At 42.9% G+C, this 136,609-nt stretch overlaps 1 protein-coding gene across 1 annotated transcript; it reads right to left on the bottom strand.

Moving 5' to 3' along the window:
* Positions 1 to 26,042: 26,042 nt before the first annotated feature.
* ZNF516 (zinc finger protein 516) lies at positions 26,043 to 128,813 on the bottom strand. The gene is made up of 6 exons (XM_075022866.1): positions 128,606 to 128,813; positions 82,779 to 84,809; positions 39,595 to 41,073; positions 34,544 to 34,648; positions 33,569 to 33,636; positions 26,043 to 26,351 (listed from the first exon to the last, which is right to left on the bottom strand). The coding sequence occupies exons 2-6, from the start codon at positions 84,682 to 84,684 to the stop codon at positions 26,292 to 26,294; spliced, it is 3,618 nt and encodes a 1,205-aa protein (XP_074878967.1). The 5' UTR covers positions 84,685 to 84,809; positions 128,606 to 128,813; the 3' UTR covers positions 26,043 to 26,291.
* Between the last annotated feature and the right edge of the window lie 7,796 nt (positions 128,814 to 136,609).

Raw genomic sequence — 136,609 nt, 5'->3', positions numbered from 1 at the left:
ACTAATTGGTTGATTTAGCTCAGCAGGGAGGATTTGTCAAACAATACTAAGCTGGTTTCCCAGATATTTGAGTACTTGGGGTGCTCTTCTACATTCTCATGTATTTCAAGGAAAACATTTTTAAAGGGTATAACATTCACGGTGCGTGACTAGAATCAGTCATGTGTGCGTTTGAGAGGACCTTGGCTGAACTGAAGTTCTCTAAGTCAGACACAGTGAGAGACCATCTATGTTTTATTCAGGATGGTTATGAACCTCTTACCTGGATGTGAATTCTAATAGCTATAACAAAAGTGGGAGCCTGGTGTAGTCGGGGCTTCTCTATACCATCACAGAGCTTCACCAGGATGTCCCAACCTTTGAGTCAAATGGAATTCCAGCCAGAAGATCATTTAGCCTGTGGTCTTCCTGCTGAGGTAGTTAATTCGGATGTCAGTGAGTGCCAGTGAGTACGCAGCAAGCAGAATACTTGACAGGGGTATTTTCCACACGCACATTTTGACTTTGAGTGGTTATATGTCCCCTCTAGCTAATGCTGGAGACATTTTCACCCTAAATTTTCCAAAATAAATCTTTAGGGTCTACCTCCTTACACTAAATGAATATACGGCTATGCATATAGGCTGATGGACATATTTGGCCCCCAGTTCCTTTCAATTTACAATCCAACTGAGAGGTGACACTTAGAAGTCAGTCTCAAAATCCTTTGTTCAAAGAGCAACCTCAGCCATCCTCTGCCAAATACAGTATTATTTCTGGATGTCTCAGTGTTTCATAAACTCAGATGTGAGAGGAACTCCTTGATGTCCTGCAAATATCAATGACAGACACAGTCTGGAGGGATGCTCCCTGCATGGACAGAGCTTTGGCAGACTGACCCATGGTCAACAAAGAGGACATCACCTCTGCAGGTCTGTGACATGTCTTAACATCCAAGTGATTGTCCAGTGCTGTAGGTACTCTTTGACCTGCCCACAACAAGTTGAGAATGTCTGAATGGCCTGGCCTCCTGAGCATAAAACTTGACTTTTGATGTCACGGCTGTGCATTGTTTCATCTGGAGGCTGCAGTTCTGGAGGAAGGAGGTCAAGCATTTAAATGTATCTCCTGGTTTAAATTAAACCCAGCCATAAAGGGCAGAGAGACTCCACATTTGGGTGATTTGCTGCAATGGCTTGGAACCAACCCATCCTCCAGGGGAGCAGAAGGACACAATCTCACCTTTAAATTGGCAGCGATGGGGAAAGACTGCCAACACATGAACTGTATCTCACGTGATAGTAAACTTGACTTTTTCAATTCAAGAAACTATTTCAAGGCATTAGGGGCTGAAATTGAGAGCACAGACTAGTCATACCCCAAGGAGAAAACCTGACCCTTTGGCTCTATCTTTCTTACCATAGAGGAGCAATATCTTTTCAAACATAAGAGACATCAAAAAGCCTATCTGTGACAGGCAGAAGGCTGAAATACCTACCTAGGAAATGTCATTTGCTGGTTCTGGAATGGGTACCTTCATTGATCAGGCTTCATAAGCCCCCAGGGTTACCAAACTCAGCAGAGTGGAATCACGTGTGCCCCATCTTATTTTACCTTTCACATATCCAAGTGCACAGAGGAAAGGCAGATAGCAATTTTCATTCTTCAGGATCGGAAGAGGGTATGACACAGAGCCAACAATCACATGACCTCAGGGGCAAAGCTGAGGACATTTCCTATGGGAACCTGAGGTGGAGAATGATCAACCACAGGACATACTGAAAATAGCATCAAGGGTCTAGCCATGTCCCCCATTCATGTTTTGCAAGCCTGAAATGCTACCGATTCTCCAACATTGTACTCAGAAGTTGTAGGAGGCAGGACACCGCCAGGTGAACAGGGTATCATCTGGGACACCTGACCCACACAGAGCAAGCCTCAAATGCAGAAGAAGGATCTCTGCCACTCCAGATGTGGCACTGGCCCAGCGCACATTAATACCTAGAGTAAACAACACATAAAAAGTGCCTCAGTAGGTGTCAAGGTTGCTCTACAGGGACACAGATGAGAGCTGGTTTTCTGAGCTTTCATGGGATTTCAGAAAAAACTCATCAGTCATCCCCTGATGACAAAAGAAGCTTCATGCATGGGACAGTGCTCACCACCCGCAGAATAAGAGCCCTGGGGGACATATCAAGGGTAAGGAAGGATTAATAATGGGAAACAATGAAAAGTAATAGCGAATAGAAAGTAAGAAGCAGTAAAAGACATGGAGGAATGGGATCAAAGCAGTAAAACCACTTTGAAAGCAAACTTTCTCACATGGTTGGTTGAAAAGAACAGATGGCATACAGACACCCCTTAACTTATATAGCTGTTTGTCAGCGCAAGTAAGAAGGCTAGCCTGCAGATACCGCTGAGCCTGACGACTTCTGGCTGCCCGTGGCATGCACATTTATTCAAAGTTCAAATGGACAAAGGGAGCAGCACTCCAAAACAGAGATTTTTTTGCTAATATGAAGAAAGAGAACTGGGCTGACACCACAAACTCTGTTCCACATGGGCCAGTGATGGAAAAGATGACTAGCTCCAACAATTTGCAAGAGAATTTGCTTTCTTCTACTAGTTAAGCAGTTAATCCTCATTCATCAAAGCTTTTATACCAACCTTAGACTCTTGGACACCAAGAGGTCTCTAGCCCACCTTTGGTTAAGCTGGAACATAAATGTTTTGCTAAAATGAGACACAAGGAAACTATCTGTTTACATAGAAGTCAGGGAATGCTTTGTGACCAGCTTCAGCGAGAGAAGACTGAATCCCACGTTGCACGGTTACAAATTGTATTAAACAGTGAATTTAATTTAGAAATCATTTTAAGATAAATACCATATTTGTTATCTCTTCTTCGAGTAAACCCTCTACCCTTTAACTATTTTCTTCAAAACCTAGTTATATAAAAGTACAATATTCAAAAGGATATTTGATATATTGTTCATGTTGAAACTGAAGATGATAAATAAATTCAAGTGCTGATCAGTCCCTGCTACTGAACGGAAGAAGCCACTGTTGAGGTCAGAGCTGAGAAGAGTTGCCACCAGATCCCTACCATGTCCCATCAGTTACTCATGCAGTTTTGATGTACCACACACCCACTGTGATTTAGTTAGATGAGATGTTTTTAGCTTCTGTTGGAACTCGAATGTGAATCACGTATTACCAACTAAATAAGGAAATAAAATTAAATACAATTTTGGTCAACTTTCTACCATAAGTGAAAGTTTTGTGTTTGTATATACAGACACATATATCTCCATATATGCATACGGTTTTTCATGGATTATTCTGATTGTCTGCCTTACAGCTGCAGCACATTTACCGTGCTTAAGAACACTGCGACCTTCCCCTGTATAGGAGACTGTGACTGCAAGAGCAGAAGACACATCCATATGTTCTCTCCTGTGCTTTTCCCTCCTCTGCTTCAGTACTCCCCCACACCCTGACACTTGCTGAGACTCAAAGGTCTGATTTTTTCCCACTTCACGGGTTACCTCAGTTTATTACACCACCATTCTTCAAAATTCGCCACCCCTGCCCATGTTTGCAGTGCCTGTGCACTACGGCACCTTCAGATATAACTCTCTTCTGTCTCAGGTGCTTGTGCATTGACCTTATCAACTTCCCTTGGAACGATAATCATAAACAGCACTTTAAACATCAGATTTATTTAAAAATGAAGTGATCAAGTGAGCACAGCATGACCAGGGCTCAGGGGACATGTTTTTATCCCTGGCTCTCCCACTGACTGGCTGTTAAGACTTCAGGCAAGTTACTGAGTTTCTCTGTGCTTACGTTCAGCACTCAGACACGTCCCCCTTTAGACTTCACAGTCTCAGAGACAAGGACTGTCTTTTACTCCAGATTTGTAAAATGAGTGGCACAGTAAGGCCTTGTTAGTAGCTGGGATCTGTAGCTATTATGGCAATACCGCAAACGCTGCTAACATTTTATAATCAAATACTGTAACGCAAATGTATTTAGCCCCCGACGGTCAAATAACATAATAGGTCCCTGCCACGTAATCAAGGTTAGATTTCACTTAAAACAATAACACTAAAGAAGGCATTTGAGTGTGGAAACTGGAGCAGACTCGAGATACAGCCTCCGTGATACTTGCCTGGCTTGCGCAAGCATTTTCTGCCTTCCACCTGAGCTGCCGCGGCTCGACTTGCTTGCCCTCCCGACGGACCCGCGTGCAGGTGAGTTTATCGGTGCCGCACCGAGCGGCGGCTAACCGCCCTGCAGCCAGGAGGAGCTCGGGCTCGCGGTAGCCACGGGGCTTTTGGTCAGCCCCACGCGTGGGTGCTTCTGCCTGAAAAAAGGTGTTGGGTGGAAATATCCTTAGCAGATGGCTGAGAGCGAAGCTGCTCAACGGAGCAGGCTTTAGCATAGGTGAACGAATGGAGATGGGGGAGAGGAAAACACCGTCTCCTAAACTGCCTGCAATAGTGTGTGCAGCTAGGACTCTGCTGTCCCCTGCCACAAAAAGGAGGTTGCGGTAGCTGCGCAAACATCTACTGACCTCACCTCAAGACAGAAACCTGCGGCAGGGATAAAGTAGGCAACAAACACCAAAGGCATGATTTCTCAGACAGATGCATTTATAATTTGTAGGCATACACGCATACTGCAGAGCAGACCTGGGACCTAAGCAATTCACGCGCATTGATTTTTGCACTAGACTCAAGCTGTTCAGTTCACCTCTGACATCTCTTAGCAGAATTTTTTTAAAACTGTCATGTGACACGAAGGGAAAAATCCCTGTTGAGCTGTCTCTATCACAAGTGTCTCCACCTCTCTGAACTTCCCCAGTAAAGCATCCATGAGAAACACAATAATGCCACTTTTAGTTGTTGTCTCATTCTCCAGCCATTGGTAATGGACACACTGTGCCTTTGCCTGTAATGACAAAACTGAAACCACACTCTGTGTTTATAGGCCTCTGCTCTTTTGAAGTGGTGACATCTATGCCAAAATAGGTCTTTTTTGGCTACAGCAGGACAAAATACACTGGTAAGACGCTTAGCCGAAATATATTTTATCTCAAAGAGGTGAGAAGGATTATTTTCTTTAAAATCCCATAAATGGAATGTTGTCTTTTTATGATTTTTAAATACTAAAGATTTATAAGGAAAAGCAAAAAACCCAGTTCTATACTGGGTTTGGTCTTTCTGTATCACAGAGTGAAAAATCCCTTAAATCATTTTAGTTGTAGGTGCTGCTCAGTGAATTATCTTCTAAAGTGGTGGTTGGGTTGAGGGGGTTTTGGGGAGGGGAGAGGTGTGAACCCAGCGAATCCAGCCAGAACGATGTATTTACATAATGTCTATGAGCAAATCAGTGCTGCTGGGATTGAGACTGCCCGGTGAAGACTAAGGAAAAGGCTGTGCCTGCTGTAGGGAGGGTCCCTCTCTTTTGTTCCTGTGAGTCTCACACATTGCCGTAAATGACCATCTGAAGGCTTTTCCAGAAGGACAAACCTCGACTAACAGGCAGCTGAGATAGCGGGTGGCATTTCAAAACTGGGACATGGCACGGTCCCAGCTTGATGGACTCCAGCAACACATGGCTGATGGGAGAACCCCCCGGGATACTGGGTTGCATGTGTGACTGCCCTAAATTATACCAGTAATGAACTCTCTGTCTCAGTAAGCCAAGATTTGGGAGACCTCAAAAGATATAATGAAGTTGGTTTTGCTGTGCCCGCCCCCAAACACTGTGTTGTGTTTATGGCTCCTTGTTTCACTACCCGCGAGAGCAAGGGCAAAGCACGCAAAGAAAAACTTCCAACTCCTATTCAAAAGCAAACAATGATAATACCCAGGAATTACCCCTTTGGTTTTCCCATGATTATACCCATCACAGTCTGCGTGACCAGGAGGTGGGGATGGGAGAAGAGAGAGCAGCAGATGTTTCCAAACCTCCCGGCCAAGCTGTCTGGAAGATGTTTCACATCTGGGAGGGAAACCATTCATGTATGAACTGCAGTAGTTCCTTAATCCCTACACCCACAGAAAATTGGAGAAGAGCGTACAGGCTGAGGCAGTTCTGTTTGTTCCTATTGAAAGCCCCCGTTTTGGCAACCTGACACCGAGCCTAGGCTGAGATGTACTGTCTCCTTCTTACCTTGCACCTCTCTCCACTCCCTCACCCCCAATTTAAACTGGAAACCAGTCAAATGTTTTTCTTAGGCCTGCAAGTCTAATTCTTTGTAGGTTCGGATTGTTGGGTTTTTTTCAAATGAAAATGCCTAGTTATGTGTAACATATGGATTTTATAAAGGTGGCTATGGATTAAAGGTAAAACAGAAAAAGAAGGAATGAAGTTTATTATTTTACACAGTGGAGTGGACACCCTATATGGCTAATTCTTGAGTTAAATGAGTTTTCCAAGAAAATGTTTAGTCTTTCATTGAACAATTATTTTAAATACTTTGCCACCAAGAAAGTAAGGCGGTGTAAGTTTTATGAACATATATTTTTTTCCTTTCACGGAAACATTTGCTTGACTGATCCCTTATAGTTCCAGAAACAAATACGAGTGCATTTGCTTAAAATAACAAAACCACACACAATACTTAACTCATTAGGATGATTTAGCGGTGGTTCAGTATTTCTTTTGGCCGAGTGCTCTGGATGAAATCCCATGTATACAGTCTTGTATTTTACCCCAATACTTATACTTCAGGTTATACAGTAATCTCTGTCAGATGCCGTGCCCCACTTACAGTACAAAAAGTTATCTGCTTGTGGAATGCCTCTGTCAAAAGGGCATGTGCAAAATAGATTTTAAAAATTAAACTTGTTTCAAGCGTTACACTTTATGGGTGTTAGAGCAGAGAATTAACTGAGATAGTAAACCCATACTCCCCACCACTTAGAAGATAAACACAGTCACTGAGCAAAGGATATATTTGCAACTGTGAGGAAAAAATTTGCCTCAATTCTAGAAAAACTATCTCAGGCTGTCCTCTTTCCTCTTCATGCCTAACACAAGTAGAAATAAAATCTGTTAAACTGTAAATTTAATTAAAAGAAACCTCATAAAATATATTAGTTCAATCTCTATGAGTACTCCTCTGTACCAAACTTTTATTGGTTTCCCTTTTTATGCGCCAGAACAATCCTTTGTGAAATTTCTCCTTAAATATCTTTAATTTATATCTTTCTGGCTGGTGACACTCACACTTAACACCCTTGCAGTACGGAGGCAGCAGACTGTAGCCTAAGTGCTGTGTATCAAGTGTTGCGACACAAGCTTTTCCAGCTGAAACTCGCCAAATGCCATCCTGCCTGCTGCTCCTGACTGGTTAGGTACCAAAATGTTACTTTGCCTGAGGAAGGGTGACAGAATCCTGCCCTAAAGGGAAGCACGGATTTGCAGGTCCCATTCTGCCATCCTTCTGCAGATATGTTTCCTTCTGGCTTAATTAGAGCTGCAGGGGAGCTTCTAATTTTTCTGGTCACACTTTATTATCCTCTGATTACTAGCCATTAGTCTTCATCTTTCTCTAGGGTTTTTGGTTTTGCTATTTTAAAAAATAAAATTTAAAAAATGGCCAGGAATGAGATATATGTTGAAAATCAATTTATCCTTTTGTCAAAGTAATTGCTAGCTGGGGATGATAATTTCTTTGTTCGGAGCAGATACAGAACTATTGTCTTGGCCTTCTAAATTGGTACGCCATACCCCATGCTGTCTGCAAGTATCAGTATGGAGCCATGCACAGTAGATGCTGAATATACTATGTAACGGAGGAGTCCCTGTCTAACAAAAACTAACTCTTTTTTTTTTTTTTTTTTTAATGGAAAAGAAATAATGAGACAACCGCACAGCATTTTAGCCCACATTTCTCTATTTCCTTCCCATAAAAGGTCTCAAAGAAATGCAAAGCACCATTGAAGAGTTCAAAGACATACCTCAGAATGTGACTGCACATTCAAGGCACACTGACATATTCAAGACTGGATAGCTCTATTGGAGGGGGGAAAAAAAAAAAAGAGAAAGAAAGAGAGAGAGAAAAGAAAGAAAAAGGCTCAGCATACAAAATACAATACACAATATCTAGTTCTACTGTGTGAAACTCACTGCATTCATTTTGCTCACTGAGCAAACTAGGTCCCAGAGTATAACACATACAATAAATCTAGCCATTTTTTCCATAGGAGCTGATTTCTAGAGAAGCTAAAAATTACTTGGTGTAAATGATGCAGAGGCTGATGCAGCTGAATTTATAAATTGGGTTGAAAAGTTTGACATGCTGAATTAGATTATACCATATAATGCATCACTAAGTAATTGATATGTACATTACGTGCAAAGAAAGCCTCGCTAACTCAAGTGTAACTTTTTTTTTTTTGCATTATTGTGCAACTTGACCATCAGCTCATTGTCAGTTGAGTAAATTTTCAAAAGGAGATTTAGTCCTTTATGAGCTGAATAAAAATACAATTTTGTTACATTCTGGTATTCTAAAAATAAAATACAGGATAAAGATATTTTTAAAAAAAAGTAGAAAATACGTAGAAACTCATCAGAGCATTTAAAGCCCTTTTGGGGGGCTTTTTTCATTTTTAAGGAAGTTTTCCCTACATTTATTCGAGAAATGCAAAAGTCCAGATGAAAGATGTGCAATACCAGCACCAACTGGAGAGGTGATGGGGAATGGAAGGGAATGGGGAATATACAATTTCCTCAGTTAAAAGCAAACAATGTAACACAGAGTTCACAGGGAGGTTCTGGGAGCACAATAGAAATTTAAAAAAACCCTACCAGAAAGAAATCTCAGTTTTATACTAGCTGTTCAGTATATTTCCAGTCTTCCGCTGATGATCTGCATTTATTTCAAGATGAGAGCATTTCCCTCTGCAATTACTAGCATATCTGCCCTGATCCAATGCTGATTACAGCACAGGGTCTTAAATCTCTGTAATCTGTCTGAAATGTTATTAAATATTAGATTTCAGTGTGATTTGTTTTCTTATCACTTTACTTGTAACTTTACTGCCATTCACCACCAAGAGACCTTGAACTGGAGGCTGTGGCTTTAATCTCAATTTGTTATACTAAAATGCAAAATTAAAGAAAAATGAAGAAAGTTGAATATTACCAAGTAATGTGATGGATAACATTGAGTCATTTTTGAGTTTTAATATTATAAACTGAATTTTATGGTACTCTACCCTAATAGTGACATATTTAACATTTTAAGACTGGATATAATAATTTTATGGGACAAAATGGGTATTGTTAGAGATTATACGGTAGTACTTTGTCAAATCCTTGTATATTAAATACCAAAACACTATGATAAAATAATGGTGAGAGTCTCACTTCTTCTCAGAGAAGACAATCTGTCCTTACGTCTCATCCCTGATTCAAGATGTCCTGGAGGTCTTTGGTCAGTGAGAACTGCAGTGTGCAGCATGTGCCACCGCACCTCTGTGCATGGGGGTAATGGACAGCTAGCATTTACAATGCACAGGCAGTTTGAATTTGAAAATGTGAAATAGAGGCATTTTTATATCCCAACAACTTCTGCTTTGCTTCCAGGCAATTCCAGTTCGGTAGATGCCCAAAGGACGTGTGCCAAAGGGAACGGGCACAAGCGTGCTTTCAAACAGCACAGGAGCAGCCAGGAATGGATCACTTTGTTTTTCCTCCCATGTTTGACCACTTCCCAAAAAAGAGATCCTCTCTTCTATATCACCAGCCAGGCTCAGACTTCCTTACATCCACGTCCCTCTAATGCGCTTCTGGCATGTTGCTGACAATGATGCTTGTTGATTTGCATCGCATTTTCCTTCCAGTGTTCTCCTTCCATGACCTCCATCTACCTCCCTCTCAGCCCATGCTTAAACTGTGGAGAACTTGGGATACAAAGGAATAAAAAACACGTAGAACTCCAAATCTGTGTTCAGAGCGAGCTACCTCGCTGGACTGTGGTAGGACGTCACCAACGATTATAACATTGGTACACATCTGTTGTGGTAAAGGATGGTGACCTTCTGGACTGAGAAGAGGGGATCGTTCCCTGCTGTCAGGAGTCTGCAACTCAGACAATATCCAAATCCAAAATAAAACCGAAGAAGAATAATATATTGATAGCAATATCAGACATCATGACTGCAGTATGGGATACACAAATGGCAGTAACTCTGGAGATGAGATATAATAGTATGTGCTGGGTACAGATGTACAAAGAGGGAGGAGAGCACAGGACTTGCAGCCATGGAAATCTGCAGATCAGGATACGAACCGAGCAATTCCATTGTGCTTTGTCTGCCTGAATCACTATTCACCATCATCCAAGCAATGTTCCTCCTTAACAGTCTATCCTTAAAGTGCGTATAATAAAATGAGGCCACTGAGACTTGTACACTGCTGGCTCTCTCTACTGATTTTAATTCACTAAGTAGAAATGCTGCACAAGGTCAGTTTATGTGGAAAAATCCGTATCAGCAGAGGCACACGTTGACCCTCCTTTCAGGAGGAAATGATAGGATTTCAAATTGAGTTTTCTGTATACATGAGTAGGGTCCCACAATGAGAAAGGTGTCTACGAAAGTAATGGCGACTGAGATTTTTATACTTACATATATAAAGGCTTTGAATAGCTGTGTCATGTTTTTGTTAGTTATATAGGTCTCTTTGGGGATCTATAAAGATTGTGGATTCACAAAAATTAAACATTTCAGAGCTGTCAAATGAAAAGTGTCAGATAAATGAGGTCGGGGGGGGTTTCAAGTCTATTCTAACTGAGGGAAAAGAAAGAAAGAAAAAGAAAGAAAAAAAAAAAGGCTTATACTTTGGACATCCCTAAATATGAAAAGACAATCTAGCTACATCTGATGTTCATGAAGGGGTTAATGATAGAGCTGACTGAACTAGAAAGTTCTGTCCAACAAGCCCTGGTGCCCCTATGTAGAGCCCCAAGCATGATACTTTATTGCTTAAATTTGTCATCTCTTACTGGTGAGATTTAGGGTCAGAGTTCTTTCCCTAAATCCTCACCACCAAATGCAGGTCAACAAACAAAGGTCTTACTAGCTGGTGTATTTTCCTGGCTTGCTTTCAGATTCACATCGCAGATGAATATCCTAACACCTCCGCTGTCTTTGCCTGCTCCCTCCCTGTTTTCTGTGCACTTAGACACAGAGTAAAACACTCTTCATTTTAGTCTGAGAGATGGATTTTTTTTTAATTGTATTTTTTAATTCTAGAGTATCCCAGGATAGAAAAACTTTAGAGTAAAATTGAGGGAAACTCAGGGATGCCTATCTATAGTGAGAGAAATAAACTAGAGATTAGTTCCTCTGTTGTATTCAGTTTAAACCTACTAGAAACCGTCACAAATATTAAGGACAAACTTCATCCAAAACAGAATCCAAACAGATTCTCCCTCCATCCATGGACAGTCCTGGAAAGAAAGGTCACGATCGTCTTGCAAGGGGAAGATGATCACAAAATAATTTCTGAGATGTTAGTTTCAAATAAACATCAATTACCCTGCCTGCAACATTATCCCAGGGCTCCGTACAGAAGAAAAACATTTATTTAAACATGCCAGCTTTGTTCAAAGTGAAAGAGAATTCCCCTAAAAACACTTTCAAAACAGAAATGAACATCAATTAAAACAAAAAAAAAAACCAAAACAAAAAACCCAGCCCACATTTATGTAATGATAAGAGAAATAAAACCTGTCTGATCACATACTGAAAAAGTATGTGCACATTTTCTAGTACAAACCAAGGAAGTGAAGCTGGCTAATTTTCTCTGAGTTTTGCTTTTTTTTCTTCTCAGAAAACAAAGACACACAAAAAAAAAGAAACAAAAAACAGGGGTGGAAATGTGAAGGGAAAAGGTAACACTTGCTCGCAAGAAGATTCTCTCTAATTCCACCTTCGGAGATGGCAGCAAACATAAAAAGCTGCGCTGGCAGCAGGACAAATGGTTACAAATATTAGGAGCCATAAATTTTGCATTGGGCTGAAGTCCCAGGGGAGACGTAATGCCTAACGGGGAGCAGCCGGCACCACTGCTGAGGTTTTACTGGCCTGGACTGGGAGGGCAGAGCGGGCACTGGAAGGGGCCGGGGATGGCACCGGGCTGGATTACCCATCTCGGCGTAAGGACGCTGCAGCAAAAGGAAGAGGACTCTGTGTACTTGCACGCCGTGGGGTGCTGTTCTAAAAATTACTCTTCCTGACACATGATTGCTGTGACTTGGCTCACTGCTCTATCAGAATTAAAAAAACAAAAAACAAAAAACAAACAAAAAAAACCAAACAAAAAAAAACAAACCCCAAAAAAACCCACAATGACCCCAAACCAGTCTTCTAGAAAAATTCTGGTTACGTTCAACCCGGTGACATAAAAGCCCAAACACCCAAGAGGTCCATCCCAGAGCCGTAGCACCCCAGCAATAATTAAAGGGAACATTTTTAAATTATGGCACAATATCGTCATGCTGGTTGGACTTATCAAAACAAACAGACCATATTCAGTGAAATCTGTGGCACAAAAGAGCTAAACAAATTACGGGGTAGAGGCAAACGTGGCCACACCATCAGCATTCAAGACCTGAAGAAAAGAGTGGAAACTTTCAGGGTCTGAATGCAGGAGTGGAAAAGCTAATTGAGCACAAATGAAAGGATCTATTACGGCTGAAAGAGTAAGTGAGAGTACAGGCAGGACAATACTCTCATTTATGATTCAAATATCCATGGATAGTGGAGTACAGCTTTAAATACAATTTACAGCCTTGATTACAAATGACTATGTGCATCAACTTGGAAGGAATGCGAAGACTGTGAGCGAGAGAAAGAGCCTGCCTTGTCAGAAAGGAAGGAGAAGGGGATAAGTGAAGGCAGAGCTGGGCTGGACACTCAGAGGCAATTGGAATGTGCAGAATTATGAAATAGCGCTTTTAAAAACCTGAAGATGAACTGATTAGTGGGCAAGCAGGCTCACATTTAAAATAACCGAATTGCCCAGTGATAAGATTATAAAGGGAGATTTATGCTAGATAATCACAGTGAGATCGGGGGAAGGGAGTATCATTCTGTCCCTGTGTCTTCCAAAAGCAAAATATAAAAATATGAATGTGGTAAAAATAATAAGTACTGGAAATGAAGAGCAAGGACAGGCTCCTGCTTTTATGGAAAGCAGCAGCAGCAGCTTTTTTCCTCAGCCTACAGGAGACCCAACACTGGTCTGAAACTACCCAAGTTACGAATTACTTTCCACACAGAAACTGTCTGTATCCTCACTGCCCATTTGTTTTTTGGCTTTTTTTGTTTGTTTTGTTCTGGTTTTTTTAAGCTGTGTTATGTTTTATAGACCAAACATTACTTCTGTTAAATAGTTGAATTTTCCAAGAGTTTGAAAATTTGAAAAACTTTATGAAAATTGTAACATGATTCAGGCTGCGTAGCATGAAAATTAGCACCAGCCTCTCATGGATGGACACTGGCACCAAAGACAGCGCACCCTGAGGTCGCACAGGGTGCGTGTTCTCAGGCTTTGTGTTCCACACCCATTATTCCGCACTCCAGAGGACGTTGCGTATCACAGCAGCAAGCAATAGCCAGGAAAAAGCCATCGCCCCTCCACAGGTCACAGTTTCCCAATTCTCCCAGCGCCTGCCTGCAACCAGAAACCTCACTAAAAAGCAACTGGTGGGAGCTACACCTCAGCAACAAGGAGATAGGCACAAGCAGAAGCAAACAGCTGGATGAAGTTGTGACCTTCACAGCTGCAGGGCACCAGTACCCGAGAACTCAGTCCTGCTATGCTCTTCACTGGTATTGGCTATACGATAAGGGTAAGGATGCATCTAACTCTTTCCCTAGGTGGCCCCGAGACGTTGGTTCTTCCAAGTGGAAATCACTTACTCGAAGTGATCTGTGCATCCATGACTGTCAGGCTTAATTACTGGCAGTACACCATATGCTCAGGAGTGAAACCCAAATTCAAAAAGCTTCCATGCCTAGTGCAATATGCAGCAGTCCCTGGATTAAATAAAATTAATGAACTGGACGTATATCCCTGCAACATCCCAACCAGCTCCCACCAAGCACTCTTCAGAATCGGTTTCCAAAATTTGCAGGTAGTGAGAACACTCAAAAGTCAGGAATTACCCCTTCTCTCATAACCAAGAGCCGCAATCTTCATGATTACGTGCACGGGAGTCTATAAACTTGTAACGAGGTGGAAAAAACCAAGGGGCTTCTTGATGAGTAATTCGAGATGATGGACCCCTCATCTATGAGCCCAGAAAGAAACCTCACAAAGGACAAAACTGAAGTCCTCTGTTTTCCTCATCATAACCATCCATTACAGAGCACAATAATGCTGGGGCAGGCGTGTGTATTTTTACTTCTTTTGTAAGGGTTCAGCTGGCACCTTCCTTAAGCAAGGCAGTTAGCATGAGTAGCCAAACATAGTACCATTTCCCCACAATTATTCATTTTTTAAGGACATTGGTTTTGAAATGAAAAGAGAATGAAAATATATGGCATGTGCTCCCAGTCTCAGATTGGGTGTGGAAGAAAATAATGGCCACACACTGCTATACAATTAGGTCTGTCTTGGAAAGGAATTATACTGATGTTTTTCTAAGCAATGCCAGGTGGTTTATTCACCAAATAATGAGACACTAAATGGATCTAAAGATTCTTGGCAACTGGTAAATGCTTACCTTGGACTCCCTAGTCCCCTCTTCAAGAAATGGTTTGCTTTTCCCAAGCGTTTTCTTAAGCAGCTCCTCAGCTGTGATTAAAAGCAAATAACAGTGGACTGAAGGTTGGTTAACTTATACTTGTTTAATGATACAGCTCGGGGAACTGTGAGTGCACATCAGATATCTCTCACTGATGTAGTAAACAGCTTCAGCCACCGGGAGACCTTGTTTTCAAAGTCCATAATTCTTTTAAAAAAACCACCACCAACAACAAAAAAACAACCACCACCAAAATCTGTTGTGGTTAACTTTTCTCTACCTGATCTCCACCCAAAATCCTATTAAGAAAAAAAAAAAAACCATTAAAATTTTAGCTACATTTTTAGCAAGACCAACAAAACCCAGACCATCATTTTTCCCTACGCGGCAGGCGGAGGGCAGACGACCTCCACAGCAGAGCACTTTTGGGAGCAGGAGGTGGTTGTGCCTGCACCTGTGGGCAGCGGCGCGGCGAGGACTGGCAGCGGCTGTAGCCCAGCACGGAGGACCGAAGGAGCCGGGCTCCAAACTGCCTCCAAAGCTGAGCAAGAAAGGGAAAGGCCATATCTCAACAGGCTTACGGCAGCCTCCCTGCTCCACGTCGACTACGAAGTGAATCTGCTCCATGTGGGTTAAGAAGAAGGAGTTGAGCGCACCCAGCTCCAACGTCTGCCCAAGCCCAAGTGCCACTCGTGGTGGGGCGACCCGAGGGCCTCAAAGCCAACGTCGCAGAAGCTCTCAGGGTCATCCCGGGCGCACAGAAGCACCACGACATGCGATGTTTCAATAGCAGCTCTCTGTCCTCCCATATATTCCCCACCCCATGCTGCTCCGTCTTTGGGAACTGGGAGGAAAGCGCTCTATCTCCAAACAAAACTGACCCGGGAACGGGTGTGCCTCATGTATAGACAGAGCAACATAACGAATAAACCCGGGGCTGCTGAGGTCAGGTTTAAGTGTGAGCTTCTCTGTTTCCCCCGCTGCTGCAGACGAGTACCCTGCGTGGGCTGGGGTGGACGCCAAGGTCGGGAGAAGCACCAGCACCCGGCGGGTGACAGCGGCTGGGCGTCACTCAGGGGAAGGGCTTTGCAGAAATGAGCTGTTTCGGAACTACCAGCAGATAGCAAATCGATTAGCCGATGGATTTTGCTTCCCTTTCTCTTTGTCAATTTAGGGAGCAAAGCACATTATAAAAAAATTAATGATGTGGAAAAAAAATGCTGTGAATAATTCTTTGCTTACGGTTTCTCCTCCAAATATTTGGTATTTAGAACTACCATTGCTTTGGCCATCTCTGTCCAAAGATCGCTCCCATTTCAACAGATGACTATTCTCAGCCAGCGATTCAAAATTTCATTTATGTGAATACAAATTGATATCTATGTAAAATCCTACATCTCAAGTACATCTACTTAAGAGCCATTTTCTAGAATATGCCACAAAACTCTAAACATACTGAACACTGCAAGGCTTCCCAAGAAGAACTAATTACAATGCCCAAATTAATATTTGAAGAAAATCTTGAAGCAATGGCTCTATTCTCATTTAAATACGTGACTACTGTCTTTAGAATGTGCAAAGCATTATAACCATTTATATATGTTCCAAGTGATATATTACTGACTTGAACCTAGTTTCCCCTTCTTTTGTTCTGGGTTCATAACCTTGCTGTATTATCTTCCATAACTCTATAGCTCACTAATGCATAATTCAAGCCTCTCTTATTGACAAAAGGCGGCAGAAAGAAAGAGTATTTCAATGCCACTTTCCCACGTAGATAGTATTGCTTTCACTTCAACTGGTATCATTTCCATACTAAAGCCTAATCTTTTAAAGTATATTAAGTATCATTTTCATTGCTTCTTTGCAATTGATTCACTGGGACAACTACACCTGTTTACCTCCATCTTCTGAGACTACTTTATTGCAAGTTTTTTGTTGGTTTTTATTAAAAAAAAAAAAAAATTGATTTCTTGCCAAAAGAAGAAACTTCAGTTAAAACATTATGTGCTAATGTATAACATCAGCTGCACACTAATCTCTTGATTTAAGTAGAGCTTGGCTTTAGGACTGGTGTCACAGTTCCCCCAGATGTGTGTAGAGAGCAGGACCATTTTGCGATCATCCTGCAATCCCTGTTCTAACCCCTTCCCTTCACAAAATAACTATGCAAATAGGCATATATCAAGTTCTTATGCATCATTGACTGGAGGTCAAATTTGAACTCACAGTCAGCCATGCAACTATGCAAAAATCCCACTGATGTTAATGCAGTTGCTTCAAATACACGCAGGTGGGGAGGAGAAGCTGGTTTGCCCTTTTTCCATGTTGGAAATAATGGAGAGAACTCCAAAGGCTTTCAGTCTCTTCTCAGAAACAGCTTGCACCTTCCAACGGTACAAAAGTGACATGGACTCACGGATAGACGGAAAAATTAAAAACAACAATTAAAGGTTCTATAGAAACAGCAAAGTATCAAACTTTCCACATCATTACCTGGGCAGGTGAAGACTGTCAAGTTCTTGTGCCTCCCCAGACGCCCAGCTCAACATCCTCCCACTAGAGCATCTTTTGGAAGCATCAAAAGGACACAACATCTTTCTTTCCAGATGGCTGTAGGGCAGCGAGCAACTACTCTTCCTTTGTAGCGGCCCAGCGGAGAGATTGTCATCACATTCTTTACGCGCTCCCTGCTGCCCGTGGCTCACCATACCATACCATACCATACCATACCATACCATACCATACCATACCATACCATACCAGGAGCTGTGCAGGGTGAGGCTCTTCCACAGCCTTCCTACATGCCTGTGCATTTACCTGAGCTGTGAAATCCTGCTCTTTCCCATCTAACTTGCCCTGGTAGGCAGCCTGGGCTCAGTCCAAAGCCAGACCGCCTACACACCCCACCTGCCCTTGTGGCAAGCAATGTCCACCACCCAGCCAGCATTATTTGTTTCATTATCTTGGTTGCAGTAAGAGCAGAAGTTCTGGGCAGATTGCCTGCAACCAAGAGTGCCAGGGCCCATCCCCATGGCAGGTAATGCCTTTAGAGCACTGCCTCTGTCCCCTGTGCATTGCACCTCTCTTCTCAAAGCAGCAACTAGTTTGCCTCACAGGCAGCTTAAAGGCATTCAAGCAGGTAAGTGAGGTGGGCAGAGGGTGAATTTGCCCTCAAGCCCAGCTGAAAGTCACTTCTGCATGGCAACCCACATGCAGCTTTCACAACGGGAAATGTCTCTTACCATACTGTGACCAGCACAGACACCTACCTAAGATATATAATAATAAAGGAAACCGCAATCTTACAGAGAAAATTATTCTGCCAGAACTAGCATGATAAATGATCAGAGGAGGCCCTAGAAGGCACCTGTCCTCCCTGGAGTCACATTTACTAAACCAGCCCCTGTAATAACGTGGCCAAGTCAACATGTAGCTAGGTTTACAGCCTTAGTGCTTCTTCCCATGCCACCTCAGTGCTCACCTGTTTCTTGCAAGTTCAAGTTCCTGAAGCACTGTAATTCTGGCTACCGTCAAAATAGTTCCTCTAAACTTAGGAGCTTGTTTTTCTTTTTCTAAAAACTCTCAAAGACTCCTTTTCTGCAAAACACTCAGAAAATACAACTTGAGAAGCAAAATTCAGGTGGGTTTAATGGTGGCTCCAGCTGTGCCTCATTTTAAAGTCACTGTTTATTTAACAGGACCAATACAAAGAAGAATGAACTCGGTTACCAAATAATCTAATGTCATGCTCTGAAAAAGTAACAGTTCAGGACAGCAACACTGCTGCCACTTGGACTATTCCCCTTCTACTTTCCTCACCTTAAAAGCCATGTGATTTCTCGTATTGTGTGCTGTCGGAGATGACAAAATGAAAATAACTTAAGTAAGTTTGCAGGGAATTTACCTTAGATGTTTCTAACCCTGAAAGCGCTAAAACTTCCAGGGACAGCGTAGGAAATGGAGTAGCCCATAAACAGTGTGCTGTGAAGTAAATCATCAGCCTCTCCAGCAGCAAGTGAAAAGCCTATGTCATTTTTGACACTTGCTCACTACCTGTCCTTCCCCCTACCCTCAACACCGTAACTGGCAAATTGCTTTGTCAAACATCACGTACAACACTGAGCAAAGAACCAGATCTATAAAATCGCCCATCAGATTACCTTCAGCAATAAAAAATGGTGAATTCACTGGAATTTTGCTTGCGTCTGCTTGGATTTAACCCTAGCGCCGCACTCAACCTAGCTCAGGAAGCTCCCACACACTTCTTGCAGGTCACTTCTGCCCATAAATGACCTGTGGCCAAACGCTAGGGAGCCCTTAGTTGTGGAGGGTGAACAGAGTGGCAGTGAGCCTTTCCAGAAGTCACTGCCCAGAGTCTCAGTCACTCATCACGCACAGGCCACGAACATCTCCCCAGCTAAAGCAGCTCCGGGCTGCTGGCTCCTGGGCGGCTCACATTGCATGGTTACTGCAAAACAAAAAAGCCCCAAATACAGCTGTGCCAAAGCAGAGACACCCTCCTCAATGTCAGGGCTCAGACCGGTCCCGATTCCCTTCATGGCTCTGTCCTAGTGGATGTGGCTGACGGGACATGAGCGAGCAGGGATGGTGAGCAACCAGAGACTGAGCACCTGAGCAAGTTTCCACCTAATTCCACCTTCTAGGTAGCAAATTTCCACAAATCCGCCACTGCAAAGAGCCCCTAGAGCCTGACAGTAGACCTACCATTCCTACAGATATAAAGTGTGCTTAATATCGCATCTGCACTAGGCTTCCTCCAGACTGTCTCTCTAACAATGCAGTCCAGGGATGCTCTCTACTCTGTCAGTGTTTGAAAAGAAAAAAGACTGGGGAAAAACCAATCATTCTCATATCCACAGCAGGCTTTTGCACATTATTGGGAGCACGGCCACACAACAACCGATTTGCTATTTGACAGGAGACGTGGGGAGGAAACCCCAGCAGAGGGGATGGGACTCTCAGCAAGCCCCTGACGTGGACTTCTTGCTGACAGAAACTCTTCCCAGTTGCCTGTTCCCACCACTGCTCTGGAGATGTCACCTCCTCCACGGTGCAAGCAACCACCTGCATCTGTGCTCTCTGAGGGAGAAGGAGAGGAACACATGAAGATGAAAACTTTTGGGAAGGCAGTAGCCAGCAAACCAGTTACCATTTAAGCACATGGTCCTCCGTGGGTGAGCTGATGGCATTGACCTCCCACCGCTGGCTCCCATCTGGAAGAACAGACCCAGTGTCTCTGCAGCATCAGCATGACTCTTGTGAAAGCTTGTGAAAAAAGCAAGAAATGGTTCCATTCGTGACCTACCTTCGCCAAGGGAGATCCCTAGCGGGAAATGTGTTTATCGGAGCATCGCTCCAGTGCTCTGCAGCAAGCCGTAGGCCTCAGAAACCACTAGTGGACTGTTAATTGTCCCAGGCAAGGCACAACACTGCCTTGTCCCAGAAAAGTAAGTTGAATTCTGGGAGTAAGATGAACTGGAGGGCCAATGTCCCTTCTATGCCATACCAGAACAACAAATATTTAGAAGGTAAATAAATCATTTTTCTCTGCTTAGAAAGATCTTCTAACATTCCTGTGGTACTTGGGTTGATGATGATGAAATATGACATGCAGAGATTTTCACTTACAGAAAGGGAACATGGGTACCTCACATTTTCTAACTCTTGACAAGTAACTCACCTTTGTAGATAACGCTGATGACACAGGAACAAACAAATCAAACCATCTGTAACAATCTTACATGAACCACAACTTAAATTTGACATACGAAGGATTTCATAAAGGAGATAGCCAAGTGTCTGAAGCCATTTTAGTATCGGACATTTTTTCTTAACGGCTTTGAGCATCCCCAGCTCTTTTATCCAACATACTATGAGGCATCTTAAAATATTCTGTATTAGAGAATGCTATCTGAATGTACCCTCTAGCATCCTCAAAGCATTGCTCCAGTTCAGTATCTGCTTAAAACACTATGCCTTCTTGCCTGCCTTGTTTTTTTTTTCCCCTCCTGCTTGGGGCTAATCAGAGTCTGCTTGTTTCTTGAAAAGAGCAATATGCTTTTGAAAACCCCTTGGGTATTGGAGAGTCCCTTCAGTCCAGCCTCAACTTCTCATAATTATAGTCCTAACTCTGGTTCACCCATCAGTCAAGAGAGTAAAGATCCAAAAAGGCATTCCCTTATTTTCTGTCAGAACATCATTCAGGCTCATACCACAAAAGAACATTTTTGCAGAGTAAGATGATTCACAGTTTAAATTATGTGCTTATTTTCTGAAGTTTCCAATCCATCTCCCCAGAAGCTGCCTGCACATCCCTCCTCCCTTTCATCCGAATGGAAATCCTTTGCAATGGGCACAGACCTCTTCTGGTTAGGTTTCAGAGTTTCTGCTCCATCTCCACATTCTTTTGCTCTCTCTCACAGTTGACTTTGCCTTTTTTGGCAACTCTTCCGCTCTTTGGCGATTCTCCTCTAAACCTCCTGCTCCACTCCTGGCTTCTCCTTGGTCCTGTCCTCAGCTTTAGCCTTTCTCAGATACTGCCTTCCATCTACTTACTTGAATTTCACAAGGTCAAAACTTAGCCCCTTACTGATCTCTCGCATGCTTTCTCCATCTCTTTTTCTTATGGCCCTATGGGCAACATCCACCTCAGTATTCAAACCCATAGAGCTGGGTCACGTTAACGCTCTTGATCTCTTTACCCAAGCCACAACAAAAGATCCCATTCTGTGCCCACTTCCTACTCCCAACACAACATCCTTTTCTCTCTCAATAGCAAAAGTGTCCCTCATTTTGACTAATAACAGGTGATCAGTTTGGAAATACTTGGTTTTACCCACACATATGGATTTATTTTTGTCCATCTACAGTTTGCCCTTTGTCCACCAGTGTCAAACGAAAGGCAATTTTTTCTGGGGTTTAGGGTATTTTTGTTTGTTTGTTTGTTTTTTTCCTCTCTCTCCCAAAAGCAGCACTTATGAACCTGAAGGAAAAAACTATAGGCATAATACATTTGTAACAGCTACTGTCTATCTTGAGACAAGCTAAGGATGTCAACACATGGTTATAGTCCCTCTCAGGAATGCTGGCATACATGCAGCCCCACAGAAAGCAGTTAATAGGGGAGTGTGTCTATGCTTTCATTGATCTTCAACTGTTTTACATCCCTAGCTGCTCCAGAAACAATAATTTCATAATTTATAATGGAAAACTAAAGTGGAAGGAACTTCTTTTATATATATTAGCGTACTCCATTTCATTTGAGTTACCCTCTAAATACTGGGATCAAGCAGGCACTTCTTACCTACAAGCTCCCAGTGAGTCCACGTGAGCTTTGCCTCTGAACTCTGGATTGCCCTGAAGTATGGGGCTGTCAAACACAGCAAAAGAGAAAGGACAGAGCACGAGGGAAGAGGACTCTCTGCAATTCAGTGCTTTGCACAGAACCGCTGGCTTAAAAATACTCGTTTGCAGGAGGAGCGGGAAATTTGACTTGACATAAAATGCAACCTTTCCTACTTTTAACCCAACATATTTTATGTAGCAAGAACCTAATAAAGAAGTTACCTCTTGCCTTGTTCCAGGTCTTCTTGCGACAGATTGGTTTTTCAAGGAGAAATCCCCAAATGCATCAGTGAATTCTAGCACTCCTCTTGGAGCTGCTGAAATATGCTTTAAGTAGGCCAGCATGGGAATACAGCAAGCAAGGAGAACAAAACCAAACACAGGCCTGGTCATGAACCCTTTGACCGTGAAAACGAGCAAACAGTGGGATGCACTCCGACTAGAATGACACAATTTTGTAAAACAGCTCAAAACATCACGCATGCTCCAAAGCGCTGAGCACGACAAATGTACACGCACGCGCTCCACCACACACAGCACCCCAAAGTAGTAGAAGGTGGCAACACGTTTACAGGGACTACCATGAAATGTGCATGATGTCAACACCTGGAAATCTCTCCGGTGACAGATTCTTATCTGACAGTCAGTTAATAGTGGAACATTTTTTTGCACCAACAAGAAGATGATATTTTCCAAAGGATAATTTTCTTAACTAGTTGTTTTCATATAAGCAGAGTCTTCCATAGGATGGGGGCGGCGATTTACGCGACGGCTTTTCACTAAGCACTTTAAGTGGCTTTGAAATACAAAACTAAAAGCTGTTTTGGCTTTCTAATTTTCTTTCTGTTTTGCAGTATGTACCGATTTATTCATAGCATTTCTGACAGAAGGAATTTCAAGAATGCAAACAGCATGATGGCAATGTAGTAGCTGATTAGCTCCGTGGAAAAAGTTTCTCCAAGTTCCGACTTTTGGTCAGTGCACAACATTCAGGATACAAAAGTACTCTGGCAAGGAAGGTCTTTCTTTCACTTTAGCCATAATAAAAAAAGATCTTCTACACTTTAGCTATAATAAACCGCACAAAAACCAGAGAAAGGGAGAGAGAAAGAAAGAGAGAGAGAGAGAGAGAGAGATGGCAGATACACTGAGAATCTGCAGCGTAGATAATCAAACCCTTTATTGTCTAAGTTACATTAGACTTGCAACACCATAAAAACCTGTTAAGAAGAAACAGTAGATTGGTAGAGGTAGTAGAAAGTCCCTGTAACAGTCACAAAAGGGCTTTACAGGAGCGTGTCATGCCAAAAAGTTATCACGTTGCTTAAAAGAGCTGATCAAAGCCCATTGACTAAATAAATAAGGAACACAACTCATTTTAAATACTATGGCCTAACTAAAATAACAAATCAATACAATACAACCATAAAGAAGAAAATAGAAATCGTGGGATTCGCTTCTGAAAACAGATGGTCTTTAAGGTTGGCTTTCCCCCACCCACTCTTATTTCTTGTTTAATTAAGTGAAAATCTCATCTCTGTGCTATACACAGCATATAATTATTTAAACTGATTTCCCCTACTGTTGTTCTTCATGGAGCTAAATTATGATTGTAAACTTTGCTGATTAGTACCCTGGTAATGGCAGTGACAGCACTAGCTTCTCTGTCAGATTCTGGAAGAAAAGCTCCAGAAAGAAGCTTTTGGCTCTAAATATTAACTGAGATTTTCTAGATCAGCTTGCCAAAAAAATACAATTGAAAAAAAAAGAGAAATTACACATGTACACTACACTTTCATGCCATTTTGGGTACAGAAGAGTTTTTAATAACTAAACCACAAACAAATAGGCTAAGCAACTAGCTTTTGTGCATTCCTGAACTGTCACCATTACTTTCACTCATGGAAAATATGACTCAGAAAAGCAACGAAACAAAAGTGAAACAAACAAACAAACAAACAAAAAAAACCCAAAACAAACCGAGAAAGCTAGTGCAAACCCAAAATGATAATCATTAAGCAACACAGCAAAATATTTCATTTTTTCTTTTTTTTTTCCTCCTTTTTTTCTTTTTTTTTTTTTTTTTTGGTGTACAATGGAATGTGTCTATGCAACCTCCCTCAAAATAACTTCACAGAACAGTTAATTACAGTCACTTATAAGTATTTGCACAGACATTCCTAACTACACCGAGACTTACAGAGAATTCTGGTATACATCCGATGTAATAGCATAAGGAAAAACTAGTTTAAAAAAAATACATAAGAAAGTTAATTTGCATTGTTGCAAGTGTTGCGAAGTAACAAAAACTGTCAAGTAATTTAAAACAAGTAACAAGTAGTATCCAGAACCAATTACTGACTTGATTTTTTAAAAAAAAGAAACCCCCCGCCCACCAAAACTGTTAGAACAGAAAGATCACGCTTTAAGGTTTTTTTCTGCTTTTTGTTTTTTTTTAAACAAATCTTTGTGTCAGAAGCCCATTTCTAGAAAACCAGCACTATTCCGTTATTGTATTAAGTAAACTGTTGCTCTCACCTGTATTAAAGGTTAGCATCATTTCTGTACATGTAAAATTATTGCTTTTTTGAAAAATATATTTAGCATGCTAGGGTTTTTTTTTTTTAATCCATTTCCTGCCTTTACAAAATGTTACAATTTAAAAAAAAACTAGTAAAGCTTTTGCAAAAATTTTCACAGAACATTTTCTTTCAAGGCAGCAGTAACTTTTGATAATGCATAAAATTATATGTGCAAAATCTGAAACTCTCAGAAATATTACCATCACACATAGTGTCACAGCAATAAGAAAAGAAAATATTTATATCTGTGGAATACATTTTTAATTGCTTACACTGCATGGTTTAACAACCTGTTATGTGCCACAACCCCACCTTGAAAACTTGCAGTTAAAGAGTTACTGTAGAAGAGGTATATAAAGCTTTTTTTTTTTGCTTTTTTTTTTTTTCCTAACACCACCAGTGATCACCAAGTACAAGACATGACACATTTATATGAACATTTTAACCTGCCACCACAAAAGAAGTTCCTCGTCTTTCCAAAACGTCACTGGGCCCAAGGAGGAGCAGTAGCTGGCCTGCTGAACCAAACGCAGGAGCAGAAAGTACCTTACGGGCGGGCCCAGGGCTGCCTGAACTTGTTCAGTGACACCTTTTCTCTTCTAAACATACAGATCAGCGGCGTTAGACAGCTGAGTGTTTTATTTATTTTTTTTTTTTTAAAAACGTGAAGACTTCCTTTGTGATCAGGTCGAAGAAAGTAGCCCTGTTACAAAAAAAGGTCCTGAGAGTAAAACACAGAAGCCTGTTTTTTTTTTTTTTTTTTTCCTTAGTGTTCAACTAGCTTTTCTTTCCCAAAGCAGAATAGAAGCTTTTCTCTGGAAGTGTTTCAATTTCCATATTCACATACTATTAATGGTGCGCAGTCAAGAGCAAGAGCACTAGAAATGCAAGTGGTCCCCAAACTGTAATGAAACAAACCATTGCAGAATGACGGTCTTTCTCTTTAGTCCCTTTAATCCTTCATCAAGCATTGCTTTCTCAGCACCGAATGCCACCTTTTCCCCGCACCCCCCATTCTTCCTCTCTCTGTTTTTTGTTTTTTCTTGTTGTTTTTTTTTTAATTTGCTTTTCAGCATGACAGGCAGTGGCAGTTTCATTAATTAATACTTCTCCAGCCCTGGAATCCACTGCTGTTTTTCAAATGTATCAAATAGTCATTGTGAGCATCAGGGAGGTTTTTGTTACAGTGCTTAACTTCTTCATGCTGTCCAAATCACATAAAGTTTAATTTTTCCAGTGTCTCAAACTTCTCTTGATTAATACAGATGCCTTGTGCTGCCACAGTGCTTGCCAACTCCACTGTTTATTATAAAGGAAATAAGGAACCATGGGACTGATTAGTACGTCAATTTATATATATCTCGTGTAGCATCTTCATTTATTTAAAAATGATTAACAGCGCAGAGGCACCCCCCTCCTCGCAGAGCGCCGGTCTCACTCTGGCGCAGCGGCTCCGGGCGAGGCGATGGCTGGCGGGGAGGCTGATCCGCAGCCGCCGGGGCACGGGGCGGCCGCGCGGGGGGCCGCCGGCGCTGCCCGTCGGGGTGGGGGCCGCTGGCACGGGGGGTTCCTCCGCCGGGGCTCTAGGTTCCCTTCCGGAGAGGCAGCGTGTGGGCGACCTCCGCGCCGCCGTGGTCTCTCCCCTGCAAGAAGGAGGACACAGGGGAAAAATGCTCATTCTCGCCTCCGCTCCCACGCGCAACCCTCCGGCCAGCCCTGCTGGCGTTCGTTACCCTCTCGCGAGCGTCGCGGACGTTCGTTTCGGCCCACCGCGTCGGAAGTTTTGGGGTTGGTTATTTATTTATTTTTTTTTTAAAAGCATCTCCAGCAAGAGCAAGTGCGTCAGGCCCGTATGAAGTCCCTGACGGACTGGAAGAGCAAGTAATAGCATCTGATGGAGCACTTCAGAAAAGGTTGAGAACAAGGAGGGGAAGAAGAGGCCTCGAAAAAGCAGAATTCTGTGCTAGCCAAAAGGGATTCAGAACTAGATCAGCATTTGAAAAAGGCTGAAGTTGGAGGTCACCAAGGCAGCTAGAAGAAGAAAAAACTGAATTCTTCTGCCGGTCTGTCAAATGCTAAGGCGGCTTCCCCACCCCCCCCACCTTGTCATCTTCCTTTTCTTTTTTTTAGCCAATTTTCATGAATAATTACCATGCTGAAAAAAATAGCAGGGATATTCTAAAATCAAGTGAAATTAAAGATAACATCATGAATAAGTGGGAGCCTGCAGCTCCCAAGAAAAGCTTTAAAATGACATTTAGAACATCACTGTCGGAACAATGCAGTTTACAATCCTGATCCTAAAACAACATGGCAAGATTAATCTTACATAAATGCATTATCCTTAAGCTAAAGTCTTGATGAAGTGAAACAGACCATTTTAAATTAATGCAACATAAAATACGGCACCCATGTAAAATCCAAGCAAGTTTCAAGCTGTGCCTATGGCAGCCCTCGAAATAGCTAAAGAAAGCCCAGCTCTGGTTGACATAATGTATTAAGTGCATCTCTTTTGTTAATAGATTTAGAAAATTCCTAATTAAACCTGGCCCGAGATTCATGACATTTACCAGTCAAAGTTTGGTTTAAGTCGGAAAGATTTGCAACAAAATTAAAGAAAAAAAAAGCTGCTGTACATACAGCAGTATATTTGAAATGTAGGAAACAGTAACTGAATGAGAGATGTGATAAAACTTCCTTAGTTGGATGCTGAATTTCTTGCAGTAAACCAAGAAAGATGCTTTACATTTTTGCACGGCTGCATCATGCCCGAGAGACAGAGCCACAGTTCCAGGAGGAGGCATTCATCATTAAAACGTCTCGTATCAAACCCGCTCTACGTACGCGGGGGAGTGCAGCAGGGTTTCGCCGAGCCAGGGGGCGAGGGAGGGGGAGAGGGGAGGGGACGGCAAGCGCCTTGCCCCAGTTTCCCTGGGTAAAAACTGAAAAAAGGGGTGTAATTAGGGGTGTTTTTTGGGGATGGATAGCCTGTGGGGTGCTGGGTGGCGGAGGCATTCCCTGCGGGTCTGGGCACCCCATGGACCACGCAGCACCGGGGACCCGTGAAAAGGCTAATCCATCCTCCTCCCACCTGGCAGGGAGGCCCAGAGGGGCTGGGGGTGGTGGGTGGGTGGGTGGCTGGACCCCTCTGATGCACAGCTGCACTCCCAGCTTCACTGGGAAACAGCACCCGAGCTTCACGCGTGCCAAAACCCAGCCAGTGGCTCGCCCCCTCGTACTCGCACCGGCCCGAGGGGACAGTCAGATTTTGAACCAGCTGATACATCGCTGGACTGAATTCTTCCTGAAGTGAAACTTTTACCATCTTAAAAAGTAGGCTTTCTTCACTCTCAGCGTTTCAAAGGGGAAAAACAGCAGATCTTTTTTTAAGTGAAGCCTATAGCTTCCATGCCAAAGGCTGCTTTCATACTGACTTCTAGGGCTTTTCACCAGTTAACAGGAAAAAATCAGTTTGTGTGCACGTTAATATATGGGAGACAAATTATCGCATGACATTGAAATAAATTGCAATGATCGGTTTGGAGCACAGATATTGCTCCAGTTTGCTGGCAAGGGGAAAGTGTTGGGACAAGAACTACAGCTGCTGATCCTGTCTATTATGCTTATAAACTAACAGACATACAGTACATGCATATTACTCAGATGCCGGTACAGCAGCTTCCATGATTCCTTGATTGTTTGCATTATAATCTCCATATGTATGAACGAGACAAATTAGGTTGCCATTTATTTGTTCATTATCTATTATTTTGATTAATGGAATTCTTGTTCTCAGAATAACTATTTAAAAATAACATTTGCAATAATGAGGACTGAACTATTAATCATGATCTTTAGAAGAAACTCTGCAAGGAACTGGGGCAAGACATTTCATATGAACAAATGTCATAAATAGGACTTCTAACAAACAGTGCTAAAATTTCAAATGCAAAAAAAAATCCCAAAACAACCCTACCAAACTCAGAAACCATTGGTTTAAATAACTTTTTAATCTGGTTTGGGTTTTGGTTTTGGTTTTTTTTTGCTCCCCCCCTTCTCTCTAAAGTTGCTTTAGAACAAGCAAGGCTGTAGCGTTGCTGGACTGTAAAAACATCAGAGGGTAACATGCCACCAGCCTTTCCCCCAGGCTCCTTTATAATATATGTGTGTGTGTATATATATATATATATATATAGTGTTTTCTTGATGGTTCTTTCCAATCTGTCTATACCTCAAATTCTGACTATTCACATTTATGCTATCTCTCTCACGTATTGAGCACTGCAAGAAATATTTTGAAGTACTTATAGTGGAGAAAATTAAGGCTTATGGACTCCTTAATGAAGGTGGTTTACCCCTGTCACACAGGACCTACTGCGCACCTCTCTCTTCAGTGCATGAGGCCCAAGAACTGCGGTTTCCACAGCTCTTTCACAGAAAAGGACCATCACTGCCTTCTGGCAGGGGGAAAGCTTCAGCCAGAGGTACCCATGATACCAACAGTTCATTTTCTTCTCTGAGCTGTACCTTTTAATTGATTTTCTGTGAAGAAAAGGGTGTTTTTCCAGAGAGGGTAAAGGTTGGAGTTTTGGGGTTTTTGCTTGTTTCACTTGCACAAAAGGCAGAGAACTTGGTATTTCTGGCTCCAGCACTGCAAATATGCTTCACGTATATACACTCTCAATTAGACAGAACTCTTCCTCTTTGCTAACCAGTAAATCATGCCTTTTGAACACCCAATTACTTGGTCCTTAAAATTTTTAGAGCATATTGTTTGACAAAGCCCTGACAGAGGATAATCTACGTCCCTAAAGCAGGCCAAGTTTTTTTATGTTTTTAAAAATGCAGCAGCAGAAGTTAAATGCAAGGCATATGTACTAGAAATTGCTACCACTGCAAAAGCAGGCCAGAGACTGACTCCTGTGCCACTGAATGCACTTGGGAATTGGGCTTCTGGCTGCAATGTTGCAGCATCAGGCAGCGTCCTCTGAAATGACCCCATGCTTTAGGAAAGCTTTGCTTTGAGAGCTGCAGCGGCTTCGAGATACACGCGGTCGCAGGGACCCTTCCGAAGGGGAGCCAGCTTTTGTCTTGCCATGTATAAGCGATTGGAGTGCGCTCCCCAAATTCATGCCTACTAAATCAGGTCTTTGGACAGTGCTTAGTGTATTCCAAATTAAGATACATATTCATTGTGGATAAGCAAGCTTAATTATGGATATATTGGGACAGTTAGCATTTATAAAAATATTCAGAATATTCAGTATGTTTAATATGGCAGCACTTCAAGAGAATCTACATGACTTTGCACAGATTGTATTGACTTGGGGTATGTAATGAGCATTTTTTTGTCCTTTAGATAGAATAGGAACTATTCCAGAGTTCACAGGAAATTCATTTGATGTAAAAATGTCCTCCTCTTTTTTTTTTTTTTTTAAAGCTTTCAGGTAGAAGTAAGAAACCACAGTAAACAATGTTATGAAGGAAATGAACATCATCTTTCCTCCGTTTTGTTTATATTTCCTTGGTGCTGATAACAAAGCATGAAGCACAGCCCAGTGCTATCATTATCAAAACTGGGTGTGTAGGATCTTCTTTACACACCCCTACAGGCAGCCCTACTTTTCAGCGATGCTGAACACCTGCATCTCCTGTTGGTGGTTCACTACCCTAAAGTATGCTTCCTATTTAGACACCTAAATATAGATTTAGCTGGCTCATTTTTTAAAAAGCTTGGCTGTAGACCCTATTTTTAACATGCAGAATTAGAATTATTCTGCAAGAAAACTGCTATATAATGTAGCACTCTTGTAAGTTATTATGCTGGGGGATTTTGAAAGCCCTACCTAACATCCTTTCATAAAGGAAACCTTTAGAGATGATCTTCTGGTTGACTACTGAAGGGAATGGGGGAACTGTGAAATACTAATGTTAATATTTTTACTCTTTAGCAGACTACTCGGGGGAAGATATTTTACCTGTGAGGAGGAAACATTATGTAAAGTGAATCATTTCCACCTAACATTAAAAAAAGCCCCTTTCATTCTCAAGCTACAGTACGTGGTTAACTATTGTTTCTTGCTTGGAGCATGTGCATGGCACTTCTGTAACTTGAACTGACTTTACACCATAAACTCTCATGAATAGATCTGTCCCCAATTAAGAAATGAAATGAAGACACGGAGTGACAATGTTTAAAGTGGGAAATCGTAATGTTACTAGAATGCTGCAGGCATCATTCTCAGTGCGAGCTCATTTCTGCGCTTCTAAAGGCCCCTACAGCTGCAGGTAGAAATGAGCTTATTCCCTCTCTAACGCCCAGGGACTGTGCAGGTGGAGTCTTCTGGGGGAGTGGAAAGCCTGCTCGTGATGAGAACAAGCAAAACGGCAGACAACTGAATAATCCTAACTGACACAGATGCTGACAAACTGAGACAAAGGCTGATACTGAGGAGCAAACAAGACAAAAGAAAGGGAACTGTCTCCTGGAGAAGTGATCATACTGCAGCTTCTGTGGAAGAAATACTGACTGGCAAGAGACGAAGCGATTCACGAAGCTAACCCCTACCCGGTATTCTGCTGTACTGAGAGATGCTGTAATTTAATCAAATACTTTGAAGACAGATTGACATGGATTGAGACTGCAAGAGCAAGCTACATATGCCATGGAAGAAGTTAGTCAATAAATTCTGGCATGGCAGTAGTTTTTACAAAGACAAGATTATGAGTAAATTTATTGTGCAGTAATATAACCCGAATTACAAAAACAGTCCAGATGTGGACTGAGCTGCCACATCTCTTTTTTGATAGATACAGCCATTTCAGAATTTTTTGGAAATGTATTGTATTGGGTCTGGCTGAGATGGATTTAATTCTCCCCATAGCAGCCCTCACAGTGCTGTGCTCTGTACTGGTAGCTAGAAAGGTGTCGGTAACACACCCGTGTTTTGGCCACTGCTGAGCAGTGCTGGCACAGCATCAAGGCTGCCTCTCCAACATTCCCCCCTCACCAGCAGGCTGGAGAGGGGGGCAAGATCTTGGGAGGGGACACAGCCAGGACAGCTGACCCAAGCTGACCAAAGGGATATTCCGTACCATATGATGTCTGCTCAGCAATAAAAGCTGAGAGAAAGGAGGAGGAGGGGGACATCTGTTATTATGGTGTTTGTCTTCTGGAGCAACCACTATGTGTACTGAAGCCCTACTTCCCAGGAATTGGCTGGACATCACCTGCTGATGGAAGGCAGAGAATAAATCTTTAGTTTTCCTTTGTTTCCATGCATGGCCTTTGCTTTTCTTTATTAAACTGCCTTTATCTTGACCCATGAGGGTTTTTTCCATCTTATTTTCTCCCCACCCCTGTCCTGCTGAGGGGGGCAGTGACAGAGCAGCTTGGTGGGCACCTGGTGTCCAGCCAAGGTCAACCCACCACATGTATTTCCAACTTTGACCTTACATTGTCTTTTAGAGGAAAAAAGCCCAGATGCCTTCAGAATCTGATCTCAACTACATGAGAAAGAATGAGCACGAAAAGATGAAACAGCATTTTAAAGATGCTTAGGTTTACTAAATCTACATTCCTAAGCCGATGAGAACCAAAGACTAGTTGAGCTAGTTTGCAGAGCTGCAGTGTTCCACTCTGTCACATATTTCTACGGAGAGGTACATCCTTGCACAATATTATTAGATAAGCATCATAAGGAGAGCACTTTCATCTAGTTCTCCAGCTACAGCATAACTTTGCTGCTACTGTCCCACAAAGCAAAGCAAACGTTGCCCACAACAACTGCTGAAGTGCTATGCCATCTTGAAAACTTTATGAGGAGAGTTGCTGGCCACTCCTACAGCCTGGCAGCAACTCAGATACTCCTGTGGCAGCAGCTGGGTTTCCCACGTAGCCTTTGGGCCAGAAAGATGCAAGTGCAATGGAGGAGGTGCCAAGAGTCTCCAAGAAGGGTGCAGCATATGAACTATGCGACGTGGTGGTGCCCAGTGAGAACGTTTACTGAGCAAGTAGAAACCAACTCCTGAACTTCATGGAGGCAGGACTAGCATAGAGATGCATTCTCTAAGCATGGCCAAAACCATCTGCAGTCGTTTAGTAAGAGACAGGAGGACAGGAAAAGTGCTGTAGTCAAAATTGAACTAAAAACGAGGATGAAAGGAAAAGTGAGTGATGCTGGAGGCAGTTTCACAATAAAAGAAAACTGTCCATGAGAAGGTGTGCCCTGAAACCCACCTGCCAGGCTGGAAGATGAGTGGGAAGGTCCAGGTTATGACACTGGTCTCCAAAGATGTAAGATACACGAAACAAATCCAGTTTAATGGTTTTCTATGTAACAGCTTTGTCATGTATAATTCAGAGTGCTGAGAAGTGTTTAAGACAGGAAACTGTATGCTAGACATAGGAAAGCACAGTGCCACACAGAGTCCACAGGAACTGGAGGATAAGAGCCTTTCAAAGGCCAGATACTGGGTATCAGGGTACGAATACTCTTCAGAAAAATATAGACTAAGTGTTAATTGTATTGTTGCAGCAGAAAACGTGTTAGTTGTAAAAGCAAATTATTTCTAGGAATTCTTTATGTACTCTCTCACTATTACATATCACTGCACATTACAGTTACCTATCCCACCCAGTCCCCAGTACGCTGGTAACATATCTGCTTTACAATTAACTGACTCTCCATATAACAGACTTTGATAAAACGCTTAAAAAATTTAAGAGCTAAAAATCAAGCAACACCATCACTATTTATAAGTTATAAACCAGTCAGCACTTTAGTGATGAGTATCACTGTGCAACTTTTTCACAGCTACCACATTAAAAACCAAACATCCAATTAATTGTAAAACATACTTGTTTTGGGGCATCTGCGGAGGTGGTGTGAACTTCAGTACCTCGGAGTCCATTAGACTCAAATACCACTGTGGGAACAAGGGGGCTTGTTAACAGATGAACATTCAAGCTTCGTTAGTGTGTGTACATTATTTGAGACCATTACAGATTAACCACATTCAAAAAAAGACACCAGCTACTAGCCTGTGGCCGGAAAATACCAATTTACCGTAACACTTACTGTAAGAGAGTGTGCTAATGGCAGCCTAGGGCCACTGCCCTTTTTAATTCAGACTTCAGCGCTGAAGAAAGCAATCACTGACAACATTAATTATCAGTGTATGTGTAAAGGGACCCTCTTCTTGCATTACTTACCATTTGGCCTCTGTCATTTTGCATCAGATTGGCTTATGTATGCATCATTCACACTTTTCAGGAGGAACCCGCTAGTCTCACTGCCTCATGCAATGCTCAGGAGGTCTCTCGACACCGGTGCCTTTAGCTTCCTACGGCCTCAACCACAGACTGCGCCAGGTTAAAAATGGCTGGTAGGGATTTCCCATTTTAGGGCTGACCGGTCTGCGGAAAAATCTCGTTTCCCACAAAAATGTTCCTGTCAACAGCAACGACGAGGCAAAACAAAGCCTTATGTTGTGCTGAAAGGGGTACTTTGATTTCAATTTGTGCTGGTGGCAACAGAATTCATTAGCATATTCATTTCTGAGTACCCTACTCTCTAATTAAAATAAAACATTTGCAAACAGACTTATCTTAAATGCATTGCAATTTTATGGAGTTCGGGCGGGGATCAGGTAAGCAATATCCAGAGAACAAGAGCAATAGTCGTAAAAATAAAAAACCTGTCTATTAGATTTAGGTACTGGAATTACTTAGGTTAACGTAATATGTGAAATGTAATTCTTGGCATTTTTTTAGCCGGATCTGAAAGCAGGCAAGTGGGAAAGGCAGAAAGCAAGAGTGAGTGCGAAAAGGTACCTGCATGGGACCTCTGATGAGTCCTGAGGTGACTGGGTTGGGTAAAGCATTTTCCACATTCTCTGCAGACGCAGTCTCCTTGGCGTGTTTGTGTCCTGAGCATCCCTGTAGTCAGGGAGGGGGGCGGGGGGTGGGCAGGGAGGAGAGGAAAGTTGAGAAGAAAACATTATGCCAGAAGAAAACATCATTAGTATGTCTAATGTGTCATTATGTGAGGCTACCTTCAGGCCCTGGATGACAACTGTCAGCCTTCATCTAGGCACTGGCTGACAGGCCAGGCACACACAGGACTGCAAGAATGCATAAATTACATTGAATTAAAAAATGCTCCCCATGATGTGCCCGCACCAGGACTGGCATGTCAGGTGTGCGCTTTTCAGAGCAGCTGGATCCACTTCTCAGCCATCACCCAGCTTTGTCAAGCAGTACATCAGGCAAATCAAAGTGACTCCAGCGTGGCGGAGACAAGTCACATGGATAATAGGAAGTGAGTAGGACCAGAGCCCGACTGTCCCCCCCGGGCGGCAATACCTCAGAGACAAATGCAGAGCGAGCGGAGCCATCACAGACTGATCAAACCTTTCGCCCCTGCCTACCTGCCTGCCGGTGCTGCTTTGACCCCGGACCTCTGAGGCACAGACGAAAGACATCTGTGAATGAAAGTGTCATTCCGGACATTTTGAGCTGGTAGCAGCACAGCAGCCTTCCCCCAGCCCTGGGTAAACATGTTTTCTAGGCCATTAGCATTTGTGGAAAACCGCTCAAACCTCTCCTTTTTCTCCAAAGGTCAGTTTACAGCATCTGACTTAAAGGGCTGGTCTTTGTCTTTTTGCTGCTGATCAAAAAAGACACATTTGACTTTTATTGGGCTTTTTCATTATCAAAAAAAAAAAAAAATGTTTGAACATCATCTTTTCTATTTTGGTAGAACGCCCTCCTTGGAAGGAAAGAGTTGATGTTTCCATTTGCCACTGGAATACTTTGGCTTTTAAAGAAATTCTCAGGGGGTTGTCAGCGGAAGTGAAGTTTCAGCTTTTCTTTTGGTTTTTTTTTCCCTTGTTACAGCATCTAAAAAGAATAAAATTGTGAACAAAAAAGCGGCAACAAAAAAACTCCCCACAACTGAAAAATCAACTGCAGGATGCCAGAGGGCTCATCTGAAATACAGATGCTGTACCTGAAAATGAATGGAAAAGACAACGAGCTGCCATTTACTCTGCTGGTATGGCACCAAGTGTCCTGCTATGGTTTTCACCACAGCATATACTGAAAAGAAATGCCCAGCTGGGAAAAAAAAACAAACAACAAAACAAAAAACCAACAAACCCCACTCACAAATTGTTTTCTCTTTTTATAATAGCACCTCCTGCAGATGGCAGCACAGTCTGTATAATGTCGCTGAACACACTCACTCCCAACAATTAAGTTGCTGGCCGTCAAATACAAGATCGTGATTTAGGGGCAAATCCAGATTGCGTATACCCACACACACACACACCAAAAAATCCCCCAAAACCAAAAAACCCCCCCAAAACACATAAATTTCAATGAGAGCTTCACTGTACTATAATGAGATGGATTTGCCTTGTAAGGCATTCAAGATGAAAGCAGATTTTGTGGTCTGTTACTAGAATTTTCCCCTCACTCGCCAGAACTACAGCTGCAGGCTTGAAAGCAAAGCTGAGCAAAGCGTGTTGAGGGACCAGACGTGGCATTTGCCGGACCACCAGGCTGACTGCTGGACAGGCAGGGACAGGCAGAGCAGCTCCCGTGGAGCCTGCGAGACCTGGGTTCCTCGGGTGTTTTTTCTGCCACCTCTGTAAAGACATTTATTCACTCTATAGCCCAGGTCTCCCTCTGTGGAAGGTTAATACAGTTGTCTCAGCAGTCATCACTGGCCTGATCCAACAGCCTTCATGGAAACACTGCTCCCACTCGAGTCGTGCGTGAGGGAAGGCTGAGGATGCTGTTGCAAGCCAACATATCCTGTACAAATGCGAAGGTGAGCAGGTTCAGACTTTCATCTAACCCCTCCCTAGCACTCACTTCATGGTAGTTATTTAATAAGCAGGTAGAAAAAACAGATTGCTTCCAGGTATTTTTGCCATTGTTGCATTTCCTAAGGAGCACCATAAGGCTTTTGATAGTTCAGAGCTTTGAGCCATGGGCATCATTTCGGCAAGGCAATACCCCTTTGAGTCATCACTGAGTTATCCTATATGTGAACAAAAGAGGGTGGATGACTACAGGTGTTAGCAAATTAAGGTAAATGAATGCGACTATCTGAATGGGAGCTCCTGCGAAATGGATGCTTAAAGCTGGTCTCAAAGGAGCCCCAGGGAAAGAGTGCATCTGCTGCCATTACCCTTCCTTTCCTAATATGGCGATTTATGTAAATACAATGAATAAAATAAATAACCACTATTAAATATAACAGTAAGATTCTCTCTACAAGCATTTGGGAAGACTGGGCAGCGTGAAACAAACCTAGCCTAAGCGCAGCAAGCTTTGTGTTTGCAGCTGTATCACAACAGTACATACAACTCCTCTCTTTTCCAAGGACACACTGGAACAAACACAAATGTAAAAGAAAAGATCTCAGAAATAAATCTAGTCACTCTAAAGGAAGTTGAACACTGCACTACCACACACTAAAATATTCATTCTAGTGTGATCCAAGATGAGGTTATATACCAAACACCCAAGTAAAGTCTATGGGGAACATTCAATTGGGAAAAAAACCCGTGACAAATAGCATACCTAAGTGGGATTTTTGGTTGTCCTTTATGTCATGATTGCCATATTCACATTGCCATATTAAGACTAGATTGTATGATGCGTACTGACTCAGAGGACTCAGTCTAGGGCCATGTGTTATTTCAGACAAAGTTAATTTACCCTCCTCTATTCACAGTTGGTAGGATCTCGTTCCTTTTGCCTGCAGCCACTTTTTATTTTAGTGCTATGAAAAACAGCCATCATGCCAATTGGTTTGGAGAACCATCAACAACCTGGAAGTTGTATATAAAATGAAGACAAGCTACATAAAAAAAGAGGTTTCAAATTCTGAAAACTTGATTGCTGTAACACACTTGGAATGAAAGAAGAGATTTCAAAGCAGAGATGGGCACTAAATAACTTCTAGTTAAAGTGTCTCTGGAAATCACTGCCCAGCAAAAACATTTTGGCAATAAAATCCCTCTTATAAAAAGCAGGTAAATAGAGACCTCCTTGGAAACCCTGCCCCTACTTTACTTTGCCCCAACAGTCCTCATGGTTTTTCTGGTGCCTGGATTCACTAAGCCAGCACCTAGTTCCTGGCTTTTAGTGTTTCTCTCCATCCCTCTTAATATGGCTGGGAGCTCACTGGATCAGTAAGATTTCTCTGAGCAGGCTGACACAATGTAGTTTTAAATAACATCAAGGAGGGCACCCATGGGACGGTGCCCCAAGTTGATGCTGGAACAATTAATTGGTATTTAGAGCTGGAAGCAGGCAGGGAGAAACTTTAGACAACATTCCTAGGCACTGGGATGGCAAAAGCAAAGTCGGCTGGACAAAAACAGGAACAATGACCCTGCAGAAACCTGCAGAAACCAAGCCTTTCCTCCTCTGCTTCCTTAACAAAAAACAGGAGCCTGATGTTAGTTACAACCACCATGCAGCCTCTAACCATCTGCGAAATGATCTACTCCATAAATAACAGTCGGCTCCTACGCAGCATTACTTTTTAAATGATTGAGCAAAACTGACAATGGAGTGGCTGAAAGGTGCACCTCATGGACTATTTCAGAGAGATTTTGCCTTCCTGTCTCCTCCAAAAGGCCTTCCACCAAACACTCTGGCTCCCTCCTTCCCTCGCAGCTGCGAGAGCAGTCAACTTGCACACACCTTCTGCGCACTAGACCATACCTGTCCTTAGACTACCAGCTTCCAAACGCCCTGGGTTTTGTCCCACTTGCAAAATGGGGTCACAAGCTCCATTTCACACATGCTTTTGACAAAACAGAGGGCATTATGTCAGGTGAGGGCACTACAACACCGGTCCGGAACGCGTGCTCTTTCCATGTGGAGTTCAGTTCTTGCACAACTTCTACAAAGAGAAGAAGTGTATAAAAAAAATGGAGTGGTTTACAAATGGTGAGAGCTGGGACTATGTCTCACATTCTCCCCCCCTACACACACAGACACATCTCAAGAGTAACGAATCAGTGTGATTTTCAGTTTCCACTGAGACAAACTAATTCTGGCAGATCATCAGAAGAGTATGGTTTCAAATGCAAATACATAGGTTTCTTTTTTTTTTTTTTTTTTTTCTTTTTATGTGGCAGTTGACTGCCAAGAGCCAGAAGGAGAGCTCTGATACTTTTTTAGTCCCTGAACTTTTAAACTGGCTGTTTGCACAACTGCCTTTCCTGCTTACGTGAATTAGCAGGCATATATTTGGCCCTATATCTCTTTTTAATTATAAACACACAAACAGATCAAAAGAATAATTTGAAAAATACGATAGCAGTCTTTGATATGGACAAGGAAGATCTTAAGACTTTTGTCAAGAAAGACAAAGGACACTGACAAGTGATTATCTCTCTCTGTTGTTGGAAGACTTGTTTGCAGACGAAATTGAACAAAACCTCCAAAATAACATCACAGATAAGCCCCAGAGGATGTTTATTTTGCCCGAAGCAAAAAGATGATGATTAGTGCCAGCACCAGCATATCAGGGGGATCTTTCCGTGACAGCACATCTGTGTAACTTCAGCCTGTTTGAAGCGAGGGGACAAAGAAACAGTAATACTCCAGGTGGAACCAGATACATTTAACCTGCGACAGAAATGTCACACAGTGCATGAGGGGGGATGCTGCAATGTTAGAGATGGGTAAACAAACCTATTCAAGCCTATCCAGAAATGATAAAAACAATGAACTTGTAATCCCAACCGTTAAAGGGAGAGAAGGAAGAAAGTGTGAAACAGCGTGTCGTGGCTCCAAACGAGGCAGGAACAAGCAAGCCACGTCCTCGGCTATGGAAGGGCTTGTGAAAATCTTACCTGCGTGATCCAGGACAGGGCTGTTGGCACCGCAGGTTTGGTACAACGAAGCAAGGTCCTTTGGAATGTATGTTTTAAAGATATTTAAAACGTCCAAACGTTTCTCATGCCCGTCTGATCCCAGATCCTGTTTGCTGGAGTGTAAAGCCGGAGAAACTCCCGCGGCGCTAGGCTGGGGCTGCAGCAGTGGACTCGCTCGTGCTCCCGCTGTGCAGTTTGCCAATGTCCTCATCTCATTCCCAGCCTTCACGTGAGAATCCCTCTGAGGCACCGATGGCTCTTCATGTTTAGTGTACTGCTCGCTTTTACACAGAGGATGATACTGGGGCAGTGGGTTGAATTTGGCCTTCATGGAGTCGGATGCACAGTGCTTACCTGGAGGGGCAAAACTAGTACTTCCTTGGGGAACCATGTACTTTTCCACTTGCTTACTGTTGGTGGGCTGTGTGCTAGGCCTGGATATGACCGTCTGAGTAGGCGTTACACTTCTGCTGTAGGCTCCCATTTGCATAAGTTTGGAATTTGCTTCGTATTTACTTTTTTGTTGTGCTGCTATGCCGTATTGCTCCTGGGAATGGTTTAACTTGGGCTGCCTGTACCCATCCAGACCTGATAAGCGTGGACCACAGTGGCCGAAGGCATGACTGTCCTTGGACTGATGTGTACTCCCGGACTTTGCAGCCATCCCAACAGAAAGAGAGCTGCTTTTGGATCCTGGCAATGCACTTGGCACTTGAGTGCGTGTAAATCTGGCAATGGGCAAAGGCTGGCATTCCTTACCGCCGAGAACAGGAGGGGGGCCGGTACGCCCACTCCTTGCCAGAAAGACCAGGTTGTTTTTAATACTCTTGAATCCATTCTGTTGCACCCAAGGGGGGACCATCGAGTTACAGCTGATTTTGTGCAAAATTCTTTTGTGCATCCACAGGACTTCAGGGTAGTAGGTCTTGTGACTGCAGAAAGGACATGGGTAGACAATTAAAGCAGCCTGCAAGGATGTATTCAGATTTTTATTGCATGAATTATCCCTTGTTGATTTTTCACTCAAATCGAGTGGAGCTACCTCTTGAGCTTCAGCACCTTTTTCTATCAGAGGATGCTCCCTGTGCAAGTCTAGCAAATTTTCTCTAGAGCGACTAGCCTGCACTTCAAGTGACGTTTTCAAGTCCATGACTATGTTTGAAGATATCTGGCCCACACCCGAAGCAAAGCTAGCAATGCGACTGGAGCAAGGAAGCCCTTGGCTGTGGTGAAATGCTGGCATCTTTATGTCTGCAGAACCTTTTGGATCTTGGTATTTCGAAAAGGGCTCCTTGATGACACTCTCCAGTGCTGACATCAGGGTAGGATTCTCTGGTTTAGATTCCCTGGCCTCATTTTCTCTGGCATTGCAGCTTCCCAGTTTCGGGAGTTCATCCAACTGAGATGTTACCATCGGGGTTTCCTCTTCAGAAAAGTTGCAGTGGTATGGCTTTTCATCTGAACGGGACAAACAAAAAAAACACCATTGTCATTTTATGCAGAAAGGATCCCAAAAGACAGAGCAGAATTCAAGATTAGAGTAAGACAGGAGAAAAATCAAACTTTGGTATTAGTATCGTAATGACATGCTACAGACTGTACTGTATAAGCAAGAAAATCTTGAAAGAAGACACAACAGTTCAATTTACTTTCAAAGATGACTGCGAAGTCTGGATAAACTCTCTAATGCTGCATGGTCATGACATTTTGAAGAAAGAACAATTCAATAATATGCCCGTGTTAAAATTCTGGGACTGCAAGAAAAATAAACAAATATGCAACCATTTAATGCTTTAACAAAAGCAAAGATAATGGAACCAGATAAGACTGACCTAGTTAAAGGTCTGTCAGCGCTTCCATTACAAGCCCTGATTTTCAAAGGGTTTATAACTCGGCAATAAAAATTGGCTCCACACAGAAACGAAGCATATAAGCAGGTACAGCATACAGAATAAACTGCTCACTTAAGAGGGACTTTTGCAGTGGCCAAGTATAAAAAATGAGTTATGGAGGATGTAAATTTTGAATTTTCCATCCATTTGTTTAAAGCAGATACATTATTTTTTCTTAACATAAGTTTACATTTGAGTCAAACTTTAGGAAAATTTTATGACCACTCAATCCACTGAGAGATAAAGAATTCCACATTTTCGGCCATTTAGATTACAGAATTCAAACCAGACTTCCAATTCTCCTCATTTTCTTCTTTGCTTCTCATCTCTCCAGAGTAAATTTATCTACCTAACACATGTCCTGGAAAGAGAACATACTGGGCAGTAATTAAAGCCATTTAGGGTGAAAGAGAAGAGTAGGATTTGTTTGGCTCAGAGCATGACTACCTCTGCCCACTCTCCCGATGCCGATCTCTCAGAGCCACTGAATCCCTCCAAATCAGATCACAAATCAATTCCACCGAGATTTTCGTCACAGCAGTAATGCTTACTGCACTGAATCCATTTAACATGTAACTGAATTGAATCATCTGACAAACTTTCAGTTTCAATTAACAAGCAGTTAATGAGCCACTGCCAGGCAAGTGTAAGGAGACCATGCTCCATCTAAAATGTCACCAGTCCAAAGTGATCACCGCATCCATAGGAGGGGTGAGAATGGGAAAGGAGTGAACTGCTCTAGAGCTGCATATCCTCTCACATCAACTCATAAAAGCCAGCACTTCAGAAAATCAAGTGCTGTTCCTTAGTGCAGCGCAATGCCACGGGCATTATTCTGCATGGAGCAATGGAAGAAGCATGTCTCCGGCTGGAGTTTCACTGCAAATAAAGTCTACTTAGCCTCGCCTTCAATTCAAGCAAAAAATTCTTAAGCTTTTGTTTAATTGGAGGTAATCAGGTTAAAAATAACCCATAGATTTGCAGCCTTGCAGGGCTGAGTGCTCACTCAGCTAAGATCATTTTCCTTTCAAACTCTCTAAGGGGGTAAATTTAGGGGGGAAAAAAAACCCACAGCCCAGAAACTTGTTTTTCCTGTGTTGCAGGGAGCAAGGTTTTGGGAAAGCACATGCCCAGCACTACTAGCCAAATTTACAGTTTGAAACAAAGACACTGCATGCAGCGGTGAAACTTGACACTGCACATCTGTGTTATTTTCAAAGCACATCTGTCAAAGCCCAAAATATTTGTGCTCTTAAATAAGATTTTAAGGCTTCTCTTTGTGATCACAAGGAGTGGCTCCTTTGATCATCGTAGTAAATAATAAAGCAAAGCAAAAACAAATCATTCGGTCGTAGCAGTACTCGGCAGAGACTGAACCGACCTACTGGCTAGGCTGAGCAGAGAGGGCAGAGGCGGGAGGTGGGGGCTCCAGCCACCCCGTGGCCCACCTGGGCAGCCGCGATGAAGGGGCGCATCGGCAGACACCCGTGGCTCCCAGGTTGCTCTGCATACCTCAGAGACCTCTTGATGCTTTCTGACTTGGGTCAAAATCTGCATAACGTGCTGTTTCAGCCAAGAGGACAAAGTCGAGCATGGGTTAGGTCTGGGCTTGGTCTTTAGGTCTGGACCCTTCAGTTCAGATTTCTACTTGGGGGGGGGGGGGGGGGGGGTAGGGAAGCAGAGAGACAGACCACAGTCCTGTGTGCCCCAATAACCACGGGTATAAAGCCTGGGACTGCAAACCTCGAGGTGGCTATAGTCCATTTAGCCCTATTGCGTTAGGACAGCCATCAATAAAGAAGGGATCTTCCAGGTGGAAAATGTAGCACAGAGTAGGAAAGTGACGAAGACATTTCTGAGGTGTATCTAGGCCTGCAGTTGCCACAATGCTGAAGGCATACGCTGTCAGTACAATATATGAAAATTCATAAGGTTATTACAAAACATAGCTTCTAACACCTCTTCGTAGCGTCTTCCTAGATTCAATTCCTCTGATGTCTCACACAAACAGTACTGAACATACTAGGAATAATTTTAAAAGCTTAGATCATGAGCCTTGGTAGCAATATTTGTGTTAATTACTCAAGCTGCACTTCCAGGAAAAAAAAAAACCAACAAACCAAAACAAAACCATACCCCTACCCCTCTTTCCCAAGATTTGGATGGACAAGCATTTCACCTGCAGGCCTACTCATACTTCTTCACCAGCACAAAGCACAGCCTAAGCTTTTCCCTAGCCCCATCCTGCTGCTCTCCACCAGGGAGCCAACCCTCCACATATCAACAGCCCAGCAGAAACGCTGCCACGTGCCATCCTCCCCATCATGGGTGGTGGTCCAGGCTGGGCTACGAGCAGGTAGCAAAAGCCAGGACGGAAGAGAGGACACAGGCAAGAGTAAGAGGAGACAGTAAGCAACGCAATAATATAGGCAGAGCTTTTTTAGAAAAATAGATGAAATTTATTTCTGCCTGTTCCCAGCCGCTTGCCCCAGCTGAAAAGGGGTACCAACAATCCTTTTAAATCACTGGTATAAAATATTGCTCTAACCAGTGCAGTGCAGGCATTACTGTCACCAGAAACTTTCAAGATTTTATTACGGCCAGGTCAAAGCAAAAAGCCATGAATGGGATGCCTTTTGCATGATCTCCAGGGACTATAACTCACATTCCCCATTGAAGGAGTTCTTGGCTAAGTATGCTCTCACTTTTTATCCTACAGTCCCTGTCATGTCCTCATGTTTGTCTCAATTCCTTTGTTTCTTACCCAAAACAGTCATTTACCTGTTGTACTTAAGAATGAGAAAGGTCCTTTTACCACATCCCTGAAGTCTTAAAAGTTTTTCTGTGTCACGGATACCTGGCCAACAGCTGAAGAGGAGGAATTTTACAAGGTGCCCAGCTAGGAGGTGGCTGCTGATGCAATCTCGTGCCTTCAGTTTGGCCATAGCTGCAAATATCGATGGCATTGCAGGCCACAGGAGAGCAAAGCAGGACGGCTTGAAACACAACTATATGCAAAGCCATGGTCTAGAAACACAGGAACATTCAGGGATTCAACCAGTTCTTCAGAAATATATCTAATTGTCATCACTTAGTTACATATCTTACACAGGCAGATAAAAGCGACTCCCCTTCTCCCCCCACACACATCCCTCTTCTCTCTTTCTCCCCCTCACACACATAAAGTCCACTTGTTTTCCTCCCCAGCTCTGTTTCTCCACACAACCGAATTTCAGAACGGGCTGCACAGCTGTTTTAATTCATGAGGCTTCCTATAAAGTAAACCAGGCTACAAGCCTGAGGACAATGAAACCGTGATTTCTATTCAGAAGAGCAGAACAGGCTAGAAATTGGCCCCTTTTCTGGCTAGCATTACAGCACTAGGAGTAGAAGGGAAAGGAGCAGATGTGATGTGTTTGATTTTTAGTAAACATTTGATAGTGATTTGCACTTTGAGATGAATGCTGTGGCTCGATTCGAAAAGTGGCTGCAAATAAATCATGATAAAAGCAAAGGATAACATTGGAAGAAGGTGCAATATTGCAAAGACCTGTATTAGGTCCTATTTCACTTGGTATTTTCTTTAAAGATCCAGAAGAGTCTCTAGACAGCATGCTAACTCAAATCTCCAGGAAATATCGCATTTGGAGGAGCTGCAAAAATAACGGGGACAAGGAAATAATGCACAGGGACTTAGAGAGAATAGAAATGCAGTCTGAAAATAATCAAATGAGATTCATTCTGGAAAAAAAAGCAGGCTAAGACAAGTGAAGGGAAACGATCCAAAAAACCCATGCAGTGAGAGGGTGAAATCTGGGAAGCAGCAATGTTGAAAATAACAGATGTTACAATAGATGGCAAGTTAAATATGAGTGTACTAGGTGAGGTTCTTCAGCTTAGCTTTCACAAATAAAAGTACACATTTTAAAAATAAAAATAAAACTACCCCTCTGAAGATGACACTTACATGATGGCCATGCTGGTTGCATTATTTTTATATATATATAAAAACCAAAATATATATACCATAGTAATGTGCACTATGTAAAAGCCCGCAGTAAGCACAATACACTGGGACATGGCAGGTGAAAAAAGGCAAAAAGCAGGTTTGCAGCAGAAAATCAAGGTCTTTTATCCTGTGAAAGAAAGGTCCAACAAAAATATTCCATTTCCCCTGACTATCTGTGCAGATCTGCAAATACGGAGAAGTCAGGAGGAGTTCAGAGAACTTCAACTGAAATGTAACCGACCAGAAAATAAAGATGAAGAGTTAAGTGTCCCTCACACGGCTGAGGGAAGATGGGAGGGCGACAGGCCAATGCCTGCAGCCTCTCCAGGAGCGCCAAGCTCCAAAAGACAGAATTATATCATCCTGAGCACTGGAGTCTATCACAACAATCAGATATAATTGCACACAGAAAAACTCACGATGAACAGAATTAAAACCCCAATTATGTGTATTTGCAGCTTATGGAAAAAATCCAAAGGGAAGAGGTGGAACACCACTTGGACTGTAAAACCTAGATGGACAAAACATGGATTATCAATGCGTGATAAAAATCCATCCTTTTCACGGGGAGGCAGAAAGCATGACTTACTCCTTCCCTTCACTCTACCAGCACAGCAAACCAAAACCCCTCGTAAGCCAAAAGCCACACACTACAACTGCATTGTACACTTATGCCAAAACCAGCCTTCCTTTCATCCTGATTCCCTATGTGGTTAGCTAAGGAAAGGACTCCCGGAGCATTCAACAGTGCGCCCGTGACGCTCCTTAGCGGCAGGTTTATCATCTGAGAGTAGGTCGTGCTGTTCAAAGAGAGCTGGTATCTGTTTTGCAGAGGATGGTTTGTCTTACACCAGCCATGCTCCCCGTTCTAGCTGCCCGCGTGTCTAGTTTTTATACTCCACATGCTCTCCGGCACCTCGCCTGCCTTCTGCTCCAGCTGTGTCACTCGGCAGATCCCCAACATGGTGGCAAAGCGGGCGCGAGGTGAGAGACAACTCCGACAAACCCTCTTGGGTTTTCTTACAGCACAAGGCCAGATGCCGCAATGAGAACTGGGAAGAAAAAGTTATGCTGTTTTGATACAAGATCCAGCTTCTCATCTGCAAAGCTCATCTTGCTTTACACGTTGTTAGATGTTTTCAGACGCAGCTACATCAAGTCCCCAGTAATTCAGAAAGAGATGACCGAGGATTAGACTAGAGTACTCAGTACTGCAGGACGGGGCAGGCTAGCAGGTAAGAGGGTGATACGGAAGGGTAGAAAGCACACAGTCAACTAATATCCCTGCTTCCTCTCGGACTAATTTTAGAATTGACGGTAAGTGTTTTTGGCTGAGGTTTGAGGTTTTTAACAGGCCAGAAACCCAACACAGCTCTTGAGATTGAGATGCTGGCTGATACAGATGGTTTATCAGACAGCAAGCTCACCCTGCCCCGCAGAGGTTTCACTTCGGCTATGCGAGGGGGAAAGAGGAGTAATGAGTCCTGCACCACAGCCCAGGAGTGCACCGAAAACGAGTCCCAGGTGCCCCAAGAAGTCCTGCCTTCATCTGGTCATGAGCGAGGTGTTTCTGGTTTATACCGCACTGCTTTTCCTTATTACTCTTCAGCATTTTTTTTTCCCCCTATTTTTGTTGCGGCTAGATGTCAGGCAGGGAGATACCCTTTCACTTCCACGCGATCAGCTATACATTTCTAACACGACTCTACCTCCATCCCTAGCAAATAAACCCAGATCAGGGGTTTACCAATCAGAACTATCAACCCTTTGGTATAGTTTGCATTCATGGTCTCCATTCTCCTTTTCTGAGTCTAAACCTTACAGTTCCTAAAATGACTTTTCATTGACTTTTTAATCTCGGAGGCGACAATTTCAGGACAAGGATGCATGATGGCAACTGTCAGCTTTCAAACAAGTATTTCTTGGGAAAGGATGCCGACTACGAAAAAGCATGATCTCACAAGTAGAGAGAGAAGAACTGCAGTTTTGTGTCCTTGTTTTTTGGGGAGTGGGCCCAGGGAGGGAAAATTATTATCTGACCGAAGCAATTTTAATTCTTTTAGGCACCAGTAACAAAATTTAGCTTTTTTCCTTCCACTCTTTTCTTCCCAAACTGTACTACCGCTGTTGCCACGATGATTAAATGACTAATGCTTGGAGCCCTAAATTCAACTTTCTTTATGATCATGCTATTTTTCAGCTGTTTTTCTTGCACATTTGGTTTCAAGCTTCCCATACGGATTTATTCCAAAGTCCCGTTTGCTTCATTTCACTAACTTTACCCTCTGCGATTTCTAACTTTACCTGCAAGTTACTTTCTACCCTTTCTGTTGAATGCTTAGAACAGCGTACTGCCATGCCCCCAGCACGCAAACAGCTGAAGGACCCCGTTAAATTGTTCATTTCCTTCCCTCTACAGAACTGGGGGACACTGCAGGGGACAGGCCAGCCGAGCCCACCACTCCTAACACTCCCTGGTCTCCATTTGACTAATCTCTCTGGCATTGTCCAGGAGGACACCTGCTGCTTGTGAAAACAAAACCCACTGAACTCTTACAATCCGGGCAGCAAAAAACATGAATAGGCAACCATCAAACTAATTCAATAAAGTTTGTTCAGTTCTGGACTGCACATGTTCAGGTGTTTGAATTATTTTAGATTATTATTGTTATTATGATCAGAGATAGCGATTGCATTAGTTTTGCATTTTGGAAAGAATCTGGAAGGTCACCAAAGTGATTGGGGAAAAAAAAAAGCACAAAACTTTTAGTTGATTAAATTTGAAACTTAACCTTTAAGATGAGTGAAATCTGAGTCTGAGAACAGTTACGGTATAACACACAAAAGACCCCTTTCGACAAGGTATTCCCTAGCTCAGTAAAATTACAAATTCCTTTGCACAGCAGAAATGCTTTGGAGTTATGTCACACTTCAAGGATCACTTTTTTTAAAAAAAAAAAAAAAAAAAAAAAAGGGAGGCCTGAAACCATCCCCCATCCACACAGCCAAACATGCAAATGCCAGTAAGGTTACTGGAATTTCAAGCACAATTATAGAAGAGGCACCAACAAAGTATCTGAGGAACTAGGTGGGAAAGGGTATCAGGTCCAAAATCTGTCAGGCTGAAGAGCACGTTGTTAGGTACCAGAGGCATAATGAAAAATAAGCCTGAAAGTTCACAGTGAACTTCTTCCTCTCCAGTTACTTGCATACAATTTTTCCTTGAAGAATATTTGGCTTTGTTGTTATCTAAGGTACCGACACTACAAGCCTCCCAAAGGCCAACTGGCTGCAAGAGCAGCTCCACGTGCAAATTACTCCACTCTCCCCTCGCGTAGTATCTTTTCATCACCCTCAGCTTCACACAGGTGCACATCAAGTGCAAAAAGCTTTGTGCTGAAGCCCAAACACAAACCCTCTTCCAGCGCTGGGTACCTTGGGATCTGTCTCCCAGGTATCAGCCCTTCCAGAGTCAACACAGACTTTATTTGAAGGTGAAGCAAGGAAAGCATCCACGGCAGAGCACATAATGAAGTGAAAGTGCACGTGTGGGTAAAATGGCTGCTGCTGGCAGCGCGCCACAGAGACGATACTTCCAGTGTTCACATCTCTCTGCACCTCCTCAGCGGGCTTTTTTGTAAGCCATTATATACACGGCGCATAGGAATTCTGGGCAGCAGCAGAGCTAGTGATGACTTACCAATGCTTTCACCTCTGTACTTCTCACAGAGGTCTGTGAGGGTAATCTCTGCCCAGCAGCAGGGGAAAAGCCCCACGAAATGATATGTACTTATTTGCAGGTGAAGCTGTAGCTCCTGTTATCAGAGTATTTCCAAGTGACTTTTTCACCCTTCATCCACACTAGCTTGACCCAAGGGTATTTAAGACTTCAGTGGGGCTTTTGCCAGCTGAGAAGAAAGCTTGTCCTTTAAATAAAGAGCTGAGGGGAGGTGACACGAGTTATGTCCAGCCTCATACAGCAAGGCTGCAACTAACGCATCCAATCCCCATGCTGTTGCTGCATCCTGCTTGCGCCCCCAGCACAGCCCCTTCTGGGACTCGGGACCAGACTTTCTGGTCATGCCCCACAGTCCCTCTTTGCCCTCTGAGCTTCAGGAGCATCCCAACGTCTTCCCGTCTCACACAGGGCTGCTCCAACTACAGCTGGGCAAAGCACGGTGCCGAGAAACCAAAGCGAGTTGTCCACGTTACGCGTGGCTTTTGCAACTCTGTCCCCAGCTCACAAAACTTCAAACCCGCTTTTCTTCCTTTAGGAAATGTAACGCCAAAGCACGTAAGTGGATGAAGAAGAAAGGGTCCATCAGTCCCACTCATGGACTGAACTGGACCGAAGGCACTACATTGACTTAAAACGTACAGGCACCTTCACAGTGCCGCATCACCCTCTGGATCCTGAAAAGTGGTGAGGGAACAGTAAGTACTTATCTATAAATTAGGGGTAAAATAGAGGGAGAGATGAATAGGTACACAGGACCAACACAAAAACACTTGCAGGGACTGCTTGCCAAAATGAAAACTGTAGAATTTGGTATTGCCTTAAATGTTGGTGCTCATAATATACTTAAAGAAAATTATGGGATATAAAACCCCTGGAATGCTCTGCAAAATTAGGAAGTGATTAGGCCAGATGATACCAGTTTGACTCTAACACAGCTCTGTCGTAATTCCAGAGTTAATAGCAATACAGTATGAACTGGTCCAAAACCTAAGCAGAGTACTTCCAGTACAGTCTGTAGCTGCTAGGCATTTCTCTGTGTGTGGCCCTGCCTGTGAAGTTTGGTGCAGGTAGAAGGAGGAAAAAGAAAGAGCGTAAGGCCATTAACACAGCAGGATACATAATTAAATTTGAGAGGATTGGATTTGGGTAGGGGCTGTTGTGGTTTTTGTTCTTTTTTTTTTTTTTTTTTAGTTTAAGGCACAGAAAGAGAATTGCAATTGGTTTTGATGCATCAAAACTACTTGCAGAGGAGACGGAAAATTATGACTCAGATTTTTTCTTTTTTTTTCTTTTTCTTTTTTAATAACGAAGTGGCAGCCTGCCTGTACATTCACTCCAAACATAGACCCAAACAGTTGTAAATCTTCCTGGAGATTTTCCCTTTCGTTCCAACAGTCAGACTTGCCACAATGTCTGCTCCAGAGTCTTCTTGACCACCACCTGTTCCTCTTCTTTCAAGTGCATTAAGGAGAAAGGCTTTCCAGGCCAGGACTGTGGACTGGCAGTCACCCCACACAGCTTAACATTCCTCATCCAATATTTCATTTCTCCTATCATTTGTTAAGCGTGGGTAGCGTATTGCCATACATCACAAAGCCCTTTACTAGAGCTGCTCAGGCTAAAAAAAGAGGGTACAGCTGTGCTGTAGGCTAGCATTCTGCAGAAATACCTAAGCTGCAGCCAGCAAGCCCAGCGTGGTGACAGAGGTAGCACAGTTATGGAAATAAGGAGCTCTGCATGACCTAATTTACCTTGCTTCTCCTGCTGAAGGCCACACTACCATGGCTGGTGGCTCTGTTCACAGACTTAAGGTAGTCAAGGACCTCTACTGTGCATGCCAGTCACATCAAATACAGTGGCACATCACAGGAAGACGAACTCAGATTAGAAGTACTACAAGTATTTAAAGATTCACTAGTTTACAGTACTTGGACAGAAAATCTGCTTCCTTGTGTTAATAACTTTTTTCACGCTTTCAGCGGAAAGAGGACTTTGGAAAAAGAATGGAAGAAATAGGGCTGCAATAGGAAAAGAAGCAAGTCAGAAGAAATCCGAGACATAGGCTGGACAGACTGAGCTGTCATCACTGGAAACTGGACGCCCTTGGTGAGGGGTGACATTGCTGGACCATAATTCTCACCGTTACGTGGTGCCATAAGGATGCGGCAGGACAGATGAGGGACTGAGCCCAGAAGGGTGTGGAACGTGCAGAGTTTTCTCAAGGTAGAGGAAGACTCTAAGCTACTGAGAGATCAAAAGCTGATTTGAACAGCTCTGCTCTGGATGGACCAAAGGGAACCAGAGCTCCTAGGGAGGATGTGGCCGCAGGCACGAGGGCTGCCTCTGCCCGCTCGGCCGAGGTCACCGACTCCGTACCAGCTGCAGCTGAACTGCACCCAACGCGCTGCGCAGGGGCCACCCAAACTGCAGCCCTGAGCCAAGGGCCTCAAGAGAAGAGGCTCGAGGTCCTGCCTGCCAGAGCCAGCTTCCAGCCTCCGGCTCGCCATCGGTGGCGTTTGCTCCTATTGACCGCGCAGGGCAGGGGTATTTGCAGGTTGGCTAATTGGTAGGTAAGTAGCCTTTCCTTTCCCCTTCCCTTTCTTTCCAGTGTCCTCCCTTGCTCCTTTGTGTAGGAACAGAGGAAACGGTAACAATAACTATGGGAGGCACTTCCAGCAAAGTAAATGGCCTTTCAGACCTGGCTTGAAACAACTCTGTGACAGCCTTAGGAAGATCACTAAAGACATCAGCCATTTACTGGCAACTTCCATAATCCCCTTGAAGAGCTAATAGACAAAGCAGGCTGGAACCTACCACCACCAGCACGGCAGCAGAAAGGGCAGCTGCCTGCAGGCGAAATGCACTCTAAAAGGGATTTGGAGTTTTAGCATTTTTCCTGACACTTTTCCTTTTATACCGAGAGGTAAATTTGAGAGCTCACGAGAGCACCAAAGTTCTGGGCTCCCTTAAATTCTTACTTTTTAAAGTCTCACTAATCGGGAAAATGAGTTAGGGAAAAAAATAACTTTTAAGATGTAATTTAAAAGATAAAATAAAAAAATTCCAGTATCTATTCATCTCTGGTGTATAGGCTTCCCATTTCAAAAAAAGATGAAGCCTTCTGTTTGGGAAGGAAGTCAGATGAGAATCATCCCACGGCGCATGATGTAGCTCAGAAAGGTCAGGAGACAAGGGGATATCTCAAAGATGTATTGAAAAAAGAACCAGCTGTAAACGTATTTTAACAGATCTTTCAAATAATAGAAACATTGTTATGCTAAAGGAGGATGGTGAGGAGAAATCAAATCCATTTGAAAAATAGCAATAGCAACACATCACTTCTAAAATAAGCTTCAAAGAACGAAATAATAATTCTGCACCTGTGAGTCATGATTATTTGTATCGCTCATTTTAATAAGTAAAGAGCTGTGTTAAAATGTTAAAACGTTATTAAATACTGAAACTAACTATTGCATATAACACATAAGAAGCTTCCCAACTTTACCAATTAGCACCAAGGTTTAAGCTTTAAATGCAGCAGAAGCAAAAGAAACGCTGAAAAACACTGCCACAGGCTGGCTTAATTTGGAATTTCTCCTTTTCAAAAAGATTTTTTAAAAAAAAAAAAAAAACAAGCAAAAGCAAGAAACCAAATACACACACCCAAAAGGGCTGGAAAGTACTTCAGATTTTTTTCCTTTCCCCAGCCCTCATTCTATTAGGTACCTTACAAGCGAATAGGAAAGTATGTTTAAGGGCAACTTACAAACTTGGTTTGATAGAAAAGAGCTTCTACACATGTACTTGCAGCAGCCTGCAAACACCATTTTGGGCGAGAGGCTCAGTTAACCTGACCGATGTCTCTTGCCTCCATATTGAGAGCAAGCCCCTAGTAAGCAGCATGAAAAAGCCATGCGCCTGCCACGGGATTAACAAAGGATCATTTTAAGATGTCAATGATCAGCTATCCATAACGAGGTGTCCTTAAACAGGAAGATGCCTGCCACTTCAGTGCAAATCTTTTCTCCTCAGACACGCAAACTTGGCGGGATGGAGGAGCACCCCACTGGGAACAAGGGACAAGCTGCATCGGTTCTTGGGCAAGGGCTGTGTGGCCTGGTGTATTTTTGCAAGAAGCAGTACTGACATCTCTCCTCCCGAGGAGCTTAAGTGTTAATTATTCCCCAGCGTTCCGGTCTTACAGGGACCTGATTTTTTGGAAACTCAGGAAAGCCATCTGCTCTCCCAGCAGTGCACGACGGGTCTGGTCAGAGCAACTCCAGCAGGGTTAAACAACGCACTGGGGAGGGACGAGGGGAACTGAGGTAACCAAACCACCTCCCCACCCCACCGCCTGAGCCGTGTATCAGTTGCAGGGTCTGTTGTTATGCACATAAAACTCCACAGAAAAAAAAATAATGAAGGATTAAGTTACCCATAAAGACAGAGCTCCTCAGATCGCCTACATCACTTACTTGCCATTTGTCCACACCCTCCTGTTATAAAAGGCAGGACACTCCCCCATCCCAACCAGAGCTGACTCCTTAAGACTGCTTCCAGACAGAAATAAAACTTGCCTAAAAAAGAATGGGCTTAAGAAATTAATCTGGTTAATTCAGATTCTTAAACAGCAGAAAATAATACAGAAAAACAGATGTTTGCCCAGATATTTCTAAAAAGAGAGAGATAAACAATTGCATGGCGTGTGTGTACGTGTGTGTCCCCGGTAGCATCACAGAAAGAAGTACTTACTACCACAACTACTCTGACAAAGATTAGGCCAGCGGCAGGAAAATAAGGCGTTTTGAAAATCCTCCTCAAAGTCAGAGTCATTTTAAATCTATTCACTAAGACGCATTTAATCCATGACCTAATCCACCCGCACACCTGACTACACACAACGTCGAAGTGATAACCAGTCTTTACTGCACAGACATTGCATCAGACAAATTTCAGTTTTAGTTCTTTTGACTAAAGAAACACATAGCTTCCGAAGTGATTCAAAGCAGTTACGAGAGAGGTTACGTAGCTAACGGACCTACTGTGAATTAAGTAATACGCTCTCAGCACTACTAAAGTGTACTTCACCTTGGCACCTTCCTCTGCATACAGGTAACGCTCTCAGTTAAAATCCCACCCTACATGCAGCACATTTGACCTATCCCTGCCACGAACACGCCGCCGTAGCTCCCGTGCCCCGCAGAGCACCGTTAAATCAAGTTTTTAACAGTGCGCTGCCTGCACCAAACCTCTGCTATTTACACCGTCGTTAGAGGCGCTGCTATTTTCCCCGCGTGCCGATGTCAGCCCCTGGCTCAGCGGCAAGCGGGCACCGGGCACCTGCGGATGGCAGAGCTGGCGAGGAGGAGGAGGAGGAGGAGGAAGAGGAGGAGGAAGGGGAATGGGGAGGACTCGGCGCCGGCCGTTCCGCCCGCCGCCGCCAGGTGGCGCCGCCGCCCAGCGGATGAGCCCCCGCCGCCGCCGCCGCCGCCGCCGCCCGCTCCCCCCGGCGCTGCTGCTGCCGCCGCCGCTGCAGGGGCCCGGCCGCCGCGGCCTGGAGCCGCTTTCCAAACACACACCCCCCTCCCCCCAAAAAGCGGCTCGTCGTCTTTGCGTTGGGCTAGGCCGGGTGCTGCCTGGCCCTCCTGCTCCAAAAGCCTACCCCACAGCGCAAAAGCGTGCCCAAATAAACAAAAAACTAAACCAAAAGATCAAAAAATCCCCACCAAAAAAATCCCCGCAGGTGACTGTGCCTCCCGCAGCTGCTGCTCAGGACCGCCAGCCCTAAGCATGGCTAACCCAGCGCAGGTGGAAACCTCCCCTCCATGTGCTTGCACCATCAGCACCCGTGGCCTCAGCTGGGTCCTTTGCACCAGGGAACACCACCAAGTTTGGGGGAAAAAAAAAAAAGAAATATTAAAACAACCCAAAAAGCCAACAAAACAAACAAACAAAAGGCTTACCCTGCAGAAGCGTCCCCAGGTGACAGCAATGCCATGCGGGACACGGTTCCTCGGTGGGATTCCTCCCTGCTCCACCACCCGCTCGGGCAGCCCCCTTCCTACACCGCATGGGAGCCCATTACATGAGCCGTGCCAGTCGGGTGCCATGCGTACGTGTGGGCACCTACACCACGCTTCCAAAGGGCAGAGATCCAACCTCCTCCCAGCACCGAAAGAGAACTAGGCACAGGACCGGGAAGGGGCAGCCAGCATCCCACAGACCTTCCCATTACACCCTTCACCGGCTGTGAATCTGGGAAACGTGGTCCCCGCTCCGGGGAAGCCTCCGAGCTGAGCTCCCCTGCCACCCATAACCAAAACCATACGTGCCGTCAGGGCTCTGTGTGATGGGGACGGAGGTCATCCAGCGACCAAGTGCGGGGCATCTGCCAGCGCTGCGGGGCGGAGGGGGAACCCAGCCTCTCAAACGACAGGCGCTTCCCGCAGGACTGAGGTGTGCCGACGCGTTTGACGACGACGAGCAACTCACCCCAGGTCAACGTGTTTGCGACCAACAAGAAAATGAAGAGAATAAAAACCTTCTCGCAGCTGAAGCTGTGTCTGGTCCAGTGATTTGGAGTGTAATTACAGAAACACCAGGAACAGAGACAGAAAGTACAGTATTTTGATGGGGTTTTCTACATAATGTGCTGTATTATACTTTTTTTCTTTCTTTTTTTCAAACCAAAACTCCCTTGAAATAAATAGCCCCCAACAGGCTAATATAGGTTACTTTACAGGAAGCACCATGTTCGCAGATGGTAGAAAAGCATCCATTTTAGGGGAAACAAAACCTCCAACACAGAGGGTTTGACTTTTGTTCACTGCTCCTGCTATGTAGAAAGATCTCCGACAAAACAGGCCAGCCAGAGTTTGGGCAGTCAGCAGTAGGATGAGGTAATGCCAATCTCTATCTTTCTTTTCAGAGAGTCCTTCTTGACGCATGGTAATCAGTTAGCCCACATGCATCCCCCTGCAGGAAAGGATCGCTTGAACTTTCCTAGTGCAGCCACTGGGGAAAATACAGAAACGTGGGAGAAGAAAATACAAAGACCTCACAAATGCAAAAAACTTTGCCTGCTGAGTGCTAATTGAGAGAACATTCCTGCAGATTAAAAAAAAGCGCTCTAGGAGTGGGAGAAGCTTCACTTACATACAACTAACAGGAAAGGAAATGAATGAGCAGTAACGTGCACAAGGAAACAGGTATCTATGCAGATGATATCCAACATTTGCAACCAGGTCAGTTTTAAACTACTCCGGACTGGTGGTTTATGGTCAGAGGAGGACAAGCTAAGATTCTGCAACAACACGTTATTAAGTTTTAAAAATCTGGAGAGTGCATGTGAATAAAAAACTTCAGATTTTGCCAAAGGTAGTGAGGAAAAGAAAAAAGTACATTTTTATGTTCTGAATTCAAGCCGAAGACAAAGACCAGGAGTAAGATAAATGGAGCCAACTCTTTATTCTCCACAAAAAAATAAGGAATTGGGGGGAGGAGTCTCTGATACAAAGGCCTAGGTTTGTTAAAGCAATAAAGGATTTGGGGTACTCTCATTTTTTAGCATTAAAACATATTTCATATGCTTTCATTCACAGGGCATGGCTTTCAGAAGACAACTATATTTCACCATGTTCTGCAAAACATGGAAATGCTACCTATTACTAGGCACCCAAGTGCACTTGGTACTCTGATCAGCATCTATTTTCCATTTCAGCCTATTGAGGAATGAGAGAAAACCAATGATGCTTCCCTGATGCTGCACTATTCCACTTGATTATTTGGGAATGGAAAGCAACAGTAGCAAAGTCAGAACATGCAGTTTAAGGATGTTTTATGAAAGTTTAACAAAAAGCAGCACTTTCAAAGTAAATTCTCAGAAAACTGCCTGGTTTAGATTTAGGTTTAATTCACATAATAATTCTTTCATTATTTCAGAATGAAAGCTCTCTGCAAAATATCAGAGCATAAATGAGCAAGCACAGAGCTTACCAGGGACTTTCCAAGGCTCTGTCTTAATTTTGTGTATTTGTTGATGAAATACTGGCTTTCCCAAGCTCACAATTCACAATTCCCCTCCCCTCCTCCCTCCCCCCCGCCTTTTTTTTTTTTAAAAAAGAGCCTTTACAGTTTTCTTTTGTCTATAATTAAGAAATTCTACACTATGAGGTACCTCTTGTCATCTTGTTTGGGGTTTGCAAGCAGGCTTCCCATGAGAAGGGAATCCTTAGCACAGTTTCTAGACTGCAGTGGTCTGTGTTTAAGGCCACAGGTGTGAAAGTCGCCCTCCACGGCAGCATGCAGAATTCAGCAGGAAGCACCTTCCACCGACTACGAAGCTGAGTCATCCTTTCAGTCTCCACTGAGTTCCCACAAAAGGACTTTACCCTAACGCTTTTCTCCTTTGCCCTTCCTGTTTGAATCTTCTTACCTATCTGTTCGCATTATCCAGCCTGTGGAAAAGCTCATTACACCTAGTTTTGCCATAGTCAAAACCATAAAGATGCCTTCTGGAGCCCTTTCCCCCACACCCTTTCAGTATCTCGAGAACACATGCTTCTTGCTGCTCACCAGTACTTTCTCTGTCCTTTTGTCTTCCTCCATTCTCTGCTTCTCAAGAGAAAAAAAAAAAAAGTTTCTCAGAGGGTGGATGGTTTTGTTGTTAAAGGCATCCAAAGACATTCCACATTACAGTTTTCGGTTTTACCACATACTTTAGTCCTATAAACAACCATGAGAAAGATGTTCAATCCCTCTGAGATTAAAGTTGTCTATCCTCTGGAAGAGGAGCACTGTTACTCAGAAGTAAGAACGTCTCTTAGCTCCAACTAACTGAGATTTATCCTCTACCCAACTCAGCTCTCCATGTAAAAGTCTCTGCCTTAAGTTCAGTTGTGGTTCCTTGATGACCTGCCCTGGCCAGGACAGGGAACTGAATTAGCTGATGCACCATCAGTGTTTGAAGATGTAATGCACTGAGAACAGCCATACTGACAGTAACTCCTCGTCATATCCAGTCTTCATCATTTACTACAACCACGTATTTAGATCAGTTTGTAGCCTGGTTATTCCTTCTTTCCACTCAAGTTAACTAGCTGCAGTGAAACTCTAAGTAATTATGTAAGGCAAGAAAAGTCCCAGTTATTATGAAAAAAGGTAAATTTAAAATAAACAATGAGCACTTTACATTCTCTTTGCCTTTCTCCTTCCTCCAACATCTCTGAACCCCACTCTTCAGTTTTTCCCAACTTTCTTTATACTTTCAGTGCATTATATTTGTGCTTGCGGAAAGTTGAAAAAATTCCTTCAGGCAGTAACTCTTGCCCAAGAAATTCATGCTCCCTCAACCTAAACAGAAAATTCAGACCTCAGTTAAACTACAAGGAATTTCATACAGCTGAGTATTACTGGCACTTGCATTGTGTTAGATGTCTTCTTGCTGCTTAGTGTTGGACTTCAAAGTGAAGTAAAGTTTTACCCCGGAAATCTTCTCAACAGAAACAAAACATTTAAGACTATGGAGTACTTTCAATGTCATGGTAAAATACAATCCTTGTTTTCAAACAGATCAAAAGTGCAAGTACCACAGCAGGTCTGCTAAAAAACTCTTCATACTGTTTGGCTAAAAAATGCATTGTTACTGCAGTGTTGTACTCCTGCATTTACAATGAGAAGTGCCTTTAAAATGGAGCTGAATTCTTTATGCATACCCTATTTTGGTTCAAAATTGATCCACTACTATTGGTAGTGAATTTAAGCTGTAATGTTAAGAACATAAAACTAAATTTTTAATAGAAATTGTTTCTATGTAACCTAATTATCCAGGTTACTATCTGAGTCATCTTGTTACTAGGCTGAAAAAAACCACAAAAAACAAAGCAATACTTTGTCTAACAACATTACTGAATCACAAGAAATGAATTATTTTCTGTGGAAAGCAGTGATTTAAACATTACAATATCAACTGCTACAAACAATACTTTTAAAATACGCATACTTGTATCAAGACTCATTTTAGTAGCTTTCGTGAAATCTTTCTAGCCTTATTTTAAAATTAAGTATGAGAAATTTAATGTATCGGCATAAGCTCAGTTAAAGTAGTTTCCAAATTCTAGGCTGACGGGTTCTATAATCCAAGTTGAAAGGCACCAGGAGGGGCTGTGAAGAGTTTCTCTATCCCTCTACCAGTCTTCTCAAATCCAAATCTTTGCCGATTTAGTTTTCTCCCATCCTGCACACTCTCTCTGCCAGAGATGGCTGCACCCTCAAAATGGAGATCCACCACTGAACAAGCCTCGCCTCTCTTTGAAACACCCTCTGAGGAGGTTTTCCACTTCCCCAAAGCCAGAAACGCACCATCGACAGCCCCTTTTACTGCAACTGTCTTGTTGAGGGTGGGTGCCAACCCATCTCTTCTACCAAGCTCCTTCCTGCATCTAAGAGGATCTAAGAAATCCCTTATTTGATGTGGCCTGTCCTCTAAGACATGAAGACTCAGGGTGATAATAGGTCAATACAGTCTAAAGATAGATCAGCCTGCCCTAACAGCTTAATAGCTTGTTACAGGGAGCTGTAGTGCTTAATAAGGCAAAGAACAACAACTCAGCCCCTGCAAGGTGCTGCTCCCAACTGCTGGGAGTGGCACTTCCCAGCTTGACCAAAAAAATAAATTAAAAAAAATAAAAATAGAAAGAGAGAGACACACAACTTGTGTTCATCATCATTTTACTACTCATCGCTAAGTCAATCTCAGAGCTGATGATAATATCTGTATATCCCAGATGCAAAGCCCATGTTTACCAGGTGATGCTGGACAGAGATAGAAAGGATAAATCACCTCTGCCTCCTCACTCACTGAACTGGTACCAGGACAGGCTCTCCAGCAAATTGGTGGAAATGGATGCCATCTCCACCACACCTCCTGATCATCAGTTTAAAGGGAAAACAGGGAAGTTGTTGGACTGGCAGCCCTTCCCCTTTCGCTTGCTGAACTCCAGCACCAGATCACCAGCTGGGCAGATGGCTATAGGTCTTCACCCAGTCTTAACCTACATGTCTATCAAGCACTGCCAAGGAAGAGCCCTGACACCACACTGCAGCCTGGGGATACACAGTTTGGAAGAACACAGAAGCTCGACCTTCTTAATTAGTTAATTCCCCAGAAGGGCTTCATTCCATGAACATCTGCTCTTCCAGGGAATGTCAAGTTTTGTTGGAAGAAGCAAAACGAGTAACAAATCCACAGTATCCATAAGACTGACATTTTAAAATAAAATTTGCATGACAGTTACTGTAAGGGCCTTTTTCTTTAAGCGACCTTGTCACAGCCCATCAGCTTGAGACCCCAGAGGAGGCCTACCTTTCCTATCCAAGGCTGCTAAATTGGCAATCTTGATGCATGCCATTTTCAGATTTGAAAAATCTGCAGGTTTATAATTTGCAGGGAAAAAGTAATAAAGGACAGACTATTGCAGGCATATCTTAAAAAGAAAAAAAAAATTAAAAGAAAAATGCTAGTATTGCTAGATCACTGCAGAGGTTGGGTTCCAACTTCTCTCCATATTAAAAAATATGATATTTTGGACCTGATAGGAAATAACCAAAATTGCTACAGTGCTTCCCCTGTGAGCAAAACGAGTCAGGAATAGAAACGTATGAGCCACTGCCCCAAGTGCTCCAATGGTACTTTGAGGCGCATCAGACTGTGCTGAGCAGCGAAGCATCCCTGAAGCGCTATAATTTCGGTTAGAACTTGTAATTCAGAAATCTCCCAGTGACCCCATTATCAGCGTAGCATAGAGAAAACAGAGCTGGTCTCGGTATATGAAGGCAATGACTATTCAGGGAGCTTTAATCAGAAGGAATTTAACTGAACAAACAGCCGTGGCTCCCAGAGAAGGGCTGAGTACTTTTAAAAATTGAAAGTAGCTGACCGTATGCTTTAGAACAATAAGATAAAATTACTAAAACCCTTTAATTAATGCATGTGACAGAAGCTGTGATTTTTAAACCCTAATCTCCCTGTCATTTCAGTTTTTAAGAAATAGTAAGAAGCACCCATCTGCTCAAGCTGCCACACGAGGCCCAAAGTTCTGTTCTCACACCAGTTTTGTGCCGGATGTCTCAATAAATTTACTGCTTATTTACATCAGCCAAAATGGAGAAGAAAGCTGCTGATCTCCTAAGTTTGCCCTCCTGCAAAAACAGCCAAAATACATTTTGCTGTTACACACACCATTTTTCCCCCTAAAAGCAGAGGCTTGTTCCCTGCCCTCCAAAAAAGAGAACTCGTAGGGCATTTTGAAAACCCTGACAGATGTTTAATTACAGAGGCACTAGCAGGCATTATTTTGAGAAGGTCAAACACAGAATGACTATAGCTGACGACCAAATGGCTAGTGTCTGCTGTACCAGTAGTGAAGCAAAAACTTTGCTAATCCACATTTTGCTAATTCAAACACCTAATAATTCAAATGCAAGCAAAAAGCTGCTGGTAGTGCAACACGTCTGAATAACCATTTAATAGCAGGAATCTGTGGTGCGATCTCATGTTACTAGGGGTGTTATTACAAAATACAGCAAACGGCAGTCAGTGCTATGTTATGAAATATCAAACCAAACTCTTACTCTCAACATCTAAGAACAAAGTACCTTTTGTAATGCAGGTTTCTCCCCCCCCCGCACTTATTAATTCATGAAGTTCATTCATTTAAATAGGTCCTTTAGTCACTGATGTAAATGAAGAGGATATCTGTGGGCTGTGTGGCAGGAAGAGAATAGAGATGGCACTGCCTTCTCCGCTGTTATTTCCAGCTGTTTCTTACAAATTTCTCACTGATTCCCTGTAAGTTCTCACACTAGGTTCCTATTTAAAAAAACTTTCTTTTATTCAGGAAGTTAGAAAATCCTATTTTGACCTATTAAAAAACCAAAACAAACAAAACCTAAAAATACAGACACCTGGACCTGTGAGTAAAATTTCTTGGATGTGCCTCTAAATGAAGCAGGACCTACCCCTTCTTTGCTGAGTCAAATTCAGTAGTGATTAGTCTTCATGCCTTATCCACCCTCACAGCTGAGAGCGAGGCGGACGCGCTTTGCTGTGTGGTTGAATTGTGTACTGAGCATGCACCAACACGAAATATTGTCCTAACAGATTTAAGCATGCCTCAAAGCACATTGTTCTGACAGCGCCTGGGTCTCCGTCATCACTCTCGTAACTATCAATGATTCTGGTTAATTTTACAATCACAAGAGGTACAAGCCTCCATCTGGTTAGTCTACATATTATTGCAGAGTTGGAATCACACTGATCAACAAAATATGTTGGCCACTAACGCTCTGTTAAGGTGGACTGGTGAGTGGAGAACAGCCCTGCTTTCAGCTACGCTGAAGACCTCCTGCTAATAAAAAGGAGCAGAGCACAAGGACCAGCGGTCCCTGGGGAGAGGAGCCTGGCGCTCCAGGGCTGCCGGGGGAGGCACGGCAGCCGGATCAGGATTCAGGTGTGCTGGCAGGACTGCTTGGTAACCTAACACATCGCGTTCAGCCTCCTGAGCGCCTGCAGCGCGTCCAGAAAAAGCCTGCCACAGCTCTTTCCCTGGAATGAAGCTGAAGGGAAGAGACTGCCTCGTTTAATGCCTGCGACTGAAGGGACCTTGTGAGCACAGGTGGCAGGGTTTCCAAACGCTTTTTGTTCCCTGCTCGCGCAAACGCCAAGTACAACAGCACCCTCACCCACAACGGAGTCACGGCGTAGCTGTTACTGCAACACAAGCCACCGCCATCCACGTCCCCCCACACCAAGAAGCCCTGCCTCACAGGTCTGATGGCGAGAGCGGCCGGGGTGTCACTCTGAGGATCCTCACGCCAAGAGCCCCAAGGCTACATCCCTGCCAGGAGCCAACACTGGAGACGCACAGGGCTGTCAGCATGGATGCAGATATCCCGGCAAGGCTGCTTTATTTGTGTTGTTACAGCCAAAACCCCCTTCCTCTACACGAAAACCAGTTAAAAGTGCCACTCGGCTGACATCATTGCATCTGCACCAGGGGTCCCTTCCACAAGACCTATACTGGTCAGGGGGTGACATCGCTATAAAGTCTAACACGGACAATTCTGCTGGTAGAGCCTGCAACAGAGTGCATGTAGGTTTCCTACGAAAGAGATGTTTCTTGCTCATCTCCAACTGTGAGTTACTTTTGGCTATCGTCACGGACTAGGACTTCCTCCCATCCCCTTCTGTCTTCCAGCACAGGGGCCAGTGTTGATTTCTCCCAAGTCTGGCTGAATTTTATTCTTATCTTCTAAATACGCCCTTCATGTGAACTCCTGGTGAGGCATATGTTCAAATGCAGAACTACATTTCTGTAGATAGGTACCTACAGCATGTTCTCAAACAAATTAACAAAAACCCAAATTACTGTGCTTATAAGCAATGTACTCCATAAGCAAAACAAATGTAAAATTAAAGAGCCTTTTCCTCATTTTGGACTTCAGGAAACACTTCTCCAGTAGGACAGTGAGTAAACCCATTTAAATGCTCTTAAAACTTCAGCTTATTCTGTAACACTAAATTTGTATCTGAGGCTCTTCACAGCACAGTATATGTAATGTATGGCAACGGAACACCCTTATGCATACAGTTAGGAAGCAAAACACCTCAATCCTTGTATTGTTTCAGTCTGTTTTTTTGTATTAAGTTACCAGGCAAACAGAACCAGGCCATGAGCAAAGGGCAAGCATCCTTTCTCTTCTCTGCTTTTGTTGAGGAGAACTCCCCACAGCTCTACTCACATCTACTCACCATCAGCCGCGGTATAGAACCCCCAACCACATTTTATTTCATTCAACTAATACTATTCTAAATATGTACAACCCACCTGTTATGATCCCACTGAAGTCACTGATGATACAACTATTAACCTCAAAGGAAGGAGAAATGGTCCAAAGAACATAAACAGACAATAAGCAGTAAATTCAGAGCCTCTCCCAGCTCTGGACAGCTGGAGTTTTTAAAAACCCAGTGGCTCCATGGCTTAAGCAATGAAAAACAGGTTACAGAACTCAGCAGCAGGAATTAATAAAAATGACCAAAGGTCATCTGTAGTCTATCAATCACTATATCGTTTACAGTTCATATTACAGTAGAAAGGTATGAATGTTGTCAGTGCTGTACACTGGCTACTCTGAGATCTGTCATGAATAATTGATAGAGGTTATCCATTTGAGTCTCAGCCTATTATTCAAAACTCTAAACCTGCCGTTCACCAACAGCAAAGAGCACTGCAGATGAAGGATGGAGGGGCACTACAGGGAAATATTTTCAATGATGCCAGCAGTGATGAGGGAATGATTACCTGAAAACAAAAGCTGAATTTTTCTGAGACCCAAGACACTACCCTTTGTGAAGCAGCAAAACAGCATTTCACTACCTATTTTGCACAATTTACTGTCAAGAATAAAATACACCAGCTAAATCTGAACTTGAGGTTTCAGTCTTAAATCTCTTAAAAGCTTGGTTGTTTGGGTTGAAGGCTGAAAAGTGCATTTGCCTCACATTCCTTTACATACTTTGCATTGAGCATCCAGTATGTGTCTTCCTGATAAAATGAATTTGACCTACAATCAAAGAATAAAGAGCCTTGCCATTATGGACCAAGGTTTTGATGTTACTTTTAAAATAAGTAAATAATAAACCAGGAGTAGCTATATTTACAAACTACACTGGATGCCTGAGGAACTAAGACTTGCAACACGACCTACACTGTATTAATCCTGACACAGCTGTTACCCAAGTAACTTACTCCACCGATGGCATTAATCCAACGGTAGCAAATGGCAGCACACCTTTGAAACTCGGAGCAAGGTAAGAATCTGTTAACTACTAACAGGCCTATTGACTACCGCCTTGTAAGATAGGGCAATTTATTTACAGTTCACCATGACTGAACTGAAGAATCACCATCTTGGACTCTCCAAGTCTATACTGCAGGGTTGCAAAAGAGATCGTAATTTCATCTTAGATTTAAGAAGGTCAAGCTCCCTGAGCTGCCTTTGTATGGTTTATAACGTCAGAATAATCCTTTACTACAATGACAGCCTGCGACATTGAATGGGATTGTCTAAGAACAGCAGCCCCACTATTTACTCCTTACAGCAGCAGCATTCAAACAAGCCACGATATAGTACATCCTTTGACGAGCAACACCTGAAACACCTTCCTTATCGTCACACATCCCAGGACACAACACAGATGTAACATTTTTTTCCATTACCTATGAGAGGCAGGTAGTCGAAAGAAAGATCTCTCTGCAAATTTAAGGACATCAGAGCCTGCTTTTAATTCCCTTTGCTGAAACACAAGGCCCTGTCTAGACACACTAGCCTTAAGGCGCTCTCTTTGCATACAAGGCAGGCCAGGGTATACTGGAAGCATAAGGATTGTCAAAAAACCTGTTTGGGCTTTGGCAAATTAGCATTATATATTTTGTAGACAGCACAGTTCTTAGGCTTATGTCTGACAGAAGCAAAAAAACACTATAGTCTTTTTGACAAACTTAAACTTTCCTTTCCAAAAGCCATTCTCTCTCCAACTCAGCCTCTTAGGAGACCGGCCTGAAGAAGGTTTTGTTCAAGTCTTCACTTTCTCCTGCCAGGAGATAAATGTTGTCTATTTTGACTGAGTTTTGGAGCCTGCATACTCTGGTCTTGTGGACTCCAAGGTCAGTAATACTGGTTTTGTACTTGACTTCTTACCACCTCCCACTCATCATTTCCACCAACTCCATGGTGCCACTTCTTGACCAGAAACTAATTAACATCTTGCCTGAACAAAACAGCAGCACCCCTTCTCTCACGCTTCCTGTAAGCGGCAAAACCCAATCCTGCACCCATCTTCACTTTAAAATATTTTTCTTACACCAAGCTCTTTTACAACGACTTGCGTGTAGCGGTCAGGCTGTAGACACCTTGCACATGTACAGTCCGTGGCTGCTTTTGATGGATCAGATTCTCAGCTATTCCACTCCTGAGTTTTATGGATATGGACTTCAGGCAAGTGGATGAACCGGGTTTGAAACACCATTCTGGCAACAGGACAGCTGAAGAGACTGAACAGTTTTCACTAAGAAACTTACAGCTGAATTGGCTAAGCCCTTGGTATGGTGACAGGGTGGGGAAAAGGGAAGGCAGAGAGGGAAACATTTGATTGCATGCAAATAATTTATCACTAACCTCTGCCATTTCCACATAATTCCCCAGCTAGTTGCAAAGTCAAAAGGCCTGTGCAACATTTGACAGGGACAGGCAAATACTAATAGCAACATTATTAAATCAATTATAAAGATTAACTTTGCCTTACAACATCTGAGCAAAATACAAGATCTAAAGCTCAAATGAATTCCATAATTTAGGAAAAAAATAATTGCACTTTAAAGAAAGCCTAGTAAAATTACTCCACAATCAGAAGGCAGTCATTTCTTAATATGTGATGATTGTGTATTTCTGTTCTTTTTAGTTAGGCTTAGATCTGAAATATGAGCCTTATATGGAAAGAAGCTTTGATGACAGTCATTTATTTGGGAAAGCTTTTACAGCCTTTTTGTTTCACACAAATGATTTGCATGTTTAAAGAATTTTGTATCTAGGTATTAATAGAGAGATGTTGTCTTTCCCATCTTTTATATTTTTATTAAGCTTTTAGTGAAAATGCAGCTGCTGACTTACAAGCGATTTGAAAATAATATATATACAAGCAAGCAGCCATTTTCACAGTCTGGCAAGTAACACATTTCCATAAATAACAAAGAATACAGGGTCATGATACCAGCTGTTCAGAAATTTTAAAAGTCACAATGCCTCTAATTTTGCAGTAACTATTCGCCAGACTGTTTTTATTTATGGCTTGAAACTGAATTTAGAAAGGCTTTCCCTGAACTTTAAACACTATGCTCCCAACTGACTGGCCATCTCTCTTCTATTTTCCTTACTCAAGGTTCACATATCTGTGTCCACACTGAGTGCAGTGAAGGATACTGGCCCACAAGCCAGGCTTGCAAAGGTTTGTGAACATCTGAATATGCTCCTCATGCATTTGTGTGCACACATTACACACACATTGGGTTATTTGTTCGCATACACAGTCAGCTGCCCTTTTACCTGGCTCTTCAGATGCATATCATTAATTGCATTGTACATCAGCTTTAGATAATTAGACACAGCTGTATGTTTGAAAATAGTAACACGCAGTGGGAAATCCTGCTGGAAGATTCTGGTCATAAACACTTCCATAGTTCTTAGATATACCATTATCTACTCAACTCTCTGTTTTGATCCCTGTTTAAAGTTTTCTTTTACTTTTCCCTTGGGGACTTTGCCAAGCATTCCACTTGAAAATGATTCTGTGACATTGTCACTCAGCTTCTTTCTAATAGAAAAAGTCGTATCTATAATTCCATGAAAATGGAAGCTGCTTCCTTAAAAGAACTAAGGAAAAAGAAAAAAAAAAAAGTATTTTTAACCAACAGAGCTGATAGACAAGAAGGGGATGTTAATTTTTTCTGTTAAATGGCATGTGAAATAATGCATTTCACATACTTCTCCCTCCCAAAAAAAGCTGACAATTTTTCCAGAAACAGACAGGAAGCTCCACTTCCAACCAACCCAAACACACACCAAAATTGTCTCAGATCTGCTCAATTAATCCTCTTCCACAAACATAAGTTATAAGACATGTTATCTTAGAAGCTGATTTTGACAATCTCATTACCTGATGATTCAGGTGACTAAGAAAAAATTCCATGTTACATTTGTTCATAAAAACTATGAGACTACTCTTGTTATTTCTCATCTGAAAATATAAACAAGTCAGGTCTCAGACATCTTGAAAGAATGGCTTGTTTCATTTTGTTGTATTGGAGGGGGTGTTTAAAGGGGGAAAAGATTACACTGGCGATTGTGAAAGCATGAAAAGTCAACGGGCACAAAGGCATACATAAATATACAGCAAAATAAAAATAAATGTGTTTATCCAATCTGACTGCATATCTGGCATCCCAGAACCAGAGTACAGTTTCAGAGCATAACTAAGCGATTCCTTAATTGTTTCAGAAGTCCAGATACAGAAGCCTCCATGAGAAAAGCTGTGATAATGCATGTTGACCCCAGAAATTAGAGCAGAGAACATCCCTTTAATTTTGATTCATGAGCTAGTATTTTTTTTCTTCCTTTTTTCTAACTGCCACTAACTGTATTTCTGGTCTTCTGCTTCGAGTGAGCACCAAGCTAGTAGGGGATTTCCTAAGTGGGATTACCCGCGTTTCTTCAGTTCCTGCTAGCTGCTTACAGTTGCACCTGTGACAATTTAACAGAGCTGGCTGTCAACGACCAGCAACCAAACATGAGGAAATAGCAGAGAGATTTAAGCTCTCTCAGAAGCAAAGCGCATGGATGAAACGTAACCTCAGGGTGGGATTTCTTCTTTTGGCTGAAATTGGTAAGGACTTCCAAGTCCTAGAAAAGAACAGAAAAATCTAAGCTAGCCTAAAAACTTCCGCTTTTTTGTCAATAGAGTCTTGTTTTTCCATTCAGCTTTTGCTGAGGTATAGTCGCAGTGCAGAATATAATTAACCCCTGAGTAAGGGAAGAATGGGAAAATGGTTTCCCTTCTCTTCTCAGGAAAAGTCTTTTGGGGTGGGGGGCGGGGGTCAAAATAGAACAGTACCACAGCTTAAAGTAAAGAGAGGAGTAATTAAGCTTTCATACAACATCTGTATCACATTTGCACATGCACTCACTTCCAGGGAAGAGACAGACATCAAAACTAATGGAGAACATCCCAACTCTCTGAATGCAGGAAGAATGTTGTAGCCTTCCCAGCTGCACTCTCGGGACTGTAAAACAAGAGATCAGCAAAGGAGCCTATTTTCTCCCGTATTGCTTTTACTGTTGTTTTTGGCCAGGTAGTGTTACAAAGTTCTTAAACAGATTTATCCTACTGCTTCATGTACTACAAGAGACTTACGTAGACCAAGACTACTGGAAAACAAGGGCTACAGAGTAAGCCTCATCATCTTCTGGTTGTTATGCACAGTAATTGGTTCCAGGGTCAACACTGTGATGCTGCAACAAAGGGCTATAGCTTAAGGGTAAAGAATAAACAGCAGGAGTTAATGGAAGTTCTGTTACTATATAAATGACCCAGAAATGAAAGAAAGGCAGAAAATAAAATATTCCGTATAAGCAAAACTGATTATGAATCCAATGTGCAACCTTAGCTCTCAATAAACTGTTAATGTCATTAAAGGAAAGAAACATAGCAAGTACTTTCAAGTATCTATAACAAGAAAACAATACATTAAAATTTTGAAGCTGTTTTGACAAACACAGTGCTTGCCATGGGTGCTAATATATTTCTGTGAAAACATAGGCAAAGAAAGGTGTCTGGGATTACAGTGTTATTCATAAAATATCCATTACTAGGGTATAGGCAACTTTGTTCACAACACCATGTGTGATTGCTGCACTGAATCTAAACATCTGGGGCAAGTTATGCATCTGGTTTTAGTGCCTTTGAAATGACATGCTACGTTTAAGCCAAGAGGTCCAGCCACACCAGTTTTAACAGTCATGTTTTCAAAGTCCAGCACTTCATCATTTTGAATCTTCCCATTCAATGACACTTTCAATAAAAATATATTTATTCCTTTTCCCCGCACACCAGGAAAGTGAAACAGATACAGAAGAATTGGAAATGTCTTCTTTCAAAGTATTTCTCCAAACGTAATGATTATCTCCCGACACTCAAGCACTCAGATGAAAAAGTACAAAGGAATATAGCCATCCTTGTGATTTACCAGATGAAACACTAAGACACGCAACGTATCAAAACGGAATCCCTCATTTGTACGCTTCGCTGTTATCATTTCTCCTTCCCCTTTCAGTTTCCACCATTGTCAGGACCTGAAAGAAACTTTTTACCTGTTTTTCTTTCACCTGCTCTACTGCCGTGCATGGCTTCGAGCGCTGGGACTGCCCACGCAGGGTTGTGGCAGGGGCACTGTGTAACCTCCTGCTCCGATGCACTCCCACACCCTAATGTGAACGGGATGATGCTCAGCTACAGTGCCTCCTTCCTTGGTTCTCCACTGTCTCTCCACGTGCACTCTGCAGTCACTCATTTCCTTCCTTTAAGCAATACTCGTTTTTCAAGCACCAACTGTGCCTGTACAGGCAGCCCCGCAGCATGCCAGCCTCCCTGGCATGTCCTGCTCCAGGCCTCAGCCATCCTCGCAGCCCTTCTCCCATCAGTAAGCTAACGCCGTGGCACCGCTTACGCAAACATAGCATGCTTACCTCCAGCTTGCTTCCTCATGCCATTGATTCAGATTTTTCCCAAGGCTGCTCCTAAGGCTCCCATTTGCTACCATTCCTACATAAACCACCTACGGTTTGCAGCTGGCAAGAGCCTGAATCCAGACCAACCCCTTCAAGACAAACTCATCTGCCACCTCCTTCGGTTCACAACCACGCGATCATCCCAACGAGCTGGATCGAAGGGAAATGCCCCCAGCTAGATCCTGTCCACTGCCCCACGGCCCCCTGCTCTCCGCAGCGCCAGCCTGAGCGCCCGCTTCACCCACACCACCACTGAGGTATGTCGGGAAATGGCACTTTGCCTCACTCTAAATTCAGATCTTCAACAAAAGAAATGCAGATTAGTTATGTTACAATGTATGTGCTGCATGATACTTTCAATACTGTGCATCAGTCCAAACACATTCACATTAGCAAGCAAATTCACAGATAAGGTAGTTCTTGCAGAAGACCACATTTCTGACTTGCGCTTTTGTATGCCATCGGCTCCCCGCTAGGACAGGGATCTCTAGAGGGCTGTCAGCATCAGGGGTGTGCTTGGAAGTATCAATGAGCTTCCAGAAGAAGTTGTTTGCATGCTTTGGATGCATGTCTAATAGTAACACATCAGCCCCTTCCCATTTACATATATTAATCTACACTTGCTACATACGCTCACACACTTTCTGAATTTTTGCCTTGCCTTGCTCAAATCTTTTTCAGCTTGACAGAGTTTTTAATTACATTACGTTTTTGGCCCACTCCAACCTTCACCTCCCCTAGGTATCATGTTTCTTTCCTTTTGGCTTCTGAAAGCCTCAAAGAAAGTTGCAAAACTGGAATTTGAGTAAATACTGTATGAAGAGTACTTTCCATGATGCCTTGGTTGAGTGAACTCAGTATTTCAACTTACTGAATATATCCCAAGAGATTTTTTTTTTAAAATTTCTTGCTCTAATATAACTGACCAAGAAAGGTCAGTGTAGCAGAAAATTTTACTAGCACATAAAAATTTCATTATGCATTAATAACACTTCATTTCCATTACGGGCCTTAATATTAGGCACTTGCATGCTGATAATACCAGAGATAAAAAACCCTAACAACTTCACTTGCAAAATAAAGTGATTATGTTTGAATTATAACTAATATATCATGTCTGTGTGTATAAACTAATGAAAAAAACAACACTCCATATTTCCACACAAGTAACAGCATTGAGACTTCCTTGGCAAACATATTTAGCACTACAGTAGCAAGTAAGTGATCCTCACTTACATGCACCCATTTTGTTGTCCCAGAACTATCCAAGTAAAGATTAATTTTTTTCCTGTTACAACTTTCCTTGCCATTCTGTGTTTGACTATTTTTTTTTAGGGCTTCTCCAGGCTTCAACAGTACTTAAGGTTAAGACGTTTCTGGGAAATTGCCGTGCATGTGGATACAGGCATGTGCAAGGACAAGAAACTTCTGCAAAGTATTATAAGGGGTTTAGGATTAATGTGTTCCATGTGCAGTTTAAGCTGTACTTCCTGAATTCTCTTTTAAGGGAAGAGAAGGATCTATTTGCTTCATTATCTACTAAAAAAGGCTTTACTACCTACTGAATAAAGGCTAAATCACAGAAAACTGAATACACCTTTGGTTCAATGGTGCTACACACCTAGCAAAACATGCAAAAGGCAAACAGCAAATGCAGCATCTGCTCCACTACCTTGGGGTACAGTGGGGATGGGAAGAAATGAAGTCTTTTACATCCCATTATCATCCCAATTCACTGCTCTCAAGTCTTTCACCATAATGACGCTGGTGTGCAACCCCTATTGTGAAAACACACAGAAAATGTTTCACGGGGGGAGGGGGGGGGGACACCTGTTTAGACCCGAGGTTCACATTTCCAAAAGAACTCATGTGCTTGTGCTTGCCCCCCCAATATTTAGTTTTTGCTGACAGCAGCTTGCCTCAAATGCTATTTAGGCAGTAAGACATCACAAGACATATGCTATTTTGAGATAACACACACCTCTGAAGTGCTGGTAGGTGTAGCTGATGCCTTCAACTGCCTGATGAATTTGTTATCTCAAAGAAACACAAGGTTTGGAAGTGTCTTATATTACAAACCAACCCCAAATTTAGTCTTTAGAAAAAAAAAAAAAAAAAGAAATAAATCAGTGATTTTGTATCCTTCCAAAGTGGGGGGGGGAAGGGGGGGGGTATCTGACTTGGAGTAACTACCCCTAACTTACAGCTCCAAAACAAGACTAAAATTACAGCTGTGATATGACCAAAAAAAAAATCATTTTAATGGCTATTTATTTTTCTGTTATTTGAAGTAACAGAGATAATGAACTAATATCTGAGATTTGAGATCACCAACCTGGAAAACAAAGTTCTAAAAAGGAGGAGGGCAAATCTTCCCCCATGGGTCCTGTATGAGGAGGAGTATCTCATGCTCTAAATCCATGTTAAGTAAGCACCCATATCCAAGCTACAATAAGCATCAATTGAGAGAGCACTTTTGTCTTTCACATGGACACTTTCTCAATAGAGATTCTTCACTTTAAAAGGACGAAGTGTTGGATTTTTGCCCTTAGCATCACTGAAGCGTAACTGAATCCATTAACAGAGTATCCACAAAAGACAATTCTGAGACTTGCTCCTCCCCTAGTCTTATCCTCTGTAAAGTCTGCATGCTACAGTACGTTTCAGGATATGCAATTTACACTGGCATCGATTACAGAAAAGAAAGATTTCTCTATTCTTCTCTAACCTCAAGCCATTAGGTGCCAACTGGTTCAACAAAGCAGTTAACAATGATTCCAACCTGACAGCTCATATGCTTAAAATCAAGCCAGCAGTTAGGAGTTTTGCTGGATCAGGGCCAAAGCATTCAGCAATTTGCCAGTTCAAACCCATGCTGTCTATAAACAAGGAAAACAAATTCACCATGAAAAGAAGTTCCCTACACATTTACAAATCCATTCCAGGCATTGAAAATAATGTCTAGAAATTGGTCACAAAATATGGCACAGTAGCAGTCACACACCAAGTATAACAAGGATCCAAAAGTTTCATTAAAGGACTAGGGAACTGAAAATTATAATGAAAAACTCAGTTTTCCTCCACAGTTCCCATAAAATTCACTATATGCTTTTAATCTCCCTAAAAATCCAGGTTTGCTGCTGATAAATCTTGTGGGCAATCAAAAGAAAACTGAGAATAAAAGAAAAAGTCATTGATGCTCCCCCTGCAAAGGGTTCCCTTGACTGCAGCTAAGTTGCTCTTGACTTTTACTGGTATGACTGGTACCACAGTCAGGCCCATTCAACTTAAAGCAATCCAGTGCTTGAATGAGACTACTGGGTTAAAAAGTAATAAAGTGAAGTCAAGTGAGACCTAGTAAAACTTGTATTTGTAAAATGCACCTGCAGAAAACAAATTATCTACCAACACTAGGCCAAACCATGCATTACATACCCTGTGCAGCCCTGGGACTCCCCTAAGTTTCAGCTCCCCCAGAATTTAGCCCACCATATCCACTGAGAGCATCCACTGCCAAACCTAACGCGTTAACAAAGAAAACCTGGTTTAAGATGGATGAAGGGCAAATTGTGAACCATAATGTTAAGAGCAGCAAAAAGATTTAACATCAAAGACATCTACACAAGTCCCTCGTTAGCAGTCATTTACAGATCAGTAGAACCCCACTAAACACAGCCTAGCACTACTGAAATATTTGGAAATCAGATTAAAAACACTACCATTGCAATTTTCATTGCCTGAATCTTGTTTTACTAGCTGGGGGGAAGGGAGTCCTCGCTCACTAACCAGAAACTGCTAGAAAATAAAAGCACTACACAATGTGATCTTATGACTATAAATGTCACAAAGCGGTATTTCACATGCTATAGCTTGATGTAATAGAAACATCCAGTACTAAGAAATACCAGAATTGCTAAACTGGCTTTTACAAGGCAGCAAGGGCAGAGTAGGTGTCAAGAAATGAGGGTTTTGAGAAAGCTGAGTTACTGTGCAGCTGGATTCCCAAGTGCACATCCCTATATGCAGATGTTTGTAATACTTGCTGAAGAAGAGCTAAAAGCCCACTATGAAAACTGGACCCCCTGTGCAACTGACTTAAACATAAAGGTGTATTTTTGAATGTGAAAACTGAAACAAAGATGGCAAATAGCTTTCCACACCCTTGGAAATACTTTTTTTTTAAATGCTAAGTATTTGGTAAGCATAGAATGAAGATTGGCAATTCAGGAAGGACTAAACATAGACACAAGCAATCCTTAGAAGCAGCTCTTGTGACATTTCCAAAAGCTGCAGAAGTATGAAGAACTAATCTTACTTTGGGCATCTTACATAAGCTTCAGGGCAAAGCTTATCCTACTATCACCTACCTTTAAGAAACCACACTCACTTCCTTGCTTTGTAACAGGTAAAATAAAGGCTGGATAAATCTCCCTCTCCCTTAGCACCTTGGTACAAATTTTCTTCCAAGCTGAGCTATGCTTTGGTTGCTCATATCACAGACCTACAGCTACAATAAATGGTCTAAACAACACTTCTGTCTAATTGTGTTATTGTATATGGTAACCTGCAAAAAAGGAACACTAACCATTAAACCTAAATACAGTAGAAGTATCTTTGACATGCTGTAGCAAAACACCCTGCACAAAATTCTTTGGTACTTAAGTAAGACCCCCACTGAAATGTTTGCAAGGAATAAAAGCAGTGCAACAGCTGGATTAAAAACTTCAAAATGCTGCAAAAGAAGCTCTCTCTGAGCAATAACAAAGGCAATCTCTGGCGTGAGAAGTCATTCATCTACTGAAGTATCTCAAGCTCAGCCAGCAAGCCTTAGTTCTGACTTGAGCTGACTGTGTGTTATCTGTTCCTCATCACCCTGCCCCGTTGTGAGAGGAACTTGAATTACTGTTTAACACTCTTGCTGGCCACCCACATTACATGAGACTGGGTAAAACAGGACCTAGTAACGCCGAGCGTGGTAATCAGGAACACAGTGGAAATTACCCAAGATGCCTACAGGGCAATCGTTAAAACGTTCCTTAGTTGGTATGATGTCAGGGTAATATATACCATTAAAGGGTACAGTGCATTATCCCAAAGCATTGCTGCCCTGTTCCAGTCTAATGCTTTTTGCATGAGCTTCTTGAAGCACAGCTCCCACCATCAGCCTAAACTAATGAGGGGCCAAGCAACTTCACAGTGTGAGGTGCATGTGCCAAGTGTGGTTTTAACCGCCCCTCTAGATGTCCTATGGCTTTCTCTCTTCCTCTCCCCTCAATACACACTTCAGTGATTCTGGCTGCCAGAATTTTTCTTGTTATCCACTTCCTTGGGATGATCAGCATAATTTCTACTTTGTTCTATTCCCTCAGTTCTTCTTCCCATTCATGTCAACCCACAGTTAAAGATAAACGAAAGCAAAAAGCTATTGCTGATGGCAGCACCACAGGAATATATATAATCACACATAGGAGATATCTTCTGCAGTCCTGAGGAGCATACAAGAGTCCAAAGGGGAAGGAAGAGGTAACAGACTGCCACTGTGGAGATACACACAGGCCTGTACTGGTCAAAAATGATGCTTCAACCTGCAGTGCTTTGCAGAGAAACCTCAGATCATGAGAAAATACCAAACCACATGCGGCTTTGCTACACACATCAGGGTTGGACTATGTGCATTACAGCAAGGCAGATATAAAAGAGAAATTTCTGGATGGTATTATTAGACACGTTCAAACTAGGTAACTGATCTAGTCCTGATCCACCAAATTTGCTTTGAGGAACAGTTTGAACTTTGCAGAGTCCCAAACAATGCCTAACAGATGCTCTTCCTTCTGCAAGCACAGGGTCCTTGCCTCTGCCCAACTTCCCCTATGATTTGAATCATCAACTTGCTGTATTTGAAAGTTCTGGCATTAATCCCACTGGTGTTAACAATAAAAACAATTAGTTTGGGTTGTAAAGTTGAGGGGGTTTTATATTCCAACAACCACTCCCTGGCAATGCCAAAATTAACTGGTGAAGTGCATAATCACAGTGTAACGTTTTTATCTCCGTGGTAGGGATCTAACAGAAGCCACCAAGACACTGTTCTTCCCTGAAACTACCCCATTTCTGGGAAGCCTGGAGCAGTAGTTACCAATTGTCCACCACTGAGACATTCTCCAATTTGTTGTACGCTTATTCTGCAAAATCAATATGCTTTCAACACACTTAAGATTGTACATATAGAACAAGATCTTCATTTGGTGTAAAATGCCCCAAGAGCACTGCCTTCAGTGGCATGATACTGTGGGATTTACAGTAAGTGAGAGTGTGGCATGAGAAGTATCTAAAGGGTAATTATTTGATTAAGATATATAGTAAAAATGTTTGATTTTTAAATAGTGGAGAGGAATTCCCTTGCACACAGAGGAACATTTTCTCATCTAAGCAGAACAACGAAGTCCAGGTACTGGACACTGGCAGCTGTGTTTCATGCACTCACTTTGGCAACAGAAAACTTTTAATAGGACTGTCTATCTCTCTTCTTTGGAGTTACTATAAATTTTTATTTTCTATTTTCACTTGCTTAGCTGTTTTATTCTTACTGTTCCTCTCCTCTCTCAAATTACAGCCTCGCCATTCTACTGGAAAATTAAAGCAACTCTGGACAAATTTTACTTTTTATTTAAGTCAAAAGCCTTACGAAATAAGGCACTTTTCATTAAAGTTCCAGCTCTTGAGTTGTTATATCTGAGCAAAACAAAGTCCAAATTTATGCTTCATAAATCTCTCCTACTCTTCTTCTTTCACAAAACTTACTAAGGTCATTATGTTTCTATTCAAGCGTTCCAATTTACATACAGGATCGTCTTATAACATGCCTGGGAAAAATGTGTTACATCCCCCAGTTTGTATATAACCTGTAAGCAATCCAGAGGCAGCTGTCTCTTCTCCTTCAATTTACTAATTACTAAATCAGTATCTGGCCATGGATTTCTAAGAGTTTTTACAATGTAACAAACACAAAGAGCTCGGAAACCAGGTGCTGCAGCTCTTTTTTTTTTTTTTTTTTTTTTGTTAAGCTAAAACCTAGGAAGGAGCAGAGCGTTCAGTTCTGTTAGCAGACTGATAACAACAAGGGGGTGGGCCCACTAGCAGGTATGGACAAGGCGAGCTCCTGCTGCTGTCCCCCACTCGTGCGGCTGCTCCAGACCTTCTGGTTTTCACATGGAAATCCTCTTGCAGTTATCCACCTCTCAGTGCGGGGTGTCGTGAGCCCTCACGGCTTCAGTGCAAGGCACGCAGCACCCTGGCACTGCCTTGGGGGGGTCTGAACCCCAACGCCATCCCACACCTCTTTTCAGCCTGCCCTCTTCTTCGAAGCCTCATGGCACGGCACAGCTCCCTTCACCGAGGTCCTGCTCCTCCTCCCTGCCTTCCCCCATTCCCCCTGCTCTCCTCCCTGCATCCTACTCCCATCTCGTCTCACCCCTTCACGGAGCTCATCTGAGAACTCCCACCATGCCGCTGGGAATTCCCGACACAAACCAAATGCAGCCACGCACCACCGTTTTGTGTTCATTGTCTGGCTGGTTTGGGTTTTTTAAAATATTCTGTGCAGTCTAGCGACTTGTGTCCACCTCATCTAGTGAGAGTATGAGCTCCTCAGGCCTAAAGCTGTGCTTGTACAGGGCCTAGCGCAACAGTTCTCACTCACAGTCAGCCCCTTCCTGAATTAGCCAGCGTAATAAAAACAGCATGTGTTGAGTAAGAGTGAATCAGTCTCTCCTTAAAGCATTTCAAAAATCCAGAGGAGTCTGACAGAAGGAAAAAAAGAAAAGGGAAAGAAGAGGCAGGAGATAAAGGAAACAAAATGGATGAGATGGCTGACACTGGAAGCAGCATTCCAAGGAGCAACACCCTCTCTTTTCCTGAGAGTTCAGGCTAGAAGCAGCATTCCTCTCCTTTATTCCTATAAAACGCTCCTTTTCTTTTTCTTTTCTCCCCCCTCCCTTCCTAGATTACTTTTAACATTTACTTCCTGCCCCATCTGGTGCTTAGATCCAAAAAGAAGTACCTTTATGGCACTCCCTTACTGACTGGGGCAACACAGGCCTGTGCTTTTACTATGTGTTTGCTGAGCGCCAAGTGGTATTTAAATAGTTTTCACTTCTTTTCTTCATCTTCCCACCTGCCAGCAGCAGTCACAGCCTCAAAAATTATACTTCCCCCTTCGTTTCAGGACTGAAATAGTTCATAGTGCCTAACGTAACAAACTAACACCTTCACTGCTAAACACACCATGACAATGAGGGGGCCCACGTTGAGCCTTAAAAACACTAACCACAGAATGCATGCAGGCTGAATTATTTCTTTGGCATACCTAAAACTACATTTTAGTTGAGAAGCTGAAAGATTAAAAAAATAGAGTATTTTCCCTTCCACTTTCATCAACACATGCATAATCCCCCTCTACTCTCTTAGCCATAGCTCTGGGGCTCTTTTTCGTTAAAAATCAAAATAAATAAATAAATAAAAGCCTCAAGTTGGGGAAGTGCTGAGCAACAACTCACAGGTGGTTCAAACCACTCTGCACGCAACTCAGTGGAAATTCAGGTACAGTTTGCTAGTGGCTTGAATGCCAAATAAAAACAAAGACTCATCTGGGGCAGGAAGACCTCAAAAAATATTCAAAGTCTGCTCTTAACAGAGTGAACGTGCTCTGGGCCACCTCTTCGCACATGGCTGTTACACAAAGCACATATACCTCATGCATATATCTTTGTATGACGGGTATCCCACAGTACACTGTGTGTAACTCTAGAAAACTAATTTTTACCCTCCTTCCAACAAGATGGAAAGCACTTTGTAACCAGCTGGCTTACCCCCTGGCAGCTGATAAGCTGAGTTTGCAAACACTACCCCTGTGCCTGAGAAATCATTATGTTACTCTACGTAGACAGCAGAGACAAATTACTGATATGTTAAGAACAAAGAAGTGGCTACCCTGGAGGCTCTCAACCCCATTTCACATGCAAGGTGCAATTCCTGCTCTTCTCCCAATAAGCCCTATCAGTACTTCCCAGCCCGTCACCCTCAGCCCCAACATCTGTTGGCCCTAAGTGACCACGGAGGTACATTGCCAGCTTCCCTGCTGCAATACACCGTGTGTCAAGAGGACGACTCAGATTATTAAGAATTAAATGCAGAAAGAAATACTTTCAGCTGAGTCAAGGCCACAATATTCAATACTTGGCAGTCTCAAGGCCCTTTTCTGACCCTGGATAACACAGTAATGCGTCAAAGGGGGGGGGGGAGGAGACTAAAGATATGATAGTAATAAAAAATACAGATACCATACAAAATAACCTTATGAATAGCAGAAGATTTTCCTGACCACAGCCTGAGTAAAAATAATACCATAGGAGGCAGGTCAGGAACAGGAACAGAGAGTGCTGCTTGCCTGCCTCCACTGGGGAGGGATGCAGTCCATGGGGCTGGAGCACGGCCCTCAACAGAAAAGCTTCACCTGCAAGAATAACTACAAAAAGCCACAGTAGAGGATAGCAAACTGCAGCACTTCTAGGACAAAATGTGCTTCAAGGCCACACCTGATTTTAGCAGGAGCGTACATGAGGGTGGAATTTGGCCTTTATTCTGTACACCTTAAGTTTCTGTTCACAGAGGAGGGAAAGAAAGCCTCTTGAGTTAAAGCAGCGATCTGCAGAAGAGTAAAACTAATCCTACAGCCAAGCTGGACAGAAGAACCCCAGTTCCTTAGAAAACAATGTAAGGGCAGTGTCAGTAAACCTGCATAACAAAAAGAGAAAATTGAGAAACTTGAGTCTTGAACATTGACCTATAAAAACTCCTTGAAAAAAAACCAAACAACTTTCTTTTGAATCCAAAAAATCTTTGTCACTTCATTGACACAGTGATTTTATTTAAGGAAACTCTATTAAGAAGCAAGGGTAACATTTCTCTTGGTCATAAGATTAAAACATTTCTTATTAGCCAATTAAATACTTGATTAGCTCCTCAGCTGTGACATTAGCAAATATAAAACACAGCAGCAGCCACTCTCCTGGCCCATCAATGCAAACGCATCCCTCTTCCAAGATGTGCCTTTATTTAGGCCCATCAGTTTGCTGCTGCTTTACAGTTAAAGATGGTAAGGACCAGTTTGGCATCCAAAGAAAAGAGCTTCCAGGTGCTGGCTAGTGACATTGGTTAAACCAGTAACCTTAATTCCTGTGAGAGAAACTGCTGTGTGACTTTAACTCTCACCTTTCACTCCTGCAACAAGGGCTCAAAGCTTGAGTGGAGGCAAGAAGCAGGACAGGCAGAGATGAGACAGCTCCTCTTGTTAGAAATAAAGTGCTGAATATGGAGAACACATAACAGCAGCTTTCCTATTTGAACATCATGTGAAAAAGTGTTTCAGTGTTTTCAGCCTGTCTCCGGAGAGATGGTTTTCCATCACAGCAGTTTCCATAAGAGCACTGTACATTACACTGGTAAAACATGGCAGCCCCATTTAACTCCAGACAAACCTGCAGTTTTATCACTGCATCTTGTGTCAACTAGGTGTTTCAGGCAGCAGCTGATGGATTTTCACACAAAGTAAGTATGTAAGCTCCCATAAGGAACTTTGTTTAAGAGTCCAAAATCCAGCAACAGATGGGAAAGTCAAATTTTGAGTCTCTTAAATGGGCAAGTAATCATAGTGAAAATATTTAAAGTCAGCTTGTCGCTAGGACTTTTTGGAGTTGTGGTTTATGGAAAGGGCAAGAAAGCATAAGAAAAAAAAGTGGAGTTCTTGGTTTAATTTACATTTCTGTTCTAGTGCGCACCCCATTTGTCCACAGGGGACTTCATCCAAGTTGTAGCAAAATCAAGTTTAGGACCATTCTTGTAAGTTTAAGGACAAACAGATGGGTTTAATTTTTTACAGTTTCAGTCCTTTGGAGCTCTCTTCCCTCTACGCCTTACATTTTGCAAGTTATATTGCCAAGCAGCATCGGCCCCATCTTTACTTGTTCTAAAACCATGAGACTTTCACTAAAGAAGCTTAATGGAAAAAAAATACATCCAACATTGCTTCAAAACTTTAAGAAAAACATGTAACTATTAATACACAATTCTGGAAAATGTAGCTTTGCTGCTGCAGGGTCTGTAGCCAGGAGAAGGAGCAACATTATATAAAATCCTGACAGAATACAGCTAATTGACTAAACCCACCCTCTTCCACAATGGTGCAGATTACTTCATTCACGATGGTCTTGAAAATGAGTTTAACTCTACAGATAACTATGGTCTTCACAACAAAAGGAATGAAAATGAGAGGAAAACGTTACTGTTCGCCAAAGAGAAAACAAACGAACAGCACAAGGCTAGTAAGGAAAGAATGGTTAATCTCACATTTCTAAAAGGGTATTATAAACAAAGAATGGTGAACAACAAAAATATTAAAAAAAATACAAAAGCACTTAATGGTGTTCTTTTAAATATTTACTTTGCTGCTATTTGGAGAATAATTTGTTCCATTTACTAGTGTTGGGCTCAAAGGACCGCTTTAATCCAGAGAGATTAATTATAGCCTTTGGAGTTATAAACACAATTTGGGAAGCAAAGCAGAGAAGAGGAGAGAGACGCCTCTCACGCTGGCGATTAACAAGTTTACGTGCTTCAGGGCTACACCACACAGGCTGTGCCCCCGCTACACCTGCACGCTACAGGCAGAGCGGTGCACAGGACACCCATCAATCGGGAAAAACAGCCCCCAAGACGTCCAGGGAGGACACTACCCTCCCCTATAGCATTCCTATAGGCAACTAAGATACTTCTCAGGTGTCCTCCACTGAAATACAAGTTTGCCTGCACCTTATGAAGACGTCCTCTGATCTCACTTTTATTACCTGTGCCAGAAACCATGCCGAGAGTCTCATAACATGGGACCCATAACATAAGTTGCCATGCCGAGAGAAGCAGCAGCGCCCAGCTGGCACAGGACCCCATTCACACCGACTTTAAACCTCTCGGGCGCTTTCACGCATCTCTCCCTCCGCTCATCGCCATGTTCTGCACCGGGAGATGCAGGGACCGGCGACAGCGAGCAAGGCAAGGCTGGGAGCCATCTTACCTAGCGAGGGGTTGGCCGCTCCCTCCTCCGAGCTCTCCTCGGCCCCCTCCTCCCCCAGGCCGGAGGTGACCGAGTCCTCCTGGGCGGACGCAGAGCTGGGGGTGCTGGGCCCACTGACAGACCCCGAGTCCCCTTCCTCGCTGCTAGAGCCATAGCGGTCGGGCTGGGCAGCCGTCCCGCCCTCGCCGCAGCTTCTCCGCTCCCTGCGGTGCACCCGGGAGTGCAGCACCATTTGGTGGTAGGTGCGGAAGATCTTCCCGCACTCAAAGCACTCAGTGGACTTGTTCTGGGTGGCCCGTCGGCTCTGCCGTGAGGCAGGGCGGTAGTCCAGGTCCCCCTGGGCGAGCGGGCAGCTCTCCCCCGGCGGGGCACCGCCGGTTTTCTCCGGGCGCCCGCCGGTGCAGCTCTTCTTCTTGGGGTTGCTGGAAGAGCTGGGCGAGTCCTGGTCTCGCTTGCGCTTCTCCTGGTTGACAAGGATATACTCTCTCTTATCCTTGTCGTAAGTCACGTCCGCATCCGCCAGGGCCTCGTCCCATCCCACATACTTCACATACTCTGAGGGCTCTACTACTTTTCCTTTGGTGGCCAGCTGCCAAGCTTGGTAGCTACTGACCGGATCCAGCTCAGCTACTCTTTTCCCAGGCTGTCCTCTTGTAACTCTATCCAGCCCTACAGATGGCCTTAGATTGAGACACTGCAAGAAAAACTGCTTTGTTACCGAGGAGCTTAGGCTCCCATCAATTAAGCCCTCAGCTTTATCCCCGGCGCTGCCCCGCTGCGCCCGGTAGTGAACAGCGTTATGCGCTTTCAGGCTTTCCATATTTGTAAACAGATTTCCACACTTGGTGCAAACTTCATACAGAGAGAGGCCCGTCACAATCGTCTCCTCCTGTATCACGTCATTGATAGTGGCTATGAGCTCCAAATCATTTTTTGGTTTGTTTTTGCTCCCGGTCTTGGGGCCGTGTGACTTCATGTGGTTTTTGAGAAACCAGGGCTCTTTGAATCTCCTGCCACAAATGTGGCACCCGTGATCAAATGACCCCCTGTGCTTTTTCATGTGAGCTTTCAGGAACCAGGTTTGACTAAAGGCCTGGCCACAGACTTCACATGGAAACTCGCCCGCGCTCAGCTCGCTCTTGCAGTTCTCGGTGTAGGCCTCCCCGTTTGGGACCTGAGCTGTTATATGGTCCTTCTCTATGTGGTTTAACAGCGTCTCCTCCCTCAGGGTCATGTAGCTACACAACCTGCACTTGAACGGTTTGTGGACCTGGTGCAGGTGCTGCTCCAAGTCCTTCTTCCTTTCAAATTTGTTTTTGCAGAAGGTGCACTGGTAAGAGGTCAGCTTGCCATCCTCCTCGGCTGGCGCCGCCTCCATGACCTCCTTCTTGCTGCTTCTCAACAAGATCTTGCTGCTATCTACCTGAGCCGTACCGTTCAAGATCCTGTTGCAGGCAGACGTACTTTTAGTGGGGCTGGTGCACCCGCCGAGGCCCTCCGAAACACCCATCTCCCCCAGCTGCGCCTCTCCCATCTCCGCCTCGTGCCCCTGACTTAAAGTGCCTGTTCTGTGACTACGGATGTGGATCTTCAGGTTGCCCTTTTGGGAAGCTCTGTGGTCACAGTAAGGGCACTTGTAGGGCTTCTCGCCCGTGTGCTTCCTCATGTGCTGCGACAAGGAGCTCTGAAAAGGGAAACTTTTACCGCAGATGCAGCAGCTGTGGCACATGGTCTTGTCAGCATCCACGTCATTCTTGCTTAGCTTGCCTGGGCTGGAGGATCTCCGTAACTCCATTTCTGCCTCTCTACTACGATCCATCTGCATTACTGCAACATCGGGTGAGCGGGGCAGGAGGACAAAAGCATGTCCGGCAGCAGAGGAGGGCTGGACCGCGTTTTCAATCATACGGTTCTGCAGAGAGATGTTTTATTGCTTCATTCTCAGGGTAATGTTTCTCCTTTCAGCTGCTCGAGAGCCTCCGAAGCGCCGATTTATTTCCGTGTGCTCTGTAAGTGGATGGCATAGATCACCTGAAACAAGAACAAAATCACAAAAATGTAAAGAAATTGTGTAAGTAGATTCTTAAATATATTTAAACCTACTCATATTTTTAATTCAACAGTTTCCATCACTCGCCCCACATTCAGAAACGTACTACACTACAATTTATTGCACCGAAAAGCAGCAGCTTTTCCTTTTGCTGATATTTTAGGCTTCAATGGCAAGCATCATTAATAAACAAGTAAAATCCAAAGAAGAGCAAACATTCATTCCCATACACTGACATCACAGTGCAAACTTTAAAAATATTTTTTGCTTTAAAACCAGGCAGAAGTGGCTAAAAATACACCTTAAATGAGGAAAACATTTCTTGAGGGGGTTATTACACTTTAAATCTGTGGCTTTACCATCATGTGTAATTTCATGTAAAATACTTACTTGCCAAAGATAAAAGGCTTTCCTAGAGACTTTAGCAAATACCATATTCCTGCTGGCAACTGCATTACTTCGCGTCTCAGACAGCTCTGCTGTGCTTGATGTGGCATGCACGGAGCAGGCGCAGAGGCTGAGGACGCTCAGTACTTTGATTAGAGAGAAAACAAGAATCCAGAGCCTGACAAAGCATTCAGGAAAACTAAAAGTTATTTCCTGATGGGCAATGAAGAAAAAAAACCAAACCCTTAAAGTGTAATATTTAGTCTCAGTCTAACAAAGTAGACTGATAATGTGAGTAGGTATCAAATTATTTTAAAAGCAACTGATCTATGTCAACAAGACATACAGGAAACCACAGTACCACCCACCTCAATGAAACAGAATATTAACCATAAACAAACAAACAAAACAAGAAATGACTTTGATTAACAAAACAGACTAATAGAAGTTTAAAAGCTTTTGTATCTTGTCATGACTAAATACAAGGGTCAATAGCTGCCCCAGCAACACAAGATGCAACACACCAGCAGTTCTCCACCTTGTATACAGCAAAAACCAATGGTTAAGATCTCCATAGATTGTTTCTTTTCCAATTACCACACTGTAAAACAAAAATCTTCCCTCTTCCTACCTCATTAAGTACTACAAACACCACATGACTAAGATCAAAGCATACTGTATTCTCTAATAAAGAGAACCAATCTATTACTACATTAAGAAAACATCAGCTTCTTAAAATTTAGCTAAAAATATGCAGAGCAATAACAAGACTATATATTCACACATCCATCACTTGACATCTATGACTCACTAAATAAAGAACTACAGATCTACAGTTGCAAATTTTAAGATTTCTCATTGTATTCACCTCTGAGTCTCTTCAATATGTAAATAAATCAATAGTCTAACCACATCACCAGCATGAGCTTAGCAAAAAGCAAGGTAAAACTGATGCAACGCTCATCTCAGTTACATACTATAGAATAACTTCATTATGTTTAAGTTAATGTAGCCCACTTATTTGCTACAAGACCGTTCATTTCTGGGTTTGATTTTCTGCATATTTAGTATCCATTCAGCATCTCAAGAGTTATCCACAGCATCTACCCAAACTACCTTTTCCTCAGAGAGCTGACAGTAATATCTAAGGGACGCGCTATAAATGCAATTTCATTTCTTGAATGAAGCATTTTTATATTATGACTAATTTATTATGAAAAAAAAAGAAAAAAATCACATCAGATCACAAATTTCAGAAGAGCAGGAAGTTTACAAACAAGAGTATCTAAATTAATCTCTAAACTTAGCCATTTAAAACCAAACTGAGGGGCAGCCTCAGAAGAAAATCCCTGGGTATATAAAGAATGGCAGCCACTTGAAGTTGTGGTTGTACCAGAAGGTACGAACATGCCAAACAACAAATACAAATGCAGTTTCCACTGCATATTGATGGATGAAACACTTCAGAGTAACATCTCATTTATCTGACCCATAATCTAAATCTGCCAAGTAACAACCCATATTGCCTTATAATCAAAGACTTAACCTTAAACTCATTAAATCATAAAAAGAAACACCAGGGTAACTTCTTGCATTTAACATGATAGCATACTTGAACAAGCAACAGCTTCTTCTGAAATGTTCTCCACTACTGTAGAAAAAAGGATAGCAAGCTTTGGGGACAGATTTGTCCAGGTATTTTATACAATGTTTTCTACATCCTGCATTTTCTACAGTTTATACCAGTGAGAACACTGCTTATTGGTAGGCTGACTTTTAGACTAGCGACTTTTTTTTTTTTTAAAAATGTAGGTCCCATTGTAACTCAACTTTCTACAGTGTTTCCTGCCTGAAAGTTCAGAAGAGCTTTAACAGCCAAACTTGGACAAGAATGCTGTCTGTAGCAGTTCAGGCACATATAAATCCAAAGCTTCAGAGTCCCTCTGTTTATGTGGCCACAGCTTCCTTGTGCTTAGTCTTGACATATTTCAATTTAATTTTTTATAACATTTTCATTAATGAAACTTAGTTATGAAAATGAGGATATGAAGAAAGCACTACTTCTAAGAGGGGTTAGCCACTCACAGGAGATCCCCCTGGCCCTGTGTTAAATTAGGCCTGGGGGGGGGGGGGAAATCAGAGTTAAAAAATTACCAAATTATTTCATTAGTCTAAAATACTTAATGGAAGTGTTATCATCTTCACCAAAATGTTCTGAGAAAATTGTTTCATCTTCATTACTTTAGCTTGGCCAATGCACTGCAATTTATAACTTTAAAAGTTGAAATAACGTACTCCTAGATTTGAATTATTTGAATTCATACACATTTAAGACTCACCAAATTGAAAGTCTGATTTTCCACAGACAGAAATTCCAGGGGGAGGAAGGGTGTTCACCCAATCTGAGTTTGCTTTACACAGTGTAAAGGTATGTGAAGGTCTCTTTTAGGCTTTGGTAAATCAACTGACACAAACACATACAAGCAACTTAGAACTCCCTCCTCAAATCATTTGAGCGCCACTTAGAAGTAACTCTTTCAGAGGGGCTCTTTGCAGAACAGCAAAGACAGTGTTCATTGGAAAGAAGCAACAAAAACAAAATAAAAATGATAACTTTGAAACAAGCTTCAATTCAGAAGACTGAACTTACAAAATGAGGAAAACACCACTTGTAAAGAATCCTACCAAGAGAAAATAACATTTTGGCTTAATAATTTCCACCTTAGCATTAATTATTAAACAATTATTTCAATATCAAAGATGGCATATGGGATGGAAGATGTCAACTGGTAAATCAAACTACACCAATTACTCTTCTGCTGTGGCTAAAATTTTGCCATAGTTATTTTTGTTTCTTTCTGGCTGATTGCAATGATAAAAATACGTCTATTTTGAAATAATTACAAATTTGAAAGTATTCTGAAATAATTCTCTTTCATCACACATGGAATGCGGCCACCTCCAGCCACCCTAAGGCTACTAAAAAAATGTTTCAACTCTCAGTAATTTCAGGTGGTAAGCAGTAACCTTTCATCGCTTTAGTCCAAGTTCACCCTGCAGTTCCTTAGCACCAGCTTGTCACACAGAATCCATAGCAGTCACATCCAGTGTGCAGATTTCTTCCAGACTGTCACAGCACGGAGATCCCCACTAGCACACAGGCAAGCCATAAGGAAAGGCAAGTGAACGTAAACTGTAAATTGATATGTAGTCTTTAAAAATATTTTGTGCGTTTTAATGGCATTGCAGCCTATGCCAAATGCCATACAACTCCTTGAGGGGGGGTGATATTCTGTTGTAAGGGGCATATGAACTAGATTCACTTCATTTTGTTGAACTAGGGATCAGCAGTTCACATAAGCAGCTGCTGGCCAGTATTCAGGAGGCATTTTCAGCCCCTTTAAAATATACGGAGGCACTTAACATCACCACTGTTTACATGCAGGTTTGGTATATAATGCAAGGTGGAAGAGAAACATGAACAAAGACCCAAAAACAGGAGGGGTGGTGTGCCAAGAAATGCCTTTGCTCAGCCAACTATTTTAGTTATAAGGCTTGTTGCTGCACCCATTGCCTCACAGAGTCTTTGCCTTGCCTCACATGGGAATAAATACAAATAAACTTTTTTTTATCCCCACCACATCCCCAAAGGGAACATAAGATTTCCTACAAGCTTAAACCAAGTATTTGTCAGAATCAACTCCATTTTAAACATTTAAGCATCAAAACTTCTCTGGTTTTAAAAACTAACTCGAACAGAAATTTTGGCTTGAGAGAAAACACATTTGGCCAAAGCGACTGGCTCTCACCACGGAGCCCCAGCCCCTTTCCCAGCATGAGCCGTGGCTTCCCCAGCAAAGCCGTGGTAGCTCGTCCCTGCCAGCAGCACGGCAGGTATACCGGTGCATGGCTGCATCATCCTCACGACTTCTGCAAGACCCTCACGTGGTCTTGAAGGGAAGCATGCATAAAAACACAGGAGAACAGCACTTTAAATAAAACAGGAGCACTCTGAAGTACATATTACTCTTCTCTTCATGCCACCTGCATGTTCTGAAAGAGGATCAGGTATGCTGTGAGGACTCCCTGTAGGGCGAGACAGACCCTCTTAAGGACCTTTTGTGCCTCTTGGAAAACAATTAATAAAAGAAAAATTGAAAATAAACAACACAAGAAAATTGAAAAATATAATGCAAGAGATACCACATTGAAAAAGTAATTGCAAATTCATTTCTTACATACAAACATCCTGTGCAGTGCAGACTGAGAAGAAAACATACAAGAAAATTGTTCGGGTTCCAACATACATTCTTTTTTAACTTCTCTTCAATTAAACCTGACTTTAAAAATCATACTGCATGGGCTGTAGTGGCAAGAAGGGAAAACGCTTCAGTAAGTGATAAACAAGAACATACAATCTCAGAAGCTACACAGACCTATTCAAATAGCACACTGTATATTTTAAAACAAACTGCTTTCAGTTCGGGTGTATTTCAAGTCCCATCTGAAAGACAGACGCGCTAGAGACATACCACTTTTCTAATCTCCAAGAGGTTTGAATGTACACTGCAATCGCTCTACCGTGTTCCTCTGCCAAAAGCAACAATGACTTTAAAGAAAAAAAAGCACACAACACTGTGAGGCGTGATCTTGTGGAAAAAATATCGTACTGAAATTCCTTCTAGATGATTACATGATAGGACATAGCACATAAACATCTAGGTGAATTTCAGAAAGTTGTATCTTTCAAAGAACGGCAACCTGGAGAGCTCTCTCTCCTGGTTTGAGAAGGCTCAGGTTGCCCCAGAGCCAAACCAGATTTTGCTGTTCAGAGTAAAGAGGCCAGAAGAGAGCGAAGTGCAGGAAAAGAGTGGACGAAAGACAGAGAACGTTTTACAACTGCCTTGCCAGCCTTCACGCTCACTGAACCGCAGAGACCTTTCTCTCCCTCCTTGTCTTCTCCCCAGGCTGCAGAGACACCGTCCTCCACACACGCCAGCCTCGCTCTACCTGCACACCTTCCTCCTGCCGTTCTGCGGGGACATGGCTTTTTCCGAAAACCTGGATCCCATGGGGGTCCACCGCCTTGACTAAAGGCTCAATACTGTCATCCTCATTTAGGCACCAGTCCTACTGAAATGCCTCTTATGGACCATGTCCCCAGCCTATAGACCCTTTACTGCCTTGAGCTGATAGCATCCTTCAGACTGCACCAGAGGGTAGAAGAGCAAGCGTACCTTTAAATAGTAAGCCCATACTTAAATTTGCAGGAAATCCTGGCATTCTGCAACCTACAAACTAAACCTGCCATTAGGTAAAGGCAGCAGAGCTCTGAATTGGTTTTCTGAGAGTAACCCAAACCAACCCAGTAAAAACCTATCCAAAAATCCTAAGCCAGTTGTAGAACACTGTCAAATTTTCAAATTTATTCAGTTATTAAAAGCAGCAATCTTGACAACAAACCTCCTGAAGTTTGTTTAATCCTGCCAAAACTGACACAGGACTGGAAAGGAAAAATAAAAAGCTCCTGGAAAAACAAACAAGGAATTTCTATTAGTCTATTTCCACTTAGGCTTTATAAAATCCTTCGGCAACATTTTGCAATACTTTTTTGTTTAATTATTTTACATCAGCCTTCCCCTGCAGCTGGGGAAGCCCTTCCCATTTGAAGAGTTTTCTGTCTGAACCCCGAGATATTAGTTTGAGCTTCTCCGAACACATCACGTGTTTTTGTGTCTTTCTCCCTCCATGAGCTAATGACATTTTGCAGCAGGCTCCAGAGCAGCAGCCAGGGCTGCAAAAGCAGCATCAGGCCTTCCTCGAGCGATGCCACACCCTTAGCAGGGGAAAGAATACACTGAAATAAAGATAAAAACACTAATGCTGAAAAAGCTGGAGGAAGGCAGTTGCAGCAAGGTGATCTCTCTCAAAACAAAGTCAGCAAAACCTCTGTAACCCAGATTTGTTTGTGGCTCTTCAAGAAGCAGTTCAGGAGCACGGGGCGGGGGGGGGAGTTTGCTTTTGCACTGCTACGGGGTATGTTGAGAAACACAGAGCTGTCACCCACTCAGTACATACTTTGTGTTTTAGTATACTGTGCGTGTTTGTCTTCTAGGAGACAAAGAAATGTACTTTATTAGTTACACTGTAGTATTCTAAGCAATGAATTGAAATATATCATTAACATCCAGGACAAGCTTTATCTTGCTACTGAAACAAAGGGACTATTCTTTGAACAAATTGAGGGGGAAAATCCCATAATGACAATGAAGAGTTCCTCTCCCTAAAAACTGCGCTGCACGAGAGTAACAATTACAGGCTTATATTCTACAGACTGGGGTTGCGAAGAGCTGCATGAAGCGATGCATTCACTATTGGGAGAGTAAGTACCATTGATGACAAGGCCTTGGGGCTTCTGCTATTCGCAGACCAATCAATAATCCATTATGAACAAACTACATTTCCCCTCTAATATGAAGAAATGAATAAAAGGGAACCAGTATCACTAGTACTTTCATGGAAAAAAACAACAATGCAGAAATCACAAAATGCCATCACAAGACTTAAAACTAGTGGTGATGTCTAACACTGACAGAACTACCCACAATAACCCTTTATTTTACAGCAGTTGCTGGAGACCACTACATTATAGTTTAAAAAAAAAAAAGAAAAAAGAAAAAAAAAGCTTATTTTAAAGGCAAGATTCTTTCAAAACTACTTATTCTGGCTGCAGGACAAAACAAAAAAACAACATTAATCTTTCAAGGTAAGGAGGAGAAAATGAACTAACTTCACCCAAGTATCTACCAGTTTGCTTCAAACTATTTTCTAACATAACATAAATAACAACTTCCAATTAGAAATAACTGTCCAAATATGACTGGTCAACCATAACAAGACTTTATTGCAGCAGCTGTGTTTCTATCCAGACACGAGGCCCTGAAATTGTTGTTCTCCCATTGTCACTGTCACATGCTACAATAAAATCAAGAGAGGATCCACTTAAATAGCAAAACCATAGCAAACCTGAGCATCCTCAGTCCAGTTCCTACCTAGACCTCTTAGCACCAGAAGGTAGGAGAAAAGCTCTCCTCAAAAACTACCAATAAAGTATTTAAATTTAAAAAAAGAAAAAAAAAGTTACTGATTTTTTGATGGGTAACAGTAAATTAGATCCAAAGGAAACACTAAGACCAATATTATTAATGCATAAGGCAGTCTATGTCCTTTTCCTGAAATATAAAGGCTAGTAGTTAAAGTTGACCTCGCGGGGTGGGGGGCTGGGGGAATGAATACACAATGTGATTATTGATCAGCCCTAGAAAAGCCAAGAACTGCACTAGTGCAGATGTGATTTTTTTTTTTCCTAGGGTCATTAATGATATATGTTGGAAAGTCAAAAGCTCTTATTTTGACATGCTGTAATAGTGTCACTAATTCTGAACAGAAGTATGATCAGGTTCAAAAAAAAATCTTTAAAAAACAAACAAAAAAAGCCATCCATTTAACTTCAATTTAACAATAATGTTTTCCTATTTGGCCACACCCATCACGTGAGTTACTTTAGTTTCTTCGTATGCTTGAGTACTAAAAAGAAAAGTTGAAGAAACATCCACAGTTCTGATAGCATCATACCAAAAATAACTCATTTACAAATAAAAGCAAAGTCACCTCAATACCGTATATTACCTCCTTATTCAAATCGAAGGCATTGATGTTGTCTATTCATGCATGTCTATGGAGCTGCACATATACATGCGCAGCACAGTATTTTCCCAGCATCCAATGGTGCTTTTATATTTAATGATCTTGTTAGGGCTTCCACTGCAAACCAATTTATACAGAGTTGTAACATGGCCATTTTAAATCTGCAGCGTGGGGGCTGATTTCAAACTGTATGGGCAGGGTATTTTCCTGCTAATACGCTATTATGTTCTGCTCAGTTTGCATTTTAAAATGGGGAAAAAAGGTGTATGTTTTTATTTGCAGTGTCATGACAAGGAAATACTTATTTTTATTATTTTTACATTCTCTGCAGCAGAATCAGGACTGAATCGTCAGCTGATATAAAATACTGGAGCGCAGTACATCGCACACATATACACCCACCCCTTCTTGCTGCCTCTTTCATCTGCCCCGTCAATGCAAGCTACGCACAAACCACTTCCTCAGCTGCCGTAAATGCACACAGTGCCATGAGATCAATGTGTATCAAATGAGAAGCTATACCGCTAGCTAAAACCGGAATGCCTTTGTGCTGTGTCCATCAAGACCTGAATGCAAGAAAAACATGAGCATAATCAAAAGTAAATATTTTGAACTGTTGATTTCCTACACCAGCAAAAGTTACATGAAGCAACATTGTCCTAAGTGCCCAAATTCCTCCCTGTCACAACTAACAATTACACCAGTGAGGAACGAACTTCACTGCTTTAGTACATACACACAGCGCTGTAATGGCTTGCCATTTGGCAGACCTCAAATATAAAAAGTTGTATGTTTAATATCAAGCAAATTTACTAGCTACAGCTATGTGTTCAGCAGGTCAATGGAAAGTAAAGATTATTTCTACTGTTCATTGCTATGAAATAAGCTGTGTGGAGAATTAAGAAATTCAAGGTAATAAATTCGCTTCTCTTATACCTAATATATTCTACTTCTCAAATTGGTACAGTAAAATCATTACCTTATAAATGCAAGTCTTGCCAAGCGTTAACCTGTTAACAGATTTAGAATTACAGCACTGTTGTTTGATTAACTATTAAAGCCTTACTGTAATAAAAAATTATTTCTGAAGTAACACCAGCAAGTCGTTTGCTTACTTTTTCCCCACCACAGTATTATAAAGGAACTGTAAAGCACTGAAACAAGCTTATAGGCTATACTTCCTTATCTCTTTTCAAACTCCCATTTTAAGAGAGTAAAAAGATTGTATTAAAAAAAAGGGGGGGGGGGGGAAGACATGGGGAGAGAGAAAGGGCAGAGGGGAAAGGGAGAGGAACAGTGCCCTGATATAGAAGGAGGGATAATCATATGCAATAAGCCATAAAAGCATTCTGTTAAAAATTTACCTTTGGAGGTAGCACTGTTTAGCACTGAGAAGCAACACAAAACTCATGAAACACATACCACCAAAACCTCATTTTCAGTTGTTGAGTTACTTTTATATACACACACACACGCACACAAACACACACGCACACAAATTATTTCACTGGAAGCTCTTGCAAAGCACAAAACAGCATGGACAAGCTCTATTTTAGGAAGCTTTCTTAAACGTTTAAGAACTTAAGCAGGTAATTAAGACTTTCAATCACAGTTTTTCCATTCTCTGCAACATTTCTGAATGTCAAGCATGCAGACTATGGCCAGGCCTGAGCGCAGACACTCTGCACTTCAGAGATCCCAAACCAGCCAAGCTGAAGGTCGCTCTGCACCAGCTGAGACTCAGCGCTCGATGTGCTGCTTAAACCGCACGCAGCTTCGTCTCAGTGACACCAGCCCCAAACCAGCAGAGGACAGTGCTGAAGGCCAATCTGTGGAGACCCAGTGTCTCAGAAATACCTTCATTTCACCTTCTTTTGCTAAGGTACACAGCACCCCTGAAGATCACTTTATCCACAAGTGTAATTTGTGATGATGAGCTTATCTTACACTTGTTAAGACAGGTGATTGCTAGCAGTTTAAAAGAGGGGTTCCCAACTTTCTCAGTTCACCAGCAGTTTTAAAGATGAGATGTCTGCTGTTGCTTCACTACTCCATTAATTCGTTTTAGAGTTTTCTGTAGTTCTCATCATTAAAAGCTACTTCCACTACGTATGTGACAAATCCAACTGTGAAATGTACTCAATCTTGCACTGGCCCATCACTGTCAGCACAGAAAAGCAAACAGATACAGCCAGTACAACAAAAGTGACGTCACCATAAAGCATGAGTTGACCTACATAGTAGGGTAACTACTTTTTCCTCTTTTTATTTATTTACTTTTTTGAACACTTTTTAAACAATAGTCCTGTGTACCGAATGAATACAAAGCACAAGATGAGTTTTTCTAGATTTCAAAGCTCCTAGCCAAGAGAAGAGACACTAAACCCAAAATCAAATTTTTCAGCTGTCAGAGTTGGTCCACCTTATTTTGGCATGAAGTGCTGAACTATCTCTGTGGAACATCACTGCAATGTATCATCCACAGAGACAAACAGATTCCATCCACTGCTTATAAATATTATTTCAAGGCACATTTTACCAACACTGTTAACTTTGCTCTCCTTACTGCCCAGTGCATGCTTCAGATTTTGGCAGGTCAGGACATTGTGGGTATCACATGATAAACACTGACAACTCTGTTCAGAAATACCCCCCTTACATAAACAGGGAAGGTACATACATGTGCAACCCCTCCCCTTGCCATTTAACCAAAGACTTCAAGTCTTTGGGCCAGTCCCTCACCTACAGCGTACAAGTTGTTTCCCCAGAAATCCAAAGACAGAAGTTCACCCCAGTGCAGAAGATTATTCTGTGTTACACCCACCATGAAAAAGAAGGGCCTGGATGGACACCCATCCCCAAAACCATGCCTGAGCTCACTGCTGGCCTTGTGAAAAGGAAGGTAGAGCTAAGTGCAGAAAAACAGCAAAGGAACAAAACCCACCCCCTGCTTAGAAACTCTTCTACAGCATCAGCACACGAATGCTGAGCAACTACTTCAAAACAAAACAAAACGAAAGCAAGCTCTCTGAAATCATCACTCACAGGATAGCAAGCAAACAAGCCTGCAAGGAAGAAAACTCCGCTGCAGGGCTATTGCCGGTTTGTTTGTTTTCCATACGCTACAACTACAACTTGCAAAACAGATCTATCAACCGGTAAGACAAACGCGAATTACACAGACCAAGAACATGCACCTGTTTGCATCACCAAATACTACAGGTAAACTTCACTTCTCCCTTCAGAGGGATGCGGCTGTGTACCCTATAGACACCAACACCCTCCCCTCTCACACGCTCCTCGCGACAGAGCGCTCGACACGCGACAGAGCGCTCGACACGCCGTCGCTGCTACATTCGCGCCACTCCACCTTCCTCCGCAGCACATGTCCCTGCCCGGCCGCCCCGCTCCCGTGGCACTGACCTCCTTACTTCCACTCTCCCACCCGCCTCCGTCACCGCCATGCCTCCGAGCCCCCGCTATCCGTGCACACCGCCGGCCTGTCAGGTCCCTTCTGGATCACCTGCAGGCAGCTGCCAGGCGCTGGGTCCCTTTCCCTGGCCATCACCACCCCGCGGTCGCAGTTTAAAGGCCACTTCTTTTCCCCACGCCTCCCTTTCCGTCTGCTCGCTCTTCAGCCCTGCCTTCTCGGCGCTCCCCAACGCTTCTGCTTCTTCCCAGAAGCACCTTTGCCTCCTTCTCTCTCTCTCAAACCTGTTTGGGCCCTTCGTGACTAATTCTTCCATTTGGGCTCTCCCTCGCTTGCACGGCTTCAGTCCCCGCTCACTGGCTCCTTGTTTTCCCAGACATTTCAGCAGGAGCTCAAGTGCCTCCTCCTTGCCCCTCCTGTCCTCTTCCCTAGAAGATGCCCATTCTTCAGTCTTTTCTACCTTCAGCTCCTACAGAGTCATCTCCGGACACCAAGCTCATAATTTGTTCCCCTCTGGTCTATTCAAGTAACTGCTGCTAACAGCATAGTGCTCTCCCAAAAATACAAAGGATGTCAACACCCAGGTCAAATGCCTCGCGTTAGGTTCAAGTGCCATTCTTCTTCAAGGACCTCCACAGTTCCACCCTACTCTCTTTTGTGCGGGCAGTGATTCACACTCCCTAATGCATCTTTTGTATCAGTTTCCTACTTGCAACCTTGCGTTTCGACACTACATTTAGAAATGGTTTTCCATTATTTTTTTATCCATTCTTAAAAGCGTATTTTCCACAAATGACTCAAAACTATTTTCCAAAATGAAATCCATCACTTGGTTTTGTTGGGTTTTTCCCCCCCTAACGCATAATATGTGCAGTACATATTATTGCTATGTTCTAATTGGTATGTATATTCCTCAAGGCAGGGACTTGAGATCTTTTATACGTGCTCTTTTATATACTTTTATATAGTGCCAAATGCTCTGACTTCAAATAATTTCTAAGAGCAAATTATCATTATAAAGTCAAGCTTCACCTTTTCAAAGAGTCAAAGTCCTTCTTTTCATCAGAGGCACAGCCAGAAGTTGAGAAACCAAGATTCTTTCCCATGAGTCCCAAAAGTAAACTAATCCCCTCTTCTGCCTACCCAGAGTTCATCTCTTAGTGAACCAAAAGGACCATCAGACAGTAAAGAAAGGAACAAAGCACAAATCACATGTCACTAACTTCTTGTCTCTTTGCCCTTCTGAAACACAGGTTTCCAGCCAATTTTATCCATTTACAGGATATTAAGAACAACAAGCAAGAAGCATAACAACAAATAAATTTCAAATGCCACATGCCACCAAAGGAAACACTTCTCTCTGTCTCCATTTCTTCAATTCACAAGCCACTGAAAAAAAGTGGGCTATGCGGAACATCAGATCTAAGTATAAGATCCCTATTGGTGAGTCTCACTTAAGTGAGGTATTCTTCTTACAGGGGTTAGTCTCTTTCTACACCTGGGACTATATGTCTGATTTAAAAATCTTTCCAAACTCACTGTCCTCCAGCACATGTATGCTGCTTTATATCACACATTTTACTGTTCTGCAAATACAAATACACTCCTTCACTCTTCAGGGCGATGCTGAAGCAAGTAGATTTTCCACCAGAGAAGCACAACGTAACTGTGACTCTTTAACTCCAAGAGCAGAATTTGAGCCACACTGCTAAGTCCTTAAACCTGTTACACAACAAATAAGCATGGATTACGGCGTGGCTGGTTCATTATGGGATGTTTTGTGATGCTATTCCTAACACACAAACGCCGTTTGTCTTAGCCACATACAGAAAGACCAGTTTCCTATTTTTCATTACACATCTTTTTTATCACTTTCACTTTTCTGCATCTCACCCATTTATTACTCACCTACTCCCTATTTAATATACTTTTACACCGTAGAGAGTGCTAAATAATCGTGATGTAACAGCACAGTATTATACTTGCTCTGTATATAAACGACTGCTTGCACTACAGTTACTTGACACTTCTTACTATCAAAACAAACCATTTATAACTATATATTTAGTACTCCATGGCTACTCCACCTGCAGCACTAAACTCAGAGCATACAAATAAAAAACAGCAATCTATGCTGAGGAGGTTTTTATTTCAGTAAAAATATCAAGCAAGACTAATCGAAAATGCGCAACCAAAAACACATTTTTAGGCAGATATAATCTAATTTTGGCAGGTTTACAACAGTCAGCTACAATGTTTGCTGATACTTTAGAGGATTTTGGTTTTTTTTAAAAAAGGTTTAGATATGCACACCCATATTTACTTCCTTAGGCAATGGGTACATTTATCAAAGTCACTGTTTATAATCTGAAGAGAAGATTTCCTCAGAAGAAAAAATTTGCCATAAAAAAAAAATTTAAAAAAAAATCCCAGCCTCACAACTTGACTAACAGTAAAACACACACTCTTGAAAGAAAAACACACATAGCATTATTACTACTGTATATGGGGTCACAAGTACAGCACCTTATCTATAATCATATGTTTTCTAAAAATAAGGAAACTTTTTTTCATAAAACCCACGTATCAGGCTTGTAAGCAAGTAGGACAACTCCTTTCAACATCACAACTCTTAAAATACAGCTTTACTACTAAATGCTAAGTTGTCATTCCTCATTCTATTGCACTTCTCTACTGACAGGCTTTCAAGTACCTCCTGAACTTCCTACGTGTGATTAATTCAATTAACACATAAAGTCAAGGTGTTACTTAAGAACACTATCCAAAACCAGGTATGGTCAAAACTTGCACAGAAAGCACAAGAAAAATTATGATTATAGTACTGCCAACTCAGAGCACTAAACCTCATGGGTCAAGCACTCAAATATCATGGATACATCCAAAGACTAAGGAGGTTTTGAACATAACTTAGCTGTGGATTCTCTTATTTGCCTTCTGAGCTTTTACAGTACACTCAGTCATGTCTCAAGGTTCTTCCAACAACAGCGAAGATGAGGAACTTTCTGTTTTCAGAGGCTGACATCTTCTGCTTTGCAAACACCGGACTGCAGAAAAAGGGGCTTCGGGAAATGAACCCTATCTTTTCCACTAACAAAATCTTAAGTGGGAACACCATAACTAAAGCAAACACATGTGGTATTCCTTTCCTCCTCTGCTTCACCTATAACACTCCTCTACAGCAGCTTACCTATAAACATCTAATGCTGGGGGGCAGAATAATCCCTCCACATACTCATTTAGTAGACAGTCAGATGTACAGAGCATATATAGCCTCCACTTACTCCATGGGTTTCACATGTAACCAAAAAAATTAGGCAAAAGAAAACAAGCTATGTTATTAGGTTTAGAAAAAAAAATACTTGATTTGTGTACATAACATTTGAGATCCAGGTTCGAAAATATTTTCCTTAATGCTTTCGACTAGACTTAACAAAATTAAGAATGCTAAAGATAAAATGCAGTGTTAAAAATCATCTTAAATTTTGATGAGCCTGTACAACCATAAAAAAAAAATAATCAAGGTACCCACTGACAGATTTCTAGTGCCATATACTCCTTGGCCCCAGCTACTTCTCCTGCAGGACACAAGTCCTTTATTATATCTGCCAGGTGCCTTGTGGTGCAAATGTGGCACAAACAATGCAAAACCTTGAATGGTAATAAAAATACCTTGATCTTCTGCCAGAATGTTTCTAGTAACCCATAACTCTGAATATAAGTAGGATAGATGGTGATAATCCTATTGTGAGCCAAGACAGCTCTGAGGGAGCAGACAAACCCCACTGTGTCTCACCGGGTTTGTCGTTTGCAAAACCGGGTCTGTCTTGGGTACAACTAAAGGCAGCTGCAGCAGCTGCTAACACTGAAACGAGTAAGAGGAAAGGATTGGGTTGCTTCGACCTAAATTGTCAGGTATCCTGTAAAAGAGAAGTCAACAGGCCAACCCTTTGAGACACGCCAATAATGTTGGAAACTAAAGGTCCAAATTAGCACCTATTTCACCCTCTTACTCGCTAGCACATTATCACCCTCAAACACGTGAGGACAATGTTCCTCTATATGCTGCAGTCTACAAACCGAAGGTACAAAGGGTGGTCTCATGCTGCTACCGAGATGTTTCCCCATGCTGCCTTCAGGATGACTGGACCAACCAAGGCTGGTCCAGCCTCTGAAGCAGTGTTTGGCCACCACGGGACCCCACCATTGTGCAACATGGTACCTCTTGCACGAGGCAACTGCTCTTTGGGAACCCCATCACAGAAGTTTTATATAGCTCTCTTATTCCGGGAGGATCTCTCATCTCAGGGCTAGCAGAGAGATCGCCGGCTCACAGGAGGTTTAGGCACACTCAAGGCTTTTTTGATTACAAACTGTGAGTCAAATTCTAACCTGAGTCAGACAGGTGTCCATTCCAACTTACCACAGTGACTTTAGCAGAGTCACTGCACACTTACACCCACATGAGAAGGGAGACACCAGCCCTTCAGTTTTCATTTTTAAGTGCAAGGCTGACGTTTATCTTCCTTATACATTTGGAAGTATTTCCTTTTGCACCAGACTTCTTTTTAAAACCTGCCCGAGCCTATGAGGTACAGACCCGCTGGAAACCAAGGCACCCAAAATTATAAGGAAGCTCCCAATTTGCCTAGTGCCTCACCACTACCTACCTGATTCAAATGAGGCTCAACATTTGCAAATGGACAGACTCATGAAAGAAGAGCCCATCCAGGGCTAAGAAACCAAAAAGACACAGACATGACCGCTAGCATAGGAAGTCATTGAGCTGCAAACTGGTCAAACTGAGAGAGTACCCCAGGAGGAGTTACCACCAAAGGCTGGTCCCACTTCTCATGCTCCTTCCCTGAACAGTTGTCACCAAGCGCTGTCAGAGGGAGGATACTGGAGCACACGAACCTTCAGCCTGACCCAGTTCAGACCCTCTTATGTTCCCATGACTATTAATAACAAATCTCAAGCCATCTGCTGCTCTACAAGAAAAGGCCGAAGGACCTCCCCGCGTTCAGATCTTACAGCCCAGCCACCTCTAGTTGAAGGGTGGGGAGTCACTTTTATGTGACCGCAGAATTTCAGGGCAAGCCTTATCTTTCATGGCGAGCTGCAAAACAGCCGGCGCTGCAACCGCCCAGCACGCAGCCAGCATCGCCAGCAGAACGGTGGGAACACGCCTCGCCAAGGTAAAGCGGACTCCCTTCCCTGCCTTTTTATGAACATATGCGAGAGGTCAACAGCGTCGAGAAAAGCTGACAACACAACTTTCAAGCTGGGAAGGCAAATAGTGCTGGTTCCCCAGGACATTTAAAAAAAAAATAAAAAAAGAAAAAGCTCTAAAAACACACACATCTCCTCCCACTCTGCTACCTGCTCTGTTCTGTGTCACAGCTTCCCACCGTGCAGGCTGTCAGGAACACGGACACCTGCCTTACTGCGAACCAGACATGACCACAACTGCCTACAAGGAGCTTCAGAGACATCCTCCTTGTGCATCCGTCGAATGGACTCGAGCGGCCAACTCAAGCCAAGTGTCTTGCACCCGAAGGGAAGGAACAGAAATTAAGGAAAAAACCCATACATAATTAATCATAAGGATTTTGTTTTCTTAAGCAATGTCATTTAAAAAGATGTTGTAAGATTTAAAGTGCCTTCAGTACCCAAACACCATTAGATTTCTTCAGTGAATGGCATGCTACCATGAAGAAAGAGAGGACATTATCAGTGTATTTGCACACACCCCCCCCAGCCTTCACAGCTTTCACTGTACAACCAATAGTTTCTCTGTTTGAAAAAGTGAAACTCATCTGTAGAGTTTTTGTGGCTAACAAGCATTTGATTTCACTTTCCAGCAACAACACAGCCATCGTATTACAAATACCATCAAATGAAATTTTAATTATTTTCTAAGAGTCACTTGGTAGCTGTTAATGAAGGCAAACTGTTAGGGAAATCCTGCCAAAAGAAAGTAATGACCAGATGTGTATCAGTGCAGCAAGGTCTAGTTTAACTGAATAACAACTTCAAATCACTAAAAAGAGTCGCACCCATCCATCATCAACATTCATCCCAACAGTCATTTTAAAGTATTTCTCCTAACCCAGAACCTATATAAACCCTCAAAAAAGTAGTTTAGAAACCATGAAATATATGTAAATATCTGATTAAGGAAAAGAGCAATAATTTTAAAGGCTTTCCCATTTAAATCTGAAATTGTTTTCAGTAACTCTTATTAACCTCTCTTTACAGCTTTTTCAGAGTTCATAATGCTTCTTGCAATCTAAAATAAAACAAACTGCAGAGATGTCACAAAGTTATAGATGCGCACTTTAATTACCCTACGTTAATAATGTTTGTCATCTACATTAACATTGTAAATGAAAACAACGCATGCAAATTCGGGGATTTGCTTGCAATAGTTTGTACCCTTTGCTGCCACGCCTGTGCGGTAGCAGCTAATTAAGGCAGTGAGCTATGCCGATACGGAGCTGTTGCTAGGCTGTGAGATACTACATTATAGCTACTCGTACTGCAAAAACGGCGATTTATAGTCCAGCTTAGTTTTAACTGCACAGTGTGGGGCTTTGAGAAAAGACTCACATTTCATACTGATATTATTAGATTGATATTTTTCACAAAGCTGAAGTGAACTATGTTTCCGTATACATTAAGTAACTGGAAAGCACAACTGAACGAACAGCTTGTATCACCTTACATTTCCTTATAAGGGATTTGCAACTCAAAAATATTTAAACTACTCCGATAGCCCTTTGACATAAACATACTAAACTCCAAGGCATAAAACCACAACATATCTTCAGCACAGTGCAGAAATACCAAATTTAAAAGCCGTTTCATTTGTAAACGCTTCTTTATTAGAAGAATGTTTATTGCTTCACTGGTTCATATTCCCATGTCTCTGGCCTATTGAGCAAATAAGTGAAACAACTTCTATGCATTTTATAATTAAGTTATCTCCACGTTATTGTTCTTGTTCTCCACTGGTGAAAGCCCTAAAGGAAGAAATGCAGCTGGCAAGCACTGAAGGCGCTCCTCATTTAAAGTACCTTACAGAACAAAGGCTGAAGCCAAAAGTTGGTCTCATTCATTCAGCACAATGAAATCTTTCCAGGGAGAGTCTCCACAATGATCAAATATCAATCATCAAACGTGCACAAAATCACAGTTCTTCACCCCTCAATTCTAGCACCCGCTTGAAGATTTCCTGGGAGTGTAACGATCATTTTTATTTACAATTATTTGAATCACTTACCTAAAGAAATGCAACCAACAACTGAAAAACTACATGCAAGGTTTTAATTATTCTTAGTGTCTTGCCATGAAGTTTGTTCTAACATTTTTTCAGCTGGCCAAGAAAAGCAAACACGTGTCAAGGTCAGAGAGAAATAGTTAGTTCTTGCTTCATCTGAATTCCAGTTCTGGGCAACAAAAAACCCCAGCAATTTAAACAGGAAACTGGCTTGATAGTTCTGAATTCATCTTTTTCCATGAATGGAGAAGCAACATGCAGCGAGTCTGCCTGCTTCTGCTTGTTTCATTATTGACGGGGAAAAAAAAAGAAAAAAAAACCACACCACCACTTTTTAAAAAAAGCCTCATATTTGGTCTTGCTGGAGATCTGCAAACAGTGGCTGGTTTAATAAAGCCGTTCTTCAATGAAGCACACGAGATGTAAACTGCAAAGCAGTGTGTTGCTTTCCTAATACTACAGTGTTTCCAATATGAACTGGAGTCTCCTGTACAAAAAATTTCTGAAGATAGTCAAGTGCAAGTGCCTCCAGGTCACCACCCATTGTCATATAAGCTAGTGTAGTTTCAGTGACATTGCAAGCACTCTGGCTTTACTTTGGCTGACCTAGAGCTTAACTGCTGCACTAGGTTTTAAAAATATATTTTAATGGAGTAAAAAGTCATTTTATGATGTATACTGTTCATATTTGGTACTAAGATAACAGAGCATGCACAACCACAAGCACATTTCCTTAAAATCTGAGGTACTGTAGCAGTGATTCATAGGAAGTAACTTTTTCTAAAACAAGCACCATCAGTTCATCATAAGAACACCCATAAGAGATGAGACCAATGTCCCCAACTTTAGAAGGTGCAAAGTAATTCTGAAGTAGGCAACAGCATCCTTGTTCAAAAAGGTGTCTTCCTGACTTCATGCTTTGAGCAGCTCTCTTATGCCATAAGCCATATGTCATAACTTCTCCATTAGTTAGTCTGAGCTGCAAAGTTTTACTCTGGTACCTTGGTATAGTGAGTTCCACAGATGAAATGTCTTTGAGAGGTCAGCTTATTCTTGTACTTAGCCACATGAAGGCATCTCTTTTTACTCAAGCATCACTCCAACTCCACAAACTGTTACACCCAGTATTGGTTTTGAATGTAAGTTCAGTGTAGAGTATTGCTAAAATAACCTGAGCCTAAAGCAACCTTTCCTCAATGCCTACATTTATCTTGAAAGAGATGTTAAGCCCGTTTTACAATACAGTAAATTTCACATACTTGCATGTGCACAGACGCACAGCAGTTAAACAGACAGACAAAGAAAGAGGGGTAAATTGAAATTTTCGAAGTAGCCAAAGAGACTTAGGCATCTTATTTTGGAGGTTCCTTTGAAAACTTCAGCTATGCTTTTTGCAAGTCTCTTCATTTGCTTTTTTGTAGAAGGGTTAATCAGATAATTCAGTGGTAAGTACTCAAGAATGCATACCCAGAAAGGGAAAAAAAAAAAACCAAAAAAAACTTTTGCACAGAAGAGGAAAGGAAAAAAAAAAAGGAAGGAGTGGGGGAGTGAGGGAGAGAGGTTACAGAGTGAGTTTTTTAAGTACTTTTTGGTCTACCCTTTAGTGCATGGGTGTTCAGTATACTTTAATTGCTACTTTGAAAATGCCCTATTTTATCTGCAGAGCAAGCCAAAAAGTGTCTGAAAGCATTAAACTTCCAGGTATTACCCAGAATGGCTATTTAAAAGGACACATACTGAATCCTGTTTAAAATTTAATAACAAGAAGTATTTTATATTGTCTGAGGAAATCTATGATGTTCTGAGCCTCACAGCTTGTCCAAACTGTATGGCAGTATTAGGAGATGTATTTAAAACTGCTATTTTATAAATATACTTTCCTAAAATATGTAGTCTTAGCATTTCCCTGTTTTGTTGTATACTGCCTGAATAAAAATATCTGATGCGCATAAATTAGTGTCCTAAAGTAGCCTGCATTAGAGAAAGCCTCATCCGTCTCCTCATTGCACATAAAACCATTAAACTGCTCCAAATGGTAAAGTCAGCATTTCATAATTATAACTCTAAATTAAGGCTTTTGTGTTGTTATTCTCCAGGAATACTTGCACCTACGCTTTACAATGAGAGGAAAAATATCAAAATACATCTTACTAAAGGTTTATGAATTAATCCATTGTATCACTGACAAAACATGCATAAAGCCAAAATCCATCCACATTACTTTTTTTCCTTCTATAGGAACAAAAGTTGACCTAAAATGAATTTCCATTCTGAAACCAAATGCACAGGGTGGGCTGTGCTGCAAATACAGGCTTTTCAGACATCTTAAAAAAAAAGGTTATTAAGAACAGAACAAAAACAAACTTAAGTCATTAACTGAAACTTTACACAAGCCCCAATTCCGCAAACACTTACGCAACCGAGTAACTTCACACACATAAATAATCTGCTTAAGTCCAGTGGGGCTACTCAAATTTTTCTAAGCTACTCATACCTATTAAGTGTGAACAGAATCACATCACAGTAGATTTAACAAAAAGTGAAATCAGAGATTTCAGTGTGAAATTTCAAAATTTCTTCCAAAAAGGTGGTACTTAAAACACTTGATCAAAGCCTACTCATCTGCTCTAAGCAAAAAACCCCACAATATTTAAAATTATGTAAAATTAAACCAGAAATTTCCTAAATGATGGGCAAATATTTTTCAAACAGTTAATTGGCTCTGGAGATATTAACTAGGTTACTAATTTAGGCAAACACTTCTTAAGTCTCAGGTATCTCTGTAAACCATCACATTTAAGTGCTTAACAAGGAGAGCTTGCTTTTCGAAGTGCTTATTACTGCAATTCCCATTGACTGCAATGGGATTTCTAAGTACTCAGTTCTTCTGAGTAAGGGAATACTTAATACCAGGACACAGGAGTGCAAATTTAGAAATCTATAATTAGGTCATCCAGATTTTACAATTTTTGTCTGAATAACCGACTTGTGCATTGTTCTAGAGATGATAAACTATTACACACACAAAAAAACCAACCATACCCAAAACTCCAGAAATTATGACACAGTAAAAGAAAAAGCACACTCGCTTTCAAAGAATTGTATGAGAGGATGCCAACGGAAGACTGGAGCTTTGATCTTCTTTTTAACAATCACTCATACAGTGGCAGAAATATTCTTAACCCTCCAAAATATATTCAGCCAACACTACAAGATGCCAGTGCTTTCTCAACAAGCATTAAACAGAGGATGAGTTCACCTGAGAAGTCCTTTAATCCTTCCTGTATTACTTCGTTGTCTAAGCACATAGCAAAAACCTCCCTGTCGTACCTCTCCCTATATCTGTGGATAGCATTCTCTATAACCTGGATGCAATAAGCTGCAGTTCATCTTTTAAATGTAGAATCAATACTGTTAAGTGGGAATCTGGGTTGGGTTTTTTTTCCCCCTTGTATGAGTGCTTGTAACCATTATTGAATCATTTCTCATCTGCTATCTTGCATAACGTCGGCGTTCGCTCTTTCAACTTTTGCCTTTGTTTCTGCTGCATCTCCACTTTCAGAACCTGCTTCCAGACTCATTTTGGAGGCATTTAGTCATAGCAGGGTGGTAAAATCACTTCCTTGGGATGCTCACTTTGTGCTATGTTAAACAAACAAACAAGAAATGCACACCAAACTTTTTTTTAAACAAAAAAAAAAAAGTCACTTCCTGATACTTCCATTGATTTTTCTTCTCCTCAATTTTAGGGTGTTAGTGAGTCAGCTCCTAAATGAAACTGATGCTGGAAAGCTGTCAGGAAACTATTTATATCTTGCAAGCTATTAAGTGTTGCAAATGTTTATGTTTTAATTTAGAAAAATTACCTCTTATCAATACTTAAATCCTCTCAATCACTGATTTCCTAACATAACACACCCACAACTGAAAGATAGATCAATACACATTTGATAATCACCAAACTTAAATTGCCCATTTATAGTATTGATCAGCAGCTTTTTTTTTTTTTTTTTTTTAACACATGCAATAGTTCAAGGGAATAACAAACACTTGGCAGTATCAACACTGCACTGACAGAAAGAAAAACTGGTTGGCGGTAGTGCAACATCATGTCAGTAGATACTATGTCCATCAAACGCTGACAGTTTGGCAGATCAGGCGCTCTCTGCCATAATGTCATAATGACTTCAATTTACTTCTCCGCAGCACCCAAAGGCTGCGATTTCATCAGCTATCCAAGTCTCTTCTCTTCAAGAACAAGACTCTCTTGCTTTTACATCCTTGACAGCTCCATATATTTCCTTAAAGTTTCCTAGCAGGCATAACCAGAACAGTAAGAAACACGAAGCTGTTAGTGCTTCCCTCATAATTTATATGAACTGAAGTTTTATTTAGCAACTAAAATTTCACGCTCAAAATTCAAACAGCAGCAAGTTTCAAGTGCTGAAGAACAAACAGAAACAGAAGAAGGAAACCCAATAAAACCCACTGGGGGAGCAATTTTTACAAGCCCGAGGTAGGTAGGGCTGCCTACACTTCTAACTGAAGACTAAGATGCTAGTGTTCGATGTCCAAAGATGTACTTCCATCCACTGAGAGGAGGCAATAACAGTTTTACTCGAGGATGGGCATCAGCACAGAAATGAAGCCTAGCACTTGCTCCTCTCCACCTGTGGATGGAGGAAAGCAGAAGCAGCCTCACGCATTTGGGCCCCAGTGGGAGAAAACAGGTACATCACTGCACCAGGTCACCAAGATGTCATCAGCAATCAGGAGATACTCATGTATTTCCTCACAGTTAGTCAGGTGCTGCAATGGGGGCAATGATCGTGTCAATCAACAGTTGAAATGAAATTGCTGTCTAAGTTTTGGCATAAAAATGTTAAAGGGTCCTTAAGTTCACTGCACTGCTATTTTTAACTGGACAGGTATCTTTGTCTCCTCTTCCTTTCCACCTCCCAACTCCCTCAGGTCTTCTCTGCTGGCCAAGATAATTAGTTAAGTATATTAGATGGTCTTGAATAGTACAATTTGAATCTTTTCCTTTAAAGCTTAACAAATGGAACAAAAAGAAGTGCATCAAACCTTTTCTTCTGAAAAAAGAGAGAGACTCAGAATTGAGAAATCAAACACAGGTTTCTGTATGCAACTTCTGTTTGCCACAGGAAACATTTTCTTCTTGTAAAGCACGGCAGCTAAACCTACATTTCTGGTAAAGTGTAGGTAGAAAAATCTACCCACCTGAAATTGAAGATGGGGGGGGCCAAGGAGGCAGTCTTTCCACCAGAGGACTTCAAAGCACTCCCCAACTCAAACAAAAATGTCTCAAGACTTCCAGCGGAGGTAAGCCACCACCTCCACGCCACGTCCTTGCCCTCCCCACCTCCTCACAGTAACGATGTCTTCACCTCTCCCTCCTCTGTCTCTCCACCCGGGCTCTGCCTTCCACTGCACGACCACTGCGACAAGCGAAGACACCATGCCACGAGGGACAGGGGCTCTTTTTTAAGGAATTAGGTTGCTCAAGAAGCCTAGCCCACTGGGCTTGAAAGGATGGGTAAGAGACCCACACGGCACGAGGCACTCCAGCAACAGACACAACTTCCATGTTGTTGCATCAGCATCAGCACAGAACAAGCAATGCTTTCATTTCAGTGTGCACCGCTGCAATGGTCACATCCTATGCACAGAGGAAAAAAAAAAAAATAGCTTGATAGTATCTTCCAAGCTTTATTTAAAAAAAAATAAGACCAACTTCTCAGCCACCTAATAACTTTTAAAAATGAAGTAACAAGAAACAATCCTAAAGAAAAGTTTACGTAAGCTACCTAACGTACACCACTACAAGTGATTGTTATATAAATATAAGAATAATTACATCTTAATCCCCTGCTTTAAGAGACAGATCTCATTAATCTGAAGAAGTATGCAAACTCTTTTTGTTATGCTGTAAAACCTCTCCAGATTATTAAATCAGTAAGATCAGGTACTGTATGACCTAGCTCAAACATGCAGACGTCTGCTACGCTACAGGATGACTCACCTGCCAGCAACCACAGGAAGAGTAACTAAGCACAGGACAACTGAATCTGACTGCACCCTGGTGATTGCATCGACTTGGCCTTACGACATTTGAGCATGCTTGCCAACTGCTACATCCTAACCCAATCCCTTCCTCCTCACCCTTGCAAAGTTGCATAGGACATCTAGGTTGTTAATGATGTCTCTCAGAAGACCTGGTCTTCACAGGTATCAGTGTCACAACCACAAAAGAAACAATGAGCATGGATTAAAAAAAAAAAAAAACACAAGAAGAAGCAAACGAACAAAACCCCACGCCTCTCTCAATATCAACCCAGCCACTTCATAGCAACCCTTTCCTGAAAGAAGGGGTACAGCAGGCTGAGGAACCGACCCAGGACCTCTGTTAAGGTCACCTCTCCACCAACAGTCACAGTTGTCACAGAGTCACAGTGTCATCTCCATGCCCAAGTGCATATACCATTGTGCTTAAACAAAGAACAAAAAAAAAACCACACCTCTACTTTTGGCTGGGCAAGAGGGTCTATTTTTCGCTCTCTGAAGATGACCTTGAATTTTGAACTTTGCTTTCAAAGCCTGAAAGTTTTTCCTCCTTTCACACAACAGGGAAGATTCCATGTCCATACATGTCTCCAGATAATGACAACAGGATCTAGTGAATACATCAGTCTTGCTTACGAGTTTAATACTTGCACGTTCTTACTGAGACCACACAACTAAGTAGAACCGCTCACCTATGAAAAAGCAGTGAGTCTTGGGTAAAACAGGTGTACCTGACAGTGCAGCAAGCACTTCCTTAAAAATGTTAAGATACCATTTTGGATTAGCCTAAACTTTTTAAACTTGCTAATATGATGTCCTTCACCTGGAACTTCCTAAAACAAACCTGTCATATTAAAACAAATTGCCTCTCCCCTGATAAACCCCATGTTGATACATCATTTTCTAACATTTATGCTGTTTTCAGGAGAATGAGTTAGTTACTTTAAGAAGAACAAGTAATTCTCACTGACTTCTTTGCCCTGGAGTCTTCCAACCGCATACCAGAGAAGAGTCTTCTTTGCAGTGACACCTGCAGTGACTCCCTCTAAGCACGTATGCAAACAGGCGGTGTCAAACAATGCTTCCTAAAGAGATGCCAGAAATTTTTAGCCAAAAGACACCCGTATAGGGGTTGAAGCACAAAAACTCGGGGAGGGGATCGGTGACACGCTTCCCTGCTGAACCACTCCTGCTGTCACGACGGGGCATGCGGAGCAATGGGGCAAGAAGATCTCACCTACGCTACATCAGCAGTGTATTTATTAAATTGTTTAATTTACCCAAGTCGGCATTTTAGCTTTCCTAAACCTTTTTTCACCTTCTCCTCATTGCTTTTAGAAAAATCCATTGCAACAAGCACTCCTGCCTACTCCTTCAGTTCCTGGCTGGGCACCTGCAGCAGATGCCCTCTGCTGTCCTGCAGAGATTTGGGTGGAAGCATCAGCCGGGACCCCAGCCCCCGACCTGCAGCAGCAGCAGCAGATCTACCCTGCACGCTGCTACTGCATTATATACACCTAACTATGCCTTCAAGTCACCTTGAAGATGACAGCGTGCCGTAGGACAACTGCAATGCTATCGTTTGGGCTGCCTGAGACCCCTCTGGCTGAGCATAAATTACAGCTGATTTGGGAAGGGTACTGAGCGCCTGAACATCTTGAAAAACACAGCCAGTGGGGAGCTGTAAAGATCCAGACACTTCACAGAGCTGAAAACTACATCTGAGCATCAAGTGCTAACTCTAGCGCTCGGGGGCACTGCGGATTTGTGACACTTCCAGGAGGACTCTGAATCCATAAACTAATGGATGGATTACACTGATACATAAACACAGGGGTTTCATGCCGTAGGCATACTAACTGCCCTGACATTTAACATAAATTACCTGGTTTTACACCCTAGTTAGGAAGGTTTCCAAGAGAAGCACTGTTTCTTCTCTTGAATAAGCAAAGCAATTATTTGAGCTCTAAAATTAGGCAACAGTGAATCGTTAATTGCCTTTGAAACTAAACCCCTGGTTGTACAGACTGACCCACATGAGCAAATCTTTGCTGCCAGTTCAATGGGTTTCCAAGTGGCCACTACATCTGCCTACAGGATCAGCTTGCCAGACCAAGGACGAGTGTTACATTACAAGCTTTGTACTCATGGGAAGCGTTCTGATTAAATAAATAAATAAATATAGATCCATTTTATTATTGGCAGCATGGCAACCCCATTCAAAAACTTCAAAACCTATTTAATTTTGAGCTCATTCTAATATTAGTTTAAAAGTATCAAATCAATAACTTTCTTTAATGTTTAACCAAACAGCTACATTCATCCCTGGTTAAACTCTGCCAACACTGGAAATGAACCAGAGATTAATTTGGTTCAATGAATTTGGCTTTTAACCTAGACAATAAAATTTCCTTGTATAAAAGCTCAAATCCCAACTGGCAATGTAAGGATGCCTTAGGGTAAACTCTGGCTCTTGCCAACACCACATATCCACCTTTATAACTTTAAAATAAATCTGTGACTTTTGTTTCCACATGTATAGGCATATACTATGCTTACATTATGAAAAAATTAACACTGACTTGCAAGGGTTAATAACTCAATGCTTGCTAATGTATAACCTCAAAACTATAGAGGACTACAAACAACCTACTTCTGCAAAACTGGAAGTAGGGGAAGGAAAAAAACAAAAGAAAAAAAAAAGAAAATCTTGCTCTTTACTAAGGTAAGAGAAGCAGAAATACTGAATGACTACAGGATTCTGAAGTCACTCAAATCGCATTCTTACCTTTGGCATTAACTTTATCATACACTTACTGCTATTCTAGCAAACAAGTACGTTTTTTAACAATACTTAGCTAGGCGTCTTATGTTGTATTAGAGGAACTACAGAAAACAATCTGTTTCTAAAGTCATCATCATGACAATATTGCCTTTGTTTTCCCATTACCTAACAACTCACGTACTATTTTGTCTTAACAACTGACCTGTACTTTAAACAGATATATTCACAGAGTGTGCAGGTGTATGTCCTGTGTACACAGAGGACCAACTTGGCTTGACCTGCACCCCTGGAATCTCCACATTCAGCACAGTGATGGCACAGAGTCAAGAAGAATCCAGCCCGCGGTGCCAAAGAGGAGGCAAGGGGACAGAAGCGCATCACGGCGCGCTGTCACGAACACAAAGTGTTCTACATCATCATGCGCGGCCAAGGAGGCACTTTTACCTACACGGTTGCAGGTATTCTGTTTGTGTGGTTTTAAACAGATGGCCAGCATCAATAACAGAAGTGAAACCAACCATTTCACATTTTTCATGTCCTGGCCTGATAATAGCAACACTTTCTGTGTGTGTGTGTGCACCCAGGCAATGCCAAGCATAGGATGACTGAGTCATAACACCACCCTGTGGGGCCAGGCTGGGTAACCATTGCTAACACTGGCAGACTCTTACTCACAAGAAAGTGCCTCTGAAGTCAGCGAGACTCCTCAGATGAGTAAGAAGTGCTCACTGATGTCAGTAGAGATTATTCAGTGAGGGCTTTGAAGGTTTTATTTTGTAGTAGTGTGTCTGTGTGCGCGTGCGCACACACAGGAGCAGACACGACTACCTAAAAGCCATGAATTCATCATCAACTCACAAGGCAGTATGGGTTACAGAGAAAAGCAGTCAGGAAGTGAGATAAATGACCCTGTGCCATGACCTCGAGGCAGGAATAACCTCAGCATAGGCTGTACCTACCTAGACCAGGACTAGACATGACTCGGAGTACAGGGTTGAAGTAATGCATGCAGAGGCACAAGGTATACGCCATTAGCATCTCTCCTTCTGTGGGTTCAGTCCCCTGCCATCCTGCTACGCTTTCTATGCCACAGTGCATATTTAGCACACCGAATGCTTACCTCTAGTCTCACGTATGCTGATGTAAATTTAAATTAACATGACTGAAGCCAGTGGAGAAACACCAATGAAATGCAGAGTAACCGAGCGAGGCTTAGTCTCTGGGGTGAAGTTGATACAAGGTCCTAAAGCGATGGAATTTGTATCATTTTCTGACCAGTGTCTAGAAGAAATTACAAAGCCATTTACATGACCGTGGGATACAGCACCACTTTACTCCCAGCTGCACTGCTCAGAAAATACATAAAAGTGAGCTTTGTATCTGTGCATATTTACTGTGCCACACAGCTCTGACTAACAAGCTGAATTACCAAAAAGTTGCTACTGCTGTTTGCAGAAGCAGAATATCTTTGCAGTGAAGGAAAACTGCATAAACAATACTTTACCCCACGAGCGAGCACTGTACTCATATGAATACACCCATGCTACATGGCATGCCAAACTTGCTCCTCCTTGGTTGCTCTCATCTCTTCTGTGACTCTTCACTGTCATCTTTTCACTACTACCTCTCTGTAAAAGATACAAAGAGGGCTAACACACAGTTGAACCACCCTCATTCTTCCAGGTAGCTGGCAGGTTAATTTCTGGGATGACCCAGGTACGTTGGCATTGACCACATTTCTAGGAACCCACAGAGCGATACAGAACTGGAGCCCCACGGTGCTACTTTCCTGCAAGTCTGAGGCAGGACTGGTTCCTGCACAGAAATCACCCGAGTTTGGAGGAGAGCAGAAAGCACTTAGAGGCAGCCTTCAGTACCAGGAAGACTGTTGCCAAATTTCTCCTCGTATTGTGGATACACATTCAAATGCCAGCTGAGGATCAAACGCTGAAGTTGGCTTCCCCCCTACTCTAGTAAAATGCACAGTAAATTCAATTCTAGTAACTTATTATTGTGAAGAGGGCTGTGATAATTAACAGACATTTATTAGCGTTTAATTTGACAGCAGATATGCTTTGAAGAATTTTAATGACCCATTAATGGATCCATACAACCACATGTACACAGAGAAGATACAATCAAGTCCTGGGACTGATTCTTACTATGTGTTTGTACACATCCCAGAACAGCAGCAACAGATCATCATTGCTACTGGGTGCCACCGTATGACAACAGCTATAATTATACTGTCCTGATAAATCATAATCTTCTGTAAGCCTAAACCGCTGACTTTGTGTCAGATAAAAACAGATGCCTGCCGTGTTCCCACACACCTTTACCTGATCATCACATTGTGGTCTGATTTAGAGGATGACTGTTAACAAAAGGAACTGCTCGGAACTACAGAAGCTTGGAAAAAGGAACTGCTGCATGTCCTCATTTTATCTCCTTTATAATGCTTGAAACATTAAGTTATTACTTCTTTTTAAGAGACCAGAAACATTATGCCCAGCACACTCTTGTAAAAGTAATCAGAGTTAAGGTCGTAGCAGTAAAAGTCACGCCTAGAAAATGTGCTTTCAGGACAGATTCATGAGTATTCACAGAAAAGACGGGGGATGAACAACAGACTTCCCAAGTGCTTTTTTTTTTAATGGCTAGTTTTGCTGACATGCATCTTTCACAAACCTAGCTAGTCCTAACAAATTCTATTCATTCGCAGCAATTTCTTTGTTTCCTTTTTTAAGGAAGCTTGCTGCCAGTGCTAAAAATTAATCGGCCTTAGGTGGCTGTCAGCATCCCGCCTGCCATCCTCCCAGCCCTCATGCGCCAACAGCCCTGTTTCTCGGCATAGCCTCATCCTTCTCACAGGCCCCTTGCAACGCTCAGATTGCTCCCATTTTCATCATGAACAGGAAACTGCTCCACTTCGTATTCCTCCTCCAAAAACTCTCACACTCAACATGCCACATCCACCCGCTCATCCCCAGTCTCCACCACCCTTAAGTTTGGAATGCTGACACCAGCTCAAGTTCAGAAGTGTACAGCAGCCGGGAAATGGGATGGCAGAGCAAAGCAGATCTGGGGGATGAGGCAGGAAAAGGGTCTAAGATAAACAGTGATTTGTGCAGTGGGAACCAAGTCTTAAGTCCCTTAAAGTAACTACACAGAAGAAAAATTCAGTTACTTCACACACGTGCAAACACATGTGCTTGGCCAACCTCCTCTTCTCCTTCTGCTTAGCATTGCCTCTCCGTAACCCCCCCCAACTACCATTATTCGCACTGTAATTTTTCCCAGGACCCCTCGTGATGGAGCAGGGCCACACATGCTAGGCACTCAAACAAACACCAGGTATCTCCATATCCTGCTCCTACAGAGCTCTGCACACCCCCTGTCTCCTCCTTCTGCTGCTGAAGGATGGCAGAGACCACCCGGCAGGCTGGTGCCACAAGAAATCAAACAAGATCTCAGTTAGACCGCGTTAACCCATCCCGGACAGCAATATCCAGTGACTCTGCACCGGGACACGACGACCGGGGGAGCTCCAGCTGCCACCTCAGCCTCGCCGCTCATGACAAAAAGCATCACCAAGGGGCAATGATCCTTTTACTACCTTAACACAGATAACTGCAGATTCCTGCCATGGTTATTTCCAATGAAGCAAAGAACAAAAACACCCACCTACAGAAAACCAGTGTCCCTAGGTACAGGGGAAACTATGGCTCCTCCAAACACACATTTTCTCCCGCCCTTAGTTCTGCATGGTCTTGTTAGATTTTCCTTTCCTTTAAGGCTGTGTTCAGTTCCTCACGCGCTGCGTTTTCCTCTCCTCCAGCTTTTGCCACAGCTGCTCCTCACACCAGCTCTTCACTGCCTCTGCAGAGACCAATGCTGATGCCAGCCCTGAAACGGCTGAGAGATCTTTCAAGTCAACCAGCTCATCTTGGCACAGCTCCGCTATCCCAAATGCAAGGTGTAACCCTCTGGGTGGAATTACACAAAGAGTAATTCTGGGTATCTGGTCTTCAATAAACTTTGCAGAGCTGCTGTAAGACTCCACGAGAAAACTCGTGAGTTACGCTAGTCAAAATCCATTGGACCCTAACAGCATGGAAGTAAAGTTCGGATGATTGTGTGAAGAGCACTTTTATTGCTCCTCCACAAAATTATTTTTCATGTATTTTTTCCCTATTCACATACCCCTAATACCTATGTAGGTATCTTCTTTTTGAAAGATTACTGAGACAATTCAAATTGAAAACTTCATTTTGCGTATTAGAATGAGAAACTGAGATTTCAGCCCTTCAAATACTGTTCTTTTCTCCAAAGTGTAAAATACACTGAACAAAGCAGAATAAACTGGGTTTGTAAGAACAACAAAAATCTGTTTCAAGTCTAGCATCTTCTTAGCTGTCAGACTCACACTTCTGAACATCTTGTCCCTTTTCTTAAATGTTGAAGGGAGTTTAGCTTAAGAGAGAGTGCGTCCTATTCCATCAGGACAACAGAGGACAGAGACCCCTGAGAGATGATTTGGGGTTATTTTTTTTCCTGTGCAGAGGAAGTGCCAACTCGGAGGGCAGTGTTCCTGACCCTGCTGAGCCAGCAGGACCGCTGAAGGGTCCCTACACGCTGCAGAGTAACCTGCACTGGTCTGCATAACGCCTTGCAAGAGAAAGGACTTGAACCAAACTTCAAACTTCTTGATCCTGGCACTGCCCGGGGCTGCTCATCCTTCACTATGTCCATTACACTCTCTCTCTCATCTTCTGGGAGCACAAAACTCACGCATAGATGAGCCACGTTAAGGGGATAACCATCTGTCCTCCTCTCCAGCCTGGTGATACAAGCCTTGACCCCTGGACACCAGTCCCAGAGCCTGCAGAAGGCTTGGACAAGCTTTTTGCAAGGGAAGAAGAGGACTTAAGGTTTAGAAGGGTAAGGAATTAGCCTGATTCCTTACACTTCAAGGACCCCATTTCCTTCCGTTTCCTCAGCCTGCCAGACTGGCCAGTCCCCAGCAGATTCCTCTTTAGCTAATATCTTCCGTTCCTCCTTCAAACCAGGTCGGCATTTCTCTTAAACTTCATGTTCTCCCCCTTATTTTCTGTCAGAGCCAAGGAAGGGAAAACAGCTACGAGCCTCTCCACCGATCTTCTCCAGTGCTCCAAATCTAGCTAAAACGTTGCAGAAATCTTCACCTGCCATTTCATTGCATTTCACTTGGCAAGTACTGAAAAGCCAATAAATGTCACTAGGTTATCTCAAGCTGTGCACCAGAACAAGGTAGCGAAGACTGTGAAAGCCACAGCGTCTCCTGAGCTAGACAGCAGAAGATAAGAGTAATATCTAAACGACTCCATCGTGGCTCTCATCTTTTTATGAAGACTCAGAGGGGACGCCCTTGTTTGCAGTTCTGTGCCTAGCTCAGAGACGAACGCGTGGCCTGCAATATACAGGTGGCAGTTAACAGACTTTGTTATGCAGGGGTACACACGAAGACAGTTGGTTTGCAGGTTAGATCAGGACACACAGAAGTCATCCGTCTATTGCACAGACTGCACATCATATACATCATTGTGACTAGAACTGCCCTAGGTTCTGCACTGAAACAGTAGGAGACGTAACAGCAGACAATTCAGTAACAGGCATTTAAAATTCCGTGCTTAGCGGCCTGCACAAATTTCACAGATTACCTTACAGCTTTCGCTCTGCTTTTCAGACTTGTAACAAGCCAAGCCACCCCTTTACAATACCCAGGCTCCTTAGACATCCACTTCAAAGCATCAAAATCTGGGGGGAAAGGCTGCCCACAGTCCAGAAGACACTTCTGAGCTCCAGACACCCTCCTTTTAAGTGCATGAAACTTTAAAGTGAAATATTAGCAATCCTCGCCTTTTGCACTGCTTACTTTTGTAACACAAATACATGGCAACCTATAATCCCTAATCAACCTAGAAAATAAATGCCTGATAAACCAATCTTCTTTTAACCCCATTAACAGATTCTGGCTTCAGTATCAACAGGGTAATTTGCTGTGACTATTTTTAATCCCAACTGCTAAACCATTAATCCCACAATTTCCACATACTATTCCCCTGTCCCTAAATTTACCCAAAGTTACCAACAAATTCACAACTCATTAAAAAGCAGATAAATAAATAACATTTGCAAATATACACCTCCTGGCACTGGAGAACTGAGAGACTCCGATTACTCAGTTGATCCCGTTAAAGCCATTACTTTCTAATTGGAAGAAGTCATTCAGAAGCAAAGCTGTGTGTCTGGCATGTCACTTGACACCTGGTAAGTACCATTCATGATAAGATGAACTCTCCAATATGCTTGCCACAACCAGAATAAGTGGGTTATTTCATCATACGACCGATAGACACAGCTCTCTCTACTAAAATCTGTCCAAATTTAATGGGATTGGGGTTATTGACATAAATTGTCACATTTTCTCAAACTGGCACTAAAACATTCTCCAAGTATCATTATTAATGTCAATATAAATTATGCATTGAAGATCACAGCATTCATTACAGAGGTAAAATTTATCTGGGGGGAAAGAAAAAAAGACAAACAGAGCAAATCTAATTAAAGTAAGTATTTATAGATTTCGTACAGCTTTTCTCAGCAGTGATGAAAACACTTCTCTAAAAATAAGCATTCATGGAGTCATTAAAAACAAATACCAAGAAAGTATTGTGTTAATCAGCTAAAGGTATAGTTATACACAATATGTTGCAAAGGGGCTGACGTGGTAACGCACAAGACTGGTAGTTTATCCAAGGATGTATCAATGTGCTAGCACAACAATCTGCAAAGTAGACCCTTGGTTTCATGTAAGCAGCTACACACAGGAGGAAAAGCTGTATTTAGTGTTGGAAGGGTGATGTTTAATGCTCCTTTCAACTTCTATAAATTACAATGTCAGCCATTCCTAATTGGTATACATTAGTATTCAAACACCACGTTGAAATTAGAAGCTTAGCAGTTTTTCAGTACGCTTATAGGCACTTCACACAAACACGTGAATAACCTTGTTGAAATATTTTTTTTTATTCCAAGGTTAAAAGAAATGACTTTAAGAGACAGATGGTGAGGAACTGGTACCTCACCAAGGAATGCCACTGACTTTTGGAAGTTCTCACCCAACACACGGTATGGGGCTAACTCCTATTTACTGCACGTCTTGGGACTCCCAAGTAGAGCCCCGTCCCCTGAAACCCTGCAGATATGGATAGCTAGGAGGGCACAGGGGAAAGCAAGCCTAAAAATACAACTCCCAGGGGCTCCAAATGCAAAGGGAAAATAAGAGACCTTATTTCCCTAATTGCATAGTTTAAATCAATCCTTAAGCCGCCCTATTCATGGTTTTATCATACTTGGCTGCCAATACTGGTACCAGCTCACCCATATAGGTGCCTCACAGTCTACCACACGGGAAGCCAGAATGCATCCATTAAAACAGACAACTAAGCCACCTCTGTGCAACGACTGGAGCGGGGGGGGGGAAAGAAACTCTTTCCAAGCACATCCTCAACCATCAAAGGAGCAGCTCTAGTTTCAGCCAGCAGAGACCGTAACACCTCGCCCCGCGATCCTTTTACAACACACTGTGTCACTGGCTATTGTTCATAACTCTTCCTGCAAATCATTTCAACATTCAGACCCCGGCTATTTCTTACGGAAATTATTTCAAAAAGGGGGGGGGGGGGGGGGGGAATTGCTTACTCATGAACCTGGTATCATTATAACAATGAGGCAAAACAGCTAAAGACACAGTTACATTGCACAATCCTAAATGCATCATTTATTGTACTAGATTTCAGAAAAAGAACATTCTGAAACACTAAAATAAATCAGAGCATAAATGTGACTTGTTGTCAGCTCATACAATATGGGTTAAATGCTACCATATGGTGAGTGCACACACGTTACCCTTTTAAAAACAAAGAACATGGCTAATTTCTTTCCCAAATCTATTTTTAAATAAACAAACATGATTATTTTAAAACGAGGCTACAATTGTGACTAACACACCTCAATTTCCACCACTCTCTCTCTCTTTACTGAGAACTAATGCCACTTCACTGCTCACCATCTTTTTAAAAAAGACAGGGAAAAATTACTATTAAAGTCAGCTTAATTCCTGTAATAAGACAACATGAACATTTCCATGCAGTGCAAAAATAGTGACAAGCCAACTCACCGTTCTTCCTTCATTTTACCTGCCACAAAAGCCAAGCATGCGTCTGCGTGTGTGCAATACGTTAAAACTCACTGACATACGATCCGATTTTCAGCAAACGCTCCCAACAGGACCTGCCCGATAGACTGAGCTCTCGTTTTCTCTGCATCCCCCCAGTCATGTACTGAAACACAGTTTTGGTACACTCCCAACCAAAAAGAAAGAAAAAAAAAGGGACCAAAGCAAACATGTATGAAATACACACAGGGTAGCTGGAGCGGATGGTGTTGGTTTGAAAATTGTCTGTCTAGCCTCTGTGCCGAGTATTTGTTTTTATCATTATACTATAAGTGAAACATGTCAGAAGTCTAAAAATAGCTACAAATTGTAATTATATGCTTTGTAGTTTCTGTTTTACTTTGAGAAGAAGATTAAAAGCTAGATAGTTTTAGAAACTGGCCTTAAAGATTTGGGGAGCCACAAAATCATTCTACTTTGCAATTTGGAGTACACTGCTGGAAAACATTTCCTTTGGGACGTAAATATGACGGCCCCAACACGGAGAAGCAAGCTCCCAACGCCATGCAGCAAGATGGTGAGAAAGAAAAGGGAGAAGAGTAGACAAAGAAAAAAGTAATTTCTTAGAGATTCTAAGAGTGCCCTGATTACGGATGTAATACTATAAGCTTTAATTAGGAGCTAAGTGCTGTGTGCTAAATTCATCCCCACACACAGCCCTGTAAATTCAGAGTCACTCTACTAAAGTTACCGTGGGTTTACGACGACTGTACAACAGCAACGCCTGGCCTTTGGCTTCTGTAACAGCCCGTAATGAAACGTGGGTTTCATTGAACAAGTGTTAAGCTACGCAATATCCTGCTGATACGAACTAAATTCTTTTCCTTAAGCAATCATTTTAATGAAAGGTTAGCAAAAAATGGATTTTAAGTGGCCATCAGAACATAAGTGGTTTTGAATCCAGAGTAAAAACCCTCTGTTCCTCCACGACATAAGATTTAAAACAGCTTAGACCAGTGTCTTCACTAACACCTGACTCTGTCACCATGTAAACAGCCACTGTCCCAGTGTCCCTGCAACAGGCACTATTTGCAGTGTTAGCTCACAACTCAGGAGCGGCAAACAAACAAATTATCTTGCAGCAGCCCAGTGCTACTGCTATAGAATACCTGCTAGAACTTATTAGGCAATAAATAGTTTGGCAGCAACCTAAGAGATGCAAGTATTGTCCATCCGCGCACTAATTTAATCTCAGAACATATGCTTAATGCCTGGAGTCCGTTTGCATAAGAGCTGTTGCCGTAATAACAGTTTCAGGAACGCAAGGAGAAACTGCTAACATGAAGTGTGTTAACAACGCTGATGGGCCTCTGCAGATAACCAAGATGTAAACAACATCAAAAAACGAATAACCGACATTGAGTAATCATCGCATCAAAAAAACAGAGCTCATTGGCTTCAAATAGCAAAGCAGGTTCAGCAGATCAAGAGACTGAACATTTGCTGACTAACAGTTAGGTAATGAACGTAAACATTTGGAATGAAGTCATCATCCTAATGAAAGCCATGGCAATGTTAACTACCTGGACCATAATCCACTAGCATGTTTTAATGCGGGCTCACTAACATAATATTTACTAGAATCGCTCCTGCTGGAAAAGGACAGAAAGTCTCATTTACTTTTAACATGGAAGTGACAATCAAGAAATATTGCTATTTGTTAAGTCTTTGTAACTCCCAAGTATTGTACTGATGACGCCCAGAGAGTTACTGTGCAGTTACGCTGGGTAACTGAAAAACAGAATTTTGCCTTCAATGACTGAGTCGGAACAGCTTTATCCTAGCACTGAAGTGTATAAACATTTGCAGCATGTAAGATGTCTGCTTTGAAAAAGGAATGTTGCTCCAAGGTTCAAATATTTATATTGCAGATATCTAATCAAATAAATGTGACTTTTTTTTTTTTCTGTTTTTTTGCCATGTGGTGATTAATTATCTGGATTAAGTGTATGGATACACGAAAAAAAAAAAGAGAAAGAAAAAATCACTGTAGTAAGTTTTAGCTGATTAATTGCTGATATTGTTAAGGATTTCAGACGCACATACAGAAACTGCAATTCCACCCAGAGACACCCTCATGCAACTCCTAGTAGTCAATGGGAGTGGCAAGCATACTTATTAGGGGACAGCGCTGGGCTCACAAGCAACAAGTCAATTTATAGGACGGTTGTACACACTTTTGCCCAACTGAGGAACATCGCACAGCTGTGAAAAACAGTAGTAGTCCATTTCCCCCTGCTGCACAGAAATTTATCGCCCATTCAGGCTTAAAAGGTACGTATCTACAAATTCATACTTGTGTCTCAAAAACTTAAACAGGCACATTTTACTTGCAAAATTTGCAAGCTCAGACAAGTTGCTTCCTGCAAAACGCAATCAACTTTGTATTTCAGCTTTCTATTTTGATGACTTTAAGAAACAATACAGTCAAACCCAGCTTGAGTACACATATGCAGACTTCATCACTGGTCTCACAAAAGCTTATGCATTGGCTCATTTTGCATACTGTACGTAATCCCAGAGAAGTCCTGGAAGTATTTGGCATGAATTTAAATCTTCACAGAAGTGAGATCTTTCAAAGTTGACAGGTTTTGGATCATACTAAATATAGATGCCCTCCATCAGATGGGACCTCAGCCTAAAACTCACCCCCGTTAAGATCACAGATAACTACAGATAACTCTGTTGAAGTCACCTGCACATGAAGACCTTAAAAAAAATCCAAATAAATAGACTGCCCAAAGTTCGCAAGAGTTAGTAACTACATCACTCTTCTGATGATACTCTTCCAGGCTGCCCTCGCTGGTACCAGCTACACAAGCATTCACGGCAAGCTTCATTTTAAAGGCTGCTCATTTTTCAGTCAATTGAAGCCAACGTCCCTGCTTCTGAAGCAGATCTGTCAAGTGTTAAGACATAAACATCTTCCTTAGCCAAAATGAGGGATGGCTGCGCTCACGGGCAGTTCAACAGGCAGAGATTCGGAATGATGGCACAATCGTTTTCACCCCTTCAATGAGTACTTCTGTACTCATAATTGCTATTATTAAATCTTGGTGACAGCATGATACTATGACCAACTATAAAAACATACAATGAACCCGATTTTTAAAGCGAAGACATTAGTCACTGTCACAGGAAAACTTTAATCTACAAAAGCTGAATGTCACTGCTGTTGCTCCATTCCAGCCAGCTATACTGTTATCGAGGTCACTTGCAAATAACAACAGGTAGCCTTTGCCTTAGCGATGTAAACTGTTTTCTATGATGCACAGAGAGGTAGTCGTTCACATCCACGGAGGGACTCTATGCAGCTCTCGATGCATATTTTAGTCACATAGAGCAATGCAGAAGGTCACGCTGAGCTTACATAGGAGCTGTGCTAACAAATACCAGTCCTCTCTCTAAATGTGTTTTGGATCATTCCTTAAGACAATGTTATTCTCACTGATGTTTTTCTCTTTTTTTCTTTTGTAAGCATTATCTTTGCATATTAAACTAACAGTTTAGAGTGGTGCTGTAATGCCCTATTGTTCACACAGACCACAGAGTACTTACCACTAACTAGATGTCTCTTCAACATCACTCAGTTTTATAGGAACTAAAGGCTTGAAAACAAATCCCAGGCCAGAATTTTTAGAGATACCTAAAAAATATTTTACACCAGGAGCTAGTAAAGGTGCTGCGCACCATGCCAGTAACACAAAGCTCCACACAAATCACTTTATTGTACAGAGCTCATCCAAGATGGCTATGACAGCTACTCTTGTGAAACTAAAGATGTCTCCTGGAATAACTGCGCTGTAATACTAATTACACCACAGGTGCTCCTACACAACTTCAGCTTCCAGTTTTACCAGGGGAAAAGCTCCGAAAACCACTGCAGCCCACCCCTCCTCACCACCCGGCAGGACAAGATGGGGCGTGCAGAGCAGTGCACGACCAGGCCGGGCAGCCGTGGGTCGGCTGTGATAGAGCTGAAGGACACGCTGGCAGAAAACAAAGCGGCAGCGCTCACCGAGAGGCGACTCATCCCATGGCCATAGACAACACTACAGGAGCAAAACTCCCCCAGATACTCCCCGCCTTGGTAAAACCTCTGCTCCTATCACCACTACCCCTCCCTGGCATTGCTCTCCCCCCAAAACACCCAACACCTCTTGCAACGCAGTTATTTTTGGCCGGTGAGCAGCAGCCAGCCTGAGGGGCAAGAGTGGGGAGCCCCCCTTGGAGGGTGCTCCCGGCACCCACTGCCACCCACACCCACCCGTGGGGCACATCCCCAGCACCACACGCACCCATGCACGAGTACACACATGCACCTGCCTCAGTGCAGCACCCCCCCCACCCCGCACGCGTGCACGCACACACCTGCACCCATGCGATTCTCACCCTGGCGTGCACACACATACCTGTCCCCCCCCCACAGGACCTGCGGGCACACGCATCTGGCCCATGTGCAGCGATGCCACATACCCCATCCTGGCCCTGCATGTGCGCGCACACACACCCCCGTCCCACTCGCAACAACATCCCTCCTGGCCCCACGTGTACCTGCCCTGCATGCAGTCGCATGGCCCCCCAGCATGTACACACACATGCACACACACACCCCCCTCCCCGGTCCCATCCACCCCCCCCGCCCCCCCGTGGGTTTGAGGGAGAGATGAAGGGGAAGCAGCTGCAGGTCGCTGCCCTCCCTCAGGGTCAGCATCCTCTTGCTCGGTCCCCTCCAGGACAAGCAGGGCCTTAATGCACTGCAGGAAAGCCATGGTCAAAAATCAAGACATGCACGCCCCACAAAACAAAACTCTCAGCTATCAACTCACCCACATGCCACGCACAAGGAGGGGGGGCACAAAGGAAATCTGGCACAAGAGCTTGAAAAACAGACCCCCCCTCCCAATCAACCCATGTTATGCCATTCAGCTTCTGCTTAAAATTATGCTTTTTTTTTGGGGGGGGGGCGGGGGGGAGGGAGGGGGGTAAGCCAACCAAATACACGGTTGCCAAGTCGAGTTAATGAAAAACCCTTTGGCTGTTAACTCATTTAGTGCAGCAAGCATGAAATAAAGTCCATGGCACAGGGCCAAAGCGCAGCGGCCCTTTGCCGGGCAGGCTTCTGGGACCTCTCCCCGACCGCCGAGGAGCCAGCCAGCTCACAATTTAGAAGAGCTGCGATTTTCCTCTAGAAATGGGTGAATCCGCCTTCAAGACAAAAAAAGAATAGAATTTACAAAAAAAAAAAGAAGGCGTACCGATGGCATCGCCAGGCCCGAGAAGATCTTTTCATAAGGGCACTTTTGCATCCACTTCCAAAAAAAAAAACAAAAAACAAAAAACAACCCAGCCCACCCCATCCAACCCCACCGCTGCGAGGGGAACTGCGAGGGGGCAGAAGCAACGCGGCCGGGCGGAGGAGGAGCGCACAGCGCCGGGGCCGGGGGGTCCCGCTCCCCGTCCCACCGCGCCGCGCCCCGACACCCCCGGGGCCGAGCGGAGCCGAGCGGGGCCGGGCGGTGGCGGGAGGCGGGTCCGTGGGCTGGGGCCGCCCCGGCGGGGCGGGGAACGCGGGCGTGGGCTCCGCGGCGCGTCCGTCCGTCCGTCCGGTCGTTCGTTCGTTCGTTCGGCCGGCCCACCCACCACCCCCCCCCGCCGCCGAGGAAACTTCTCCGCTGGCAGGGAAAGAGTTCGGCTCTCCGGCTGGGGAGACGCTGCCGGCGGCCTGGGTGCGACGGGGGCGGGGGGGGAAGAGGAGGAAGAGGAGGAGGAGGAGGAGGAGGAGGCGGCGGCGGCGAGAGAGTTGAGCCTCTCCCCAAAAAGGGACTTTGACCCCGCACCGCTCTCGGGCGGACCCCGAATTACCTATTTTTGTCACAGGTCAGATCCTAACGCACGTCGGCACAGCGTCTAATTTATGAACTCATCAGCCTAATTTCATTATTTAATCATGCGCCCAGCAATCGTGTTTCCTTAAGAAAGGACTGACCTATTTTTGGCTGGAGATAAACGATCATGTTAACAGATGTTAATCTTGTAATCTGTTTTTCCTGTAAGCACTTCTCATACCCGCGTTTCAGACATTAAAAAAAAAAATCTTTCCCAAACGACCTGACGTCACGATTCAGTCCTTATTAAAAAAAAAAAAAAATCTCGCAATGGTTTCAAAGACATTAAATCTTTTTCACTTTATAAATGCTGATTTGTTCTGCCTCAACTCCCACAGGCTTTTATTTGCATTTCAAATTCCACAGGTTACACCAGTCGCCTTTTCAGAAAATGTAAACCAACAATAAGGCAGCAAATGGGGGGGGGGGGGGAGGGGAGGGGAACCCTGCATCTGGATTAAATAAAGACCAGAATTAATGTTTAGAAAGCAGTCCGAGCAAAATTATATTTGCACGCCCAGTGCCCGAGCGCCTCCGTATCTATAGGGGTAATGTAAAGGATAAGCTGTGGGCACACACAATGCGCATTCCCCAGAAGATCCCTGTCTGCTGCTGGGAGCTTATTAACGCTCCTAATAAATGGTGCTGACTCCAAACCGACACTTTTCGGCTTAAAACACAGGGTTTGTCTCCAGCAGTTAATTGCAGAGGTTAGCAGGTTTGAGGGGAAAAACAACGGCCGGCTGTCATGCTCCGCACGCCTCCCCACACGTACTGCCTCTTTTAACACCCCACCTTGTTCCCTTATAGCAAAGTTTACCCAGCCAAACTTTCCTCAACTTGCCCAAGTACTTAATTCGCATTAGGATCGCGACTAGGCGCTATGCTAATTATCACCGAAGATAGTAGCGGGGGGGGGGGGAGGGAGGGAGGGACGAGGAGGAGGAAAGCTTTTATAGCACAAAATGTCTGGAACTGCATTATTTCTATTCTTCTTCTCTTTCTCTCTCTCCTTTCCCTCTCTCCCGTCGCTCGTCGTGTCGTCCCCGTCCTCCGCCCCCCCCCTTTCCTTTTTTTTTAACATATACATTAAACTCCGTGCCTCTCTCCCCACCCCACCCGCATCCAACGGGCTATTTTCCTCTTCTGGAAATAATCGCTACGGAGACATTGTCCTTCGAGCCCTCCTCGCTGTCTATATGTGAAGAATTGTTTTCTCCGCCCGCCCACCCCCAACTTCCTTTGATAAACTGTGTACTTCTGTAACGGGGATCACGCAGCTATCCACTCGCAGCGGAGAGTAGCCAAAAAAACACGGGGGGTTGGGGGGGGGAGAACGGGACCGGGGGGGGACGGGGACCCACACAACCGCACACCGGGCATTTCACGCACACGCTGGCTGAATCGATGCGATCGGGCGAGGGGGAGGGGGGGATGAGGGGGGGGAAAAATAAATAAATAAAAAGAACCACTTAATAATTTAAGTGGCGACGCGGGGCTCCAAGACCCATCACCCACCTTCATTAGCCGGAGCATTTTACTTTAAAGTGAGGTAATTTGTTCTTTGTTTCTTAATGGATTAATATCGCAGTCCGCCCCCCCGCCCGTGACGGAGCGTACAAAGCCAAAAGGCTCCCAAGAGCCCGCAAGACCCCCCCCCCAACCCCCGGCACCACCGCTGCAGTAAAACCGACCCCCCCCCCCCCGTTCTCCTCACGAAACAGCGCAAAGTTACCATTTTGGAGCCGCTCCGATGACCGGGGGGACAGTTCCCGGTAGGGAGGAAAGTAGGGGGGGGGGGGGGGTCGCGCGAAGTTGTTGTGTTTTTGGGGTTTGTTTGGGGTTTTGGTGGGGTTTTTTTTTCCCCTCAGGGGCGCAGCCCGAGGACACCCCCCCCCCCTCCCGCGCCGCCCCTCACCTCCTCCGCTGGCCGGCGGCGGCAACGTTTGTGGAAGGGCGCGCCGAGCCGCCCGCCGCCCTGAAGGTGAAACCGCGCGCGCCGCATGCGAGCGGCGGCAACGGCGGCAGCGGCAACGGCAGCGGCAGCAGCAGCAACAGCGGCGGCGGCGGCGGCGAGCTGCACATGATCCGCCGAGCGGCTCCACTCGGCGCGGGCGGGGGCGGCCCGCCGGCCCCCGCCGCGCCCCGCGCCCGCGCGCCGCCCCCGCCCGCCGCGCCCGCGCGCCGCGCCCGCGCCCGCCGCCGCCGCCGCCGCCGCCCCGCCCGCCACCTCCGCCGCTGCCACCGCCGCCGCCGCGAGTCCCCCCGGCGGCCGTAATGGTCTGGCCGGTACCGACTATTGTCTCCGCGGTGGAAAGTTGGGGCGCTGTGGGGTGGGGGGGGGGTGCCGGGCACCGCGTTGTGCGGGCGCGGAGTCGCGCTTCTGCTCCGCCGCCCCCGGTTCCCACGTACCTCCGGCCGCGAAAGGTGCGGGCTGGAGTTGCCCCAGATGCATTTCTATTAGAAACTTTTTTTTTTTTTTTTTTGGGGGGGGGTGGGGGGGGGCCGAATTCCACTGGTAAAATATTTATGGATCTATTGAAATGCGCAGAAACAACAACATTAAAGTCCTCAATCAAGATCAAAGAGGAATACTGTTCAACAGCCACGCTGGGGAAGTTGAAAGACCTCCGAACAAATCAATCTGCCATATGGCTTTTTAAAAAAAAAAACAAAAAACACACACACAACCGACCAAAAAGCACCACCGCTCCGATCTCTGAAAAGTTCCAATTCTTGTTTTCCTGCGTGTTTGCGAAGCTCGGTTTAATCACGCCAAATATGTGTGCCATAGGCGAGGGGAGTATGTTTAGTCTATGGCTGGAAAGCCTAATTTAATCTGCTAAAGCTCGGTACTAGACATCAAGGGTGTGGAAGGGGGTTTTTTTTCTTTTTTTTTTTTTTCTCCCCTCTTTCTTTCTTTGTCTCGTAACGTGCGATGACGTAGAATTGACACGGAGGACTTTTGACGAAGGGTCGGTGTTATCTCGACGCCCCGGGCCGGCAGACCCCCCCCCCCCCGGGGTACCCCTGCTCCGAGCACCCCCCCCCACCCCCCGGTCCCAGTCCCGGTCCCGGTGCCGGTGCCCCCCCCCCCCCACAGCCCCTGCCTCCCTCCGGCTCCGTCTTTGCACTTCGGCAAAGAGAAGAAAACAAAATTGGGACCGGGAGGGTCTTTTTTGGGGGGGTCGGCTTTAAATCCTGCCCTTCCCAGTGCTGATTACCAGAACCCTCGGAATAAAGGAAAGGGGCGGGGGTGGGGGGCAGCGAGCGAGAGGGAAAGTTGGTAATGAAGGATACACGAATCATAAAATGTAAGCTATGTGTGATTAATGATCTGCACTAATTTGAATAGCAGGCGTGTTAAAGGTCATTGACAATTGTTGCTGCTTTCAGCATGAATGCCTGAGTGGGATGTATTTGGGACAATCAAATTTGATTCCGATTCACAGGAAAAAAAAAAAAAATTATCGGACGTGTGGAGCAGCTGGTCAAAATACAGAGAGGACGCGCTTTAAAAAAATGCGCTCTGCCTGTCCTTCAAAGGCAGCTTCGTCACGTTAGTAGGTTTTTAAATGCCTCAATAGTAAATAATGTATCTGGAATGTCTAGATTTTGTTCCTTATGCATCAGCATCTTTCCTGCACACTTTTTCAATCGCAGGCCAAATTGTGTTCCCCGTTACTCCGGACTTGCAGCGTTTTGTGGGAATTCCGAGTTCACCGATGCCGCCGGATTTACCTGTGCGCGGACCGGAGCAGATGTCACCTCTCTGAGCTTGAAGAATTCACCCCAGGCACACGCCTGTAACCCAAGAGTGGAGATTCTCTAATCGCAGTTTATATAGTAGTTTAGCATTTCTTTACACAAAGAGTAAGAAATCCATTGTAAATCAGCATTCCTGGGCAGTATTTAGAACTACAGTATTAAGCTAATAATTTCCATATGGTGAAAATTGACAAGTCAGAGCAATGAAAGGTGCATGAGACTTCCCAACTCCTCTACCTAAAAATGTGATTTTTTTACAACCTACTCCTTTTCTCTCTCAGTCTGTATAGATTCTTTTCCTCAGACAGTAAAACATGAGAATACACAACACCGCGCTCGCTCTGTTACTTGATAGAGTAATGCTTAAAATGTTTAATGTTTTCTATATTTGCTTCCACAGGCCCCAGTCCTGCGCTCCTTGTTCCCATAAAAAATAGGATACTGAGGCTACGGGGGCGAAAGGACTGGCGAACCCATCTCAAGCTTAGTAAGTGAGGGGTATTCTGCTTTAATGGAAAGGCAATTAAAAATTCAGAAGTTGCAGAGACTTTAAAAACAATCAAGCGGTATATTAATTTCACGGAAAGTCACTAGCAGAGTTCCTCTGTCCATGTAATTTTAAATAGGAGATTTTTCTCACATTTCTTCTGCTGAGTTCAGCGCTTCTGGGTTTTAAAAGCAAAACTGGAAGAGTGTAAGAACGTATAGGCTTAAAAGATATGCAAAATGTGTTTACATAATATCGTCGATGTCGTTAGAAATTTCAGGTGGAGGAGATATTCTTAATTTTCAAATCGTTGGTAACATACCATTACATGGGTGATTAATCTGTTTGCAGACACTGTTTACCCATTTTATCTTTGCCAGAAATCTTCCAGGAGATGTCCTCCCGTTTCAAATTCTTTAAATTACAGTATTTCGTATGAGAATGTCAGCGATATTAATGGCTCAATACGTGTTTTGCTATTTATAGACTCACATGTATAATAATTCTGGCTAATGAAATACTTGGAGCAGGAAAACATTTATTTACTTTTGCTGTGGTCTAATAAATTATTTGTTCAGCATTTGGGACCAGGCTTACTCAAGTTAAGGAAAATGGCAGTTTGATGAAAATCTGTGCGATGACTTGTCTGCATAACTTAGCCTTAGGAATGATTGGTGGAAGTTTAGATAAGAAAAGGTTCCCGAGAAACACCGTGGTGGAATAGCAGGGAAAAAAGGCCGTCTCTCTAAAAGCAAAGCTGAAAGCATATATAAATACTTCAAGGCAGGCGAACAAGTCAAGTTTGGATTACGTTTTATGTATACGTGTGTGCGTGTATACGTCAATGCGCAGATACATGGAGTGAAATGTAATCTAGAGGAGCCGGTTGCTGTAGCTTTCGCTGTGTGCTTGCTCACTCAGCTTTTGTGCCCATGAATATTTTCCGTTGTTACAAATATATCTGAAATTTAGAGAATGTATCTAAACAATGCTAATCCATGATGGTTTAAGGCTCTTGATTTTTTTTAAGAAATCTGTCTCTCCAGCTTAAGGCTCTGACTAGCATTTTCCTTGGGGTCTCCCGTCACATCTGTCTCTCAACGATTAGCTTTATAGTTAGTTCTGTTCTGCCGATAAAACAATATATATCTATTTTAATCTAAACCAGAGATTTCGCTTTCAAAGTGCGCTTGGGTCAGAAAAAAAGAGCGCGCAAAGTCTGATGACAGATAATCTTGTATTAGTCTTTACATTCTAACCCGGACTTTTTCTTGGTGTATTTGGAAATACAAAGAGCATGTGCAGAAGTTACAAACCGGAAGGCACAGGCGGCTCTAATACCCATGTACATCTGCAGATCACCGCACAGAAACATTCCCAGTGATGCTTTTTAACAAGAAACTAACATTTCTGACTCCAATTAAAATAGGCCATTCTAACACTGCTGTGCTTTCAGAGTTTATGTGGGTGGCACAAACTTCGCTCCGAAACAAAATGGTTTCAATCAATAAGAAGCGTACACTCTTGGATAAAATACGTCGACTTCTCACGTGCACCACAAAAATCCTTCTCTCTTCTTTCATCGTGCCTCAGTGGCTGCGCGGTGTCAGGCTGCTTCCAAAGTTTGTACTACGAAAACGCACCACGACCCAGCAAAGTTTTGCACGCCGGTGTACTTCGGGTCTGCACGGATTGAGGTCAAGCCCTTGCGCCCCATTAATTTAGTCAGGCATAAATCTAGCAAACGGATTTGAAAATAATTTTCCATTTGGAGAGCCGCACGTATTTCGGGGCCTGAGGAATCTATTAACATGTAACCACAATAAGCGACTTGGGCATATCTGATGACAAATTGTATGGGGTGTCAGGATGTGGTCATATCCTCTTTAGCTTCCACTCATACAAGTTGTCCCCTTGCTATTGAAGGAATTGCTTTAATGATAAAAGATGATCGGTGTTTGTCTCCATCATCTCATTTATGACATGTAATGAGCTTTTCCTCATGGCAGAAATAATGCGGAGACCTTTCTTGAAGAATCAAGATTTCTAACTCTAATGTCTTTCATACTTGCCCCTACCATCAACACAGTTGCTAGGATATAGCCTGATTTTGATTTTTGTGCTTTGATCCTCTCAAACCCACATTTTTTTTACATCACATTATTCAACATCGCTTTTACAGTGACACTGAAGAAGAGAGCAGGAAAAGTTAATACTGCAAAGTCAGTACAGCCTCAGTGTACATGGTTATTTTAGGTTCATGCTAAATGCTGTATATAGTACCAACTTTTCCAGCCCTGGCAGTCACATTTTCTCACCCATATGTAATTTTATAAACTACATCACGGCTTCACAGCAGGTAGGGAGCCCACAAACCTGTTCTTAATTTCAGCTTAACTGAAAGAATCTCAGCAGCAGCTGGTTTCAGAATAGCTGATACAGACTTCCACAGATGTGGCCCATAATAGGTTCAGAAATAAAAAAAGAACTAGGCCACAACGTAGAATTAATTTCAAGGAAGACAAATTCAATAAGGATGCCACTTTTAAGAGTTTTGGGGGGTTTTTTTAAGAGATCTTTGGGAGGGCATATTTCTCTGGCCTGGCTTTTTTTTTTTTTTATGCTGCCTACCGATCGTAATACTGCAGTACACCGATTTTCTGGCAGGCTGGACCTGGCTGTTAGTGGGCTGCGCTCTCTCAAAGCAAAGAAACGGGCTATTTCTGAGTTTGTGTCGCCTCCCTTCCCCTCCCCCTCGCCCTTCTTATGTTCCTCCAAGCATAACTGATAGTACTGGAGTGCTTGTGCGCTTTTCTAACTGGACCAGACAAAGAGGTACAATAGCTAAAAATGACCTCCGATGATACAGCGAATGCACCGCTTGATAAAACTGGGGAAACTGGTTGCTAGCTGTAAAACAACGTGTTATTCCGTGATGTTTCACAAACCTGAAATAAAGGAATACAGAAAAAACAGTTTCACAAATGTTAATTTCTGGAGTTTAGTAAGGGGGAGGCTTTAGATGATTTCTGTAACGGCATGACAAATACATCGATGTACTTACTATGTTCTGCTGAGTAAAAAATGCCTCAAAAGTAAAAGTGGAACAAAACAGTCACTTGTTCTCGCTAACAAAATTTCCCTTGACGTTCTGTGCAGTGGTCTAAGTGTTTGAATAATCTTGGTTTATATGGTCTTTCAGCTCAGGCATGCGAGGAAAAAGGAACTTCAAAAAGAGAATATTTTACCTGATGTGTACTATTTTAAGGCTTCAGTAATTAGAGAACTGCAAAGGTCAAAATAGCCATCAATATCACGAGCAACAGAGTAGAAGTAACATGTTTAAGAGGAAGTTAGTTGGTTGGCTGTAACATAATCTGCTGTAAGCACTAGGGTGCGGATCTGCAATGATGAGCAGCAGAAGAAACAGCGTCAGATATTTATTTTGCTGAAAGCACATGAGAACTTGCAAATAAGAAATAGAGATGCTTTCAGGTCTAAAATCCCAGATTTTATTACCTCACTGCAGGGGATGCTGCAACCTATACTGAGGTCCATCCACACAGATCCATTCACAGGCTGGAGAAAAAGTTTGCCAGTGCTTTCTAACCTTTCAGTGAGCCAGACAAAAACTCAGGATTCAGAAGCTCCCAAGCCTTTTTTCCACCTTCTGGATCCCGTTCGAATCAGAAATGTGTGGCATTAGCCTATTTTTAGCGTACTACTGCTTACCTCTTAAGGTCAAATCATGAAATACTAGATTAGGGTGGGTAGCTAAGATGTTGCTGCGTATCTGCTACTCCTAAAACTGTGCATTCCAGCCTGTATTTCTCAACTAGCATAAATTAAAAATGAGTAAATAAGTACAATGATTACGTCTGAGGATGCAGTAGTTTGCAACAGTGTAAGTCATAATAAAGATGTAAAATTGGGGGGGAAATTATTTTGAGAATGGGAACTCTTCCAAAACCTTCCCACTATTTCTTTCATTGCTGATAGCCCATTTTTCTTCCCTGCACAATTTTATGCCAAATTGGCTACTTTTCTAATTTCCCCATAAATCACACAAAATTCGTGGCTCCTTTTTCCACATTTGGATCCACAAATCAACTGAGTGAACTCGTTCTGCTGAGAGAAAAAGGCTGAAACAAACACCCAGGATCATTAGCATTAAATTATCGGCAGAAAATGATCCTAACTTTTGACAAAAAATTGCAGGCGGCTGCTGGTTTGTTGCTGCCATTGGGTTTGAAAGACAGAAGTGAGTTAGGGAAATCGGTCCGCTACAGACTTTGCAAGGCATTTGCCTTTTTCCCCTGTTAAACTCCAAAGCTAATAAACCCAGAGCATTCAGTAACAAGTGAGGCACTCATGTCAACAAAGGCCTTACTTAGAGGCGGCGAGGTTTTGAGAAACTTCTGTGGCGAGGATTTGAAGATATTTTCGTCATATGCAGTGTACTTTGAATGTGCACTTTTGCTTCTCTGTTTCCTACAGTATAATCCCCTTTGCTTTCCCCCCCCTGTGTTTTAAAACGAGCACAGAAAAGGCCAAGTGTTAAACTACACTATGCAATTGTCTGGTAAGTTACACAAATTCTGTTCAAATCAGAACAAACTTTCAAGCAGACAGAAAGGGGGTATTTGGATTTCTATTTTATCCCGGAAACCCTGCTGAACACCCGTGTGGCGGGGAATATAGCCATATCAGACCAACAAAAGGCTCCGAACGTAGTGAAGACCTCCTCCCCCCTCCTCGCCGAGGAAGCCGCCTGGCACAGCTTTTGCTATCGGGGTTGTTTGCGGAATAACCAAACTAAAGCAGCTCCCTACGTGGGTGCCTTGTTCAGGAATAAGCAGCACTCCCATTCTAAAACACTTGCCTCGCTTCCTAAAGAGACGAACGGGCTATTGGGGAGATATTTCTTCATTTTGAATGTTCTTGTGGAGCAGTACCTCATTTGTTTTTTTCCCTTCTATTTACATTTTCATTTGCTTCTCTGACAAAAGCAGAGATGTACTCACTCAATAAAGCAGTTATCACATACGCCAGCAACTCTTAGATTCCTTCTGCTCTGCAAAAGATTCCCAAGTACTGTTTTTATTGCAAAGGATCCCATTAATATCAATGGTGCAAGCATCCTGTTCGCTCCTAGGGGCTTTATATAATAAAAGGGTTACGCTTAATAAAGTCAAATGCGGTATATCTGCTCTTCACATCACTAGTACGACAATGTTCTCGTAATACAAGATGTACCACTAGTCATACCTTTATTGCTAGGAAGTATGTTGCCGTGTAATATCCCACGTATTTTCTCTAAGACATTAGAACATTTCATGCCAAATCCCTCCATCAACTAAGGAGTCCAGGATCCTATTTATTTTGGTGGAACTTGGGGTAATAAAAATAAGACATGGCAACATAAGCGTGGTGACAACGCTGCCAAAAACGCCCGCAGAATGTCGGTACTGTCCAAGCCAGTGTTTTGTCTCTCCAGAAAAGAAGGATGCATACGAGTGTGTGCTGGCAACTCCATTTGCTGTGCCTGCGTAGTCACTGAAGCTACAGTTTCTGTTTGTTTGTTTGTTTTACAGAATTAAAGGGAGTTGGGTTCACCATTTGGTGCTTAACTCCCTGAAGGCTCCGCTAGGTAGAGCTGACCTAACA

This window comes from Buteo buteo, chromosome 3 (assembly GCF_964188355.1).
Source record: "Buteo buteo chromosome 3, bButBut1.hap1.1, whole genome shotgun sequence".
In the NCBI taxonomy this organism is placed as follows: domain Eukaryota; kingdom Metazoa; phylum Chordata; class Aves; order Accipitriformes; family Accipitridae; genus Buteo; species Buteo buteo.
The sequence above is the reverse complement of the archived record's forward strand: the minus strand, read 5'-3'. Positions and strand labels throughout refer to the sequence as shown.

Coding starts and splice junctions, on each gene's coding strand:
- ZNF516 (XM_075022866.1), bottom strand. CDS start 84,684: ATGATTGAAAACGCGGTCCAGCCCTCCTCTGCTGCCGGACATGCTTTT. Junction 34,649..39,594: donor CCCTGTCCTGGATCACGCAG/GTAAGATTTTCA, acceptor CCCTGACTACAG/GGATGCTCAGGACACAAACA. Junction 33,637..34,543: donor TCATCAGAGGTCCCATGCAG/GTACCTTTTCGC, acceptor TTGTTCCCACAG/TGGTATTTGAGTCTAATGGA.